Source organism: Erpetoichthys calabaricus, chromosome 18 (assembly GCF_900747795.2).
Source record: "Erpetoichthys calabaricus chromosome 18, fErpCal1.3, whole genome shotgun sequence".
Classification (NCBI taxonomy): domain Eukaryota; kingdom Metazoa; phylum Chordata; class Cladistia; order Polypteriformes; family Polypteridae; genus Erpetoichthys; species Erpetoichthys calabaricus.
This window is the reverse complement of record NC_041411.2, coordinates 3,203,677-3,323,156: the sequence shown is the minus strand read 5'-3', so window position 1 is coordinate 3,323,156 and position 119,480 is coordinate 3,203,677. Positions and strand designations below refer to the sequence as shown.

Sequence of the window (119,480 nt, the reverse complement as noted above, 5' to 3'; positions counted from 1 at the left end):
ATGGAAAATGGAGGCAATGAATTTATGGGGTGGTGGGGAAATCTGTATATAAGTGGAGAACAACCATCAGTTTTAGTGATTAGCCAACAGTAAGAAAGAAAACAGTGAAGATCTGAGGTGCTATATAGGAAAATGAAAGGTGAAGTTCATTAGAGCTCTTATTTTACCTGAACTGGCTAAACTAGCTTGAGGAGGGGGTTGGATTCTGGCTCAGATGCAGACTTGGACAACACCAGTACAGCGCTTCATCGAGGCTTGAGGGGCACTAAAAATAATTTCCCCATAATATGAACTTTCATATAGAATAGTAACACCAAACTTGCTGTCTGTTATCAGTTAACCCCTAACTGCTCACACCTCATCCTTCTTTCCCATCAGTTCTCCATCAGTTTCAATTCAAATCAGTTTTCAAGCCCTCATGATTACAATTCTATCTTAAATTTTCTGGGGTCTTTAGTCAGGGAGTCGGTTCATACTTGTTTTATATAGTGTGTTTTACAGGGGATTTGACAGAGCAAATGTGACTACTTTACTGCAAGAACACTAAAGATGTTCGGGTAGCCTTCATTCCCAAGTTTTTATTGGATTATCACAGTGCATTTTAATAGCCATGGCCGTTATAACGCCACTAAATCCGATGCAAATTCATTCCAGGTTAAACCACTCAGTTTTACATTTGTGAAATTGAGTTGCTTTTTGGTGGATTTGTGATTACAAAGTTATAAACTTCCCACCCCTTGTGCTTTTAGGATCCAGCTTTTCAGAAGAATAAGTCATTTCAATAGCATTTTTACATTCTTACAGAGCAAAGACAACACTTGCATTTGGTTTTGATCTCTTTAACTCTTCTCTTTTATTACAGCTTAAAAGATTTTTATAACTTCTATGAAGTCATTGGCTTGAAATGGAAGGTACCTCCCCCCCAGTCTTTTTTTTTTTATTGTTTTGTTTGCTGTTTTTGATTCCTATTTATTGACTGCTTTTTAAAACACAGGCACGAAGAAGTGGTGAGCACTGGTTTGATGATCTTCCACATACCACCTTTCTAATTTTTAAAGGTAACTTTGTAATGGTGCTATGGTGACTGCTTGCACTTGGTTAAATTTTGAGAGATCAGCTTCATTCGATCTACTAGGACAAAGTCGTTATAAATATCTGTTGGGTTGGAAATAAGTAGTAAAAATGCACAAAACAACAGGACCCAAAGCAATAAAATAAATGCCCCTCAGAGCCTGAACATAAGATCTATATCAGAATTGTCCTGCTTCGTTCTTTGAGGGCCAGTATGGCTTCAGGTTTTCCTTCCTGTCGTTTTTGTTATTGGTGACCAATTTCTGCTGTTAGTTGACTTCTTTTTCCCTTCATTTTAATTGCCTTATTGTTTTAATAATCAGTGTTCTAAATCACTTTTTTCCTTAAATGGCAGCCAGATTAAAATGATATGTGATGTGAGCCAACAGATGACCAGTTAAGAAGGGGCTTCAAACTCTCTAACCAGTTTCACTCCAAACAGTTTCTTAATTGGAATCCGATGCTTGTTGCTAATTAAACACGTTATTTAATTCCTTGGCCTATTGCTGCACTTATTTTGCCACAGATATTTCTAAAACTGTAATCTTTTTTGTTTTTCTAAGAGCACAGTCAAATTGTTTTGTGGTCCTGAGCAGATCAACATTACCGAGACCTTTACCTTTCTTTATTTTCAGATATTGTGTGATGGACACAGGTTAGCTGATCATGTGTTGGCTTGTTTTGTATTTAATTATTGTTTGTCTGCTAATTAAGGTAAAATGCAATTAAAGGGTCTGTGTCTTAAATAGCAAGTCATTTAAAATTAAGGCAAAAAGTTAATTAGCAGCAGAAACGGGTCACTAAGAAAATGGATAGAATGAAAACCTTCAGCCTCTGTAGCCCACAAGGATCGGAGTTGACACTCCTGGCCTGTAGTGTTGGACACCTTGAGCACTTATCCACCAGATTAGCACAGCAGCACCTCTTCAAACATCTCCTGTACCTCACTACCTCCGGCCTTTTCCGAGCTTTTGCCAACACCAGTCCTTCCATCACTAGTTTGGTAGTGGTAATAAGTGGAAGGAATTTAAAGCAGTGTAACAGGAATCACTTCTTGGTTGCCGATTTGAACGACTTCAAGGGTCAAGAATGCCACAAGGAAATCTCAGGGCCATTCTCCTACAAATCCCTAGGGCTAGACAATGCTACCAAGGCAAATCTTTCATAATACACAGTGCTGAGCCCCATAATCTTTTTTTTGTATGTCTACAAAATACCCTCTTCTGGGGTTTCTTCCATTTTTAAGGGATGTCATTTTACTAAACAGTGCTGCCTCATGTCCAGGATGGCCTGAAATAAGTTGTGTTACTGCTTAGGCCAGGCATGATTTTACTCCATATTAACTGAGTACAATTTGTGGAATTCTTCTTTCTCTTCTTGTATTTATTTGTTCCTACTCTTTTTTTTATCTAGGAATTAACATTCTGGTGAAGTCTAAAGCCTTCCAGTATGCAATGTGTAAGTGCATTATACCGAGATTCATTAAGTGTTTCCTTTTTCTGATAAGTTTTTCTTTTCTAACTGCAAAGCTGGGGTCTTTTTGAGGCAAATGCACTCCCACTTTTAAGTGGTATTGCTTTTGTTTATTTAGGCAAGTAAATCACTTGCGTGTTATTTAGAACTTTAGCACAACTGAGATGTCAACAGGCTTTTCAGACCAACAAGCTTGTACATCCTATTCACTGTCTTCTTTATTATGACTGCTTGGCCACAATGAAACATCCTGAAAGTTTCAATAAGTTCCTTGTATGAATTTACATATGCCTGCATTTGCCAAGTTTTTGAATTTCAGAATGCAGTTGTGAAGAATGAGGTCTTGATTGGCCTTGACTGCTGGGAGTATCTTTTTCAGCCATTTGTGTTCCATTATCATGGCAGTATAAACACCTTTTCATATTCTGAACTTGTTGTTTTAAGGCCACGTCACATTAGGCAACTTTTCCAGTGATTTTCAGCCATTGCCTTTATTCACATAATCTTACTGAGTCAGAAGTAGTTGGCAGTGGGCTCCTGTGAAGGCCAGTCCTATAATGTGACATACCCAGTGACTCACCACAACAAAATGCAACAAGTTGTAGAGGCGCTTCTGTTTATATGAGACCTGTCAACCAATGAATGTTCATCAAGAAGTACAGTACTATAACGCAGCAACAAGGAGTAAGGAATGCAGGTGTTTTGGACCTCACAAACAGAGGAGAAGCTCATCTGTCTGATGCCTCATGTTTGTCATACCACTGAAGAATAGTATACACAAACAAGGGCCGAGATTGCACTTAAACTTGCTATACCTGTTAACCCCTCATACAGCATCAGCTTTGTCAGGCAGCACACTATTGGTGGCCAGAAAAGGGGGCAAGAAAAACTGTGCTGGAAAGTTTTTTCATGCAGTTACTGAATTTGACATAACCCAGCACTTTCCTGTCATGTAAACTGATATGGTGCAGTGACAAAATCAGCAATTGTGGTTGGCAAAACTGAGGTCCCCCCTGAGAAGAAGTTGCGTAATGTTACTTCAGTTTTAGTGGCTGATTCCCAAATCTTCGATGACATGGATCTCTTTTGTACAGCCAAAAGTGATTTAACCTTTTTCTCTGTCACTTTGTATGAAACGAAACTGTAATAGCATTCATGTACTCTCATGTACACTACTGACCTGTGACATGGACCGAGTGATTTAATCATTTTAAAATCTTTATAATTTTTCTTGTACTGCTTTTCAGGATGTAATGTCTTTTTCTAATTTTGTTTCTAATAGATGTTGTTGTTGCTGTAAATGGGGTCTGGATCCTGGTGGAAACATTCATGTTACAAGGTAAAGAATGACTTATGTTAATGATAGTTTACATATTTGATCACTGGAAAAATAACAATTCTTGATTTCACTGAATATTGCCACTGAGATAACAAAGCAACGTATATCAACAGTCAAAATAAATAGATAGATGGATACTTTATTAATCCCAAGGGGAAATTCACATACTCCAGCAGCAGCATACTGATAAAGAAACAATATAAAAGAAAGTGGTAGGAATGATCAGTTAAATAGATAAAATAGAAATACGGCAAATCAGGCTTAAATCAGTGTCAGGATCATTATTTACTAACATTTTTGAAATGGTTATTTGAGTTTTCTAGCCAAACATGCCCATCAGTCTGTTCATTTAATGTACCTGATTGATCCTGACTTAGGGTCTTGTAACAGAATTGGGCACAAATGTGAACCAAACCCTTAAGTCATGTTATTTTGCTGCAAGTAAATTTTACATTGTAAAAGATAGCCCGGCCACAGACAGACACGACACCAGGTGTCCACAACACACACGGTTTATTTTGTGATACAACAACACAGAGCCAACGACAGTGCGCAAAACACCACCGTAACTCAGTCCTTTTCCTCTCTTCAACCGCCTCCGCTCCTCTCTGGCAAGCTCCTTCTTCTCCCTCCCGACTCTGGCGCCTCAAAGGGAATGAGGCAGCCCCTTTTATCATGCCCCGGATGTGCTCCAGGTGCTCGATGATGGTCTTCCGGCAGCACTTCCTAGTGTGGCAGAAGTGCTTCACTTGCACCCGGAAGCACTACGGGCGTACACAGTTCCTGGTTCAGCAGCGCTTCCTGGTGTGGCAGAAGTGCTGTCCTCCAGGGCTCTAGGACTGTCCAGGCACCCCCTGGTGGTGGCCATGAGTCCCCACATGGTTGAACTTCCCAGCTCCATTTCCATGGCCCTAATGGAATCCATGGGGGCTGCCCTCTTGCGCCCATGGAAAGATAGTGCCCCTCTCCCGGTCTGTCATCCCTGTGGGGCAGGATACCTGGTCGTCTGCCACAACATGCACATCCACATTTACACATATCAGGTCAACTTACAATCTCCATTAACGCTGACATGCACACATTTGGAAAGAAAGAACTTTTTTCTGCTCTTGAGAAAATGTCAGATCTATGTTTAAATTATGTTTGTATGACATTTGCAGTAAAAGACCTGTTCGTACTTTAGGTGAAAATTAGAGAAGTTTTTGTGTGTGATATGCATACATATATGGATTTTTTACAAGTTTAATTTACTGAAACTGAAGTTTACTCTCTAGTTTACTGAAAGTTTATCATTTTGTGAAGTTGTCACATTTCCTTTTCTTCAAATTCATGTGTAATTCCTAAGGCGTTATGACATGCAGGTATTGAAGGATTATTGTAAGAACCATGAATAACCAGGTGATGACAACGTACAGAAAAAGTCATGGTCAGAAGAGAATGCCAAGTCAAAGCCAAAAAAAGCCGAGTGGTAAGGCAAGCAAAACACAAGGGTAAAATGGGATTCTGAGTCGGACCTGAAAAAGGAGCCAAGATCCAAAAATGAAACATGATGCTAGGCCTTTACTACTGCTAAAGATTTAGTTGTTTTTAGTCCAACCAAGACATACAGTCATATGAAAAAGTCTGAGAACCCCTCTTAATTCTTTGAATTTTTGTTTCTCATTGGCTGAGCTTTCAAAGTAGCAACTTCCTTTTAATATCTGACATGCCTTATGGAAACAGTAGTATTTCAGCAGTGGCATTAACTTTACTGGATTAACAGAAAATAGGCAATATGCATCATAACAAAATTAGACAGATGCATAAATGTGGGCACCCCAACAGAGATATGACATCAATACTTAGTTGAGCCTCCTTTTGTAAATCTAACAGCCTCTAGACGCCTCCTATAGCCTTTGATGTGTGTCTGATTCTGGATGGAGGTATTGTTGACCATTCTTCATACAAAATCTCTCCAGTTCAGTTCATTTTGATGGACAGCCTGCTTCAAATCATCCCATAGATTGTCGATGATATTCAAGTCAGGGGACTGTGATGGCCATTCCAGAACATTCTACTTCTCCCTCTGCATGAATGCCTTTGTAGATTTCCAACTGTGTTTTGGGTCATTGTCTTGTTGGAATATCCAACCCCTGCGTAACTTCAACTTTGTGACTGATGCTTGAACGTTATCCTGAAGAATTGGTTGATATTGAGTTGAATTCATCCGACCTTCGACTTTAACAAGGGCCCCAGTCCCTGAACTAGCCACACAGCCCCACAGCATGATGGAACCTTCACCAAATTTGACAGTAGGTAGCAGGTATTTTTCTTGGAATGCGATGTTCTTCTTCTGCCATGCAAAGCATTTTTTGTTCTGACCAAATAACTCAATTTTTGTCTCATCAGTCCAAAGCACTTTGCTCCAAAATTAATCTGGTTTGTCTAAATGAGTATTTGCATACAACAAGTGACTCTGTTTGTGGCGTGAGTGCAGAAAGGGCTTCTTTCTCATCACCCTGCCATACAGATATTCTTTGTGCAAATTGCACTGAATTGTAGAACAATGTACAGATACACCATCTGCATCCAGATGTTCTTGCAGGTCTTTGGAGGTGATCTGTTGGTTGTCTGTAACCATTCTCACAATCCTGCACATATAATAATAATAATAATTCATTACATTTATATAGCAGGGGCGGCACAGTGGGTAGCACTGCTGCCTCGCAGTTGGGAGACCTGGGGACCTGGGTTCGCTTCCCGGATCCTCCCTGTGTGGAGTTTGCATGTTCTCCCCATGTCTGCGTGGGTTTCCTCCGGGCGCTCCGGTTTCCTCCCACAGTCCAAAAACATGCAGGTTAGGTGGACTGGCGATTCTAAATTGGCCCTAGTGTGTGCTAGGTGTGTGGGTGTGTTTGTGTGTGTCCTGCGGTGGGTTGGCACCCTGCCCAGGATTGGTTCCTGCCTTGTGCCCTGTGTTGGCTGGGATTGGCTCCAGCAGACCCCCCGTGACCCTGTATTTGGATTCAGTGGGTTGGAAAATGGATGGATGGATGGATTTATATAGCGCTTTTCTCAGTATTCAAAGCGCTATCCACACAGGGAGGAACCAGGAAGCGAACCCACAATCTTCCACAGTCTCCTTACTGCAAAGCAGCAGCACTACCACTGCGCCATCTGTTTTTTTCTTGGCCTGCCAGACCTGCTGGGTTTAACAGCAACTGTGCCTGTGGCCTTCCATTTCCTAAAAACATTCCTTACAGTTGAAACTGACAGTTTAAACCTCTCAGATGGCTTTTTTGTAGCCTTTCCCTAAACCATGAGACTGAACAATGTTTGTTTTCAGATCTTTGGAGAGTTGCTTTGAGGATCCCATGCCGTCACTCTTCAGAGGAGAGTCAAAGGGAAGGAAGCACAACTTGCAATTGACCACCTTAAATACCTTTATATCTCATGATTGGACACACCTGTCTATGAAGTTCAAGGCTTAATGAGCTAATCCAACCAATTTGGTGTTGCAAGTAATCAGCATTGAGCAGTGACATGTATTCAAATCAGCAAAATTACAAGGGGACCCACATTTGTGCACAGCCAGTTTTTCACATTTGATTTAATTTCATACAACTAAATACTTCTTCACTAAAAATCTTTGTTCGGAAAACACCGCAGTACTCAGATGTTCCTAGGAAATGAAAGACGCACCACTGTTATCTTTATTGTTGAAAGGAGAGTCAATTATTATGCTGGCTGAGAGGGGGTGCTACACTTCTTCATATGACTGTAAATTTCCAACAGCCCTGCCGCTATGTTCATGCTGTCAGGTCCGGTTACATCACAGTTGCACCGATGGCCTTCATGTGGTGCATCTCCTTGTGCAGTGTAAACAAGGAATGGGGTGAAGTGAAAACAAAAATAGTATTTGTCAAAACAAATGAAAATGGTTAAGAAAAAAACTAGCATGACTTCTCCATAGTAATAATAATAATAAAAAACTTAACTCAAAATATACATTTAAAACATGTTATTGTTACAGAACACAACAGTTATCTTTACATGCCTGCCCAGTTGGTTAGACAGGAATTTCTGTGGTTGCACACTCTATTTCTAATGTTGTGTTTCCTTTTGAAGTTGCTATTTTCATTTGTACCAGTAGCTGTGGGTAACTTTGCACTTTCTCTTTTTACAGATGGTAGCTTCTTTTCGAAAAATGTACCCTGGAGTTATATTGTATTCCTGACTAGTGGGTATTTTTTAATATTTTGGAAAAGTAACCAGTTTTGTTCAGTTGCTGCATTTATATTATTACTAACACGGCCAAAAACGTTGTATGGAAATAATCTGTGTCCCTGAATTGTAATCGGAACACTTTGCTGTGACATCACTATATTTTTATTATAGGTTTTTTAGCTTTTAAGTTTCAGCAGTTTTGCTTGTTGAGTTCACTTGATATATTTAATACTGGACACAATTAGCATCATTATTTACTTATTAAAATTCAGTAGTATGTATTGTAGCATAATGTAATTTCTGTAATCTTTAATGGTTGTAGGTGATTAATGCAAGGCTCAAATTATGACATAATTTCCACATTCCTGGTGTTAGGGTAAAAAAAAATGAACATCCTTTGTCCATCTATTTCCCTGTCTCCTTTCAGTTTATGGCGTTGAGTTATTACTGAAAATTACTGGTTTGGGTCCCTTGGAATATTTCAGTTCTGGATGGAATCTGTAAGTAGATTTGTGATTTTAGTTATGAAAATCATGTTGATCTGTATTCTTAGTTTTCTTCTAAACAGACCGCATATGCAAAACAGACAGTGATGTATTTTTGCAGCAGAATTTGTTTTTAAAATGGCTATTAATCTGTTAAGTAAGTGTAAAGTGCAGTGTGCCCACTATCGTTATATAGCTAATATTTTGTTAGATTGTGTATGTCTGTTTTACTTCATCACAATTTCATATTTCATGTTGTTGCAGTGCAGTAGATATGCTACACAAAAACCATGTTAGGAATTATAAGGTCTTGGCTCACATTTTCATTCTGAGTAAGTCACATTGCTTGACTGCGGTACAACTACATAAAAAAGAAATACTGCATTATAGGGGCTTCATGAAGAGCTCATTCATACAAAGTCCTGCGTTGTAGATACAATGTTGTTATTATAATAATGATTTGGAAAATTTCTCACTTTGCAGGTTTGATTTTTTTGTCACTCTGTTTGCTTTCGTGGGTCTTATTGTACTTGCTTTTGACATGGAGCCATTTTATTTCATTGTGGTTCTTCGACCTCTTCAACTGCTGAGGTATACATTTGAATTTATTTAATTTTATTACTTAAAACAAATTATCAAAATTGGTTACAGTACAAAAGGGCTCACTATAGTTTTTGTAGCCAGTATTTAAAATTAAATTAATGTTCAAACTCTAAAAAGACTACTTCATATTTGTTGTTTTTTTGGTTATATAGTCATAGTCAGTTAGCTTTTAAGGGATACAAATTTATCTTTCATCAGTGTTGCTAATTTGGGAGGTGCATTGATTGCATTTTTGGTTGCCTTTTGCAGGCTGTTTAAAATAAAACAGAGATATCGGAATGTTCTTGACACCATGTTTGAACTGCTTCCTAGAATGGCCAGGTAATTCGCTTTTTTTTATATTAGTCTTGAAAGGCAGTGACATGTTATTTTTATGGGCCTTTTTCACTCTTCTCTTCTTATCTGTAGAGATTCAAATCTGAAGAAAAACCCAGTCCATAATTTATTTACTGTAGTAAATCTGGGTTTATCAGGAAAAAGCCACAAAGCCTAAACTAAGTCTTATTTCATTCTTGAGAAGCTAGGGGAGGTTCAAGTAACAGTGCGAGATAATGTCCATCATAAAAGCATAAAAATACCAATAGAGCTGACAAGGAGATAAGCCTATTTCTGTTGGCCACAGGCGTGATAATATAGTACAGTTTGTAATGCTTTTCCTGATGTACCAGTGGTAAAGTACATGGAAAGAATTAGTCATAAATATTGCTAAATGTTTATGAAGATTTCTTTAGACCTGGATCCTCGATTCTTTGGCAGGCGTTTCTAGCCTGTGTGTTAAATTAGTTGAAGGTACCTGAAATCTGACGTTAACAGGAAATTTAAAAGCTTGCATAAATTTATCAAACTTGTTTAATCTAAGAGCTAACACTAAATGGGACAGTTTTCCATCACTCATTTATACCCAGAAGAAAGTTTATATGGATACAGAAGTTTTTAAAAAATAAGATAATTGTACAGTTTACTCTCCGCATGTGTTTACTGTACTACCACTGTTGCTGTACTTTAAAAGGTATACCTGGAGGTTGAAATTCTTTTTTAATGAAAGCTATTATTATTCCACTAATACTGCATTGTTCTTAAAGAAAGAATGAATATACATACAATATGTTATTTTTAAGAGAATCTAATGGACCAGTAGAAAATGAGTCAAAGTAATTCAGTAGCAGTCTTTGAAGTAGTTTGAAGACCTTAGTCAGTGTCCTACATGTAATAAATACTATGTAATGTGAAAAGGGCTAGGGAAATGGAGCAAAATATTGTGTTATTCGTCAATAACCTATAACATAAATAATCTGGAAGTAAAGAAAAATATTTAAAGAGTGCGGCTGTACCAAGATTTGAATATGTTTTAACATGAAACTGGCCCCACATGTCCAGGGATCCTCACCTCTCTCACTGCAGCCGATGTTCATGTTTTTTTTTAACTAAACATTACAAATGACATATGCTAAAGTTGGTAAGCTGGGGAGAAAAAGGCAGCCATGTCTATTAAAAAAATATATGTGCAGTTTAAGACAGAGTACGAGGAGCTAGATTCTGCGGTTCTCACTTTGGGTGATAAAATAGCAATGTGTTGTAAGCATAGGTAGTTGTTGATAGGAGGTATCTGAATAAGCTGCACATTATTAAATATGTACCAGATGATGTTGAAATACTAGTTATTCACCAGGTTTTTAACAAAGAGAGGAATGAATGTGCTATTTTCTATTGTCTTAAAGGAGCAGGAATAGTTTGTATTTGTTTTGTTGCGGTAGGTTTCCAGGGTAGTCCTACTATCCCTTTCAGACTCTTTACTATGTAGACTTGAACAGAATGCCCCAAATCCCATCTATATCCTTGTATATTTTACTCTTAACAGGATCCTTTTTTCTTTTCTTATATACACCATCCATAACCCTAGGTAGTCTCCAGAATAGCCAGGAGAAGAAGTTATTTTTAATCATAAATTAAAGTAAATACAATACTACAATACATACTACTGAATTTTAATAAGTAAATCATAAATTTACAGTTGTGTCCAAAACATAAACACAGTAAATGAGTGTGACGATAATACCAAGACAATCTGGATAATGATCATTTCATTAGTTTCTTAGGCTACCAGATGGCCCTCCATCAGTTTCTGGTCCAGTGTGATCTGGCATGGCCCATGGGTGGAATGGCACAGACACAGCAGGTCCAATCTATGGATGTGACCACGGAGATGGCAACACGCCTCTGTAAGCCTCAGTTTATCCAGTCCTGATGTTCCTTGACATACCTCTTGCACCAGTAGGGGTCTGTCGCATCACTTCCCTTCCATGCATAACTCGGCCTTCATTCTATACCCTGGCCTTTCGTCTCTGCCATCTGTATTCACCCAGGCTGTCTTCCTGGATGGGAAAGAGATGTTCATGCCTCTAAAACTTATCCTCCTAGAGTCTCATAAATTCTACCTGTACAGCGAAATGCTTGTAATGTCGCAAATGGTGCATCAGAGCAGCAGCATCACACTCTGTGGAGGTGCATGTTTACAGCAAAGCACTTTTGTGTAGTCATTCACTTGTAGATTGATGCAGAGCCTTCAAATTCCCTACCACAAACTGCAGATCCCAGAGCAACACTTAACAAAAGATCTTATCAGTTCAAGTAGGGATATAAATGTGCCTGAGCAACAACTGGCTTAATTTCTCCTTCAACATATTTTTTTTTAAATAAAAGTACTTTTACTAAACAATTATACAATATATCCTAGATGTTACCGGTTTTACTCTCCACAACAGTAGGCATCCCAGTGAATGAATATAAATAGGTGGAGAACCCGGACTGTGGCAGTGGTGCTGTCATAGAACTGAATCCATGCAGAAATAAAAACCTAGTGGAGAGCGCTGGGCAGAGGAGTAGTGAGGCAGTAGTGCGGAATTACAGGGTTTCCTTTCAACTGGTATTTACTGAATAACAAAAGAGAGACATTAGATTTTTTTAGATAAACAATTTAATAAATAATACTGCAACATACATTTTATGTGTTCTTTATTTTGCTGTGACTGTTTTCATTTTTCCTAATAATTGAATTTCATTCTTTCTGTAATGCTTCATGTCATTTTGGTATTATCATTACTGGCAAAGAATACTCTTAACGGAAAGATTTTTGTTACATGATTGGTGCACTGTCTTGTTTCAGAGCCTCCTTGGTATTTAAAGTATTAAAGGGATATACTGTAGTTTGTAAAGTGTGTTTTTTTTTTTTTCACGTATGCTTTTTCTTTTCAGCTTGGGCCTGACTCTCATCATTTTCTACTATTCCTTTGCAATTGTGGGCATGGAGTTCTTTGCAGGTGTTGTCTATCCAAACTGTTGCAAGTAAGCTTGAACTTCTCATACCAATACATAAAGTTTTGAAATTATATTATTCAGATTTTTGAAATATTGAAGCATCTATGTTGATATTATCTGGAATTTATAGCTTGGTGACAACACAGTACTAGTCAGAGTTCAGATTGTTGGTAAACCCGTAAATAAATTTTAGACACACTGGAGCATCTCCTTTAAAGTTTTTCAGGTTACAGTTTGTGTACATTTAAAATCAAGAAATAATAATAATTCATTTATATAGCGCTTTTCTCAGTACTCAAAGCACTATCCACACAGGGAGGAAACGGGAAGCGAACCCACAATCTTCCACAGTCTCCTTACTGCAAAGCAGCAGCAGTACCACTGCGCCACCATTCTTGATACCTGCTAACATTCAGAAATTTGTGGTGAGAGGATACTATTCTGTCTGTCGAGCTCATTTTGCTAGATAATAACTTGGTTATTAGTCAAAGTGAACTTTATTGTCATCTCAACCATATACAAGTATACAGATAGACGAAATTGCATAGCTCAAGGTCCCCAGTGTAACAACATGAAGTGCAAATAATAAATATAGATTTAAAATTTAAATTTAAAATTAAAACACAAACAAGGCAAGACATTATGCAAAGACAAGACAAAGAAGTAGCAGCAATATTGACGTGTAGTTAGAAATATGAACATTGATGCAGTGTATGGTATTTGCAATCTAGATACATAAATATAGTCAATGCCTCACAATTTCCTTCACCTCTAACTGTTTATTTACAACTTATGAGATGCTTTTTAAACAATGGCAAAAGAGTCCAGGGTGGCAAAGATACTTTTTGACATTTTAGTGTCAAATTGTTTTAAGTAAGAATAGTACTAGGGTGTTGTACCGTGTTAGCCATTATGAATGTACAGAAAAGCCAAGCAAAATGACACCTTTTATTGGCTAACTAAAAAGATTACAATATGCAAGCTTTCGAGGCAACTCAGGCTCCTTCTTCAGGCAAGATGTAATGATTACATCTTGCCTGAAGAAGGAGCCTGAGTTGCCTCGAAAGCTTGCATATTGTAATGTTTTTAGTTAGCCAATAAAAGGTGTCATTTTGCTTGGCTTTTCTCTACAAGTAAGAATAGGGGATTTCTATAACGGATTGGTGACAAATTAAGGTATAGTTCTCATATGGGACATGAAACACTGACTACTTCCTCATTTTAGACAATGATTCTAACCATCCATCTCAGATATGGAAATGGTTAACTAAAAGACAGACTTTGGTATCTGTAATGCAGAAGTTCATTTGCCGTTTTCCTTTTTTTGCTTTTGTAGCACCAGTACAGTTGCTGACTCCTACCGTTTGGTTAATTACACCATTGGGAATCGTACTGTCATTGAAGAAGGATACTACTATCTCAACAACTTCAACAACATTCTTAGCAGTTTTGGTAATATGTTTTGCTGTTACACTTCTTTAACTTTTGGCCTTCTTGAAACTACACAGAAAATTTTAACGTGCTACATTATATGGGTCAGCACTGTATGTTGCTTTGATTGTGCCAAAATTTCTGTCATCATGCATGCCAGGAAATATATACACAGTAAAACTTGGTGCAAACATTTTTATTTAAATTGCTTCAGTCATCAGCAGGGATCTTTCTTCCCTGTTAAAACCATACCCTACTTTTCCTTTTCTTCAAGAAACTGCTCACTCTTTTACCTATATTTGGATTATGTTATGGTTTATTAAAACTCCTACTGTTCATGGCCCAACAGCAGCTATGTGACAATCTTGGATATAACCTGCTTGAGAGCAGAGTTTCAGTAACACAGTACAATTTGTAGAGTGATGGTGGCTTTCTGATTTTATACAATCCTTCTGTAAAATGACATTTGCATTTATGAAATTTCTCAGATAATTTTTTAACCATTTGCATGAAGAATCTTTTAAAAAAATATTCTTCTATATTAAAATGAGACATAATTCAAACATTTGTTGACATAGTGGTGCAGTGGTTACTGCTGCTGCCTTATAGATCCAGCAGCCTGGATTTGCATCCCACGCCCTGTGGGGGTGTCTGTGTGGGGTCTATACCTTCTCCCAGTGTAGAAAAGGTGGGGTCTGACAGAGAGGGAATTGAGCTGACATTACCAGGAAGCGGTTCGCTCCGAGTGCTCAGAGATGTCCCCAGGATGTGCTTCACATGCAGTGTTCAGCAGCAGTATCTGTTCAGCCAAGGCCAGGTTTTCTTCATTTAGCTCAAGTTGAATAAGAGACAGCTTCTGTCCTCTGCCGTTGTAATCAAGATGCCACAGGTTTACCACAGCACAAATCTTCAAGCTGAGATGCTTTATGGTGTGAGTCCATGACAGTTCACTTGGTGACAAGGATTAGTGTATTGGAGAGCTCCTTTAGTGAGCCGTACAAGGATAATTTCTAAACACCATGATTGGAGCACATCCTGGTGACGTCAGCTTCCACTTGTTTTGCACAGTGTCGCCACTACACACCATGATTTTGTCATTACGGTATCCACAGTTTTCCTTCCACATCCCCATTGACAAGCAGATTATATAAGTTAACGACACTAAAGTGACATGATGTGAGTGTGTGATATTATGATTACAGTACTATATGAAATGTGCAAACTTATCAAAACATATGAAGTCAAAAGAGGAAAATACACAGAATGAGCTTGGGCATATATTGTAAGGATTCCTTTTAAATGATTGTACTGAAGTCATTTCACAGTGTTTGGAGTGTGTGTATGAGTATATACTGTATATACTGTAAATGAAACTTGTGAATAAATGAAAAGACAGTAATCAAAAATGCAGTGACAACAAACAACCCTAACCCTAATTCTGGAGGATCTTCACCCATAGACTTAACAAAGAGTAGGTACCACGAAATCAAATAAGCATTTGCCAAGAGTCACATAGCAGAATTTTAAAACTGTAACAAGGCCAGGATCAGAACTGTGCTTTCTTAAGGGTTTGTGTTGTATGTAGTGCAGATAGGTATTCTGGAGTGTTGGAAAGAACAGTTTTGTAAGTCAGCAGCTAAGTTATGAGTGATGATTGACCGTTTAAGAGAAGACATAATGTGGCCATGAACACTAAGACCTTTTTTTTTATATATAACAACTTTATTTAACAGTCTGTCATGATAAATGTTAGTTGAAATAAGTATAAGCACCTAGAGACTTGTGTAGCTTACTGAAGTCACTTACTCCTCTCATGTGGAAAGCTCACTTCTAAACCATGTGCTTCTGGGAAGGCCAGACAGTTTATAATGCAGTCAGCCACGGTTGAATAACACAATGCAAGCCCAGACTCACTGCATGTTGTGTCGACTGTATGTACTGCCTTACATTATTCTGTGATCAGAGTAAGTTGCTACTATTGTAGTAAAAGTGAAAGTAGCCAAATGCAGAGCCCGAGTTAGGCCCATATGTAGTTCTGCAAAGCAGTTCATCCCCTGTTGCTTTTTAATGAGGGAAAAAAACATAAAGGAGAATAGTTTCCAGAAAACTGTTATCTGTAGCTCTTCATTCCTGCATCCAGGATTTCTACATTATTAGCTAACCACTGACTAAAGGACATAGTGCATAATAATCTAATTAAAATAACCATTTAGTATTTGTAAAGACATACGATCAGTTTAGACTGCCAGAATATATACTTCCTTAGAACATTTTCTGGAAGGTACAAATACCCACGGGTAATCCTGATAGCTGGCTTCCATGGTTTCCTTTTAATGATTAATTGAACTGCAATGATCTATGCAGGAAGTTCTGCTTTTTTGTTCCTTGTGGTTTTTAATCAAAACCCTTTGGATACCGAGAATGTATAGGTCAGCAGTGTCTGTACAGGCTTGATGCCAGCCAAAAAAAAAAAAAGTTTAAAAGCAAAGCAGTATGTCATGTTTTAAGCTTGGAGCTAATCGATTTTCTTCTTGTTTGCAATTTGCAACTTCTAAATTCAGTCTGTATAATTAGTTGAATGCACTTAGTCAGTTTACACGTTGAAGCTGATTGAAGATGTGTGGTGTGTAACACCTAAGGCCATACGTTTTGATTGATAGTGAACAATGATACCATTCTGTTTACTTCCCTAGTGCAATGAATTAAAGAGGCCGGTACGTGATGTTCCACTGTTTCAGTGTACCCATTTACCAGCTTATTGTGCCATCATAATTCTTACCTGAATTGCATATTTACAATGGTTGTGACTATAATACTTCCACATACACTGCCACAAAACACTAATGCAAAAATAAGGATTTATGGACTTTGTGTATTATGCCCAGAATTTCAAGAGCATTCTGTTACTGGGCCATAGCTGACTGCTGTGAGACTTTCCAGGGCTCTCGTTTCTCTCATTATAAAAGGCAGCTTCAGTGTCATTGCCACCTTTACTTAAAAGGCACTTTTTTGTATTTTGCAGTGACACTGTTTGAGCTTACAGTGGTTAACAATTGGTACATCACTATGGTAAGTAATGTCATCACCAACTCTGTTCATCTTTGCTTAAATGTTCACTCAATAATAATCATTCTGTTGGACTCTGCTGTTTATTTAACACCTGATGCATACCAGTAATCCTTTTTCAGATTTCTTTCAGCTAATTGTCAAAACAAAGTGACTTTGAAATCACAAATGTACTTTTAGCTTCAGCATTAAAAACAAATATCATTACCATAAGCAGGGATTTATAAAACTGAACTGCAGACTGGTTAATAGAAAGTGGAAAAGATTAACGATTAGAGGAGAATAATCCACCAGAAGTAGAGGCCTCCGGGAGAACCTTCAGGAATCTGTGTTAAGATTGTTACTTTTTTCTGGTTCACATTATTATCATAGATTTCAGGTACAGTGACTCAACTTGAGAAGTTTATAGGGGCCCTCAAAATTCGTAGGAGAGCAGATATGCAAGGAAACTAGTTAGAAAGAAAGACCTCGGTCATCTTTAGAAGGAGGCAGTCTAAAAGGTCAGGTAAAGGAAACATTACTTAAAAATGATGGATAAGTAGTGCTGACTTACTGTATAACACACACTCTGAAAACAATTTAGTGTTTATGCTGACACAACGTTCTGATATTTTAGATAGTTTGCACAAGCAATTTGAATATGCTTAAAAGCTGAATTAAGGGGCATCAGCCATCAAGACTGTAATATGCAAGTGAGATGAAATGTGTGCTTAGTGCAGTTCTGGTTAACACACTATTATAAATTTAAAAGGGTTTTTTTGAACTACAGATTATGTACCACTGGACAGACTAAAGAAATCAGACAAAGGAGTTGATATAAGAACCTAACTAACATTGTCCACATTCACAAATGTGCTAAAGAGTTTTAATTCAATTCAGTTATACAGTAAATGATATATTCATGGACTATGCTGGAAATCAAAGGAACATTGTGTTCAGGGTAAAACTGGAAAGCACTAATTCACATAGCTAGCTTGGCAGTTGTAAAAGAGGGCACACATGACGTAAAAAAGGTTGAGGTCCCAAATAGGACTGTTTAAACTGGGTCAGTGTTACACAAGCATGTACAGAGTAAGGTCTGCTGAGCTCTTCCCTTGGTGATGAGACAAATGATGATGATGGTGGTGCTTCCATTATAGGCAGTACAGGAGGTTGAGACAGATCAGGGTCAGAGCTCTTCTTTCTCTTTTCACCTGTAAGAATAGCAGAGAGTTACATGAGTTCCTGCCTTGGCCACAACCTTTTCTTTATTTCATTCAGTTTTGTCTCAATAAATCCCACAACATATTAAACTTACTCTGGAACAGAATACAGAGTGGAAATTGCACTGGATGATACTGTATATTGGAAAAGCGTAGTTGCTGGCCTGAATGGGTATTTATCTGTGGTTTGTAAAATGTTTACATTGTGCTGCTGACAGACTGACTTGCTCTGAGTTAGGGTTACATTTAGATGAATGCATGGTGTTTTTTTTTCCCTTTGATTGCTGCTGTGCATATATCGGTATCGGAGCCTGAACCATAAGCATGCTTTTACAAGCTTGATTCCAGTGACTGTCTGTTTATTTCCCAAGGAAGGTGTGACGTCTCAGACTTCGCACTGGAGCCGCCTCTATTTTATGACCTTCTACATTGTCACCATGGTGAGTATAAATATTTTTTATTTATGATCAGTGTTTGTTGGAAGTTATGAATGGAAATCTTTATTAGAGTGAAACTTAAGCATGACATTCAGACAGTGTTCTCACAGAGCTGAGTGTGTGTGTCTGTGTGGTTTCACCACAACACATGGCTTTGGAGATCACAGACATAAGCATAAAAATCCCTAAAGGCATGACGGCTTGAGTGGAGAGGTTGTTGTTCATTAAAAGTGGCTGTGATCAACAACTTTTTTTTTTTCTTTCTTTCTGCAATGGTGGCATCGATTTGCAGATGCAGTCCACCTCAGCTGAATGCTAAAATCCATAAGTAGCATTAGCCTGCATGAAGTGCCACCTCATTGGACGATAATCTCCGACATGGTTATATGCTCACTTTCTATATATTAGCTGCCAGTTTTGTTCCAGGCAAAGCTTATAATTGGAAGTGTGAGATATATTCTTAATATAGCCTGACTTATAAACAGTGTCAGATTCAACTGCTTGTGGGTGTTAGTGTCTGCAGAATTTTTTTCAAGCCATTTTACTGAATTTTTCACTTGTTTACCCAATATAATGTTGCAGAAACACTTAGTAGCATTTACATCTCTTCTTGTTCCTATGTGTGTTATTATGTGTCCTGTAACTGTGCACCATATCTTTTATTGTACTACAACGTCTCTGTCAAGACAACCCAATTAGTTATTTCACGGTCTCATGCTTGTAGCATCATATTAGCTTCTGGGATGTTGGAATCCCCTTCAGGGACTTCAGTTTACTCTGAGGCCTAGAAGATGAGTGTCATACCTATGGGTTACTTGAGTGTGGCCCAATGTGACTGTAGGCCGCGTCATGGACCGTCATTGGTAAGATAATCTTCAGCTTCTCATATCTCTGTGCTGTTTGAAAAGAGTCTGGAACAGAAATAATTAAATCAGTGTCCTATAGGGTGGTCCAGATCTAACTATGCAACTTTTAATGCAATGCAATACAATAATTGCATAGTTAGATCTGGACCACCCTGTATAATAGTATTTTGAATGAAACAACTGAAATACACAATAAAAAACAGACATGAGATCAGCATTTAATAAATGTTGCTCATTACACTGCTCATAATTTAGAAAGAGGTCCTTACATTTTTTGACTGACATGTTGTAACATAATATATTGCATAGCTCCCACTTGTCTGTGTTTGGTAGACAGGTTATGAATCATGGAAATAATTTTAATTTTGAAAAGGCACTGAATCATGCACTTCATGAGAACTATACACGTTTAGATAAATTCTAGGTCCTTTCTTACCTCAGCTTTTATTTCTTTTCTGTCTTTGTGGGCAATCCAAACAAAGTGTAAGTGGCTGCTTCTCTTGTTGTAAATAGATTCCTTGATAACTGCGTTCTGGTTTAGAAAAATAGGATTTGAGGCATAAAAGAATAGTCAATGCAAGGCAACCCATATTTCCAGCCATCCATCCATTTTCCAACTCGCTGAATCCGAACACAGGGTCACAGGGGTCTGCTGGAGCCAATCCCAGCCAACACAGGGCACAAGGCAGGAACCAATCCTGGGCAGGGTGCCAACCCACCGCAGGACAGCAACCCATATTTGTCATAATGAATGTTAAACCTTTTGTGGTCTGTTATTCAGTTCTGCGTTAGTTCAGTGATTGTTTAGAAATGTATTTATTACTGTTAATAAAGATCATTTACAACATGGGAGTTCGTAATTGGATTCCAGGGTTAAATTCATTCTGTGTGGGCTCCGCATGTTCTCTTCACTTGGAGTTGTCTTTTTTTTTTTTGTTTTAACTGAATGACAAGCTGATTAGACTCCCTCAGACTGAACAGAAAACTGATGCAGAGTATCATGAAAATGTTAAGTTTGGACGTACGCCTATATCTTAAAGGTTTATAGCTTTCAAAGAAAAGAGGAATTTTACATAAAGCATTAGTGCCTTCCATTGCCATTTATTTACTTTATTTTCCAATTCCTCCAAATTTAGGTGGTGATGACAATCATCGTTGCTTTCATTTTAGATGCTTTTGTGTTCCGGATGAATTATAGTCGAAAGAACAGGGATCCTGAAGGTAATTTTTACTTTCATTCATTTACTTTACTGTTTAAAGATGCTTAAAGTAGATGAATTAGTCAAAGTGATGTGTAAAGGGTAGGGCACATTCTTGATTCAATATCCACACTAACTGCATAAAAATCATCTGTCAGCTGTTTGACTGTTATTTTAAATCATGCAAGTCAGTAGTAAGCACAGTATGTGAAAAATTATTATGAAGGGCTTTTGTGAATTTTTATACATTCTGACTAAAGGTCTTTGTATAAAAAAAAAAATTAAATGTTGTTACCGAAATGATAAATAGTAGAAGTGTAGATCTTTGTTAACCCATTTTTAGTTGACCAAAGGCTAAATAAAGTGCATTAAGTGTAATACAAATTATGCAATTATGAAAACTCCACAAAGGACTTTTTTTTTTTTTTAGCTGAACTTCAAAAAAAAAAACCAAAAAGACGTGAGGAAGAAGTTTGTGTTTGCTTCACTCAGAAATGTAAACAAACACATAAGGGACTGTAATGGGGTGTTTTCATTTGACTACTGTAGTATGGTTGTCTAATTATGTTGTTACTGCTTTTTAAAAACATATTTGGTGGCAAACCAGAGAGATATGATAAGAAAAGCACTCCAGACTCTCTACCGTATAAACTCCACAATAATATTACTGTCATTCAATTAAGCATTACTTAAAATTATTTAGTGAGTCTGCCAGTTAGACTTGAGTTTATTTGTCAAGTACAGCACCACAAAAGTCATGTCATGACATTTCACTTTGTTTTAGTGTCAGGAAATGATTCCAGTGATTATTTTTTATTTTGTTACTTCCCTGCTTTATTTCAATGTTAAAACCTTCAGATGAACATCTGGACAGGTCTGGCCATCTTACTGCCACCTATAGCCCTGTGATTGATTGTGACAGTTCACTAGTATCCGAGCCAGAAGTTCTTATGTTTATTTCGGGTGTTGTTTGTTTGTTTTATTTGTAGATTTCTCTTTCTTGAGCTTTTTTGAAGTTCTAATTTCCCCTTGGGGACAAATGAAGTACATCTATCTATTTTTATTTTGTCCCTCTAGAAAATTTTATTTAAACACTAAATGACTAGCATACACATGTGGATTTAGCACATGAAAGCGCACCCAGACAGGAACTAAACACAGTTTTTCTGTCAGTTTCCTGAGTTTCATAGATGGTGAAACACCCAGGTCTCCAGCAAATTTAATTTTTCAAGAACAGCTGGCTGATCACTATACACTAGTAGCACTCACACACACACACACACACACACACACATATTATTCTTGTATATGTTTGCACTTTTTGGTCTCTTCTGTACACCACGTTTCTCATGTTTGCACACACTTCTTCCATTGCATTGTCCACATCTACTGGGAACCTTGGGGTTCTTAGTGACACATCTCTCATTCAGTTTGCATTTCTAGTTTAGGCTCCCTGTTGGACCTTTCTGCTGTTTGATGCCATTTTAATGTCCTTTACTGCCCCTGGAAAAATGTTACAAGGATATACAAGGTAAATGCAAAAGAAGAACATGCAATGCATTTTTTACTTTGTTTTTCTGTGTAGATGAGAATGGCATTGTATTTGACGTAGATGTGAACAAGGAGGAGATTGATTCTACATTGGAGCTCTACAAGGGAATCTGTACACCCACATCAAATCTGTCATCTTTGCAGAGGGTGCTGAGTGCTATGGAAAAGAGTGGGGTAGGTGCATTTTTACACCAGTGCATGCACCCTAATGGCGTGCTCGTTTAGTTTTTATAACCATGTCTACATCCTCATTATTTTCACTGGGGAAAATTATAGGGATGGATCTGTCATGATCAGAGTGCACACCTATAGCAAAGATAGTATGAGACCTTCTCAAGCCTGTCTGGAAAGTGCCTCCTCCTAAGCAGTCTGACTCCACAGTTTTACAGGGTGGCTGCAGCCTACACATCTAAAAGGGCCTTTGGCTTTTACAGTTCAAAATATCTCTTTAATAATCTAATATACTGTATACCACAGATAAACGTAAATGTCCTTGGGAAAGGACAGTGGCAGTGAAGTATCTTTATAAATGCAATATATTTTTTTTCAGAAAATAATAATGGTTTGCCTAAAAAAACAACCCAGAGCTAACAAGTCTTAAAGCACAATCCCATAATCAAATGCCATGAACAGAAGCAAAAAAGTAAATCCAGTACTTACAAATATGCACTCATTAGAACTTCAGTGAAACACTGAAGAATCCACTCACAGATTTAGAAATATGAAAGCTTAGGGCATTCCTTTGGCTGCGATATGAGGAAGATGATGCCTGTTGGGGTCCCACCCACAAAATGCAAAAAATGTAGGAGAATAACTCATTACACATACATAGTAAATACTAAACAAACAAAGCAATATTAACAAAAACACTATTACAATAAAACTATGAAAAATAATGATCAAAAGTTATTAAAAACGACAAAGAAAGCAAACGAAATGCAAGCCGGGGCATAAACCATGGCTGCGATAAAACAGGGTGGTGTTTGTGTTATCTGGCTTTTCAACCAGTGTCACTTCGCCCTGACGTGGTCAGAATGAAAGTGAGAATCTTGCTATAAATATTGATGCAATATTGACTTAAATATACATTTCAGATTCATCTGCTGCTGTTATTATATTTCAGGTAAATTGCATCGTAAAAACTCATTCAGGAATGTTCAATATATATTGAATCCTCATACAGGAGGGAAAGTAATCACTTCTGATTTATTGCGGACTCATTTATACCGGCATAATACACTAGGGAGACAATTTTGATGCTGCCGTAGTGAATAGTGTTAACTTGGCATGGAACTTGACTTAAGCATTCTTTTATTTTTGCATGACCATTTTTCAGGTGGGGGGGGGTTGTGGTGCTTTGTGGCAGCAGATTTTCTTTTTAAAGGAAGATAAAGAAAGGAGTAGCCACAGCACCCATAATTTAGCTTTTATTTTTTTAATTTTACTTACCTGACACACAAAAAAACTTAAAAAAGATATGATCCCAAAGGATATCGAGCAGGATACTTTTCAAAGAATGACTTGGCACTTCAGGTGTCATCAAGTAACGGAACCCAATGGCAGCTCGAGAGTTGTTCCAGGAACAACAAAACAGGGTGTACGTGTGCTTCCTGTAATTGTAGAACCCCTGTTGCGTAATTTTTTTGTCTGTAATGGTGGTTTTTACAAAGAAGTACAATTGTTCGTTATAATCTAACCATCTACATGTTCAGATACTTGTTTTTGTATCTTACTTTTATGTTACTCCACGTGTTTTTCATGGTTTTGCCCCCAGTTCTCCACCTAACCCAGATAGCATAAAGGTGATCCATCCGTCCATTTTATCTGGTCTTTCAATTTCAGTTCAGTTAACCGAACACACAAGTGATTCAGATGTGGGGGGGAAAAACCAAAGACAAATACATTTAAGTTCACAATTATGGAAGTAAGGTTTTATTTAGCATGTGTTGTAATAAACTATTATTAAATAATTAATCAAGTACCCTGCTTAATAACCCAGAAAATAATGCAAGCATAAATTGCCCAGAAGTTTTATTTATGCATTAATGCATGAAAGGAGAAACATGTGACAAGAATATCAATGAATGCAAGAACATCAGCAAATATAGAATATAGGATAGAATGGGAACGAGCTCCATAGATATCATTAAACATTTTCACAACCCCACACCGGCTGACTTCAAGAATATAGGAGTTCTTCATACTTCATTAAACACCATAAAAAATACTCCCAAAATACTATTTTTAATAAGGATATGAAGAGTAGTCCTCATGTTTACTGTCCTATTATAAATGACCGTCCGTCTGTGACATTGTAGTTATGGTCACCACACATGCTCAAGATACATTTTACTGTTAAAATGTCTTCTGATTCCTTTTTCTAAATCTTTTACACAGAATCCTTCTTTGGTTTTCCTGGGAAGAAGATCTAGAACAAAAAGTGACCTCAGCATGAGAATGTACGAAGAAGAGATGCAGGTGAGCAGTAGGGATTTTTTCTGTACACCAGCTTACTTGCTTGAACTTTTGGGAAAACCAGGATAAAATGATTTTTTAAAAGGATAGATAAAGATTTCAAGAGGTTTTCTTTTTACACAGAAAGTACCCATCATTCTTAGGATATAGTGCACCAGTGCTAAATCATTTAGCAGTCCTTTTCTAATAATGTATATATCTTTTCCACCACTAATTAACTCAAGATTTATCACGATATAAAAGTAACCAGTCCACTGGAGTGGCATACAAAATTAAATCAACAATTTATTTTATATCTGTAATAATGATAACATTGTTTGATTTCTTTGTAGGAAGACTCGCACTCACAAACATATTTTTTCTTAACCTTTAGACTTTTCTTTTCCACAAGCATCTCACAACTCTGTTTACCTTGCTATTTCAAAATGCCCATGACCTAGGATAGAATAAGGTCCACCTCCCTTTTGTCATAAAATGATCCTGGAGTCTGGAAGGGCATCCACTTGTAAGCATTTTTTCTCCACACCTTCATTGTTAGGACAGCCAGCCAATATGGCTGACACAGGAAAATAGGTGTTAAACCACCATAAAGAGACACTGTAACTTAACATGCCGGAGAATGTAATTGAACACTGTAGAACCAAACATGAGTCTCCTAAACATAAATAGACCTTTTGAATGTTCTTTCTGTACAGTTTGTTCTTTCCAACCAGCCATGTAAAACTCTTGTTGACTCCATTTTTGATTTAGTATTACCGTATATACTTGATTATAAGCCGACCCGAATATAAGCCGAGGTACCTAATTTTACCTACAAAAACTGGAAAAATTTATTGACTCGAGTATAAACCTAGGATGGGAAATGCAGCAGCTACTGGTAAGTTTCAATAATCAAAATAAATACCAATAAAATTATTGTACATTAATTGAGGCATCAGTAGGTTAAATGTTTTTGAGTATTTATTTCAAAGAAAAACAGTAAACTAGCACTGTAAGTGGAGAAGAGGGTCAACAAAAACAATATGGTATCTCTCTTGCTCGCTCTCTCGTGTGTGTGTGTGTGTCTCTTACGTGTGTGTGTATCTCTCTCTCTCTCTCGGTGTGTGTCTACTGTACACTCCAGCTTTCTGTCGGGTTGGCGGGGGCAGCAGGACCTGACTCAAATATAAGCCGAGGTTGGCTTATATTCGAGTATATACAGTAATTATTTTTTTTCTTTTTACAGATTTACATTTAAATATTTCTGTTTAGTGCTTCCTGGCTTCCTTATCTCCTGTCATTTGTCCATTTTGTCATGATGACAGAGTAGAGTAGTAATATAGCCTTGGACTTATTAGGAATGCCGAGTATACAGCCAGGGTTTTCATCTCATCTGTAATAACTCATTTGTTTGTTAGAAGGCTGCTTGCTAAATTATAGGTATGATTTAAGATGAATTGCAAAGGGTTATTTCTTTTTCAAAGAATTCTGGCAGTCGGAAATTAAAGCAGAGTTTGTAATATTAGAAGTACTATGACATTACCATACAGGAGGTCCTTGGGTTACGACACAGTTCCGTTCCTACAACAGTGATGTAACGCGAATTTTAGTGTAAATCGAAACACACCCTAGTCTAAGTCACTTACCTATCCTAACACATTTGCAAAATCATAATCTAGAACATAAAAACACAACTAAGCCACAGAAAAAGGAAAAGGACTTAAATATACTGTTCTGTAGTAACAGAAAAAATGAGTGTAAAAAAAAAAAAAAAATTCCTTACCTTTATTCCTTCTGATCTCTTTACAATGTCTAATTTCATTTCCATCGTGATGGCTTTCCTCTTCTTTGAAGCACTACCATCTGAAGACTCTGACTTTCGTTTAGGAGCCATGATAAGGGCCACAAAGTCAGCAAACAAAAACCGCACAAATGGAACACTTCCTCCTCGCGCAACCGAACTAGTTCGCCAATTCCCTCACTCATACACTGCGTTCCTACGTATTCGTCCGCTGCGCGCAACCAAGCTAGTTCACCCACGTAGTGTGTAAGTACGATGCTAATGGTGTAAGCCGAAATACTCACGTCTCAATTTTTTTTTTAAGTTTTTATGGGAGTGAGCGATGTAAACTCGAAACGTTGTATGTCGAGATGTTGTAACCCGAGGACTCCCTGTATTGAGTTTTACTTTATTATTTAATAAAAATTGAGTAATGGTGACTGTGGAGGATAACGCTGACCCAATAGTTGGTGGGCAGCATAATTATTTAAAATAAAAAAACGGGTGCTTGAGCATAGCGCAGTGTATCTAGAGTTCATAAACCCTATCCTCTTCCCTCCCCAATATTTCAGACCTGTCAGTTTATACAGCTGTTGACTTCACCAGCCAAAGCACATTGTGTTGACATCAGACATCTGGCAAGGGGTTGTCTACAATCTTAGCAGATGAGAGAAATAACACAAGATTGCTGCTAACCTCTGTCTCTTCACCTCCCATCTCTGTTTCAGGAGTGGTTTGCACAATTTGCACTTGAGAGTGGGATCCATGGGGAAGACAGGTCATTGCACAACCTCCAGACCTCTGCTAGCCAGACTCCTCCTGCTGATGTGCGGCAGCGGTCTTTGACTGTCAACTAAACTTCCCAGCATGTGGCTGGCTGAACACAAGCAGCACAACCTTGGTGGCGGACACTTTTTTTTTTTCCTCCCCTTAATTCCTCAGGTTTAGCAGCTCACATTCAAAAAGCAAACTGTTGGTAGCATTTTGTCTATGCAGAAACGCTGACTGAAGAGGAATGTGAGAGCAGTATTGATGCAGAAGTGGTGGCAGTTGAATTCTTCCTTCCATCTCTTGTTCTGCAGTCCATGACCAAATAGTTGCGTGTTTCTGGATACACCAAGTCAGCTGTCTCATCATTATAACCCATGTGCACGTACATAGCATCTACATTAAGTGGTATTATTTATACTAAACTGAAAATAGTGCTTTATTACAATTTTCCTTTGTTTTAACCAGGGGTTTTAAGTTGATTTTTATCTCAAGCTTTGTGTACGGTTTTGTTACAGCTGTGTTGAGGAAATGGCAGTAAAGCAGCAATGTATGTAACATACCGGTCCTGCTGTCCCACTGCAGAGGTTTCAGTATTAAGACTGTAGCACCATCTACAGATGTCATGAATGTTGTATGCTAATACACTACACTACAGGAGATGGTCTTACGCTCGTTTCACTTTAAGAAACTAGCCATCACCTTTTGGATTACTCATTAAGGTGGTTATATTCAGGTATAAATTTTGGACAAGCAGCCTAAGCAAAGTCTGCTTATATGACTCAAACACCATAAAATTTAAATGTTTTTGACATAGCTGGTGTTGATACCTGGCACTTCATTGGTCAGCCTCTAAAGTTGTGGATACGTGCGGTGGTAGTTGACATGAGAAGAACTATGTTTTAGACCTAAGGCTACCTAAGACAAGGTAAGTTGAGAAAGCGAATTTGGAAATTGAAGCTGACCGACATGAATAATCCTAGATTGTGGTTGTCAAACTAGTTATTTTTATTTCATGGTAAGCAACAGCATAAGGTGCTATTCGGAAATTTTAAACATAATAATTCCCATCATCCATCTTAATATTTGCACTTATAGTTAACTTGGGGTGATCTGCGCTGTTTAAGGAACTATATTCAATAATAAATGATTTATATACTGGAGGAGAAGCGCAGTTTTGGCCAATTTTAAACCACCAAGTTTCAGCTCGGTTATCTCATGAAATGTTTACAGTGGCCATAAAAAGTATTACTCCCCTTGTGCTAATCCAATGTATAAACAAGTTTTTGTTTTTCTCCTTCTCTTTGATCAATACCAAATGTCTAAACTGAAAACAAGCCTTTATAGATCCTACTGAAGTAATTCTAAATAAAAAGAAAAAAAGAATGACTCCATTGGTATTTCTTCATATTTTGAGACAGTAATTAGTAGAGAGAGAAATTCCAGTCCATCTATCGACTATGTAATGAAACACAAAGTTCAGTGCGTGTATCCAGTACCTTAGAGCAATCTGATTGGTCAGTGTGTCTTAAGTGACACAAACTAAAAAAGGGCATGCAAGTGTGTGGCACATGAGGATGTCAAAAGGCACACAGAGAGTGTCGCCTTGTAAGACGAGAAGTATAAAATCGGGTGCGAAAGGCACCACCAAAAAAAATGGCCAAGTCCTAAGAAGGAGGCTCTCTGGGAATGTGCTTCAGAGAAGAAACATTCAGACACATTGATACACAATGGAAAGGTGCTGAAGGTAAGCAGATACAGAAGAAAGTAGGGTGAAATGACACCTTTTATTGGCTAACTAAATAGATTACAAATGCAAGCTTTCGAGGCAGCTAAGGCCCCTTCATCAGGCAAGGTGCCCTACCTGCCTTCGAAAGCTTGCATTTGTAATCTATTTAGTTAGCCAATAAAAGGGGTCATTTCACCCTACTTTCTCCTGTATCAATCTATGGCTAACATGGTACAACACTCTACTGCAATGGTAAGTAGAGTAAGAGATAGGGAATAGCAAATATTTTGAAGTTATTTTGTCCCTGACAGGAGGTATGGCTAGTTTTTGAGTACGTTTGTTAACTTACTTTGTTGAAAGTTGTAGCAGACAGTATTGTCAGCTTAAATTGCATTTAACGGTCTCTCTTAAGCAATGCAGTTTTAAAAAAGGAATGATGAAATATGACATGGTTGAGCAAGCACCTTTGTTTTTTGAATGTCTAAGTAACTGATCAACTGACAGAAGATAAGCAGTACTGTGTGAGCCATTGAAGTCTCAAATACAGATTTGGACAAGGGCAGTGGTGCTTTAGTGTCAACTGAAACCCATCTGTAATAGCATACGGGACCCATTGGGACCATGTCCGTAAAATATGGCATTTGATGTGTTTGATAGTGAGGTGTTTTATTGTAAACTGTGTGTTGGCACATAGTACTCCATTAGACTGGGCATTTACAGTTTTCAATTTTTTATTTAAAATGGGAATTGAACATGTGAAAAGCAATTGAAATCAGACCTAGGACTGTTTGGAGGGTCTTGTTATTTAGTTTCCAGTGAGGGTGTCTACTTTTAGTAAATTGGCTGCCTGTTTTCATAGACACTTTCTGCACCTGTTTTAATGGCGTATTTTAGTAAATCGGTACTGTACTTTGGAGATCTCGTCCTGCATCCGAGTTGATGTTACCGGCACTATTCCTGCTCAGTATAGCAGAATTTAGCCCCAAATGTGGTATCCTTTTCTAAAACACAAGATCTAATACTTGCTTGATGTCTTTCTGTAGTGCTAGGAAGTTTTTTTAATTTCTTAAATGGGTGTCATGTTTTAATTCCTCCTCCAAAATTAATCAGGCTGTTTAATTATGTTATTGTTGGATGCTTTCACCTTTACTAGTCCTGACAATTGTAAATGGTGTTTAGTGTTACATATTTGTGTGGCTATTAGTAAATAATAATAGCATAATCAAAAAATAATACTAAAAAAGTAAAACACATTTATATACTGTACATCTGTAGTACTAGGGTGTTGTACCGTGTTAGCCATTATGAATGTAGAGAAAAGCCAAGCAAAATGACACCTTTTATTGGCTAACTAGAAAGATTACAATATGCAAGCTTTCGAGGCAACTCAGGCCCCTTCTTCAAGCAATCTTGCCTGAAGAAGGGGCCTGAGTTGCCTCGAAAGCTTGTATACTGTACATCTAAATTCCTAATTCACTATTTAAAAAATACAGGCAAGAAACAGTTTGTTTAATATAGCAGTCCAATTAAAAAAAAAAATTGTTAGTATGACAACCTGCTGCAATGGGGGTCCTCCAAGACTGAACCTGTGAAGCACTAATTTAGAATCGGCACATACTTGGCAGGTAACTGGTTTGTTCCTATTATTTTTTTTTTTTTTAATTGACCACATTTAAGAGAGTTGAGGAGTAAATAAAAGGATCTGACTCTAAAGCCCACCCCCCAAATAATTTTCCATTTTCAGCAGTCATTGTATTCTATTTAAGAAGCTGTCAAAACCAGGCTGGAATGAGTTATGAGTGACAAGCACCAGAAAGAATGCATAACCACAAATGGGGCCAACGTCAACATTTTAAAAGGTATGAAAAAAAGCAATTTCTTATTTTATGCATATGACAACATTTTCTTTAGTATTAACTAGGAGGTTCTACCATTTTGACATGGTTTCTTTCTTGGTTCCTTCATCCAACCCTCTCTCACCAGTATCACATATTAATACATCACTCTGAGAGGATTGGGGGAACGGCGTGTAATGCCTTAAACACAATTCATTACATGTGTGCATTTGGTTAAGTGCATTGCATTTTGACAGTTTTATTGTACAGCACTATACAAGGACAGCTTCAGCATTTTAAAAATCTATATAGTAAAGATTGTTTTATATATTCATCAAAAAGTATGTTAACTTACATATGGTGAACTGCAAGACAGTAGTGTTTTGTTTTGCTTCCAAGGAAATGGTCCTAACTCTTAAATATTTTTGAACATCCATATACTTGGATAACTTAAAACTGCAGGGTGCTGACATTTCTGTCCATCACAGTAATGGCGTCAGATGGCATGCACTTCTGTTCATCTGATTGTAGCTACCCACATAGCCCCCACATCTCGTAACAAACTAAATCTAACTTTAGGAAACTGATATTAAGCCACATAAAATTAAGATAATAGAAGGTACTGTTTTTAAAACATTTTCAAATGAAACCCAAAAAACATAATATTCATTATAGAGCAGAGGTCTGTAGTGGCTGCAGGTTTTTGTTCTGACCACTTATTTATATGGCGTGTTAGTGCTTTCATTTTTCCAAGGCAAAAACCGTTTATTTTTTGTTTTCTGAGAACCTTGCTATAATGTTTAGTGATCTTCCCTTCTCTTTTATTTATTTCAAAACATTAAATGAACAGAGATACCTCATAATGCATGCACATGGGTTAGTTTTAGAGCACCTCATTATTAACTAGTGGCTGGTTAAGAAAACTAGAAACGATTAAAAGCCAATGGTACCTGTTTCAACTAAAACGGGCAATTAAGGGTTCTGAATTGTAACAAGGCAGCTACTTCAAAACTCAACCCAAATTAAATATTGCTTTACTAGTAAATAATAGGGTTGTAATTAAACTGGGTAAAACCTACAGCCACTGCAACCCTCCAGGACCGTCATTGAGTGTCCTTGTGATAAGAGGGTTAGTGCTGCACCCACACCCAGGCTTGAAGTTGGATGGCACAACTCACCAGCTTTTACAGTGATGGCTTTTTTCTGTAAGGTGATCCTTCATATCCGTCACTTGTCCACTCCATCCTGGAGCCGCCTTTCCATTTAGTAATGTGAAATCAAAACTGATAATACCAATATTTTGCCATCCTGAGGCTTAAATCACTATGACATTTTACATTTTTTATCACCTTTAATAGAAAAAAACTATACATTTCTACTTGTGTGCAAATCACAATGTACATCAGGAGTTAAAAAAAACTCCTCTAGAAGTAACAAGATTGTATAAATTTAGCTTACTTTGTAGCTTAAGTCAGCCAGTGTGCAAGTTACATTTTCATTTAGTGAGTTAGGCACACAGGCAGTGTTTTATATGTAAACAGGTAGACCCAGGGCTCTAAAGATCACATTAAAAGAGGGACACCATGACACCCATATCCACGTCGTGATCGCTTGGGGTGGGGTTCGGGAGCTTGCTTTGTGCAGAGTGTCAAGAAAGCATTCAAGGTCTCATCGACTCATCCCAGCATTTTCCTTATTTACCTAAGAATCAGGTGAATACTGCTCTCTAATGGCAAATCATGAGATTGCCAATTAGTAGCTACCTGAATAAAATAAAGAGTCTACACCACACATTTTAAAATCACATTCCGAAAAATTTTAAAATAAATGCCCGACTGGCTTTGACTATAACAGTCACATTTCCAGTAAAACAGTCCGGTAGGTTGTTGGTTAGGCAGTTTTTAAATTTAAATTCCGCGGTTATATTTCCTAGTTGATGTTACAGCCTTCCATCTCAAAATACAGCAGAGCTTCACTTTTATAAAGTAAATATCCAATTAAAAGATTCAAAAGTGTCTCTGTGTTGATAAAAAGTAAAAAAAGAAAAAAAAACAGATCCATGGATATTTTTCCACATATCATACTTCTGAATGACTTTATCACAGTTGAATAGATTAAAACATTTAAAAATGTCCAAAATAACATCCTCTTGGGTACCTGCACACTTGCAACTTGTGTAACTAAATGTGCATATTAAAAATAAAAAGAAAGAAATCCGAATAAATAGATGCGGGATCGACATTCCCTCTCACACCACATGTCATTGGGTGAGCCGCTTCTAGAAGTCTCCACATCTGAAGGCTGCTTTCATCTCCCAATGGAGATAATAAAACTCCAGCGAATTGGCTGAATTATCCCTGCAAGTTCTCACAGCGAATTGGCTGAATTATCCCTGCAAGTTCTCAGACCCTGTTAGAGTTTCCTGACCTCATCTATTGTGTATATGGGCAGTGTGAAGGGAACGCCCCATGTATGAAAGAGAAGGCAAGGCCTCTTGCATCCCTCTGAAGAAAAAGGCAAGGCAAATCGGGAGATCAGGGTCTTTGCTAGTGGATGATATTGAATTCTGTAAGGAGCGCCACAAGCAGGAAAATCATGTAGTAGATAAGCAGGAAGATACCATACGCTTGATTGACGTGAAAGCACTGTGCCGGCACGAGAATGAAGGAGAAAACCAAACTGAGACCCAAGGCGCCAGCCAGAATCCAGACGAGGAGACCTTCTGGTTGGAGCTGTTAAATGAACAAAAAAAAAAAAAAAACCCACAAAGAAATCATTTTAAACCTTCACTTCTTCACATTGCATCACAGAGATGAAGCCCTTTCCTGTCTTGAGGGCTTTAAATGTGGACTGCACCATGACTGGAAAAGACGCCACATATCTCATCACCTACCTTGACCACATTTGCACTGCCAGGCATCTGCAGCAAGCACCCGATGCCGACTCCAAGCAACATATCTGCATCAATATTAAGGAAAACAGAATGATGGTCGTAAGTTATTGCCAGATGGGATCCTACTGTGGTCTGGTGTAGGTGTCCTGGCTTGGACACCTGCAGTTGTTCATGGAAACTGGTTGCCTGGGTGTCACAAGAAGGCGCTGTCCCCTAACATATGGGGGATGGAACTGCTCCTAGCCTCCAGTGTTTGGTCATTCATCCCCTGGCACCTTCCAGCTTGGGAAGGGGTCATGCCATCGTCCAGCCAGAATGCCCGTCTGTTCTCCATAGCACTCAAAATGCGAACAGGCAACCAACACAATAACTGCCACGGAAAGCTGCTTTTCTTTGCTTTCTAATATGGCTTTCATCCATGAAGGTTGACCAGTCTAGGAATGAGACATCATAATGAGCAGGATCTCATCAGGGAGTGACCACATACTGTAATATGCACAAACCAATCAATGCTAATAGAGTCTGACATTTTTCCTGTCTACATTAAACACAGAGGCTGCATTTTCAGAAGTGTACGGCTCTGGAGAATGTTTTTCCATTTTCTGGGGTTAAACATTGGCATGGTAGTGTGACCAAGAGGCAAAGATGGACACTAATATCTGTATTTTTAAACGAAAACAGACTGAAGCTCCTTCCCTAGTTCTTTTGCCTCTTTATATTACTTCCATTCATCATTCTCTGGGACATTTTAAACCAAACTGTTTCTTGAGAAAATAGGTCACACCCTCACAGTGTCATGCGAGAAATGGCATCACTTGTGAGTTTGGCTGGCAGTGTGACAGCATGGCTAAGGACTCAGACTCTCAAGCATCTCTAGAGTTATTGCGTTTAATGTCCCTGCCACTATGTCCCAATCTCTTAGTGACACACCCCATTTTATTATATCACTTGTAAAGCAATTTACAAAAGTGCTATATAAAGTAAATGGGGTTCTTTTGTTCCCAGAGCTGGTTCATGCAACCTTTTGGGGTCAACCTGGAAAATGGCAGTTGAACTGGTACCTATATACTTAAATGAAAGACCTGGTTTTTCTGGTAGCCCTCAAAAAGAAGGACAGAATAGCCATCTGGCTTACACATTTTAGTTAAAAGAGACCGCCAGGGTTAGTGTCTCTATATAGTTTGTGTCAAAGTGAAATTTGTTTCCTTCTCTTGTGTTTTAAGAGGTGCCATCATTACTCATTTAAATTTAACTGAAATACAGTGACCACCCTGGTCTAGTCCTACATGAAGTGTATGTTGCGGACTCCCACCGTGTTTAATTGAACCATTTATTATACAAATGAAAAGGATACTGAAGATTATTCCGCCAAAGCAGGCTGCTATAGCCATTCGTGGATAACCCTGCCGTGCTATGGTGATGTCAGAAAAGCAATCTGTGTATGACAAAAAAAAAAGACAAGTTTAATGGTCAGTTGTGCATTATTAGTACATGTACATGAAGTTAACACATCTAAGAAATCCCGGCAGTGTATTTCAACTCCGGCAGAGTGACAAAGTCTAACCTCCAATGCTGTTCCCCCAGGCCAGAAGCGTCAGGCCCAAAACAGTATTGCTCAACTTGAAGATCACACCAAATGTCTGCAGGAGGTTCACCACCTCTGTAGCTGCTGTGCTGATCCACATGGCGCTGACCAGGAAGCCCAGTAACGAAAACACCTGAGAACAAAAGAGTGGTTAACGCTTTGCAGGAGTTTGATCGAGGTGTAAACGTTCAAGAAAACAAGGATTGGGAATTGATCTTTTAAAAGAAACCCAGCAGGAGATTCACTAAGCCCATTGTGGTTGCTGGGGGTCACAAACCACAAAGGCTTCTTAAAAAAAATAAAAAATAAAAAGGTCATTGAACTCCAAGGCAGCCTAGAAACATGCAGTAGACCCGGCCTTGCTTGCTGAAAAAGTTGTGCTGACCCATTTTAAGACTTGCATATGCCGAGGGTGGCCCCGCCACGTTTGGCTCAATATTCAGGGAATGACACAATAAAGCAACCTAAATATACACAAAAACCTGAAATTTTTCACCTTTTTTTTGTTTTTTTTGCAGGAGACACTTTAACTAATATTAAGACAAGGAGCCTCTACAACTCCTTGCCCAGGCATCTAAAGAAGAGCCAATCTTAGAAAGTTAATGATTAATGTTAAATGCATACAGTGCTTGCTTACATTCTGTAGAATGTTAAGATTCTCATAGATAGCAGGATATGGTATAGACTTTGTACTCCTTGTAAGTTAACAGATATAGAACTTACTTAGCTATATCTGAAGAACAGAGTGTTAATTATGCTAGTTAGGAAGCAGTCTTACTGCTAGCATGGACTATTAGATATGTTTGCAAATTGGAGATGGCATACAGTTTTCTGACTGTGTCTAAAGTGCCTCAAGTACAACGGTAGGACCAAACTTAAGAGAAATTAAATAAGATTTATAAGCCATAAACAGAACTTTTCTTAAACACTAACTTTTCTTTTCTATATCATCTTTTTCTCTATTTTTGTGTGAACTGTTTTCCTTTGAAATTTTACTAAAACTTTTAAAAAAAAACTCCCGATTTTTGGTCTATGGAATGATTTGATCACGGGTCACACTGGTGCTTGAATCATCCTAGGAAGCAAACTAAAAGCTGCAGAACGTTGGTAATTTTGGATAAACGTAGCTACACATTTTTAACTGATGCGTGTTCAGAAGCGGTGTTGCACTGGGAACACATCCCTAGGGACCAGCTTAATAATAACACAGAATAACATGAATTCGATATGATCAGCAACCCAGACAGGGCCCTGACAACACACACATTAGGCTTATTATTGTAAAGCCGTATCTAGTGTGGCTCTCCACAGAGTGAGCTGCCGACATAGAAGTAGTCACCTACTTAAATGAATTTAGAACAATTAAAAACGGGGCTTCCTAATGATTGAGGTTGCAGATTCACCCACGTCACTTATATATTCACGCACGGTATGTACAATTGCTGAAACATGTTCACTACGAAAAGGCATTCTGCAAAACTAAGATAGGTCAGAGAACACAAGGAGCTTCAGCAGATAAACTGCTTGTGAATTTGATTTCACAAGAGATGTGGTGCAGTCATCATCACTGACGTTTTGTAGGAATAACAGACACAGGGTTTTTAAAATGTGATTTAAAAAATATAGAAATAAAACTTGAGCCTGGGCTTTGCGTCTTAGATTGTAAATATATAAGGTACTTTTACATTTTTTAGAAATGTCCATATTTTTCTGTAGCTCACAGATTTTCCCTCCTGTGTATCAGAGAGTATCACAGGGAGAAAAGGGACTTCTATAATATTGTTGTTTTTGTTTGTTTTCTACGACTTGATCATTTATTTGTCAGGTGCATTTACCCTGATGGCCTTCTTCAACTGGAGTACAGGCATGTGAAGTCAATCAGTGAGGCAGAAGTGGGATTTCCACCACCTACTAAACTACCTAATAAAGCAGGAATCAGAGTGAAAAGACCGGGGAATCGCAGACCCTTAAAACAAGGGAATGTCGGCCTTTTTAATCTGCGAGTGGCCAGAATGAGGGTGTACTCCCAATAGGCCCATTTGTTCCATACATGCCCAAGCGCTGGCCTGCACTCATACTGCACTTGATGTTCTGGGCCCAGGCACGCTTTTATCTTGACTTTGTGTAAAGCTAGAACAAGATCCAAATACAGAGTGACAGCATGATTGTCAAATTGATTCGACTGTTTTGGAGTCGTGTAGGGCAGGATAATGCTCTTACAGATTTACTGAGTGTGCAAAGCAGCGTTTGGCCGTTAATCGTGCTGCACGTACAAGAAGAGTTTTATTGTCATAAATGATGATGTTAAAGGAGGAATTTGCAACTTTTCTTGCCAACTATAATTCATGTCTATATGTAAGGTGAGAATAAAAACCTGATTTTATAACTCAAATGGTACTGAATGACTTGTCGCATCATTGACATCATGTCCGTTTTCTGTGCTCGGGCACATTTAGCGATCACACTGTTCCTGAATGCCACTGAACCGTGCCCAGGGCACACCTCTTCCAAGCGGGCCAGTGCACAGTATGGTTGGCCGAACATGAAGCGATCACACTAGACAAACAAACTAGACTTTGCGGGTTTACATGCGGATAAGCGGAACGAATTGCTAGCATGAGTATACCGTGAGTGTTTGGTCAAAGGTCAATTTCCAGTCTCTTATGTGACTATGCAAAAACAAAATTGCTGGAGAAAAAAAAATAAATGATTAAAGATCAATTGGGACATAAACTGTTTAAGTAAAGGGAACTCCAAAATAGCAGTCAGACGACAGGCAAAAGTGGAATCAAGTTACAAAATGGCTGGAGGCCATAATATTCTAGTGTGTTCTGGGACTCGGTTCACCGATTTGAAAGTGAAGAGCACTTGATTTTTTTTTAGCTACTTCGTGAAAGAGTCAGCTATCACATTTTGGTTTATTTAATTATTTTTTAGCCATGAGTCTTATTCAATAGTAGAGTGTAAATACACACTTTATAAATACCTGACTTTTAGCAGCGCTTTACATTGTCACGTAATTGAAAATGGAGCTCTTATAGCTGGTGGTGGCTCAACACCTTTCTATACAGCACTCTCCAAATCAACTAATGGAAAAATCAATTGATGTGCTGCTGTTGGTTGTTGAGAGCATGAAACGAGTTTCCATTCAGATTTCTTAAACCTAACACTTTAGAAAGACTTACTCTATGGAGAGCTAAAATATCTGTGAAGTCTAAAAGTGAAACTGCTGGCTGCTTCAGATGGTGGAGTTTTACCGTTAGAATTTCTAAATCATTGGAACGTGCAGACAATGCAGCTGTCTGGTGGTTTTTACCGACATACCGAGGACATGTTTGTTCATGCTGTGCTTACAAAACTCCTGTCCTCATACATTAATGAAATATTTGACTTTCACAGTTAATGTACCTCAACCAGCAGGACATGTCGGCTTGTGCGGTTTGTCTGCGGATGCCTCTCCCCTCTCATTTGTCATATTTGTATTGGGGGAATCTGTATTGTGTTCAGGAGTGGCTGTGAAACGAGTAAAAGAGGAACATTTTGAAAAAGAGACTGTGCTCAAGGTAAACTTGTAACAGTAAGCTATTTGTTAACTGAATTTGCACAGAATGTTTCCCTGGTTGTAAGACAGACGAGTCTGCAAATTCACCGATGCTTCAACGGGAAATTTTGAAACATAAAACAAAAAAACGTTTGTACAGCATGCTTCAATTTCCTTGACAAGTATGTTTACCAAATTTCAACAAAAGCCGTCCACAGTCAGCCGAGTTGTTTCATGCAGACTGACTATGCAAACCCTAGGTTGGTTCTTTTTGCATAGGTGTGAATGCACTGAAAATAGAGTGTTAAAACCACAATACTACAAGCAAAAGAAAAGATCAAGGTTTAAATTAGAGCCAAGCCCTCACTATGTGAAGAGCCTGGTACACTGAGCGCACTCGAGTGCGAGATCTAAAAGAACCGGGAAATGAGCAGACAAACCCCACAGGGAAAGTTCAAAAACAAAACGACAAATATAAATATGAACAGAGTGCCAAGTTAACGGTGAGGACCTGTTCCTGTAGGGAGTGATATAGCTCTGTAGTTGGAATAAGTTCTTTTGTAATCGTGGCGTTTTAAGTAACCGAAAACTATATAGATATGATATTAAAAGGCGATATCCCTCCCATAGTGATATGGCAGTAAGAAATCACATAAGAGAAAATAACTTGGCTTTTTTTAATGACGATTTACGCAGCATTACAGACGGGAAGCCATAGCAAGACATTATCAAGGTGGGATCTTGATCTATACAGTCTGCCATTTTCCGTCACTGCGCTGGAAGGCTTTTCAGGACGGATGACGATATCACCCATCCGTCCGTCGGCTTCAAAATGTTTCGCTGCTGTCGAAGTCTTTTTATACGTGCAAGCCCTTACTTAGGTTCCAAACAAGGCCAGGAGATGATTCAATTTCATCTCTAACATACAGAAATAGGTCCAACTACGAAAATGGGCATTGTACTTTCCCTCTTCAAATGCTTGCCTAGCAGTTCTAAATGCCGAGAGCCCCTGTGTGCTAACTTTGGTACATGTGAGTGGATTTATAAAATAATTTTTGCACAGAGCACAATGACATTAAACTTATATTCTTATTACAGAACCACAAAAGGAGACAAACCTCTCTAGTATGAACCAAAAGGTAGTCAAGCTGGAGATAACTATGAATCAGTGACCCCCCCCAACCCCAATTTCTGGCTTTAATGCCATTGGCACAACACCAAGAGTCACTTGATGACTTAATGGCATTGCATTAACACTTTTTTAAATGTTATATTCTTAACGTAGTTAAAACATACAGAAACAAATAAACAAAATCAAATTCCTCATCAGAAAACTACAAAGAGGGTGAAATAAATAAAACACATTTATAAAGTACAAAAATAAACCCGATACATAACCGTGCTAGCCAGCGATTGGTTATTTTTTTATAGGGCTCTTTCATAAACTTGGATGTCTGGTTGAACAGGCCGTCCTCATTTATACCAAACGTGTGATGAAGTTCAGTGTCACGACTCCACTGGTCATGTGGAAGCAGCCAAAAGTGTCACTACACACAGTGTGGCTATGACAATGAAGTGCAGAATTGGGGGGCTCGCAGTGAAATACAGGGTTAGCCAAAAAGACGTACCACATTTCAAACGTTTATTCTACAAAAACGCTACGGGATAAAAATTTCATTATAAACGCAAGAAATGGTATACCAAATAGATTTTTTCTCTGTGTTTTAAAAATGATGTCTTCGAGGTGGTGGCCATCATTAGCGATACACTCCACTCACACGACTCGTTTGGCCATTACAAGGGGAATAGTAGCGATTTTGTGGCGAATAGCATCCTCGAGGGCTTCAAGGTTTTGAGGTCGGCGCTTTCGACTTGAGAGAGCCCCACACGGAGCGAGATCAGGCGAATGTGACGCCCGTCCGACATCACCACGCAGGGAGATCAGCTTCCCCTGAAACATCCATCCATCCATTATCCAGTCCACTATATCCTAACACAGGGTCACAGGGGTCTGCTGGAGCCAATCCCAGCCAACACAGGGTGCAAGGCAGGAAACAAACCCTGGGCAGGGCGCCAGCCCACCGCAGGGCACACACACACCCACACTCCCTTGAAACATCTCCTGCAAAACTTGCATGGATCTCCGCACCGTATGAGCTGGTACTCCATCCTGTTGATACTAGGCATCCACCACATCCATTTCTTCCACTTCTCTAGCATTTCAATGTAATGTTCTGAAGTGACTGTGACCATTGCTCCCCACTCCTCTGAAAAGTAAAGGCCTACAATGCCAAATTCTGCAACGGCGCACCAAACTGTTATCCGCTCACTGTTCAGGGGTCTCTGATGAAGTTCACGAGGGTTGGTTTCAGCCCAATAGCCACCGTTTCGCTTATTTACACAGCCATTCAAATGGAAATGTGCCTCGTCACTGATGTCATTTGGTGATGGCATCTCTGTGAACGGCTCTTATCAATTATGGAAAAGCCACTGCATCCTCTAAACAGTGTCATCTCTAGACAGAGGAGCAGCTTCAGCGACAGACTGCTGTCACCTTCCTGCTCCACTGACAGACAGGAGATCGTTCCTCACCACACTATGCGACTCTTCAATTCCACCCGGGGGGGTAAACGTTAACATTATATAAAGTTATTGTCTTTTTTTACCTGCATTATTATCAATCTTTAATTTAATATTGTTTTTTTGTATCAGTAAGGTGCTGCTGGAGTATGTGAATTTCCCCTTGGGATTAATAAAGTATCTATCTATCTATCTAACTCTCTACGGCTCTCCCAGCGAGTTCCTGCACTACCATCATTTTGTACGGATGGAAAAATTAAGGTCCTCATGCAAAATCCTCCTCAAAAGACGTGTTGGAAATACAGAAGACAGAAGTGCGCTGAACATCTAGGAGACTGCAAAATTAATGCCCTTACAGCTTGGATGTTTTCAGGTGTTTGTACAGTCCGAGGACGGCCTGGAGATTTTCTGTTCATTGTTGCACCCACTGAAGAATTGTTTTCCTATTTGGGACGTCACCATTAGGAGGAATGCTGAAGTGCGTTCGGAAGACGCGTTACTTAGTGATAAAAGATTTGTTGTTTTTGAAGAACACAGACCACAAAAGCACGGTGCCCACCGGACTGAGGCATGTTGCCGACTGAAAACTAGGGATCGCCTATCAAAGGACCCCCACCCCAACCAACTTGGCTGCCTCTACCTCGCGCAATGACTTTGAGAAATGTGGTACTCCATTTTGGCTCACCCTCTACAATCGTAACGACACAATAAAACGGAATCTACAAAATAAAATGCATGCCAAAATCATGACATTTTAATGCAATTGTCATATTTATCACAATTTGCAGTGGTAAAGCCAAAGCCTATTTTTAAAACAATCTCCAAAATTCATATTCAAATAACTTGTTTTGTATGAATGGGACAACTCCCAATCAAAAATGCAATTTTACCCACCTAAACCTGGCCCCCGGGCCCCCAAACCTGGTCTTAAGGAAAACAAAAAGCTCAAGGCAGGATAGGCAGAGACTCTCCTTACAAAATGATACTTTGGAGGCTCCTGGTTGGTGGTGGTGAAGAACACAATGCCCGCCAGGAAAAGCCCAACAAGTAGGACGAGGACCCACAGAGGAAGGTCCCCTGAGATACGGTAGAGTCCATCTGAAAGGAAAAAATGAGTCAGATATGCTGTATGGAGAAGTCCAGAAAATCAAAACCCACCATCTGTCCCAGTTCTGCCTGACCCACACTGCCATTGGGTTAACCCCTTAGAGCAGAAGAGTTTTTACTCTGGTCCAATCCACTAGCAAATGGAAAATAAGGGTCCAAATTCAGTCATGCACATTCCAATTTAGGGTCGATAGAATCGGGTAGCTAGGAATTAAAGAGCCAACACAGTCACAGGAAAATGGAGTCTTAGCAAGTTTTGGGAAAAAAAAAACTGAAGTGGGGGGACAGGGAGTTTGGTTAAACTCCATGACAGAAGCTATGCTAGGAGCTAAACTTGGGACTTGGAGCTGTGAGATGGCAGTGGAAATGGCACCATCTGTTGCCCTTGTGTGACTGTAGTAATGGAAATTATTCTGGTAGTCTGTGAATAACCTTCTACCCGTATCAGATGATGTCAGAAATCACTTACATGTGCCCGCTTTGAAGGTCATAATGCAGGTCAGTGGCCCGGTGATCAAGTGGACACAATTCAGAGGCCGCTTCCAGTTGTGATCCTCCTTGTCTGGATCAACCACTGGCACTGTAAGCAGCAGGATGAACTCCATCGGCAACTGGTAAGAGACAATATGGAGAGGAGACACACAACACCTTAAAACGTGGGCATTAATCAGTAGGCGAATGCCAGTTACCTCCCTGCCTGGAGATTGTGGCAGGAGACCGTGGTCATTGGTTTGAACTTATCCAGCACTCACCTTGATCACCTTAATGACTTTCTGGTACCATCTCCTTCTCCGCCATTTCCGAATGTCCAGAGGGTTAATGGAGCTCAGAAAGCTTTGAACTGTGGACTCTGTGTAAGGCAGCAGTGGCTGGTACTCATTTTCTGCTTAAAAACAAATGATTAACCATCTTTAGATGACATTTCTTCACTCAAGTGCTAGACCAATAGTCCACGACTTGAACTGAGCATTTCTTTTATCTCTCTATCATTATTTTCTAGGAGTAAACATGGCTGCTCTGCTCTCCGATTGCACCACAGAAGACCAGCAAGCAGGTATCCACTTTTTATGGACTGAAGGTGCACCAGGGGCCAGAATTCTCATCCATTCATCAAAATCGTGGTATGAAATTTGTGATTGTTGTTGTCGTTATTGGATGTGGACGGGTGTCAGACTCCTCCTTTTAGCTTAATACTTCTTTGACCATTGTTGAACTTCTAAATCCATTTGTAAACACCGTCTCCATATTGTGCAGTGGGCCTTCTATGGTTTCCGGCCCCTGGTACCCCTTCATATATACAGTATGTATCTACAAACTCTGTCACCAGAGTCTGGTGTAGCGAGGGGGTTGTCTCAGGTGGCATTTTCATTATTATAAATTAATAATACGACAAAGTATGAACCTTAAGAATTACTTACACGTCCAGAACCTTGTTTATATACTGCCTTTCAAAACAGTGAGAAATATTTCCATTTTAAAGGTTTTGAATATCGCAGAAGAGCTCACCACTTCGTCCCACCAGAAACTTCCAAGAATCAAAACTGTGCATGCATATTATGAAGGTACAGGTCAGTGCATGGTATTGGTGTTCATTTTGCCAATTTTTCTATGAGGGATGTTCAAAATGTTTCCGCACTTTTATATTTTCGTTGGAAACGGTGAAGGCGGGAGGGAGGAGTAATTGGACATTAAAAACTTGGTTTGTCGCTGGGAAAATTGCATAATGAAGGTGACAACCGTATATACTCCCGTATAAGTCGGATCTTGAAACCCGAAAAATCATAAAAATCAGACCCGGACTTATATGCCCGTTCAAAAATGCAACGTTTTTTTTTGTACATCTTATTGTCTCCTCCAATCTCACACCAGTTTCTCAGAAACTTCGAATTTTGTTGCAGCAGCGCAGTTACCAATTTCTTTCACTATTTCAACGATGTTTAATTTAAAACCAGCTTCATATTTTCTTCTGATCACATGCTCCATTGTAGATAAGGGATGCTCTTACGATGAGGGTGTGAGATACAAAAAACACAAAACGGTACAAACGTCACTTCCTAATAGTTCGGGTATCACCGTGTGGTCACGTTGGCACAATACACAGAAAAAGAAGGCCGTGTGCTCTATGGTGACTCTCTCAGGTGGGCATTAGCATATCGTAATCTCTCGGACCAATAGCGTGAGTTTTCCGCATTCGACTTTTACGACCGACATTATAAAATACCGGAAATTATATAATAAAATCAAGCCCCGACTTATTCGTGAGAGAACTTAAACGCGAGTATACAGTATATTGTATATAGAAAAGTGATGTAATTTGTTTTGGAAATTCTTATTAAATGGAATTAAAAAAAAGTGTGGAAACTTTTTGAATGTCCCTCGTATATGTATATATAGACTTGTTTTTTGTGTATTTTTTTTAATTTCTGGAATGTTCTTAAGGTGTCAGTCACATGTACAATGCCTCTTATATTTGCACTGCACGTGGTCAGCTTAAAAAAATCGGGCACCTTTTTTAGCTTGCAGTTTGAAACTTCAAGGTTATTTAGAAAGGCCAAATAGCTAAGTTTTGTTTCGCAAAAACTCAACAAAAATAGTATTTCGGAGACTTAAACAGAAGTGGTGAAGAGTTTATACATTTTTTATTGTTGTTAAGGACTATTTTTGTGTGGTATTGTTTTAACCCTCACAGGGCTTTTTTTTTTTTTTTTGACTAAATTCTATCACTGCCTTATAGGTGCCCTGAACACCACATTTTTGACCCCAGATCTGTGTTATACACAAACCAGATGTATTGACGATCCTAACTTTCAGAACCAATGAGATTTATGGTATTTTTATGGGTGTTCAACTAACAAGTCAAGTCAAGTTGGAGAGCATGCACTGGTAACACTACACAACGAAACTACTCAGGATCCTGGTTGGCAATCCCCCAGGCAGACACGCAATCCAGTGCCACCCTCCGGAAATGACCCATCATCTGCCGCAGCCAGGTGTTACGTGGGCGACCCCTTGGCCTGGTCCAGCCACTTGGGTCCCCAACAATGAGGATCTTACGAGCTGGATCACCCTCGGGGAAATGCGCCACACGGCCATAGTGCCGTAGCTGACGCTCCCTCACAATGCAGGTCATGTGCCTCATTCAGGACTCCATGAGCAAAACAAAGTCAAACCAACGGTATCCAAGGATTTTCCGGAGAGACACAGTACCAAAGGAGTCCAGTCTTCACCTCAGGTCACTAGATAGCGTCCATGTCTCGCAACCATATAGCAAGACAGGAAGCACCAGGACTCTAAAGACTTGGACCTTCATCTTTTTGCATAGATATCGAGAGCGCCACACACCCCTTTCCAGCGACCTCATGACCCCCCATTCTCTCCCAATCCTTTTACTGACTTCATAGAAAGAGTCACCAGAGACATGATGTCCCCTCCGGGGTAAGTAAACCTCTCGATGAGGTCGACACTCTCTCCCCAGACAGACACACTGCTGATGGCCGTGCCCAAGAGGCCATTAAAGACCTGGATCTTTGGTTTTTAGCAGGACATTCACCAGCCCAGACACTCAGACTCCTCACTCAGTCTCTCGAGCACCCCGATCAGAGCCTCCATTAATTCCGCGAAGATCACAGCATCGTCACAGAATCTCTCTTCACCAACAGATGCCCCACAGCTGCTGGACGCCACGACCTTGCCCAACACCCAGTTCATGCCAGCATTGAACAGAGTAGGAGCAGAACACACTGCTGACGGACCCCAGAATCAACTGGGAAAAACGCAGAGGTCCTGCCTCCAACCGGACATGTTGTGTCTTCAACTAACTAAGCAACTATAATTAGAAAGTAAAATCCAGTAAGGTCAAAATGGGGGATCAAAACTGACCCGAAAGGCACAGCAAGGTTTAAAAAAAAAAAAAAAATTAGAAGCTGTATAAAATATGGAATGTCTACATTTTTTACCATTCATTAATTGGGGAAAATGTAAGAAAAATCACATTTCATCTCAAACAAATGAGAGTGCTTTTACTAACATCAAGCACAAAACTGGGTCAAATTTGACCCGTATATGTCATCATGATTCACTTTTTTTTGTGTGTTTCCAAAAATATTTATTTGTTTTAGTCATTATTCCATGGATTTGATTTTTGATTAACTTTATTAATCCCGAGGGGAGGTACAGAACATTATGGAAGTTTGGTATTGGGACACCTGTATGTTTTGGACGTTGATTAAGGCTACATCCACACTGCTATGTTTTTGTTTAAAAAGCAGACATTAGTATATGTTTTTGCCTTTTGCCCACACTCTGTTGGCATCTTTAACTCCTGAAAAAGGAGACTTTTGAGAATGTTCTCCAGAGCTGTACATTTCGGAAAGCGCCAGCTCAGCGTTATAATACGGATGGGTGAAAACAAAGAGTTTTGAAAACACAAACTCTAATTATGCTTGGATTGGTATACATTTTTTACATACCCCCTCTTGACTGAATCCTCCTCACTACAACATTTTGTTCTCTCATTGGTCACTTGTCGTGGGGTGGGGGTGGCGTCGGGGGGGGGGGGAGAAGATATTCCCACATAACTGACATAGAGGAGTTGCTTAACTGTTCACATCTAAATTGAATTTTCTGCGGTTTGAATGCTGCATACGTTCGCCAAGGTAAATAATTTACCAGCTGCTACACAGTTTTGGAGTCAATGTTATTATAGTTAACGAAAACTAAAATCAAAACTGAAACTATTATTAAAAAAACATTTTCGTAAACTGAAATAAAATAATTAAGACCAAAATGAAAAACTAAAACTAAATGAAACTATTAAAAGTAGCTGGAAAGACTAACTGAAATAAAATAATTTATTAAATATTTTTAGTTTTCGTTTTTGAATGAATATTCTTGCCGTTAGTCTTTAACCCTAAATACAGAAAGTCCTCCCCCACGAGCCGCCCGCACATATTCATCCAGTGATCGGCAGTTGGTGACGGAGGGCGGCTGTTCACACAGCAACTGCGGTGACAAAGCGAGCGGAGTGCGGGTGCGTAAAGCGTGTGAAATGGAAGCGATTTACTGTGCCACCTTTCTTTGTGCTTGTTGTATATCAAGATGTAATTCATACGGCTGCAATCAGAATGTGCTGCTCAACAAAACGTTTACCATATGGACAGAAAAATCACAAGTGAGTAACATTTCGGTTTATTTCTCAGGTGACTGCTCTTTGTTGACGGCAATTCACCTGCCACTTCGCACAGGAGAAATCTTTTTTATGTTCTCATATACGAAGTGTATTAATCATGAAAAAATTCGACCTCAATATTTTGATGCATCTTGACGTTATAGACCTCCCAGAGTCCAAAAATACAGTTTTTTTGGAATTGTGTGTGTGTGTAAACACGGTAACTCAAAAATGCAACTAGATAGATGGATGAAATTCAGCATGTGGTTGTAACACCACAGCTGTAAATCTGTATTAACTTCTGGACCAAATCCATCACCCGGAAGTGGTACTTTATCTAAACACATACTCGATTTTTTTTTTTTTTTTATTCAAGCGGCTGCAGAGTCCGATTTATTCAACTTTACTTTTATAATAATTGTTCAATATATTATTAATTTGATGTGATTTGTTGTTGATGGTTCCTTAATGTACATAATATAAAAATATAATCCTTGTCTTGCAGTTTACTCCTCAAATATCCATCCCTGTATCCGAGTATATGAGAAAGTCTCGGGGAGGCCACTCCCGATTTTTGAAAATAAAACGTCGCTGATCGAGAGACTGACAAGGTCATCATATTGTTATGGACCAATCACTTTTGCTTTAAAAACATCGTTTAACAACGAAGCAACACAAACAAAGGTAGGCAGGCGAAGAGAGTCTGCCAAGCGATGAAAAACTAAACATACCAATGGGTTTTTCTATTTATTCTAGATTTATTAATTTATCTTTTTTAGTTCATATTCACAACTCAAAATACCTGATATTGTGAAAGTAATCCATTAGCAGGATTATATTTTAAAATATCTGTCTCCCTTTTTTCAATGTTTTCTCTCTCTCTCAAAGTAGATAGTTGGAATATTAATCTTTTTGTTGTTAACATCAGCCGTATCATTTAAATTGCAGACCAGGGAGTTTTCCTGCCTTACATCCAAACCTGCTGTGGTAGGCTCCAGGTTTTCTGTGATCCTGCTCTGGATAAACAGCTTTAGATAATGTATCTATTGTTCTTAATCACAGATGCGGTCTCTGTTGTTTTATGCCTGTCTGTACTCCTATTACCTGCTCTTGCTCTGCTCATGATGGGTTTACTGTCCTTTATGGTGGGCTATTCAAGTCTCACCGCCCCTAACCTTCGCATTACATGCTTGTTTTTCTTTGTTTCCCTCAATACAGTGAGGTGGGGTCTGCATTCAAGTCTAAGAGCTCTGTTTTTCCTAAGCCCCCATTATTTTCATGACAAATTATTTTAAAAATTATAAAACTGTAAAATTGTTCATATTCACTATCTAGTTTTGATTGATTGTTTTTATCAGACAAAAGCAAAACCAGATAGTAAACCAGGCAGTGTAGTAAGCTTCCACTAACATTAAACTCGTATCCAAATCTGTTAAGTGTACGGTTCTGTCCGATTGTGACACAAAACTAAACTCCGTAGGAGCTCCATGCCATAATTACTAAAACTGAATACTAATAGATATAAAAATAAAATAGAAATGTGAAATAAAAACTAAACTAAAACTAAAAATACATAATGAAGGAAAACTAAAACTAAACTGAATTTCCAAGTAAGGTCAGAAAAAATATAGAAATAAAAACTAATATAAAAAGGCAAAACTATAATAACCTTGTTTTGGAGTCAAGGATTTTTGCCGATGCACACGTGCCCAGTGTACGTAAACAGCTATGTTATACACGTTTTTGGTTGTTTTAGCATGGATGGAGAATTTCATAAACAATGTGAAACACTAATCATTTTTGTTCAAAAATGTCATTTTTAAAAGAAGTTGTATGGACGTTAACTAAATGTATCGTCTCCAGCCTGGGGCAGTAGGTGCCTTGCCTAAGGTGGCATTATTTAACAGGCTGGCCTTCTTTGTCACTTACCATTATAATCATTAGTGACTGAAAGTGAATTAATACCAATTCAAATAATTTCTAGGATATGTGCCACCTCTATTACTTATTTGTACTGTGTGAATTTGTCTTTATATATATATATATATCTAAAATAATGTCATTACCATAGTCCTGAATGGTTCCATTTGAGGACAGGATTCCCGAGTCTTCTGAGTCCTGCAGCAAATCTACAAATTGGTGGGGGGTGGGGAGAGAAAAGGAGACACAAAAAAAATGTTTTTCTTAGCTACGCCATGACAGTGCAGGTGTATCCGAGTGGCATGAGGAAAGTGCCACCATATGCTCCCAGAATAAGAGTTACGATTATAGTCATTAAATTTTATTATAACACAAATCTGCTTTCAAACTTTGCAAACCTTTTAGACTACATTTCATCATCTCCATTTTCTTTATCATTAGAAGTCTGCCATAATTCTTTCCGTGGCGTTTTAAAAATAAAAATCCACATCGTAGGCCATGATCCTGACCCAAATCTAGTCTTTTAATGTTGCCTTTGGCCAGACTTTAAAGAAGTAGGGTTTGAGACTTGGAGGACAGTTTGGGGGACATTCACTTCAACATTCAATTTAGAAATAAATGGGATATTCATGAAACCTTCTTACATCTCGGCTTTATCCACTGCCAATGTTTGATGTCGAGGCTGTGGTTGCCATTCTGACTCTTAGAAGACGTTTGGTATTCCATATCAGAGTGGCTTACCTGACTCTGGGGAGCCTCTCTGAAGTGGGGTGTGGACCAGGTTCTTCTGTCGATTGTATATCACCGTGCTGATTATCACTGTGAAGACGTACAGGATGTAGAGGGCGATGTAACCTGCAAGAGAGTTGGCATTTCAATCCAAAGTAGCCATGCCATGGCCAAACTTTACCAATTACACCCTGGGGTGTTTGCCATGTACCCTGTTCTCTCCAGATGGTTGAGCCACCTTACCGAAGGCTTCTAATTTAATAAGATGTGGGATATTCCTTCTGGTCGTCTTTGTGCTGGAGACATGTCCGGTTGTGCCAACACCCACCAAACTGAGTCGCACGCTTTACACACAAAACCGCCCCACACTCAAAAATCAATCAGAATTAGAAGCGCAAGGTTGATTCTTCACAAAGCTTACCTAGAGATTCACCCAGGTTAATCTTCCCAGTGTAAAGAATGAAAAAGGTCCAGAACACAGCCACCATGTAGAAGATGACGTCACGCAGGAACGGTCTGGAAGCCATGGTGAAGGGCTTCATAAGAGCAACTCCACCAGCCACAACAGTAGTAACAAAAATTCCTGCACCTGGATAAGAAAGAGAATGGTTATGGAGAAGTGGGGGAATAACAGGTGTAGGGGCTCCCGAGTAGAACCCCTTGGTTTTCACCACAGGCCCAGCACTGGACCTGTGATCTGTCCTAAAGTTCCCCACAAACAGGAAGCTTCGAGTCTGGGACAGCCCTCTTGGGCACACATCTGCCCAATCCAACCCTTCTTCAGGTGGGATAGTCCCAGAGGACTCTTACCAAAAAGCGCTCCTATGGCCAGTCCTGCCGTCCGGGGATCTGAGAAGGCCGCCACTGCACTAAATAAATCGGGGGCTCCATTTCCAAATGCGAGGAAGGTTACTCCCTGGGGAGGTTGTAGTTAAGGAAGCCAAGTGTCAACGTGCAGAATTACTTTTGATTCATACAGTAGTGTGCTTGAGACTACTATCTTGGGTAATCAAAAACACAGGAGATGATAAAAAGGCCAAAAGACGTGGTCAGAAAAGCAGAAATGGAGCAACCAGAAATGTAAAGGTCAAAGCCAGAGAAAGAATCCTAACACTATGGCCTACACAGAATAAACCTACCTACTGCTAGGCTTTTTAGGCTATGTACACCCTTCTATGGTTCATGTGAAAATGCAGGCCTGGGATGGTAATAAAATTAAAGCGTTGTGTATTTTAATAAAAAGTCAGTGATGTAAATAAACTCTCTACAGTAGCTGATTTAAGCATTAGTGCTGCCCTCTAGTGGATAACGGGTAGTGATCGGCTATTTGCAAATGATTGGTTCTTTTTTAACAACTCTTTTGGGTCAATCATGGAATGTGATTCGCGAGTATAACTGAACCGATTCAGTAGAGCTTAATGTGTGATGTCATCAGAGTGTCTTGAACCTTTAGATGTTTAAAGCGCACGTGCAAGTACTGCCCATCTGATTGATGGTTCTTTTTAGTTAGAACTAAAATCACTGGCAAATGAGAAATCAACATATTTATATTCTCTGTATTTGCGTGTGTATGTGAATGTCTCTGCACCAGCGCTCCGTCTCTCGAGTGCATTCATGTATAGCCTGCTTCTCAGACTCTTAATTATTTTCAGGGCGCTTTCTCGCCTCCTGTCCAGTTTTATACTCCCTGTCCTTGAAGGCAACACTTTTAGCATGTTCCTTTACTCCTCCTCATGCATTTCACATTCTCGCTTCCTCTGTCATTGGGTCAACAAAGCCAAACTGACCAATCAGATCGATCCGAGGGACTCGACACACAGACCTTTGCGTTTTATTATATAGTATAGAGAGAAGCCAAGCAAAATGACACCTTTCATTGGCTAACTAAAAAGATTACAATATGCAAGCAGTCGAGGCAGCTCAGGCCCCTTCTTCAGGCAAGGTGTAATCAATTGATTACATCTTGATCACAATTGTCTGAAGAAGGGGCCTGAGTTGCCTCGAATGCTTGCAAATTGTAATCTTTCTAGTTAGCCAATAAAAGGGGGGCATTTTGCTTGGCTTCTCACTACATTCATAATGGCTGACACGGTACAACACCCTAGTATAGTAGATAGTATTAAAATAATGTTCGTGTTCCTTTGTACATTCCAATTAGTCACAAAACTCAACCATATAAAAACATGAATTCTACTTTCGAACAGTTATTTGGTTTCCACTTTAACGCACACTTTTTTATGCCTCATTAAAATTAAATGCACAGAGTTTATCATTCAATGATTCTTTTGAGTTCCAGCTGATTGAATTTCCTGGGAATGTGCCACATGACCCTTGTCCCATCAGCCGATTCATTACCCGAGAACGAGATTCACGTGTGATTCTGTTATGTAATATCTTACTTAAATTCTTCTATTTTCGGCTGCTCCTGTTAGGGGTTGCCACAGTGGATCATCTGTCCGCATATTGATTTGGCAAAATTTTACACCGGATGCCCTAACTGACATAACCCTCCCCTTTTATATTTGGAGTCTTAAATGTGTTATCATGCTTTGATGTCCTGAAACACAACAATGTAACACATGTTAAATATATAATTTATATTATTACATATTTACACCATAAAATCTACATTATATTATTTATGAGGTGATCATGGGGCCACCCACTCCCTGAATTTCCATCGGTGGCAGCCTCAAATCCTGCAAATGAATCAAGCAAATCAAAAGAATTGATTCACTTAAATGGGTCATTCAAAAGAATCGAAATCAGTAAATTGAGTCAAAATGCCCATCAAAACTAATGTGTTCAAATGTAAATCTCAAGGTTTCTATTTCGCTCCTATCTACTTACTGTATGGTCAGTCACTTCACCTGTCAATTACAGAAATATGGAATCCACTATAACACCATTTAAAGTTTGGTTTTTTTGCTGCAGTTTAGTTGATCCAATGTCTCTGGGTACTGACTACTGGTCTTCATTAGAAACATGGTGCACACTCACATATTGTATATTATAATATACATAATAAAAGATGAATTCTAGAAGGATACAGCAACATTGTGGGTCAGCTTCAGGCTACTGGAGATGGCTGCCAGATTGGGACAGAAGCTGAAATGAGAAAAAGACATCTTTTAGTGCCTTGACACACATCAGAAGAGCATCTCAATCGGTGTGCGTCAAGCATTCCTCAAAGCCAACCATGTTGTGTTCACACCAGCCCTTGGACAACTGAGGGTACACTACTTTTAATGTACTGGTTTAAAAAAAAAAAAAAAAGTCATGTTTCCCCAAAATCACTTCTATAAAATAAATAGCTAGATCTGAAACATGCTGTAAAAGATAGATATGGAAGATGCTATAAACAGATAAAGAAAATCTGTAAAGGAGATATATATTAAAGGTGCCATAATTAATAAAAAAAGTATATATAAATAGATGTGAAAGGTGCTATAAAAAGGATAGATAGATATGAAAGACACCATAAAATGGATATAAAAATACTATAAAAGATATGAAAGGTGCTCTAAAGCATGGATTCATAGGATAGATATGTAAGGTACTATAAATGATAAGTAGATGTGAAAGGCACTATAAAACTGATAGCTAGATGTGAAGGTTGCTATAAAAGAAACAAGAAAAGGTGATATATCCAGATAGATAAATACAGTAGATAGATAGATAGATAGATAGATAGATAGATAGATAGATAGATAGATAGATATATTGGTTTTATTGTCAAATAATGCAAAGAGTACGCGACACGTGTTTCGCCCTAATTCTGGGCTCATCAGGCATACACACTCACTGCAACCCCTCTTGGGAACCAAACCTCGGACATCAGCGCCAGAGGCGAAGCCCCCAACGTTGCACCACGGCGTATAATATTTTATATATCATCTATCTATCTATTATATATTATATATATATATATATATATATATATATATATATATATATATATATATATATAGACAGACATGTAGAGATATGTATATATGAAAGATATTATAAATGGATAAGTAAAAACTTTTGGCCCAAAGCCATACAATACATGAGAATAGAACGCATCTCTGAAAAATAACACTAAATTGTGAAACTAAGAGATAAACAAGTAACAAAAGCAAAAAATTTAAGTCACATTTTAGTAGCTTTTTATACTATTGTTATAGATATCAAAAAAAATCTTACATGCAAATAATGAAATTGTGTCACATTAGTAATTTTTTATAGATAAGAAAATATAAAATTGGTAAAATGAAAAAAGTTTGAACCCAACCACAGGGGATGTACAAACCAGTGTGTTTTTTCAGGCCGGTCCCAAGCCTGGATAAATGGATGGAGTTACGTTAGGAAGGGCATCTGGTGTAAAATTTTGCCAGATCAACGTGTGGACAACAATACAGTAAAATGAAAAGTTTTTCACATTTTATAATTGTTAGATATAAAATAATGAAATGCACTTTACAAATAAAAAAATCCATTCTAGTCTTGTCATTTACGTGTCTGCCTGCTGATTTTGAACGTGACGTCACACACTGAACAAACAAATCCCATGTGAGACTCCACTTAGCTTTTCATGTGTTGGCTTCGCTAAACACGTCTTTCTAGTGACTCTTACTTTGATGTGTTTATCCCAATCACTACCCCCCTACAGTTTTATTTCCACTCCTTATCCTTCCAGAGAAGATTTGCAGGGTTTGTGTCTCTGTAGCCTTCCCTCTGCACACAGGTGACCAACTCAGCATTTCACAAAGCTTGGCTTGACCACCTCCGTGCCATTGTGGTTTCAGCGTGTGACAAAATAAAAGGGAAAGTAAACACTTAAAACTTACAAGTTGGACGCGGTCACTCCAAGCATCAAAAACAGCAAGAGCAGCCAGCAGATCTGCAGGAGAAGAACAGTGAGATGATTACTTGACAGGGCACCGAGTGCCAACATTTCAACAGCAGCTTTACATGAACAGGTTTAAATAAAGGAAGATGGCCTGAAATGATTCAGAATGTGGACCCCAGTCTAATATGGTACAGAGAGTGTAGGTACTATCTGCTAGTTTATTCACAGAAAACCTGGAGGGCCATGCCATCTGCTTTAAAGTTTGCCACTTGATGAGCAAAAGGCGCTATATACAACAGAATTGACTCACTTGGCAATCCGCCTTCAGACCTCCGAGAGCGAAATCCTGTTTGATATGCGGAGAGTGGTGCCAAGGAAGGAGTCTTATAAACAGGGTGGACATTTTTCTCATTTTATAACCAGGCTGGGGGTCTTAGCGTATTTAGAATCTCAGCCCACCTGGTCAATATATGTAACTGTCAAAATCCCTTTAAGAAAAGGACCCATGTGCTCTCATTTCCAATTTTGCCGATTTACTCACATAGAGAATCACTGCCAGTGGAAGAAGGTGGTGGGGGAAGGTGCAGAACGCCCCCTGCAGGTAGTCAATGAAGCCATCATTGTTCTTGCAGTCCTTCATGTGCTTCACAAACCAGCACTGCTCCGAGGCATTACACTTCATCACATTTCGGCACTGAAGAGGGTTAGAAGAAAAGAAAAGGAATGGCACAGACTTAAAAGTACAGGAAGGGGTCAATGGGGCACGCCAGCAAGTCCCCTAATCACCATGTCACCATCAGGGTATCAAACTGCAACAATCATTATCAGTCCAAGGTGCAAAACTAGGGGTAGCCATTTTATTCAACAGTGAAGGAGAAACTCGGGTAGAGAGACCAGGGATTGGCAGGCACACACAGCAACAAACATGGAGCATGTGGGCACGGCTGCTCCAGTGGGAGAACTGACCACTCCATCCACCCCGGAAAGTCATGCAAAATGGAGAGCCTGTTCTATGTAGAGGTGACACCAGCAGGTTTGCTTCTGCTGCTTATCTGTCACCACTTCCTCTTTCTTTGTTGTCCTTTTTTATCTGACCAAAGGTAAAGTAACATTAAAGCCCGACTTATCAAGAAGCCAGTAACAGAGGAGACACGGTGGTGCCTCCTTGAACTGTTAAGGTCGACTGGGAACTCTAAAGTGGTTCACCAATAATAATTATTTGCATTTATGTAGCGCTTTTCTCACTACTCAAAGCGCTCAGCAATTGCAGGTTAAGGGCCTTGCTGAAGGGCCCAACAGAGCAGAGTCCCTTTTTTGGCATTTACGGGATTCGAACCGGCAACCTTCCGATTGCCAGTGCAGATCCCTAGCCCCAGAGCCACCACTCCGTCCAAGCACCAAGCATGCAGGTGCGTGCTCCCTGTGCTAGGCCATTTGAGATATCAAATTATTTAGTTTCCATGCTGCTCCAGAGATTTTCAGGAGCACCCCAGTGTCACCAGCCACAAGTCCAAGCGCCAGTCTGAATGTTAACTGGAGGTTCAAAAATAAAGGCCTAAAGACCTTAAGTGCAGGCCTGGGTACTTAAATGGCAAGGTTTGATCATATTGTCACACTCCATTTATACCACCTCTTTACAGGACTGGCACCTTGGACCTAATGCCCTGTGCTACTAAGACACCACGGCAAACCCAAATCCCCCTACTTTGGATTAAGCAGTTTCAGGAGTGACACCATATGACCTTATTGTGGCCATCAAAGAGTCCTTAGGTGCCGAGGAGATGCCTGGTGGACAAACAAACCCATTGTTTTTGTTTATCCCTGGTGGACACACGCACACTCACACTCTCGTTGTCCATCCTTACTGGACATGCACAGTACTTCTAGCCCACCCCAGTTGACATGTACACCTACTGGACCCCCCCATCTCATCATCCATCCTTCCAATTTCCTAACCTAGAAGCAACATGTGGAGCAAGGCAGGAACTGACCTCCGATGGGATGATGGGCCGCCTCAGAGAACCATCACACCTACTCACACTACACTATTAGTTTCGGTCCCCTTGGAGGTGTTAGGTCCACTGCTCCCCCGTCACCTCTTGCTCATTTAAATGACAATTGGTAGCCACTCTCCTTCCCTGCCCCTACCCCCCAACCCCCCAGCATACTCAGAGCTGAGCAGTCGTAATTCTGTGTAACCAGCTCAGGTTTCTAAGCTACCATGACCGGCAGGAGTGCAAACTCGAATCACAAGAGAACGAGTGTCTTGGCAGGCAAAGAAACGCATGTGATGCGAGGGCCATGGAGAAATGTTTGTGGTGGTGGATATGCTGGGTTAAGCGGGTAGAGACGTCAACAGCAGCTGCAGGAATGCCCCCAGTTGACATGAGCCTGACGCTGCTGAAAGGTACTGGGTGCTCACAATCTCCCCATTTACTAGTCCAGGCTGACATTATCCCCAAAAAATCTGAACCAAACGTTTGAGTGTTAACCTGTGTGAATGCAATATGAAGTGGGCACAGTTTTAAATGACACTCCATTAATCTGTTGTCAGCCATTAGGAGTGTTTCGGATATTATTTCTTTAAAGTTTATCATTTACCTCATCTCTCATGCCGGAGGTTTTACTTTTACCCTCTCCCTTGAAGGACATGTTTGTGCATTCGAAACATTCAAAGTATTTTTTTTTTTGTCTGTCTGCGCAGGCTGAAGCCTGCCTGTTGAATTTGAGGCCAGGCCTATCTCTAGGCAGCTCAGTGAAGTTCTGGGCCTGGTTTGGAGGTCATTTCACCACAACTACAACTGCTCACACAAGTAGTGCCAAGTAGAGAACGTAAGGACAGCGGTTATGAGAACAGGCTATTCACTTGCACAAAGTCGGTCCACCCATTTGCTAAGTGGGAGATCAAACTGTTGGTGGTTTGTATGAAGAATTAAAACTTTTGAATCAAAAAATTAAACTGAAATGCACAAAGTAAAACCCCTCGTTTCTCATCACCAAGGCACTTGGCATCTCGACCCTAACCAGAGGTCTCAAGTCCTTAATAGACAGAAACAGTGTAATCATGGATTTATGAAATATGGAAAGATAACCATCTTGTTGATTAGAAGATCCACGTGGACTCCTCTATGCAGTGGCATCACCAGTGTTGGTTTCACTCAGTGCAGTAACCAAAGGGTGGATTGAGACCCTCGCAGGCCCCTGGGCCACTCGATGAAGAGACCTCCCCAACAGAGAGTTGATCATACTACAAACAATGCAATGACCATTTAACGTAGCGGCAGAATTCCCACTATTAATGGCACGCGGACACTCAATCGTTTAACCCTTGGAAATACCAACCCACATTTCATCAAGCATGTCCCCCCTTCAACAACCCCTCGGTGATTTTGGCCTGAAACATTGCACAATTTTTTTTTTTTTTTTTTTAATAGACTGAATTGGGTGTCACCCCCTCTGATGACCACGTCCAGTGCAGTCTGCACCCTCTTAGTTACGCCACCGCTCACGTTTTTTCTCATATCAACGGGCGTTTTGTTCTCGCACCCCCACACGCATGCATGTCTCCATAATTAGCGACTTTTGATCGACTCACAAGTGAGTGCCACTTTAAACGGGTGCCATCGTGCCCAGTAAATTTACTGTTGTTTCTTTCCATTCCTCTTGGTAAGGTTATTAGATATGATCATCAGGCTTGTCGATTCTGATTTGTACTTGGACTCCCAGTTCATGACTTTCAGAAGCCACTGAACATCAGGAGGCCCAAACAAGATTTGTGTGTCCACAGGTTGCACGGTACATGCTGGTATAGTACCCAGATTAAGCTTATTTTGGTACCGGAAGTAACTGGTTATTGACAAGTAATACGGACTCCCAACTACCCATCCACCTTGGCATAAATAGCCATTTGTACAGGATATAAAATGGTGTGTTACATCAGCTGGAATTTCGTTCTTTGAACCACAAATCCAGGATTTAGTCCCATCACAGTCTTTTATAGTGCCTTGCCTTAGTCAGTATGGGCCAGTACTCCAAATAACAGAATTGTATGAAGTGCTTTTTCATGTTGAATTCTGGCAGGTGAACTGTTGGAGCTCAGACTTGTTCAAGTTTGGGGAAACTTACCACATCTTGCCATCCTAGTATTTCAGACATCCGCACCCCACCAAATCCCCGGTTGTTAATGTTTTGGTCTCGCTTTGGAGCGTGGCTACACGATTACAAGTACAAACAACAGATAGGTCGCGCTATCAGACCCCCATACTTCTTAAGCCCGATTTATGCTTTACGGCATGTGTCCGGCCAAAGCGTTTATACTTGTGGCACCCAGTCCGACCTGCATGTTGATATTCTTGTAGTCAATAAGTGACAGTTTCAGTGCCGCATAATAATGTCAACAGCACAGGATGTGAGACTCTGCTAATGACAGAAGAAGAAGGTGTGTCTGCCATTACTGACTTTAAGAGGAAACCAAGGACAAGGCGTAGTGTCAGACCTATTGACCAAAGGAGAGAGTGTAATATTCTCGTGAGGGTGGACCTACGTGATCAGCAAATGCTTTTGATGGTCTTCCTTGCATTTTGATGATCTGTTGCATCGCATTCAGCCATCTGTTGATCATCCTGGCAACCACATAGCCAGCCCGTCCTTGAAATTCACCATTTTGCAAACACCTCAACCGCGTCCACATCGCCCTGTAAATTAGTTAGGGAAAAAAAATCCGAGTCGAGGGCGTATCCCCTTGTCTGACGTCATTTTCGCCGCGCGGCCCTCGCGTTCACCCCTGACGCGTCAAGTGTAAACCAGGCTTATTTAAAGAGGGGTCGCGTATGAACGCACCCCGGACACGATGGAGAGTATCGCAGCACTTTGCGTACTCCACGGTGAAGGTTGTGGGAGAAAATCCTCAATGGAAACACGCGACCACAAAAACAAGTAAAATACTATTCAAATGTTAAAGGAGGAAGCTGCTGAGAAGGAGCCTCCAGCATTAATAGACCATCTGGTTACTTCTAAAACCCGTTTTTGTTGGGCAGCTTCCACATAGTGAAAGGCGTTATATACAATAAAGATTGTTGATGAGTTTTGGCCCGCCGTCAGTAATCGCGTTGCCTCGTCGAACCTTGCAGGTGGTCCTCGATGTTTGGCATATATCAAGGAGGATCCTCCTGCTGCTGGTTATAGGTGTCAAAAAAGTAATGTGCATGCCCATTTTTTGTTTTTTATTTTAAATAATTTGCGGGTAGTTTGTGATCAAATCACTTTAAATACGCAGACCCCGTTCGGGTCACGCGGGCTCTCCCCTAATAAGTCGGCCGACTCTAGACAACACGCGGCTCCCTCAGCAAACTCCGACGCTTATTTTTCTTAAACTTTCTTTTAATAGGATTGTTCTGTGTGTCTACCCCCGACGCCCGTTCACTCACCTCCGTGTCGTTGTCCCGTGCGCTCCAATCCGGCGCTGCTCCAGCGAGACCCCGTCCCGAGCAGGTGGCGGACCCTAGCAGCAACAGAAGAAGCAACGCGCAGCCGCCCCAGCGGGTCATGGTGTTCGAATGGGCTGCTTAGTCCGACGCCCTCCTTCACATGACTATCACCCGTCCGTCCGGTGTCGACTGCCCCCAGTGTTTTTAAGGCGCATGCTTCTCCTCTCGCTTGATTTCCCAGTTTGCTTTTTCTCGTTCGCCTTCCGCGTTCCGCCTTGGAGAAGTCGCGTCGCGTGTACCTGGACAATCCGTCTGCCCGTTTCGGTTAGTGGGAGTCCATGCACTGGGTGTCCGTCGGACGATCTACAGTAGCCTAAACCGTATGAAGCCGCCAGGTCTTGGCTGTCGTGGTGGTCATGCCAGTTTACGGGGGCGCCAGGTTGCCATCGCGCCCCTGGTCACTTCGCCGGACGTGCACCCGTTAGCTTGAAAAGTTCCCGTGAGCAAACGTCCGTAAGCTTCCCGAACTCTCTTTACCTTAAAAAAAAAAAAAGAAAACGCGAAGTATCTGCACGCGCGGGCTGCCCCTCCCAAACACACATGGACGTCACTATAAACTGGACACGCAGTCCACCTGCCCAATCTGCGGACTGTCCTGTGTGAGGGGGGATGAAAAGACCACCGAGTTACTTCCTAACCAGGCGAGCGGTCACGCTGCTTCCTATGTGACCTCCTCCTTAAAGGGACCGCCGCCTTCCTGAGTGCGAGAATTCCCGAACGTGAGCGCAGCGGAAGGTGTTTGATCTGATTTGTTCCGTTAAACGAACTGGGGGGGCGGCACGCGCTAGTAATTCGATTTAACGACGAGACCACCGGCTGATGTGTCAGGGAGTTAAAAACAATGCGTAGAAAGAACCAATTAGGTTCTCTTCAGGATCTTCCGAATTAGCTAGGGCACAAATACACCAGGCTTATCAGGACCCTCACTCTCACACACACAGACACAAATGAAGACACACTTCTTTAAACAGCACTTGGGGGACTAAAGTCCCCATACTTTTTTTCTACCCTTTTCTCAAAAAAAAAAAAAAAAAATTGTACTAACAACTTACTATTATTTTCTTCTAGCATGGTTTTGTGTACAACTTGGTCAGCGGTAACTTGTTTAATGACAGTAGATTTAATCCTAGCCTTAAAGACTGAAGAACAGTCGTAGACTACTAAGCACTGTTGTAAGTCGCTCTGGATAAGAGCGTCTGCTAAATGTTGTAAATGTAAATGTATTAGAATGTAAGGTGAGGTCCGCCACCAGACACTGTTGTGTCCACCACAGTAAACTGGATAAGGCCATCCAGCCAGTCATCTTCTAGACTCACTTCATCCTGAACATAACCCAGTAAGCACTGGTGCAAAGCAGGGACAATCCCAGCACAGACAACCAGTCCATCTCAGAATTAAAACAACAACAACATTTATTTATATAGCACATTTTCATACAAAATGTATCTCAAAGTGCTTTACATAATGAAGAAAAGAAAAATAAAAGACAAAATAAGAAATTAAAATAAGACATTAGTTAACATAGAAAAGCTGGAGGAAAAAAATAAAATCTGCAGGGGTTCCAGGCCACAAGACCACCTAGTCCCCTCTGGGCATTCTACCTAACATAACTGAAATAGTCCTCTTTGTAGTTAGGGTTCTCACAGAGTCACTTGATGCTGATGGTCACACACACTGCAGCAGGGGTCTTTGACTTCATTCCTGGAGAACTATTGTTTCTGCAGGTTTTCATTCTAACCCCATTCTTAATCAGGGGTATGTTTTTGCTGCTAATGAGCTATTTTTTCCATCATTTTAATGTGCATGCTACTCTATTTAAGATTCACTCACCTAAATTGCTTAATATTTTTTCTTAAACCGCACCAAAACAGAAAAGAGATGGAAAGCAGGCCAACAGACGTCCAGCTAAGTCAGGGTACCAAACTCCAAGCAATTTCACTCCAACCAGTTTCTTAAATGGAATCCCATTCTTGTTGTTAAACACATTATTCAAATCCGGTTTGTTGCTGCTCTCCTTCTACCTCAGTAGACATTTCCAAAACTGTCGATGTTCTTTTTTTATGGTCACCATTAAAATGTCTTGGTGACCTGAGCAGATCAACCTTACTGAGACCTGCACCTTTCTTTATTTTCAGATATTGTGTGTTGGACACGGGTCAGCTTCTTTTTTTATGTCATTAATGTTGGGCTGCTAATTAAGGAAAAGAAAACAATTAAGGGGTCTGAGTCTTAAATAGCAAGTCAATTCAAATTTATACAAAATTGTTAAATAGCAGCAAAAACTGGTCCCTAATTAAGGAAAGGGTTAGAATGAAAACCTGCAGCTACTGCGGCGCTCCAGGACCCAAGTTGGACACCTCTGCACTGAGGGCAATTTAACATCACCTGTTCACCCAGTCTGCATGTCTCTGAACTGTGGGAGGAAACCGGAACACCCAGAGAAAATCCACTGGGATATGGGGAAAACATATGCACTCCACACAGGGACCACCCAGGACTTTAACCTTTGTTTCCATGCAGCCACTGTGCCACCACAGAACTGGATACACTAAATACATGAAATGGCTAATTATGACCAAACACATGCAGACTAGATTTTACAGTTTTATATAGCGCCTTTCATCATCACAATGCATTAAGCCAAACACAACACTGTACTTGGGTCATTTCGTCAACTGGTGGCTTGTGTGTCTTCCCAAAATACTATCTGGCATAATGGTTTGACTTACACCACCTGGGATCGGGGTTCAGCTCACTGTATGTAGTGCATATGGATCATTTCATCTGTTGCTGGTCAGCATGTCTTCTCAATATGCTCTCCAGCACAATGGTTTTGGTTCATATCTCCAGTGATCAGGGTTCAAGTTACTGTATGTAGTATGAATGTTTTCTCACAGGATTCTGGTTTCCATCCTCAAAAACACATCCTTATGAGTCTAAAGGAGGTGCAGCGGCTTAAGGCTCATTCCTGCCTTACCTCCATTGCTGCTGTGGTAGGTTTCAGCTTCATGAGATGTGTCAGATTTGAAAGGAGGCTCAAAATGAGTATGGATGAATTTGAAACAGGTGGGAACCTAGAATGGAGCCTCAAACTGGCATCTGAACTCCATTGATTCACCATGTAGAAGGAAGTAAGCAGCTTTCTCCATGGAAAAGCACTTCATAAAATTGTTTTGTGTAAATAACACTTGACCTGACGAACAGTGTCGGTCGAAGCCCGTTTGAAATCCCAGGTGGGGATGATAGACGTTCCCCCTTGGTATCCATAAGCTTCCATGACTGTGAGTGGCCCCTCTCGGTGCCTCTTAAATTTCATAAATGGTGCCCCTCAGATGACTGGTGCCCACCTCTGTTACCTAATGGAGTAACTGGCTTTGCTGACTTGTCTAAGGTGCCATAAAGCAGGTGACCCTGAGCAAGTGATTACTCCAGTCGGGACTAACATTGGAGAAATATAGAAAGTTTATTTAAAGCTGTCAGTTTCAAGGCTGAGGGTTCAGTCACTAATCTTGACTCCCCATGTTGCCTTGAAGGAGGCGCTTCCATGCCAGGCCTCACACTGAAGGAAAAATAAAATAAAATTCCAATAATCGTGATGTCCTATATCACTGCAAGGTGATCCTGGATTGCACGTGCGAACATAAATAAAAGTCCCTTGTAATCAGGAGGCGTGTGAAGGCGCTATATGCCACTTAAAAATGAGTCTCGTCCGATACCTTGTGCAGCCCTAAGCCAATTAACCCAACAGGGTAACAATGTGGGGAAACCGAGGCGCCGCTCTGATTTGATAATCATTTTAGATAGAAAGCGTGAATTAAGTGGATTTGGAAGATGAAAGCTGAGGTGAGACGGGACGCCCAGACGGTGGGACGCGCGCTGCAGGGGGGCGGTGACTCCATATTGAGATTGAATTGAAGGTCCAAAGTGAGCCCGTTTTTAAGATGTGGCGCTGCCTTCACGTCAGACTGAAAGTGGCGGGCGGACAAGCAAGCGCAGAAACGACGAGGAGTCGCAAACGGAACAAAGCGGACAATAGAGAAGCATAACTGTTTGACGGTAGTTTGTGTTCTGCGTTATCAATGTCTGCTTTGCTTTTTATATCTGTTGTATTCCTTTAAATATTTGTGAAGCGCTTTGCGCATGGGAAAGGCGCTATATAAATCAAATGTTAATAATTTTAAGGGACTGGTAGCAGCACATCGGAACGCATGGCACGTGTCTGCTGACTTGGATCGTTTGGGCGCACCGTCGCCAGGCAGCTGAAAGAGCTGGACAGAGCGTGCCGGTGGGTACAACTCGACTGGACCACTTTCTAATAATAATAATAAATGGTATGTGTATAGCGCCTTTCACTTTAACCTCCGAATATATCGCCTCCTTTAGTAGAGCAGGGCATGTGGTTCTTAATTGTGTAATGTTCTGATCCCGGTGCAGTACAGTCGTGTAATGAAGGCTGTCATAACCTGACCTCGGCTCGTCCTCCCAAAAGCCCCCGCCGCTTCCCACCTCGTGCCATTGCGACACAAGAAAAAGTTTGCAGTTTGACATCCGTGGGATTTTGCAAATTCGACTTGTTGCGTTTCCCGTTTTCTTGTCGTTGCAGCCGATTTGTTTTGCACGTCGCTGGCAATTCGCCGACCTTCTTCAGTGGCTCCAGGTACAGGCAAGATCCCCTCTGGGGGTTTCGTTGGTGTCCCATCATCACAAAGCAGCAGGACGTCGGATTATTCGGAATCAGCATCGCGACATAACGGACGGACGACCACGGGCTGTCTGACTCCCTTCGCCATCTTTTAATTTTGGTAATTGTTTGCGGTCCTTTTAAGGTCATTCACTGCGGGGGAAAAAAACAAACTCAACCTGAACGCGTGGCCCCCTAGTGGTTAAAGTACGGAACTGTAAGCCTGCTTTTAAAATTACCGACTGACCCGATTGGACTAACAACTACGCTTTTTCCATTAAGTATCTTAACTATTGGAGGACGCTATATAATTTGTATATATATATATATATATATATATATATATATATATATATATATATATTATATAATATATATGTGTGTGTGTGTATGTAAGGGCTGAAAGCTCAGGAATAAAACTACTTTATGATACGTTAAGAAACTTTCACATTAAGAAACTTTATTACTTTAACCTCCGTAACATATACCGTGTTCGCTCCTTCCTCTCCTTCTCTAATGCTGAGAAACTTGTCGCTGCTTTTATCACATCCCGCATCGATTATTGTAATTCCCTACTGGCAGGTGCCCCTTCTAATCTTATATCACAACTCCAGCTTATTCAAAACTCAGCTGCAAGAGTCCTGACACGGACCAGCAGCAGCGAGCACATCACACCATCCTGCTCCGGCTGCACTGGCTCCCTGTGTCTTACAGAATCGAATATAAAATCCTACTAATAACCTACAAAGCCTTAAATAACCTCGTGCCAAACTACATCAGTGACCTTCTCCATCACTATGTGCCTGTCCACCCACTAAGGTCCTCTGATTCTGGCAATCTTGTTGTACCACACACTAATCTACACTCCATGGGTGACAGCAGGGCCTTCAGCTGTATAGCGCCCAGACTCTGGAATGACCTACCGAAATTAATCAGGTCAGCTGACTCCATGAATTCTTTTAAAAAACAACTTAAAACTCATCTGTTCAGGAGCTTTTAGCTCTACTTGACTTTATTACCCTTCTCTCAGTTTACTTCTCTGTCAAGATGCTCATGTAACCTGTGTGTGTGTGTGTGTGCGAGACCATCAATTATGGTGTCTGTTTTTTTTTTCAGAATTCACTGTCTTAATCTTCTTTATTTATGTATCTGGTTTGTACAATGCTATATACCGTATACGCTGCCGTTCTTTATTATATTCTGTAAGTGCCTTGAGCATGGGAAAGGCGCTATATAAATAAAATATATTATTATTATTACGTGATTCATTTTTTCTCCCTTTGGGGATCTCCAGCTGTTAATATGCAAACCGTATCACAGACCTTCGCTTCCATATATATATATATGTGTTGTGAACGGCGCTGTATAGCGCCTGACCCGGCACAGACTCAGACAGAGGCACGTACTTAAACAAAGCACACTTTTATTCTTCTTCAGCCATGGGGCACGACCTTCCCCGTGTCCCACAGGCCCAACACAGTCCCAAAACACCCACTAACCACAACACTCTTCTCTTCTGTTCCTTTCTTTCTTTCCCACCACTCCTCCTCAGGCTTAATCCTCCTCCTCCCAACTCTGGCTCTCTCGAGTGATGGTGGCTGGCCCTTTTTATACCCCACCCGGAAGCGTTCCAGGTGTTTGGCCACCTGGTCCTAATTGCCCTTCCGGGTGGGGCTGAAGATATGACCAGCCAGGCTGCTGACTCCATGCAGCTCACCCTGGCGGCCATCCGAGCCCCCAACCAGGCTGTAGAGGACTTCATCTCCCATGGAGCCATGCGCCAGGCTGGGGAATCATCGTCCGCCAGGGAGGCTGCCACCAAGCGTCCCGGGGTAGGTATTGAGCTGTCCATGGTAGCTCTCAGTAGGGGCGTCCCTGCCGGGCATGAGACCCGGCTGTCCTTCACAGTGTGTATATATATATATATATATATATATATATATATATATGTGTTGTGGCAGATTGCCGGGGTCATTACCTGGCCGGGACGCCTAAAACAACCAGAAGGAATGGCAGGAATAGCTTCCGGGCCACGAGGGGGCAACCGCCCTTGAGCAGGAGAGGACCACAGGAGAACAACAAAAAACTTCTGGCCTGTTGGAACCCGTGGCCACCGTCAGGGGGCGCCTCAAGCCTCGTAGGACTCGAAAATAGTTACTTCCACCACACTTGGCAAGATGGCGGAGGAACCTGCCAGGGACGCCCTGGAGTGCTTCCGGTGCAAAGGGCAGCACGTCTGCCACACCAGGAAGTGCTGCCGGATGGACGTCATCAGACACCTGGAGCACATCCGGGCAGGGATAAAAGGCGCAGCCTTCCTGCAGTCGGGGAGCCGGAGTCAGGAGTGGGAGTAGGACAAAGCTCCCAGGAGGGCCAAGGACTGAGACAGAGATATAGTGGTGATTATTGCTGTGTGCATTGTGTGCTGGGTGGAACTGTGTTTATTTATGAATAATAAACGTGTGCTTTTTATAAAGATGTGGTTTCCGACTGGTGGTGTACGGGCAAGTCTCACAGTGTGTGTGTGTGTGTGTGTGTATATATATATATATATATATATATATATATATATATATATATATATATATATATATAATGTATATGTGTGTATATATGTTGTTATGGATTATAATTTGAAACAGATAACATTCCATACAGCCAAGTCAAATTTAACAAATCAAAGCAAACTTCAACCCCTACCCATAAGAAATTTCTTAAGGCCCCAGTTTCAGTTGCACTTCCCATCTCTCATCGTGGATGTAACTGCAGTGTAACGATAAAGTGTGACCGCTTTAGAAAGGCACTATATTCTCACACTAAGAGAATTCCTGAGGTCCCAACTTTTTAGCAAAGAACAAATATGGAAATAACCGTCCTGCACCGTAAAAGCGCCTCTGGCGTGGTCTTTACCACAGAAAGGTGCTATATAAACTACAGTGTTGATATTGTAACCTAATAGAGCCTGGCTTCAGAATGTAACCATAATGTAATTTGCTGAATGTCTTGGTGTGGTGTTCATTAGAAAAAGGCACTACTGTATATTCAGACACATGGACTGCAATCTTTGGCAACTGTAGTAAGCTTGTGAATGCAAAATTATTCAAATAAGGTGCACCTGAAGTGGGTGCCCTCCAAGTGTCACTCTGCAGTTACGCTGTGAACAGACCCATCATCTCGCCTTGTTTTGTTTGCTATTATAAATTACATTGCCTTTGAGATGCTTATTAAATATTATGTATCACCGGTAAGAAACTAAGCGGCCATTCTGTCCGATTCGCTCAAGTGACTGGCTGGCATGGACACCGATGCGCATCGGGTTTATTTGTTTTGTTGGCGCTGCACGAGTTCCACTTAATGCAAAGCAGCACTTTCTGAAATTTGAATGGCAAATGCACTTCCTCCTTTCTTTCACATGCCAGCTGACTTACAATCCTTTCAAGGCCATTTCTGCTCAAGAGTTTCAGTTCTGTTTCTCCTGTTGGAGTTACGCGTGCCTTGTGGGAAAGTTGTAAGTTACTGGGCTCATCGTACACCAGCGGGCCTGATTTATCGATTTAGAAAGAACAGCAGCTACAACAGAGAGTAGTTTAACCCTCTTTTCAGGCTTTGCAACAGCCGAGATGGTAAGTCGGTGTGAGCGTTGGCACACACGTGTGCATGGGAGGCAGCTAAAGAGCTCAAATGCTGGTAATCCCATGCCAGACCAGGAGTTGGCAGTGTGCATTAACCCTCCCCCCCGTCCCCCTGCAACTTATGTTTTCGCCAAGCAGAGGACAGCGTTGCTTGTTCCCCCGGTGGTGGCGGCTGGTCTCTTAATAATGACGCACTGTTTCCTTTTCCAGGTTTGACAAGCGGACCGTTCTACCTTTTCGCATTGTGAAGCTGCCCTATGTCTCCTTCTGCGATCTTAATGAGAGCCTCCATATTCTTGAAAAGTTAACTCTGGACTGGCTGGGTGAGATATTCAGGAAGGGCATTCGATTAAAAAAAAAAAAATCACAGGTGACTTGTTTGACTTGTTGTCGGGCGTTATTGAGATCTGGCCTTAGCCAGCGCCTGGTCCTGTCCCATAATGCAAATGCCTGGGCGTGGGCTGGCAGCTCTGGGTCAAAGCTCCACTCTTGACACAGCCTCACCTGCTGGTCCAGTAATTCACCATTTTTATTACGGGTCTCTGCCTTTAGGAGGTCAGACTTGGCGGCATCCTCATCTGTGAGACCATAATAAGTCTGGTACGCTTTCCCTTTCAGTAACAGCACTATTCTGTTAGCCGCTTCCGCACGATCCCACTGGTGTCTGTCTAGTAAAGATAACAATACCTGGGACGGAGCTGATGCCTGGTACTTTGGAACCATAACCTGTGCCTCAAAATCAGCGATCTGGGTGCCGTACTCCCCCACCTGGAGTGCTGTTGCCATTGCCGTCGGACTGTCTCTTAGGTCCTGCTCCTGGCAAAATTTGGAGCAAAATCCTGCCAACTACGCCACTGTAAATGAAAGAGAAGAACACAGAAAAAGGTTTGGGGTAGCCATCCTGTGTACTCGGAAGATTTGGCTGGAAAATAAGAGCAAAAATCATCAATCAGTCTTTACAGAGTTGAGTCCAAAACAGAACTGACTCATGGCGAGCTTTTTTAAAGTCAGGTGGAGGAAGACATGTCATCAATCCTGGAAGCGGATGAGGTGTCGTCGGCCCCGATTCCAGAAGTGATATTGACGGGCACTGGCAGAATTTCCATCTGGGGGTCTGCAGGAAAAGGAGAGGAAGGGTTAGTGCACACTGCCATCCCCTGGTCCAGAGTGGGATTACCGTCATTTGAGCCCTTTAGCTGCCTGTGACGGTGTGCAATTCCCCCTGACCCTAATTAAACGTTAGGGTTAAACGTTAAAACGTTCTCAACGGCCGCCCAAGACTCGGTGGTGGCTCTCCCGCACTCCCTCACGGCAAGGTGCTGTCCTCGGTTATGGTCACAGCAGGCTTTCCAATTCTTATAAACCGATACAGGCCAGTTCATTTTTAAATATTACACATTTACACACCTTACTCAGCTGGCTTTATTACTTAGGGAAAGTATTGTAAGCGTCCAAAGATTCGATGTCGAGATTTTGATGAATCTCGACGTTTTAGACCTCCCAGACTTTCTCATATGTGAAGTATAGGTAATGTATTGTAATCCTCCAAAAATTCCATTTCGAAATTTTGACGAATCTCTGAGTCATTTTTAGCATTCTGTCTGTCTGTCTGTGTAGATGTGTATGTAAACACAATAACTTGAGTACGCTCTCAGTTAGGTCAACCAAATTTTGCATACAAGTATTACGTGCAAAACGTAGCTTTCTGTCAACATTTCCGTTAACCGGAACTGGCATTTTACCTTTTATTCATACAGCTGCAAAGTCCGATTAATCAACTTTACTTTTACAATAATTGTTCAATATATTATTAATTTGATTTGTTGTTTATGGTTCTTTAATGTACATACTATAAAAATATAATTATTGTGTTGCGGTTTACACCTCAAATATCCATCCCCATAACTGAGTATACGAGAAAGTCGAGGGGAGACCACTCCTAATTTTTATTTTTAGCGACCCACCACAAAAGAGTGTAATTGCAGACCCCAGTACCTCCGAGGTCAGTCGTGTAATGCCCCAATATCACGAAACGCCCTCAACTTCATTCACGTAACACCCATCACATTAGACCACAGGTGTCGAACTCCGGTCCTCAAGGGCCGCCATGGCTGCATGTTTTCATTCTAACCATCTTCTTCATTAGTGAGCCGTTTTTACTGCTAATTAACTTCTTTTGCTTTAGTTTTAATTAACTTGACTCAGGCCCCTTAGTTGTCTCTTTTTCCTTAATTAGTAGCCAAACAATAATGAGACAAACAAGCTATCATATGACCAGCTCACCTGTGCCCATCACACAATATCTAAAAATAAAGAAAGGTGATGGTCTAAGTAGGGTTGGTCTCTCAGGTCACCAAAACATTATGACGGTGTTCTTAGGAAAAACAGAAAAATCAACAGTTATGGAAATGTCTGCTGTGGCAGAATGAGAGCAGCAACAAGCCATGGAATTAAATAACGGGCTTAATTAACAGCAAGAAGCATCTTCTCATTAAGAGACTGTTTGGAATGAAACTGATTGGAGTTTGAAATCCCAGTTTAGCTGGTCATCTGTTGGCTCGTTTCACATCTCATTTCTGTTTGGCTGCCATTTCATGAAGAAACAAATCAATTCAGAGGACTGAATCCTTAAAAACAGGGCTATTGAAATCAAGGGAAAAGGAATTACAGTGGAACCTCGAGATACGAGTTTAATTCGTTCCAGCGCTGAGCTCGTGTAGCGAATTTCTCGTATCTAGAACAAACTTCCCCATTGAAAATAATGGAAATCCAGTTAATCCGTTCCACACCCCCAAAAATATCAACATAAAAATCAATTTTCCTAACAAATAACACTGATAAATAATATATACTGTAGTTTACCTTTAATAAATAACACTGGTAAATAATATAACTGTAGTTTACCTTTATGAAGAGTCCCGGCTGGCTTGAGGGAGACGATAGGGAGGTGGGGAGGAGGAAACGGGTTACTGTGGGGAAGGAGAGTCCCCCTCTGATTCAGGAAGGCGCTCTCTTCTTGGGAATTTTACCCCACTGATGCAAAAAAAACAATGAAATCACAAGCGCACAAACGCGTAGATCCTCACGCTACGGGAGAACAAGGAACACTGAGTGAGGTGACAGGCGGGCAGCGTCAGCTTGGGTGAATTCCTGAGGCGAGGCGGATCGGGAAACGCGTCACGCATACCCACAGCCTGGCTCGTGGCTCGTTACGCAAGCCAATGCTCGTATTTAGATCCGAATTTTTCGCTCATACTTTCCTCGTATCTTGAATTTCTCGTATACAGAGCTGTTCGTATCTCGAGGTTCCACTGTATTTAGCAGTGAAAACTGCTCACTGATTAGGTAAAGGGTTAGAATGAAAACCTGTAGCTGCTGCGGCCCTCCAGGCCCAGAGTTGACACCCCTGCATTAGACTATGATTAACATTAGGGCCCCATTACACTATGGTTAAGATTAGGGTTGCAGGAGGGTTATCTGAGTCAAAGGGCGTTTTGTGACTGACGTTGTGGGCATTACCTGATCTATGTCATAGATAGATAGATAGATACTTTATTAATCCCAATGGGAAATTCACATTCTTCAGCAGCAGCATACTGATACAATAAATAATATTAAATTAAAGAATGATAATAATGCAGGTGAAAAACAGACAATAACTATGTATAATGTTAAATGTTAACGTTTACCCCCCCGGGTGGAATTAAAGAGTCGCATAGTTTGGGGGAGGAACGATCTCCTCAATCTGTCTATGGAGCAGGACAGTGACAGCAGTCTGTCGCTGAAGTTGCTCTTCTGTCTGGAGATGACACTATTTAGTGGATGCAGTGGATTCTCCATAATTGATAGGAGCCTGCTGAGCGCCCTTCGCTCTGCCACAGATGTTAAACTGTCCAGCTCCATGCCAACAATAGAGCCTGCCTTCCTCACCAGTTTGTCCAGGCGTGAGGCGTCTTTCCTCTTAATGCTGCCTTCCCAGCACACCACTGCGTAGAAGAGGGCGCTCGCCACAACTGTCTGATAGAACATCTGCAGCATCTTATTGCAGATGTTGAAGGACGCCAGCCTTCTAAGGAAGTATAGTCGGCTCTGTCCTTTCTTACACAGAGCATCAGTATTGGCAGTCCAGTCTAATTTATTATCCAGCTGCACTCCCAGATATTTATAGGTCTGCACCATCTGCACACAGTCACCTTTGATGATCACTGGGTCTATGAGGGGTCTGGGCCTCCTAAAATGCACCACCAGCTCTTTGGTTTTGCTGGTGTTCAGGTGTAGGTGGTTTGAGTCGCACCATTTAACAAAGTCATTGATTAGGTCCCTATACTCCTCCTCCATAGGCATGGCAAGCTGTAGCTACACCCTTCTCGTCCCGCCAGCGTCTTCAACGGCAAGCGCGCTGTGATTTTTTGGGCGGCACCAACGAGTCACATGCTCACTCGAAAAGCCCGCCCCTCCCGCTATGCTTCGGTCATATGACCTTCAGACGCGTGTCATGGCTGCGGTTGGTTATGCTTGCGGCTTCTCTGCGATGTTTCGCTGTGCCGTGTTGTTGACTGCGCTCCTGTCGCGCGCCCAGGCTGAGGTCGTCTCCGTGGTTTTGGATCGACAGACGGACAAGCTGATCGTGAAGGCGGGCTTCGACCCCCAGTTTGTAGCGTGGGCCAACTTCACGGATGATATTCAGCGGAGCGGGTAGGTGGATGGATGATGGTACGAGCCGCAGTGCAGGCAGGCACTGTGCAGCACAGCACAAAGGCGAGGGGCTGCCACTCGTAAGCACGTGGCCTCGCCGCGTCTGCTTCGTGTTTCTGAGGAGCACTTCGTGCAGCGGCAGCCTGCATGTAGCGCCTTTTGGGACGTTTACCTGGTCGTGCGGCACGTGGCTTGTGCGCCTGGGTTTCATTGGGTGTCAGGGTGAAAAGCTCCCGACCCCGCTTTGTATGAAGGATTCTCCATGACGGATATTTGGCTGCTGTTTTTATCCACATTATAAAGTATAGCGCTGTCCTTTAGTGAACACAGTTATGGGCTGTGGGGTGTTTACTGGTCCAAGTTAGTATCACTGTGTCCACGCATTTGCAGACACCTTAGTAACACGCGTAATATAGTGCCTTGTACGTATAGCTGCTATAGATGGCCCTCTCAGATTCCTGCAGATTTGACGGTGAGAGCTAAACTTATACTTGACAGTATATAGCGCCATAGTTACCACAGTTTTTCTTGGTGTGGATTTAGATCTGTCCTGTTTTTGGTAGCACTGTTAGGTGAAAACTAGAAACTGGGTAAATGCTTCATGGAGAGAATAATGGATGACTATCTTATTGATGTGATGGTTTTCCTTTCTCTTTTGAAATCAAAACATCCTCAAAAAAAAAAAAAAAAGAAGAAGAAGAGTCTTGTGCTGATGACAGATCGCAGTTTGCTCATTCTGCCCAGGCTCTGCATCATAAGCAAGGAGAAGTGAAAGTTTTGGTGCAGGAAACCATGCGATTTCCCTCGAGTGCGGAGTTACAGTAAAACTTTCATTGCTTCTGTTTTCAGTTTCTTGGAATTTTGAAGTAGGATATTTTTTGTGATTGCAAGACGCAACAGGGGAGTCCTTCAGCCCCAGTGGTTAACCTTCCTGAGGTCTACTGGTCAGAGCCTTTCTTGGCTATAGAGATGCCACACTTTGGCACATTTGTTTTTTTTTTCCCAAAACTGCTCTAATGTATGCTGGTCATCTCTGACTAAAACTTGAAATTTGCTTATTCTCCATTCAGAGGTCTTGGCTTTCCAGTGACAGCCCAGTTTGTGCGTGCAGTGTAATGAACTTGCAAAATCTTGAAGAAAGAAACCACTGAACACAGGAGTTTACGCCACTGCCTTACCACTGATATTATTATTAATAATAATAATAGTAATAATGCATTTTTTTTATATAGCGCCTTTCCCATGATCAAAATGCTTCATATGTATACTCGGGCTCTCCCACACGTTTCTAAGCCTTGGGGGCAGCTGCAGCGTTAGGAGGGCCCACCTGCTTGGGCTCAGTACACGAACCACAAGGAAAATAAGATGAAGAATAAGGAAATATGGGATTAACATAAGACTATAATAATAAAAATGTTCATGAAAAATAAACTTACTTTTTAACAAAACATAAAAAATCCTATTCAAAAGATTAAACTAAAAAGACATTTGAGCTAGGTTTGAAACCCTGGATAAGCCATAGCAGCTATATGTGTTCATTCTTATTGTTTCACTTCTTTCTTCTTGTCCTACTTTTTGCTATCACTTTCATTTCTGTCCTCAAAACGCCCTGCATGTTGTTCCTTTTTCTCATCCTGCCCATTTTTGTTTTTCCCCATAATAGACCTTCACCTTTCTCTGTTTTGCCTTTGGCAGGTGGGCATACCTGGAAGTGACCACCAGTGGGTGCTACAATGACAGTCTTCAGGCTTACGCAGCAGGAGCCGCGGAGGCATCGCTCACAAAACAGGTGAGGCCAGCAGGGTCGTGTTGGGTTGTTAATTTTAATGTCCTTATGCCATTAAGTTGTGATGTTCCAGGGTCACTTTTCAGAGACATACCCACTACAGAGCTGTCATACCGGCCGGCCTTGGGACTTGGATGTAGGACTACATGTGACAAGAATGCTGGTTCACTTCTTTTCTATGGACTCTGGTGTGACTACTGATCTGAACAACTTAATCGCATAGACCAGGGCCGGGCAAAGTCATTCCTGGAGGGCCGCAGTGGCTGCAGGTTTTTGTTCTAACCCAATTGCTTAATAAGAAGCTGTTTTTGCTCTAGAAACACTTCTGCTTCATTTTAGTTATCTCCCTCATTAAGATTATGAACCCTTATTGCTTATTTAAGTCTTAAACAGCTGCATTCTCGGTTTTTAATTGCTCCTTATTAGCAATAAGATACAAATAACAAAAGAAACCAGCAGTTACCCATTTTGCTTCTTACCCTTTACACCTGTGTGTATTTATCGTGCACTAGTTGGTTTAATTAAATATTTGAAAGGAAAGAGAAGAGAAAAAAGTGAAGGACTGAGAATTACTCATCCGTTTTACACTTCAAAGTATTTGGATGATATCCTTAGAATGGAAAAAAAATCTAGGATAGGAGAATGACTTGACATAGCAGAGTTAAAGCACTAACAAGCCGTGAAATGTAATTATTGGCAAGGATTGTTTTCTAATTAAGCAACTGGGTTGGAACAAAAACCCGCAGCCACTGCGGCCCTCCAGGAATGACTTTGCCCACCCCTGGCATAGATGAAGCATTGCATCATAGTCGGGCAACATCTTCAAACTCCATTCACTGCCTGTTTGTTGTTTTTTTTTTTTTTTTTTTAAGCTGTCATGGACTTCTGATACAGAGCGTTATCCAGCATCTGTTGTTGTAGGAGGAGGCCAGTTACAACACACATCATCAAAGGTTCTTTTTTAAATGGCTGCAGCAACTCTAATCAAACAAACAAACAACACTCCGTTCATCCGGTGTTAGGTTTCTGCTTACCAGACTCAAAGATGGTCTCAATTGAGAGCCGAGGCTATAGCCTCCAGTACTGCGCTCACTAAGGTACAATCCCATTACTTATTTAGGAGACATCACCCAGGATGTCACTATGTAGACACTACTCCGAGGTGTCCCTCTGCTTGTTCTCTGCGGAGCACAAAAAAAGAGCCAATGATTCTCTTATTCCTCAGACGAACAGCCACACGGCTTTATTAAGTTCTTCAGCTAAGTTTGTTTGAGTGTGCTAGAGAAAGATCAGCAACATAAGCAGAAGTAAAAAATACAAAAGTTGCCATAAATACAAAACGACTTGGGACAGTCAGCACAGGCCAGACTTGAAGATCAGATGTCATTCTTTCAGGCAGCACACAGATTGCATTGCAATAAATCTGATAGGCAAGTCGCTCGTAGTAATAATAAGGTGCCATTCTGTCTCTGTCTGCGTGAATCTGTTCATGATTCTTTTTACTTCGCTGTTCCGCTCGTCAGCTCATCATCTGAGGACATAACTACACCCAATGCATTGGACCGGGCTTAAAGAATGTTATTACTTATTTGCCCCAGCTCATTGCATGACATCATTGATTTGTTCCAGTTTATGAATACTAATGGAAGAGATTATGTACTGAACTCCTTTAGGTGGGCTCACAAGAGTAACTAGGGGCGCTATATTACACACTTGTCCCTAAGGACACTTTCCCCTTGGGATTAATAAAGTATCTATCTATCTATCTATCTCATCCTGCCGACTACGCTATCTATCTATATATCTATCTGTCTATCTGTCTATCTATCTATCTGTCTATCTATGTAAGCATACAAACATTCAGGCTGTCATGACATGGAGTCTTCCTCAAAGGCAAAATAGGTGTGAGGCCTCCAAAAGCTATTATCTCCGATACCTTCTTAGAAGAGTCGCAGCTTAACTCGGCCGGGCCCTCAACACCACCCGCTGGCTTCACCTAGAGCAGACCCCAAAAATGGGCAGCTGGCAAAACAACTCTGAATGGTCAAAAATAGAACAAAAGCCCCACAAGTAGAGGGATGAGCTTAAACCATAAACCGTTTTATATTAAAGCACGGCAAAGAAAGAATCTTTCAATTGAAGATTTAGCTATTAAAAATAGAAAAATACACTGACCTTTAATTAGATTAGATAAACTTTATTGATCCCATGGGGAAATTTATATGCATACAGCTGCAGAAACCTAAAATACAAGGGTACAGACTCGCAGGTGTGATAATAAAGCCTCTCAGTCAGTTGGCAAGTGCCATGGCTATGAAGTAAATTCACCATGTTGCCCAAATTGTGATGTTGATAGCAACCCTGCTTTGTCAACTCCCAGTGGCCAGCCATCGCACTGTGAACAGGTTGTCTTCCTCATTTCTGGCCCATTTTATCAACCACACACCTCAGAGAAGTGTGAAAATGGGAAGAGGTCAAAACCAGAAAAGGGGAAATCTCTTTATAGTAAAATGGAACAGTGATGAGAGTACGCATGCCATCCTGGATTAAGCAGAACTGCCTGAAAATGAAACTATAAACTCAAATATTAATTCACATGTTACAGACAAGGTGTTGAGCAAAGAGCCTGTACCAAGCGGGAATGAAATGTGCCACATGTTGAATGTGTGAAGACTCCTGCACTGTATGGTGTGACTCATTCCTTTCAAGAGGCCTGTTTTACTATTAAGTTGCCAGGGAGCCAGAGCCTGTTGTGGCAGCATCAGACACAAGGCTGGAACCAACTCTGGACTGGCACCACAGTTCAGTGTAGAGACACTGACATTCTGACATGCTTATACTTGGGGTTCTGAAATACCTGGCAGGCAGTATGAACTAGAGGAAGCGAACTGCACACAGGCTTTGCCCAGGCCAGGAGTTGAACCCAAGTTTGTGGGGTTGTAAATGAACTACAATGGCATTAGTGTTTTCTGTAAGACCTCGGGCACAGTGTGCTGTGCCACTGCACTGAGCAGATTGTATTATATAACTGAAAATGTCCAACCTTGATAAAAATAACACGACATTGGTCATGCTTGTCAAGGCAGGAGGTTCTTATTGGCTGATACTTGGGGGCGTCGCGTAATTGGCTCTGATGTCATTCCCCTATTATTCCCTGGGCTCCTTGTTCTTCTACAGCTCCTCTACATGCACTGGATGAACACTATTGTGGGATACTGTGGCCCAGTGCAACACGACATGGGCTACTGCCAGAGGCTGAAGGACTACATCATCCGAAACCTGAAGTGGATGGAGACCAAGATGGACAGCGGAGAGGATCCCGAGTACTGGCACCAAGTAAGTCTTCTGCATCACTTAATTGGTATGGCGCGTCTTCTCGTTTCAGTGTTCTTTTGTACACTTTAATGCCAATGCTGACCTGCTGTTAGGATCGAAATGCTTGGAAAGTCCATTGGGGGCCTCTGTCAGCAGTACATCCACTTGGGTTTCAAGGCGCCTGTTTTTGGGTTCCTAACAATTCTCATGTTGTTTTTGTTTCAGTTTTTCGATTGGCATTTCATGTTTTGTCCTTTTCACACTTTTGTGACTTCATCATGTCACTGTTTTGTGTTTCTTGTCTTCATCTTCATTAAGCAGTTATCAGAACTTCAAACGTCTTGTTGAAGACTTGTGAGTAAATCACGCTCAAGTAAATGAAGAAAAAAATGTTGTTTTAGAATTTCTGTTTGTTTGACTTGTGCTTTTGGCCAGGGTTTTGCTATCGATCTCTGAAGGCACAGTGCTGTGATAAAAGTATTTGCCCCCTTCCTAATAGGCTCTGTTTTCACATATGCTACACAAGCAGTCGCCTCTGGGCTTTAGGCAAAATGCCATATTGGAGAAAGGGAACCTGACTGAACACACCGTATCATTTTTTTAAAGAATAAAGATCTCTAACACCCCCTTGTGGAAAAGTAATTATTAGCCAAGAGTTCAATACTCTTTTTCAGTAATATTTCATCCATCCATTATCCAACCCGCTATATCCTAACTACAGGGTCACGGGGGTCTGCTGGAGTTAATCCCAGCCAACATTGGGCACAAGGCAGGAAACAAACCCTGGGCAGTGCACCAGCCCACCGCAGGGCGCACACACCAGGGACAATTTCGGATCGCCAGTGCACCTAACCTGCATGTTTTTGGACTGTGGGAGGAAGCCCTTGCAGACACGGGGAGAACATGCAAACTACATGCAGGGAGGACCCGCGAGATGAACCCGGGTCCCTTAACTGCCCACTGCGCCACCGTGCCGCCAGTAATTACATCTCGGCTTTAATTTGAGAAGAATCTTTCGCATCACTGTTGAGGAATTTTAAAAAGTGAAAGTGTGAACTGCTCACCTCTGCATCTCTACTGGGGTCGAGTCAGGACTTTGACTTGTTGTGTTGATCATTTAGTTGAGTCCAACTCCACCACATGATTTTATGGTCTTCTGAGCCATTTGGCTTGTGTTTCAGAGATTATGGATACTGCACGACTGTTGAGCTATAAAGCACCCATCGTGCAAGCAGCTCACTCTCAGAATCTTCTGGTTCTGTTGCGGCACCTAAGCCACACTTGAAAGCTTCAGTTTTGTGTTTTTCATAGTCATTCGCTTCTGTTTTGTCTCCTTGTGTATTTTGTTTCGGAGATGTGGGTACTGTTTTTGAAGCTGTTGTCTTGTAAGGCGCCCATCATGCAAGCTGTTGACTCTCTGAAACGTGTCCCCTGATTGTGGTCTGGCCTCTGTGCCACTCAAAAACCTGAATTTTGTGTTTTTTGGAGTGATTCACTTCTCTTTTCCCTCCTTGTCCTGCTGCAGTGGTGTTTCAGCTTCAGGTCACGAAGAGATGAGTAAGCATTCTCCTTAAGAATATTCTGGTGAAGTGCACAATTCATGCTCACTTCAATAGATAGATAGATACTTTATTAATCCCAAGGGGAAATTCCCATACTCCAGCAGCAGCATACTGATAAAGACAATATTAAATTAAAGAGTGATAACAATGCAGGTATACAGACAGACAATAACTTTGAATAATGTTAACGTCAAGCCCCCCCCCCCCCTGGTGGAATTGAAGAGTAGAGTCACATAGTGTGTGGGAGGAATGATCTTCTCAGTCTGTCAGCGGAGCAGGATGGTGACAGCAGTCTGTCGCTGAAGCTGCTCCTCTGTCTGGAGATGATCCTGTTCAGTGGATGCAGTGGATTCTCCATGATTGACAGGAGCCTGCTCAGTGCCCGTTGCTCTGCCACGGATGTCAAACTCTCCAGCTCCATGCCTACAATAGAGCCTGCCTTCCTCACCGGTAATAACAATAACAGCAAGTCTTCCAAGTCCTGAGGCAGCAAAGCATCCCCACACCAGAACCCCCTGTTTTATTGTAAGCCTGAGGTTCTTACTGTCAGAAATTAGACAAAATAGACCCTGTGGTGTCCAAAGAGTTCCACTTTTGACTCACCTGTCAGTATCTCAAAAGGCTTGGGTTATCATCCATCCATCCATCCATCCATTAATTATCCAACCCGCTATATCCTAACTACAGGGTCACGGGGGTCTGCTGGAGCCAATCCCAGCCAACACAGGGCAGAAGGCAGGAAACTAACCCCGGGCAGGGTGCCAGCCCACCACTGGGCACACACCAGGAACAATTTAGAATTGCCAATGCACCTAACCTGCATGTCTTTGGACTGTGGGAGGAAACCCATACAGACACAGGGAGAACATGCAAACTCCACGCAGGGAGGACCTGGGAAGCGAACCCGGGTCTCCTAACTGTGAGGCAGCAGTGCTACCCACTGCGCCACCGTGCCGACGGCTTGGGGATCATCCAGGTGTTTATTCAAGGGTAGCATTAATGCAAAGAGTCTGCCTGGCTACATTCATATGAATCTCGTTTATCTTCTGTCTCCGTCTTATTGTGAATTCACTAACACTGACTGTAACAGTAATTTGAATGTCCTTCTGGGAGCCTCTGAGACTTCTGGGTTGTCACAGTGCCTTTGGGGTCATTTTGGCCTAATGATGAGGGAAACCCTGTGACCTGTGGATTGAATTAAGTCCCCATTTCCCTGGCAGGTCAGATAAGGGAAGTCAGTTATAAAAGTTTTTTCCCATTGAAGGGAGTAGCAAGCTAACCCAGGTGAACCTGGAAAATGGTTGTTGAACCTGTAGAGAGCGTCTTTGCCCATGACTTTGATATTAGGCCTGCGGCCTGACACCGGACAATATCCTACTATAACTTTGGAATTTAGGTGGACTTGTGCTTTTTCAGAATTCTGCAAGTGAGTAATGTGTATTTGAAATTGATGAAAGGCCACTAGAGGGCATTAATTCCTTTCTTTGTAGTCAGCATTAAGGACTTCACTAAGAAAGACATTGGGAGCAGGCTGTCTAAAGTAAGATGAGCTTTCAAGTGTTTAAGGTTGGTCTGAAAGTTGATGCACTACAGCCATAAGATGAAACAGAATTAATAATAGCAATGTCAAGTCCATCTTACTGACTGGGAGTGAATGAAGGAGAATAACGGAAATCAACATGTGTAGGTACCATCATAGCCACTTGTGAAAAATTAGTAGAATCTGTCTGGCCAAGCTGGGTCTCCAACAAGGACTTACTTATTAGATCTTATAAAGTCCACATGCATCATTCAGCAGATAGCAAAGTCACCTGAGCTGGATAGGCCTTGTATTAAGGATGCCAGGTTCAAGCATCACAAAAGTAGGCCTTCCTTGGACACCACAGGGCAAAGAGGCCTAGAGGCAGACCAAAACCAAATGGGTGAAGAGCTTTAGAGAGAGCTGGAAATGACTTGGGGTGAAGCAGAAGCAAACCATGAAAGACAGTGTACAGTGGAGAGCTCTTGTGTTGACCTTTATGGACTGATTAGAGTAAAGAGGATAATGTTAAAGCCCCTGGAGTATAATAGGTGTCTTGCTATTGTTAGCTTATGTGTGCGTCTTGTTGGCACCAATAATTAGACGGGCAGCCATCGTCAAGATTTTGTAGAGGGTGGTGTGGTGGAGGTGATTTGAAAGTTTAAGGCTAGAAGGAGAGCATGGGTGACGTCTCGCTTGGTAGCGAGAACTGCAGTAACACTGGTGTTGCAGAGACCTTGACAGTATAGTGGGAGGGAGTGTTAACTGTAAAATGGTGAGTGGGTGAGGTACAACTAACTTAATGTAGACGTGGGGAAACCCAGTGGTTAACATCTTTACTTATTTGAAACTTTCTTTTTACACCTGTTTGGCTATTTTGAGGTTCTAATCTAAATATTCCTCTTTCCACATCTGTTACTAATTTGGGTGTTAGAATGGACTCCCAACTTAATTTTGACACCCACATCAAATATCTCTAAGTCATCTTTTTACCATCTCAAGAACATCGCCAAACTCCATTACTCACCCTGGCAGATGCAGAGAAGCTCGTCCATGCCTTTGTCTCTTCCAGGCTGGATTATTGTAATGCGCTCCTCATCGGGATTCCTGGCAAGAGTATCCAGAGACTCCAGTATATTCAGAACAGCGCTGCCAGGATCCTGATGAGGGTGCGAAAGCATGATCACATCACCCCAATTCTGAAAACCCTTCACTGGCTCCCTGTTTCATCCAGAATAGAGTATAAGGTCTCCCTTCTTACCCATCAGTGCATTTATGGACATGCCCCTCTTTATCTACAGGAACTCCTTACCCTTCATACCTCCTTACGTTCCCTCCGCTCTGTACACACTAACACTCTTCAAGTCCCCAGAACTAAGCTCAGCAGCATGGGTGACGGCGTTTTCATCTGTGGCGCCGAGGCTGTGGAATGCCCTCCCTGATTACCTGAGAGCCCCACAATCGACTGAGGCCTTTAAGCGAAACCTAAAAACTCATCTTTTTAGAAAGACATTTTGTTAAATTATTTTATAGATTCCTCTGTTTTTATTTTCTATTTTTACTCTGTAGCACTTTGGGATTGCTAAAATATAAAGTGCAATATAAATAAAATTTATTATTATTATCTAATCGGCGTTCCTATTCCAAACATCTGAATGTAATCTGCAGTACTCCAAGTCCTACAGAATGTCCATCTTCCTACATATCTTGTTTTGGTGAGGTGCCAGTTGCCTACAGAACACAAGTCTTTGTTACTTATCAACTTCTTTTGTTCATTGAATGAATTTGTTCAAGCGTTATGTTTGAAAACCTTGATGTTTTATTTCACAATGTCTTCATTCTCTGTCACACAGGTCCGCCTCATCTTGCTCCAGCTCCGGGGCCTCGAGGACAGCTACAACGACGAGATTGCTTTTCCTGTTTCTTTGTTCTCCATCAACCCATTTGGCTTCCTGTGAGTCTCCTCTGATTCAAGTATTGTCCTGTGGTCCGAGTCCACAGCAAGTGATTTTGTAGGATTATTAGTTTCATATATTTAGTCATTTTGGGTTTATAATTTTTATTTTTCATTTCTTATTTAATTATGATGGTGACATCTTTGTGCAGCTATTGTGATGCGTTTTTGACGTTTTCAGCACAATCTTTGTCTGCCAGCATTGTGACACGTGATGACATTGCATAAACGGTATTTAAAACAGTGACAAAATACAAGCTGATGCATAAATCCTGAGAAAATGTAATAATTGGTTTGCTTTATTTAAATAGGAGAAGGATTTTCGTAATAGTGGGGATGTTTTCTTTCACCCTGATTTCCTTTTGAATGGTGTTAAGACTTTGATGCTCTGTTTTGCCTGTGTATAATCCCGTGTTTACGTGCTATCGGAGAGTTTGGAAGGATGGATTTCCAAATCAGACACTCCACATCAATGAAATTCCAACAAATGTGGAGCTGTGAGTCGGACCATTAGAAGAAAACAAAGCTTCTCGAATTGTCCTAGTTGTGATGTAACACTGACCTTCCACCCATAGTCAGTTTTGTAAAATTAAAAATATGACATGGTCAGCCTGAAACTTCATTTTCGTGGTCAAATTGCATTTAATTATTTTAGTTTGCTTTTCGTTTTTGAGGACATTGTGTTGTGTAGCACCAGAAAAGAGAACGTAGAGAGGAAGTTGGACGATTGAGGATTGAAGATAAATAGGAAGAAAATGACAGAACATTTGAGATTTAATGATGATCAGAATTCAGAAGTTGGCCTGCAAGGAGAAGAGTGGAGAAGTTTAAAGGTCTCAGATCAGTGGTAACCCAAGATGGAAAACTAGAGGCAGTGATAACCCACAGAGTGCAGTGTGGGGCTGGAACAACTGGATGGGAGGTATCAAGAGTATTCTGTGATCAAGGATTAAGGTGAAGGTTAAAGGTCAGCTCTTTAAGATCTGCTGTAATGAGTCGTGAGAAGAAGTGAAATTTGGCAAGGATGAGAATGTGGAGTTATAAAAAGGACAGAATAAGAAATGTGACCATCAGAGGAACAACAGAAGTGGGAGAGATATCTAAGAAAGTACAGGAAAGTAGGATGAAGTGGTATGGACGTGATGAGGAGAGACGAGGAATATGTGGAGGAAAGAGGGATGGGAATGACGAAGACCAAGCGAGGAAGGTTAAAGTGGAGATGGATGGATCAAGTCAAAGAAGATCAGAAGGAAAAGGGTCTGACTGGAGGAGGAGGCGCTTAACCAAGCTGTATGGAGAAGGTTGATCAATCGCATTGACCCACATAGAAGTGGAAGAAGATGGAGTTGTTTGTTCATTTACGTGAGAAAAATAGTTAATCTTGATTTTGTACACCATGCAAACAAATCACCATAAGCGATTTTTGTATTCTTTCAAAAAGTCCTTCCAGAACGGAGAAGATAAAGCATCGCGTGTCGGAGCTTTGAAACTTTTGATAGCACATGAACATGGCATTTTTTTTAAATCTTTCTTTACACAGTGTTTAATTTCCTGCTTATAATCTTAATTCATTTTTCACCAGTTTGATCTTCATTGCTCATTACCGAAATCTCGCTCTGTTTCTGCTGCCATGACTCGTTTTTCTCAATTTGTTTTGCCCAGTTTGCACTGCCAGTAGTCCTCATCTTATTTCAGGCGCAGTAAAGTTTTCCTTTGTGTTCTTGTTTATATATAGCAACTCTGAGGTACACAAATGGCATTACATTGCCGAATTGTGGTTCCACCACGGTATGACTTCCCCCCCCCCCCCCCCACCAATCTACTAATTATTTTAAATATAAGACGAGAAGCCAGCATTACATCACCTGGCAAATGGGAGAAAAAGTACTTCCGAATCGTCCCACTCTTTGGAAAAATGTTTGTGTTATGTTACCTACTTGGAACTTTGCATTTCTCATAGCATGGGAACCTAACAAAAGCTCTGGAATCTTCTTATTTAAGAAATGTTACAGATCTTCGAGCCCCTGGGCTAGGGTGCCCTCTAGTGGCTGTGGGAAAAAAATGGCAAATTTGCTTTGGTATATATATTTTTTTTGTTCTTTATTTCGCCTTATACAATTTCTTCTATTAGGAATTTGTTAGTTTTCGCATACCCCTTGGGGTCAGAGCGCAGGGTCAGCCATTGTACTGCACCCCTGGAGCAATTACAGGTTAAGGGTCTTGCTCAAGGGCCCAGCAGAGTAGGATCTCATTTGGCAGTGACGGGGATTCGAACCGGCAACCTTCAGGATACCAGCGCAGATCCTTAGCCTCAGAGCCACCACTCCACTGCTTTGCATGACAAGAAAATATTGGTTAGCTTCTGAGAAATGCTCATTGTCCTTTTTGTTTTTTGAAGACTTTTCCAGCTGGGTGGAGATTTGGAGGATTTGGAGCCTGCCCTCAACAAGACGAACCACCGTCAAACACTCGGGTCAGGGTCATGCTCGGCCCTCATCAAGCTTTTACCTGGCAACAAAGATCTCCTGGTTTCCCACGACACCTGGAGCACTTACCAATCTATGCTACGGATCATTAAAAAATACACCTTTGCATTTCACGTCTCACCAGAAGGTAACTGCTGATTAGATGAAAAGAAGGTCTGGCAGAACTTGAAAGTTTACAAGTAAATGATATTTAGTTCACCAAACCTGTTTAGTTAGCTTAGGCCGTTTTTTTCTGTATAGCAAAGACCTTTTAAGAAGCCGTCTTTTTCATTACTTAGTCATTTGTCCATAAATTCCAATCATTTACTGCTTTCAAATTTGATATTTTTTTTTTGAGGTGGGTTGGCCAAAACACTAAAGTGAAAAAAGATTGATTTTCCAAAGGGTTTTAAGAGGTTAACAGAATGGAGATGCCAGAGGGTGAAAGCAGGAGAACACGTTTCTCATCCTGGTTGGTTCTGGTCATGCTGGTGTTTGGTCTGCTATTGCTGTTGAAGTGGAGCCTCTTGATTTGAGCTATGACAGCAAGTCATTTTAGAACTGAAATAAACACACAGGTGTTGGGTGTGTGGAGCAGGTTTCCACAAAGTCATGCCCACTGCATACGTAAATTATGATGTGCACATTTGTATACATTAGGGTTGTGACTAGTAATTGATACCTTATATATAAACATCTACCAGAACCGGCCCGGAAATGAAAGGTGGAGTCGGGCTAAGGGCTCCACCTCCGAGGATACGCAAGAGTGGCCAGCACGTTGGCAGAACGTAACATCCAAAGAGGGAGTCACTTGCTTATCTGCTATTACAGAAGCGTGGCACGCATATTGGTAAAACAGCATCCCTTTTACTTTTCCTCCTGCCGCTAATACACAAGCGAGGCGAGCACATTAGCAAAACGAAACCCCCAAAGAAAAACAGTCGCTTAGCCGCAAATGCACAAACGATGGGAGCACGTCAGCAAAACGAAACGTCCTAGGAGAGAGACACCCAGAGTTGTTCCTTTCAATTTCCTGACCTCTCTACATTTCCATTTTTTTCTGACAATTTCAAGGTAATAATAAGATAATAATCAGTATAACAAAATCTGTTGGTAACTGTTTTTATCAATTAGTTGCCATGTTCTATATTGCATTGTTACTTTATTGGCGTTTTGAGATATGACAGAGATGGAAGACCTATTGGGCAAGGGTCAAAGGCCAAAGAACTTCATACAGTGGAACCTCGGTTCACGAACGTCTCGGTACACGTACAAATTAGTTTACGACCAAAGAGTTCGCCAAACTTTTGCCTCGGTTCACGACCACACACTCTATACGAACAAGCCAGTCTCCCTTTCGGTTTGTACATGTTCAGTCTCTCCCTGTGCATTTCCTGTGCAGCGAGAGAGCGCGACACACACACAGGCAGCGCCAGAGAGAGGGCTGGACGCATAAGGTAGGAAGGCAGTTAAAGAATGCACTGGGCTTGATTTCGTTTTCACTTCTGTGTACAGCGATCGGTTCGTAGCGTGCATTGTTGCAATGTTACTTTTCTTGGTAGTTTATTAAATTTCGGATTTTTTCAAATGTTAATTTTTTTCCCTGTGCTTAAAACTCATTTAAAAAAAAAAGTGTTTTTAGCCAGCAGTTGGTAGCGCTATAGCGCAAACTATTGCAGTGTTAGTTTTCTCTGTTGTTCAAGGTTTTCTCAGTGTTATTCAATGTTGTTACATTTAGTTTACTATTACGCTGTGCATTCTGTGGTTTAATTAACTATATTTGTGCTTAAAAACTTAAAATATATATATTTACATACAGTTCGTATGGTCTGACACGGATTAATTGTATTTACATACAATCCTATGAGGGAAATTGCTTTGGTTCATGACCAAATCGGTTTACGACCAGAGTTTTGGAACGAATTATGGTCGTGAACCGAGGTTCCACTGTATTTGGAAAGAAAGGTATGTTCTGCAAGTTTGCTAAAGCGGGTCTTACTTGGCATAAGCTCACAACCATGAAGTGGAATCATCTGAAACGAAAACACATTGGAGTTATGCAAATGCCATTCTCACTAACTCTTCAGCTACACTCTCAATGCCACGTTCTTTACTTTCTAGTCTACAATTCAAAAGAACAGGCAAAACGTCTTCTGCAGAGAATTTCCTCATATGATAATGATGGCTGGTATTTAATGCAATACTGTAAAGAAAATTGTTTTTGGGGTTGTGCATTTTATCCCTTTAAAATCAGCCTTGCCTTGGTGCTGCCGTTTCGTGTTTGTTGTAATTGGTAATACAGATGACCACATGATCACCATGGCCGTAGCCAGTGTTCTCATTCTGCTTTCCTTTGTCAAAGACTCGGGGATTGGCGTCCATGTATTGGATTCAAACTCAAAAACAAAGTTATGACTCCTGTTAATTGGGGGCAGTAACTTTAGTTGGGGTGCGGACTTTTTGCATCTCTTCCTTTCGAATTTATTTCTGATTTTCTTTTTTGAAATCCTTACATCTCTTTTGTTTTTACAAGTCCTGCCTAAGCTTTGACCTCGTGTCTCTCTCTGCTCCTTTTCTGATGTTTCTGCATCCCCATCTAGCACTTTGTCTCGTCTTTTATCAGGAGTTCTCATTAAGGAACTTTATTGGTGCAGAGGAAACTAGAAGAACACTTTAGTGATTTGGCTTTCTGTCCCGTTTCCCCTTTCCTGCTCATTATATTCAGCTTGATTACAGTAAAACCTCAATTATCCGTCAGGGGTTCTGACCGAGGTCGTGACGGATAACGGAACTGCGTGTTTAAAAATGATATACAGTAGATTAGTTAAGTGAATAGTCATATTTATTTACAAAAAAATATAGTAACAAAATATCGTATTAACAAAATGTATTAATTAGAACATTGGAACACTCTAGACGAGAACAGGCCATTCAGCCCCACAAAGCTCGCCAGTCCTATCCACTTATCTCTTATATATATTTCTCTTCTGGTTCGTCCTGCTTCCACTTCAAAACCGGTCCCGCCCACACGCAGCTGACGCAGCATTTCTCGATTCCTATTCGTCCTCTTACAAACCCTTCCCCACGCTGCCTGTGGCTCTTCTTCAAAACCGGTCCCGCCCACACGCAGCCGACACGGCATTTCTCAATTCCTATTCGTCCTCTTCCAAACCCTTCCCCATGCTGCCTGTGGCTCCTGTGTCTTTAAAACAGCTTCTCACATAGCAAACATCAGAAGGTAAAAATTATCGTGAACACATTCGAGAATACAACTCTTCTCTGGCATTTGCTTCCATGGGTGCACACATAACTCATCTTCCTGGCCACGGACCACACTGTTTTAAAATACACGGGCAAATGTATCGCCAGATCTCTCCATTATACGCTAACACTTCTACCTCTCCATGATATGGACAGTTGTATGTTTTTGACACAGCACAAGCTACTGAAGTACGCTTGCAAAATAATGCAAACTCCTCATGCAGCGAAAATGTACTTCTCCAGCTAGATTCCATGCTCAGAACCATCAACCCTTTCGCTAAATCATACAAACACATGCATGAAATCGCTCAGTCCAATCCAATAGCATCTGTACGAATGGTTTTCAAAGAAAACTTTGGGCAGGATTTACGACGATACAAAGCCCCGACATGTCATGCCGATGTTGCATTGATTTTCGTCGGAGAAGATGGCGAACCGCCTGCCGAAAGGGACATTTGCATCTATCCCATAGGCAACTCCTGTAAACAGATTTCCACACTCAATATGAATTGCGATCCTATGCTTTACCCACTTTTATTCCCTTACGGAGACATTGGCTGGCACAAAGATTTACAACATGTTCCCGATAAAAGAACCACCAAGCGAATAAGGCATACTCAATGCCAGTTTTACACGTACAGATTAGCAATGAGGAATACATTTAGTATTTTGCAGTCCAGCGGCAAACCATTCCAACAGTACGTCGTAGATGTGTATGTTAAAACAGAGGGCGCGCGTCTCAGCTATCTCAGATTACATCAACAAGATCTGCGCGTGGAACAATACAAAGGACTGTCAGACACACTGCAAGCAAACGCTGAAAATAACAACGTACGTGTAGGCAAAATGATCATATTACCATCCACATTTCCAGGAAGTCCAAGATGCATGCAACAAAACTATCAGGATGCCTTGGCCATAGTACGTAAATTCAAAAGGCCTGATTTATTTATCACTTGTAATCTTGCTTGGCCGGAAATTCTACATGCACTGTCGGATACCCAAAGACCAGAGCTCAGACCTCATACCAGTCTTCAGCCACGGTACATGGCTTTTTGTAAGGTTAGATCTTTCAGCTCATTATCTGTCTTCTCTACCAAAAGACCTATGCACAACTGCATCTTTCAAGAAGTATTTATTTCTTCTTGATTTCTGAGTTCCTTTCTAACTGTTTTCCATTCCTATTCTTACACCGCCGTATGCTACGGCAGACGTTGGCTAGTAATTCATATAATATTGTAACGAACAGCATGATAAGCAAACACAACTCGGAGGTACTGGAAATTTCTACGTTTTACTTGGAGTCTTCGTTCCATAACAAACGGTGCCCTACCTTATACTCTGTTATCTGGGTTACGGAGCACACTTTTCAAAACAAGAAAAGATTGCTTTCCCTACCAATCAATTTACCTCCTGCTTCTCATGTTCTGTCTTTCTCCATACCACAAACACTCCTGCTTATTGTCCCCAGACTCCCCACTCCGCACCTTCCTTTTTCTCCTTACTTCTCCCGTCACTCATCTCCTAAGAGGCATGGCCGCCCTTCACCCAGTCCCATCACTTTCAGCTCCCCCACAGAGCATCAGAAGCTGCCTGCAGCAGCACACTATATTTATGAAATATAACAGAACTTAAAAAGGAAATTTACAATGCAGAAGAACGTTAACATTAATTTCAGAATAACATTACCGTTAGTGCCTTCCATTTTCGAAAAGTTTTTTTTTAATTGCGACATCATGCTTTATATTGTTCACTTTAGTTCTTCCTACTCTGTAAATTGAAGCAGTACTTGAAACCCTTTTGCTGTTTTTGAAATGTTTAATTTCAATTTTTTGTGACAGTTTCAACACCACATGCATACATTTATCGGCCATAACAATGTATACTAGTTTAATTATAACAAAAGAGAAAAGCTACAAAACACTATTAAAACTGAAGGTACATAACTGACACTGTGATTTCAAAAATGAGGAATGACACGTGGTGCTGGGGAAGAACACTGCGTGCTAGCAAAAGGGACAGTCATTCCAATGTGCAGAGTTCACAGCGTACTGCACGGCAGGAAGACGCTGGCATGCATAATTTTATTTTATTTTTTAAGCCCTGATGGTTAATGGAGACTGACAGTTAATCGAGTGTGGAACAATTGAGGTTTTACTGCATTAGTGTTTTAGCAGGTGTTTGGAAGGCCATTGTGCAAGGCCTTATTCCAGTTATTTTCTGCTGTGCCTGCCCTTCTTACCTGGCTTTGGTGTCCATTTCATTTGTTTGTCCTGTTCCAAGATCTTTGAACTCTAAGTTTGTTTAAATGAGGGTTTGTTTAGTATACTGGTAGTCAAAACTTTGACACAATCTGTTTGACCCCATTGCTTTTTAGGTATTTATTTGTTTTTCTCCTCATGTTATCTCAGTTTCCTTCATAAACTGATCTTTAGGTCAGGAGTCACAGAGCACGGATATTGAATTTGCCAGTGGACTTTAGCAAGTACAATGTGCTGATGCAATCGTTAAAATCACATTTAACACACATTCCCTGTTGTTATTGGGATATATTCGATAGGTACTTGTCATTTATGATGATTCTATAAGTTGTGCGACGTGAATAAGTGTTGTGTTTCTCTTTGCAAATTGAAATACTTGTTAACGCAAGCAAATTAAAATATTCTGTCCATTATGTAAACAGAGCTCGTCAAGAAGGAAGCCAACCGTTGATGGAATGCCAGTCCTTCAGGGTACACACTGAACACATTTATATAATCATTGGGATGTGATTTAACAGCCACAGCACTCAGGCCAGTCTGTAACATTCCAAGGTTTTGGCAACAGAAGATGGTAATCCTTGACGTTTTGATGTACCTTCATACATTTACACCCTGTCCACCCAACTGCAGGTGCCATCTTCTTTATTGCTTAATCATTTCCCAAACTTTAAAATGCTGCTGAGCCCAAAATAAGGGGTGCACGTAAAAAAGTTTTTCTTTACTACTTCACAGTGCAGCTGACATCATTGGCCATTTTTAAGGAGTTCACATCCCACAGTCCAAGCAATTGAGGTTACGTCTTCCACCCTGCTGTCATACAAGCACCCCGTTGTAGTATATTTGTGTGACGATGCAGGTTCACTACACACTTCCATCCGACTGCTGGGAGCTCTTGAACTCGACACCATTGGTATTGTCACCGAGATGAGCTGACAAATGAGGACAATTCTCTAATGAAGCCAGGGGGTAGTGCAAAAAGTGCCAAAGTGCTTTTATTACACAAAAATCAAAACAGTGTCCAAACAAAGTGCAGTGTATCACCGTTTCAATAAATAATCCATAAAAACAGTGCAAAGTGGGGATAAAAACAATAAATACATCCTTTAAAATCCGAGGTTAAAAATACAGTGTCGCTCTTCACGATCTTAGCACACCACCTCCTCTCATTCTCCCCGGCTCACCCATAACTCGCGTAGCCGGCGGAGACCCAACAGCAACGAGCTCCTGTCAGCTGACCTCCGTCTTGGCTGCCTTAAGGACGTCACGGCCACTCGTGTAGTCGCTCCTCAGATCCCTCGGGAGGACACCTGCCTTGCTCACCCCACTCGCCCGAACATTCAGTGGGGTGGACAAGCCCCAAGAGCGCTACAGCTAAATGCTCCTTCGCGGGGCCTCGGCTCGTTCTGCTTCCTCCTTTCAGATGGCCAGATCCTCCTGCTAATACCGCTCTTTCCCATCCTTCAACCTCGTTTTTCTTCCTCTTTTCCTCGATCCATCTATCCCCCTCTTTCCTGGTGCCGACCCATATATATACATCCACCTGCGCCTCCATCACACGCCGCAGGAAGCCAGTGAAGCAATTGAGAACGATCGCACCCACACGTGCAGGTGCGACTCGCTCCAACTACCTCATAAACTCCCCGCGGTAACGCAATCGCGCCCACAGAGAACGACACAGCTATATGGATTTAAAACGTGGCCCTTTTTGAAGCCGCAGACCCGCTATACCACAATTTGCAGTTGCAGAGTTGACATGTGTCCAGAGTCAAATGAAGTTCTTACTTGCATGTCTCACCTACATACAACAGCACTGGAGAACATGGAGATGGATAGGATGACGAATATTGTCGGCAGTCGGCTTGATTAATCTCTTGGGAGATAAATCGGGGTGGGGGGGGTTTGGTTTCAATGTGTGAACATTTTTGTTAAATTCAACACTGGCACATAAGTTTAATAAATAGCCATTGTCTCTCCACAGCGGCAGTTCTTGTGTCACTTCTATCTTTGTATGCCCCGGTCACCATTGTCCAGTGTTTAGTAACAAACAAGAATATTTCATTTGGCCTGTAAATGGTAAACACGTTGGATGTCTGGGTGTTTCTAGATCTGTCAACCTAGTCCAGGATTTGTTCTGATCACAATGTGCTCTGGTGTCCAAAATCCATTAAAGGAAATGATGATATTGGAAGGTAGTTAGCGGGTGAATGTTTTTAGAGAACCTGAACAAATGAAATGAGTGGTGCCCAACATCAGTGTCCTAGAGGGGCTTAGAAGGACATTACTGTCCAACTGCAATAAATATGATGATGGTGGTTTTTCGCACCGTACAAAGGTAAATCAAAAAGTAAAGGCAATTTGAAAATTACATGGTAATCCCAACGAACAGAAGCTGATGCAGTACAACATGCTTGCAGTGGCCTGTGGGTAGTTCGAACATGCACTTCGCAGAGCTCTGCCATTCCCCTCGTTGAAGCCAAGGTGAAATAAACATGGACGCTCTGCAGTGGGATTGCACCACTGTTGAACAACATGCTGTAGTGAGATTTCTTTAGGCAGAGGGAGTGAAAACTGCTGAAACTACCCAAAATCCATCAAGAATGTGTTGAGTGCTTCAGCTTGTGCCTGTTGTGATTACCATGCAATTTTCAAATTGCCTTTACTGTAGTTCTTGATTTACTCTTGTACTGTGCTGCCGATGAATGACAGCTCACCACAACTTCTCTTTAGAACAGTTTGGCACACCCCTGCTGAACACCTCGCCACTTTACGCTATTAATAATGGATCTGTGTATCTTTCTTTTTTTCCCCAGCTGATTCAGTGATCCCTGGCAATGTGCAAGCCTTCTCCTCCTACCCAGGTTCCATTTTTTCAGGAGATGACTTCTATATTCTAAGCACTAAGATGGTAAGGCTTTTGAGGCTCTAGCCATATAAATTATGTTGTGATATCCTTTCACATTTGACTGTTGTGCTTGGACCCTGATGGACATTACTTGATTTGATGTGACACAGCGCCTCCTGTGGCTCCAAAAGCACACCACTGCTAAAGGCTCTGTCACAGTACACTTTTTTTTTTTTTTTTCTGGTGAACTTAAAATTCATTGTGGTAATGTACAGAACCAAAATTAGAAAAAAGTTGTCTCTGTCCAAATATTTATGTACCTAACTGTGTGTGTGTGTGTATGTATGTGTATATATATATATATATATATATATATATATATATATATATATATATATATATATATATATATATCATATTAGGGACTCCACTTGCACTTACTACTTGAGTTGCACTTTTCTAGTTTCCTTCAAAGTGCTGTCAGATGTTTTCTCCCTAACCCCTTCATTACCTCTAGACGTCCACTGGTATTACTGTTTGGTGCAGGAGCCCTGTGGTGGCCTAAAGGTTCATCTGCCGTTGGTTCTTGTTGGAATAGCCCTGTGGGGAACAGGAGGTGCAAAAGACGACTGGCTGGAATTCTGCCATATCTAGTTGATAGGTGCTGCTAAGAATTCTGAGCTTTTGGATTTGGTCCTTCTTGCCCCTTTACCCTGTCCAAGTAGGCTACCTTTTTTGGTCTAGGAATGACCTTAATTGTTTCTTTTTTGATTGCATTGACCTCAATAGCATAAACATCCTCCAGAGCCCCCTCACCAAAGCACTCCAGAATCTGAGTAGAATTTTCCTTGATATCCATTAGGCAAGATTTACAGTTTAAAATGTTATGTAGTCTATGGTAAATTGTTAGAATTACAGCAAACCAGTTTAACTTGGAGCTTGTTACCTCTTGTGATAAGCTCACGGAGAGTCACAATATAAATTGTTTGTTCCAAAATCGTTGCATCTTTTAATCCAAGCACCTTCGTTGACATACAATTAAGCTTATTCACTTTTTTTTAATCACTTTACAGTAAGAACAAGTCTGCTGATATAAGCATAAGGATCTTCAAATGGTAGCTCTAAATTTGTAGGATTATGTACAGTGAACCCTCGCTATATCGCGCTTCGCCTTTCGCGGCTTCACTCCATCGCGGATTTTATATGTAAGCATATTTAAATATATATCGCGGATTTTTTGCTGGTTCGCGGATTTCTGCGGACAATGGGTCTTTTAATTTCTGGTACATGCTTCCTCAGTTGGTTTGCCCAGTTGATTTCATACAAGGGACGCTATTGGCAGATGGCTGAGAAGCTACCCAGCTTACTTTTCTCTGTCTCTTGCGCTGACTTTCTCTGATCCTGACGTAGGGGGATTGAGCAGGGGGGCTGTTCGCACACCTAGACGATACGGACACTCGTCTAAAAATGCTGAAAGATTATCTTCACGTTGCTATCTTTTGTGCAGCTGCTTCCTGAAACGATCATGCTGCACGGTGCTTCGCATACTTAAAAGCTCGAAGGGCACGTATTGATTTTTGACTGAAAAACAAACTCTGTCTCTCTCTCTCTCTCTCTTTCTCTGCTCCTGACGGAGGGGGTGTGAGCTGCCGCCTTCAACAGCTTTGTGCCGCGGTGCTTCGCATATTTAAAAGCCAAACAGCCCTATTGATTTGTTTGCTAGAGATTGTTTTCTCTATCTATGTGACATTCTGTGCTCCTGACACGCACTCCTTTGAAGAGGAAGATATGTTTGCATTCTTTTAATTGTGAGACAGAACTGTCATCTCTGTCTTGTCATGGAGCACAGTTTAAACTTTTGAAAAAGAGACAAATGTTTGTTTGCAGTGTTTGAATAACGTTCCTGTCTCTCTACAACCTCCTGTGTTTCTGCGCAAATCTGTGACCCAAGCATGACAATATAAAAATAACCATATAAACATATGGTTTCTACTTCGCGGATTTTCTTATTTCGCGGGTGGCTCTGGAACGCAACCCCCGCGATGGAGGAGGGATTACTGTATAACCATTTTTGTTGATGGCAGAAATTTAAATTTACTTGTGCTGTGTGCCTGCACCGATACACAAAGGTTATTGTGAAAATTGAAAAGAACATAAGATGTCAGAATAACGTCGTCAAACAAACCAAGGCCGTACACCGAAGAAAACCAAGCGGCAAGTTTAAAAGAGTTAGTCTTGAAAGTAAGTGAAAGTCAAAGAACCAAAACCAGCTTCTCCACAGCTGACTACCACAGTAAAGATTTTCTTATCCATCTCAGGGATATGTCCATGTGAAAACACCACCTTATTTGTACACCAGAGAAGCAGCATCGTTGATGTAACGGTTTGAGTCACGTGGCTGCTGACTCACATTGAATAAATGAAATAACGTTTACAATGATAAAAAGTTAAGGTCCCAAAAATAATGTGGAGCACAAAATAAATAGCATTAGATTTTCCATAAAAAACATGGTCAAGAAAAGTATGTATCCATTAACAAATAACAATTAAAAAATTATAACTTTAACCACAAATGGTAATTTGTATTTATACTACAGTGGTGTGAAAAACTATTTGCCCCCTTCCTGATTTCTTATTCTTTTGCATGTTTGTCACACAAAATGTTTCTGATCATCAAACACATTTAACCATTAGTCAAATATAACACAAGTAAACACAAAATGCAGTTTGTAAATGGTGGTTTTTATTATTTAGGGAGAAAAAAAAATCCAAACCTACATGGCCCTGTGTGAAAAAGTAATTGCCCCCTGAACCTAATAACTGGTTGGGCCACCCTTAGCAGCAATAACTGCAATCAAGCGTTTGCGATAACTTGCAATGAGTCTTTTACAGCGCTCTGGAGGAATTTTGGCCCACTCATCTTTGCAAAATTGTTGTAATTCAGCTTTATTTGAGGGTTTTCTAGCATGAACCGCCTTTTTAAGGTCATGCCATAGCATCTCAATTGGATTCAGGTCAGGACTTTGACTAGGCCACTCCAAAGTCTTCATTTTGTTTTTCTTCAGCCATTCAGAGGTGGATTTGCTGGTGTGTTTTGGGTCATTGTCCTGTTGCAGCACCCAAGATCGCTTCAGCTTGAGTTGATGAACAGATGGCCAGACATTCTCCTTCAGGATTTTTTGGTAGACAGTAGAATTCATGGTTCCATCTATCACAGCAAGCCTTCCAGGTCCTGAAGCAGCAAAATAACCCCAGACCATCACACTACCACCACCATATTTTACTGTTGGTATGATGTTCTTTTTCTGAAATGCTGTGTTCCTTTTACGCCAGATGTAACGGGACATTTGCCTTCCAAAAAGTTCAACTTTTGTCTCATCAGTCCACAAGGTATTTTCCCAAAAGTCTTGGCAATCATTGAGATGTTTCTTAGCAAAATTGAGACGAGCCCTAATGTTCTTTTTGCTTAACAGTGGTTTGCGTCTTGGAAATCTGCCATGCAGGCTGTTTTTGCCCAGTCTCTTTCTTATGGTGGAGTCGTGAACACTGACCTTAATTGAGGCAAGTGAGGCCTGCAGTTCTTTAGACGTTGTCCTGGGGTCTTTTGTGACCTCTCGGATGAGTCGTCTCTGCGCTCTTGGGGTAATTTTGGTCGGCCGGCCACTCCTGGGAAGGTTCACCACTGTTCCATGTTTTTGCCATTTGTGGATAATGGCTCTCACTGTGGTTCTCTGGAGTCCCAAAGCTTTAGAAATGGCTTTATAACCTTTACCAGACTGATAGATCTCAATTACTTCTGTTCTCATTTGTTCCTGAATTTCTTTGGATCTTGGCATGATGTCTAGCTTTTGAGGTGCTTTTGGTCTACTTCTCTGTATCAGGCAGCTCCTATTTAAGTGATTTCTTGATTGAAACAGGTGTGGCAGTAATCAGGCCAGGGGGTGGCTACGGAAATTGAACTCAGGTGTGATACACCACAGTTAGGTTATTTTTTAACAAGGGGGCAATTACTTTTTCACACAGGGCCATGTAGGTTTGGATTTTTTTTCTCCCTAAATAATAAAAACCATCATTTAAAAACTGCATTTTTCGTTTACTTGTGTTATATTTGACTAATGGTTAAATGTGTTTGATGATCAGAAACATTTTGTGTGACGAACATGCAAAAGAATAAGAAATCGGGAAGGGGGCAAATAGTTTTTCACACCACTGTATCTACTATGTAGTAAAACAATAAAACACTTAGGTCTGTGTGTATGTCTGCCCAGTCCATTTGAGCAATCTGATTGGTCAGCTAGGGATCTGCACTGGCAATTGGAAGGTTGCCAGTTCAAATCCCATAAATGCCAATAGGGACTCTGCTCTGTTGGGCCCTTAAGCAAGGAAGGCCCTTAACCTGCAATTGCTGAGCGCTTTGAGTAGTGAGAAAAGCACTATATAAATGCAAAGATTTATTATTTGGTGATGCAATTGAAAGAGGCAGTGTGAGTGTTCAGCACACGTTGAGGATTAACTGCATAGGAGGCATGCTGAGAGTCACCTTCAATGACAAGAAGTACGAGGGTCATTCAGAAAGTTTCCACACTTGTATATTTTCGTTGGAAACGGTGAAGGCAGGAGGAGTAGTGATTGGTCGTGTATGAGTGTGTCATGTGACTAGTACATTCTGGCAAGCCGGCTGCCCTTGCAGTTTAGTATCAGAGTTGTCACCCTGTGGTAAAGATGGTTGCAAAAGAGGAACAGCGTTCTGTCATACGCGTTTTGTGGGCAGAAGGAATGCTGGGAGCACAAATTCATCTCTGCATGTGTGCTCAGTGTGAGAATAAAGCTCTGTCACGTAGAGTCATCTAAGAGTGGATTGAAACGTTTGAAAATGGCTGTACTACAGCCACAACCACGAGGAATGAAGAAAGAACCCTCATGTGAAAGCAGCGGTGTATCAGTGGCTACGTGATCAACCAATTGATGGCATTAAAAAGGTACGACGCTGGGAAAATTGCATTGCAAAGGAAGGTGGCTATATAGAAAAGTGATGATGTCATTTTCGAAATTCTTAGTAGAGTAAAAAAAAAAAGAAATACAGAAACTTTTTAAACGCCCCTCATATAAAACCTGACAAGATGTGAGAAAGCCACCTTGAAAATAATGACAGAGTCTGAGAAACAAACTTTACAGGAACGTAAGGATATTGAGGAAAGGTGCTGAAGGTACATGTAGAGCAGGAGAAAGCAATGATTCAATCTGGTGGCTAGTAATGTATGAAACAGCAGGTATCCGTGCTACCTCATCGCGCTAAGCCTTTGGGTCGGTGTCCAGCTCAATCTGGACATTATGCTTCACATGGGCTTCCCAATACGGATCAGATTTGAGCAGTTGCATTGATTGGCCCGGAATGAATGAGTGTGCCATCTCATTCAGGGTGACTTCCTGCTTGTATATACGAACCAGATCTAAAAGTGACACAAGAATGTGCCCTGTGTTATCCTGAAGGCCGAAACTCCTTTTATCCTAGAAGGACTGATTTTTAAATGTTGTTATCCTCCTTTGTAGGTTGCAATGGAGACAACAATTGGGAACAGCAATGCATCTCTGTGGAAGTTTGTCACACCAGAGAACACGGTGATGGAGTGGATGAGGAATATCATTGCTAATCGGTTAGCTAAATCGGGAAAGGAATGGGCAAACATTTTTAGTAAATTTAACAGTGGCACGTAAGTTGATAAATGCCTGTCACCTTTCCTTTGTTGTGAGAACTCTTTTGAATTCTCCTTTACCTTTTTGTATGCTCCCTATTTTTTACTGACCATTACATTATTTATTGGCAATTTGACTTTCAAGTGAGAACAAGCTGTTCGAATCGCATTCACTTACTTGGGAGGCTCATTTATTGAGCTTTGCGTGGATTCAATTTGTAAAATCTGGTGTATGCACATTTCTACGCAGTTAACCTTTATAAATCACAATCATCTTAAAAATGTGCATATGTGAGTGCACCTTGAACCTGTTTGATTGCTGTCCTGAAAGCAACATATATGGAGTCTGCTAATCAACCTCATTTATATGCAGTCGTGATGCTGTAGGACGTCATTGGTTAGTAGAGCAGCTCCCTCCTGACGCACTGAGACCCCAATGCCTGATTTCAAGACTATCTGGCTGTACTCCGCAACGAAGCACACAAGATTAAGTGTGGCATTATAGTGCATCTCCTTTGCATTCTGGGGGTCGTGGGAGATGATAAGGTGGTTTCCATGCCACAGTTACATTTCTTTAAGGTTAGATCAATTGTAGTTGTAAATGTGCCTTGTTTCTATTTCCCTGTGTCTCAGGTACAATAACCAGTGGATGATTATTGATTACAATTATTTTACTCCTGGCAAAATGGACATTAAAGAAAACTTGTTCATCATCCTGGACCAGATACCGTAAGTAGGCTTATTGGGCGGCTTTCATACTGTTATAACTGTAGATGTTCTTGCAGAGGTTATGAAGCCCGTTTTCACAAAATTGGATTTCCTACTTTTCAGTTAGTTTGGGGTGTCACTGTAGGTCATTTGATTTGGTGAGTTCTTTGCAGTGTCCATTGATTTTAATAATTCTTTAGGCTTCTTAATAATAATAATTCTTTGCATTTATATAGCGCTTTTCTCACTACTCAAAGCGCTCAGCAATTGCAGGTTAAGGGCTTTGCTCAAGGGCCCAACAGAGCAGAGTCCCTACTGGCATTTACGGGATTCAAACCGGCAACTTTCCAATTGCCAGTGCAGATCCTTAGCCTCAGAGGCACCACTCCACCAACCATTAACCATTTTGACCATAGGAAGTAAAAAAAAAACAAAATGCATTGAGGCACCAGCTGTGCAACCCCATTGTAACTGGTACAAATTAAAATATCAGGAATGGTGCATTGGGCACGAAACAGTCTGCTCTGGGTAACCTAACACCGCCGAGAAAGGGTTCTGTCAGCAGGCACTCTGTCCTTGTTAAGGGCACGGCCATAAGTGAGATACCACCTTCCGGGGACCACTTTTTAATGGTGTTTGTAGTGGAAGGGGCGGAGCCAGCTTTGGGTCTTGTGGGTGGAGCTAGGTGTCCTCGTTGGGCATCTTCTATGAACGATGGTTGAAAAGGGAAAGTACAGTTTAGTGACCGTAACTCTCCCATCCTGGAATGGTATCTTTTACCTCAGAAGAGCCCAGAAGGTGATCGATCCCCAGGTGCACATGTTTGACACCATTTTTTACTTGACTCAGTAAGTGTTTTGTAAAGTTATTGCTGTTTGATGTTGCCGTTTAGACACTAATTAAAGAGGAAGTCAAATGAATTTGTGAGGCAAACTGAAAATGGGGCCTTGATTGACAGCCTGGTAGCGTCGGAGCATCGAACACTCCTGCAAACTGCAGAGCGTCAACGGAACACTGACCCGCTGTTCTCCCTTCACCTAGGGGCCTCGTTATGTACGCAGATAAAACTGAAGAGCTGCTCCAGAGAGGATACTGGGCGAGCTATAACATTCCGTAAGTTGCTTCCTTTTTAGTTCCCCATTTAGAATTTTTTATTAGTTAGAATCTTGTCAAGTAATATTTTGACTTAATAATTAGAATTTGTAGGGTTGTGTTTGTTCCAAATTTGTATCATTATTCTTGTGATGTCATCACACTGCGTATTTGTTTAAGGTTTTCTGAAGAGGTGTCACCATTTTCTGTGTTGCTTTCATGGGAGCGATGTTGTTTCGAAGTTGGCAATGCCTGTGCTGTTAGCGACGTGGCAGGTAAAGTCATCACACCACCTCTAAACAAAGATGATGGCAGTGCACTTGGACTGGATTATGAGTGCAAAGACCTGTGACATCTTTATGCTAGAGCAAAAGGATAAGAGAACAACAAGGAAATGAGCTGTTTGACTTAATCGAAAGACAGAAAAGAAACAAGAGTTTGGCTGTTGTTGCAATCTCTGTCTTTAATTAACTTTTTGTGACAATTCTGTACATCATTATTCACCCAAATAGCCAAATTCTGACGTTTTATTTTTGTGTAGTGGCTGTCCTGAGAAATGTTTGACATTCTTTCTGTTACTCAGTGATGCAGTTTTGTTTGCTTACGAACACCACCGTTTTACTGTGATTGCGTCACCTGTTTGCTACAACGATCCTTCCCACAACCACCAAGGAGTGCATGATGCAATCACAGTGACCGTATACAGGTCATTGTATGTATTGCAGACTTGTCTGAGTTTAGGTTAATTACTTTAGCGTTTGGTGTCTGATTGTTTGTGATTGAAGCTCCTTCTAATCTTGACGACGTATCTGTTTGATTTTTTTTTTTTCCTGACCTCATTCAATTAAAATTGTCACCATCACGTTCTGAGGCAGAACAGCTATGATTTAGGCTTGAGTTAAAGAATTTTTGAATAATGCTTTGGTGTAGGGCTCTTTTGTTGTGATTGAATTAATACAGAATTAATAAGGGAGCGTCACCCTTTTCAAAAGGAGTGAGGAGCAGCGGAGTCTGAGAGACAGAGTATGACATTAAAAGGAAACAAATTAATCTTCCGATCCCAATAAACAAACCAGGAACAGAATGCAAATAACCAGCTGATCACCTAGCAAAAATGGGGCAAAACTAGGAGTCGGAAACATGCACGCTGGCATCTTTAGTCGGAGGGGCAAAGTGGCATAGCGCCACATGACTTGCAATGAGCATAGCAACCTTATACAACATGGGCATAGCAATATAAAAATAGTAACTACATGGTGACAACTATTTAAAAACAGCATTGTGGTGATATCATAAAGAAGAAACGTAACAATAGTAAAAGGACTGAATAAAAATTAAACAGGAAAACGGGCCTCCATGACATCTTTTCATTAACGTGAATGTGACCTCTACCACCTTAACTGTAATAATTTTAACTCATCCCAAAAATGACACACTCTCTCTACAAATCTGACCAATCCAACCAGAGTTCTTCCCAACGAATCTAATCCTTCCTATAATTAATACAAATATGTTCAGTTATTCATTAGAGATTCCAGGTGCATGTTGTCTAGACCTGTTCATGCCATCATGTCCAATGAATATTCTTTCTTTGAGTTTTGAATCTGTAGGACCTATTAAAATGTAATTTTATATATTGTTCATTTTGATTTTGCTAACTTTGAGTACAAATACTAATTGAAATATAAAGAAAAATGCAACATGAAGCAATGTAAAGATATGAAGATGTGCACATCCCTTCAAGAAAGGACATGAAGTTCATCATTGGAAAGCTGCCTTAGATAATCCCCAAGGTGATGAAATTAAAGCAAAATAAGGTAGAATAAATGAACATACCTTGGATTTGGTGGATTGGTAATGGAGGAGTGAATCTCCAGCTGAGAAAAGGCTACTAGTTTGGCCCAGTGTCCATCCAGTCTCCCCTTGGGGCGTTGTACACTATTATAGCATACAATAATGTAGTTATGCGATGGTCTGGACCTCCTTTGGTTCCCAGCCACGGTGACGTGCCATTTTATGGACAGTTGGTCATGTATAATTTAAGGAGAAGTGGTACCAATTTCTATAACAAGGTGGAAGTTGGAGGTAACGGCAACATTGACAAATGATGGACGCTTGTACCCTCCTGAACCGCAGTACCATCATAACTGGGCACAGTGTGTATGGCGTCTGCAGATTAGAATTCATTGTAAAGACTGACAGGGTCTCCCTTATTCTGGTAGAATGATTAGTTCAGAATTTTTAGTTCAAGATTTAATGTGTTGTCACTGATTATGAATATGGTTGGAACAAAAACCTGCAGCCACAGTGCATCCCCAGGACCAAGTTTGGGAAGCAGTGCCATACAGAGATGACTACTTGCAATTTATTTTCGATACGTCTTTCTTAAAGCTATTTTGAACAGACCTTCAATCTGAGTGGTGGTGTGGAACTCGTTCAGAAGTACGGAGACTGGTTCTCCTATGACATGAACCCTCGAGCACAGATATTCAAGAGGAACCAGAGCCTGGTCACCGACATGGAGTCCATGATCCGCCTAATGAGGTGAGTCAAGGGAAGGCTTGGAGTGGCGGGCTTCGCTTTCCGATTTGAACAAACTTGTCTTTTTTTTTTTTTTTTTTTTGTCTTCTTCTTTAGCTACATTTTCAGAATTCTTGTTTTTCCTAATGTAGTCTTACAAAGGATAATTAAATCACTGACGTGCTTTTTTTTTTATATATATATTTTTTTAACTTCCAGTATCGTGCAAAATGCCGTAAACACATCGGACATTCATGCTTTCTTGTTGGTCATTGTTATGCTAAGTGCTTTTTATTTTTATTTTTACACTAAACGCCTACACACAACAGCAGAGGTCAGCATTCACCCAGCTGCCCTACTCTGTATTGTCTCAGCTTGTAGCCTTGTGATTACACGTTGTTGAACTTTGAACATCTGTCCTTGTAAGCTGTGCGTTCCACATGCCACACACAGATTGGATTGTTCAAAGTACTTTGTTTTTCCACTCTAAAATAAAAAAAAAAACAGCCTGTAAGTACGTTATGTACGGCTGTGGTATGCACTGAAATGCTTCTGTCCTTTTACTCCTTTGAAGCTTGTCTGTGCAGGAATTACTGCTGCTTGCCTCAAGGGAAAATGGAAGGCAGAACCCCAAAGCCAAGAGGCATCTAAAATGGATTCTCCTCCCTGTTCCTCCCAGCTCCTTAAATTGTCCCCATTCAAGTCATTGTGGCTGTGCCTAGCATTTGCTCTGAACGTAAGGTGAGACAATAGCAGACCCCACAGACAGTAGTGGGAGCACTAAAAGTGGAGCTCCAAGGCTGGAAAGGCACTAAAATGATAAGCAGAACCAATACGCAACACAAAATTCAACGTCCCAAGCAAACGAGTGAGACTCCAACAGGTGGAGGCAACAGCTTTCAAATGTTTTTCAACTCGACTTTATCTTTATTATTCCACTAGCTTAACTATTAGCCCGTTTTAATGGTAAGTCTTGTCTCTTTCGATCGTGTTTGTGAACCACCATTCACGTTAAATCCCTTTTTCTTCTTGTTTCCTATCTTCGTCAGGCAAGATGTAATCTGAAGAAGGGGCCTTAGTTGCCTCAAAGGCTTGCATATTGTCATCTTTTTAGTTAGCCAATAAAAGGTGTCATTTTGCTTGGATTTTCTCTACATTCATAAAGGCTAACACGGTACAACACCCTAGGGCTACTATCTTCGTCAGACATTCCAGCAGTGTTTTGGACGATGTGACGCACGGACGTACAGTTTACTATCTTATGCCTGCCACTTGCCTTTGTTCATTCACACCTTCTTGTAGACGCAAGACTTCACTATGTCTGAGCAGGGGCACAGATGCCAGCCAGCCAGATGGATGTCTTACTGTTTTAGTTGTAGTGTGACTAGTAGGGGGCACAACTGAGCCTCCAAGCCCCAAACACGCTAACACAAACACATGTCCTGTGTTCAGAAAATGATTTTATTTTTCGCAAATACCTTTCACAGGCTTCTCTCAAAGGTAAGACACGGACACCTACAAACAATCCTCTTCTTCCCTCTGTCTGTCTTTCCTCTCCTTCCTCTCCTCTAGCTGAGCTTTGTCCTTTTCCTTCCGACTCTGATTCCCCGAAGGTGAGGCGTCCCAACCCTTTTATGTCATACCCGGGGTGTACCTTTAGTGTTACAGCACTACACATTGGAAGCACTTCCGGGTCAAGTGGAAGTTACTTAAACTGGGGAACGGCCCGTCCCTGCAGCTCCCCCAGACAGCACCCAACAGGGCTATCTAATGGGACTGCAATTCCCAGCTTGCCCTGCAAGTATCCATGCAGGCACTGTAGCATGTGGAGACTGGCACCTCTTGTATCAGGGGAATAAATGGTTCATGTGAGTGGTCTCTCCCTGTCCTTCCATTTTAACTGGTTTCACAGTTGGGTAAGGAACCTTCAACCATCCTGACCAGGGTGCCAGTCCATGCTTGTTGTCCATGACCATACTGTACATATATACTGTATAGGAATATTGATTTGGTTTAGGGATCAGCAATAAGCTTCCATAGACACAGGTTTTAAAAGTGAAAGACGCGAATGGAGAAAGTACAATATGAGGACCCACATATGTCTGAATATCAACATGCACTCTTATATTAAGCATAAATACTTAAATATACAAATACATACTGTATCTCTACAGTGGCACTTTTGGATCTGCCATGTCAGTGGTGGACGTGTATTCTAGTTACCTGTTCTCATTAATCAGCCTAATTGCTGAGGGTACAAATGATCCCTTATATCTGGAAGTTTTTATATGACATTGTAAGAATGTGTTTAGAGGTAAAATTAAATTTGCATCGTCATGGGTATGTGAGATCACTGAGGATATGATGGAGCTTTTTAAGAAGCAGGACCTCATACAGTGACTGCTATAGCGCTGCTACAGGGAGCTAATGTAGTGATCTGACTAGAGAAGTATCATGTGCCTGCCTCGGCTGGTGTAGCATTTTGATTCCTCTGCATTCCAGACGTGACAAGACCAAAGACTGGACCAGGAGTTGTGCTGCATGCTCGGTTAGATACTGTCTAATCTTGTGGACCATCTCCGGCAAGACCATGAGACAGTTAAAACATGGTCAGTGAAGAACAGCTGGCCGTCGATCACAACCTCCCCAAGGTTATGTACAGATTTAGCAGGTGTTCTCGATGACGAGCCAAGCAAAACACAGACGGTGTGCTGGACAGATGGCTGAGCTGGGATAACAAGAAGGTCCGTCTTTGCCAGATTGAGCTGGAAGTTGCGAAAGAAGTGAGACATTCAGAGATTCTAGCTAATACTATGTGTTCCTCTGGAAGGAATGACCTGTACAGCTGCGCATCCTCGGCATACCACTGATATGAGACTGACATGGTGACATCTTGCCCGTTTCTCACATATTCAAGTTTCACTGCACTTTGTGTGTGTGTGTGTGTGTATGTGTATGTGTGACTGTGACTTTACTACAACAGCTATTCCTAATGGATCAGATTCTCCTGGAGATATTTAAAATATAAGGTGGCAGTGGACAAGAGAATCCCATATGTGTCCAGACAATTTGTAGGAATTTGTTGGTTTCTGTTTTGCCATCCAGCCAGTCCCTCTGTCAGAAGAATCGATTTGTCAGGGGTTGACTGCACCTCCTGTCCACACCTGAGCTTGTATCCTGATGGACCGTTAAGTTGGAGGAAGCTGTACGCATCATACTGATGGCCTGTTCTGTTTTGGAATTGTTTGCATCATCTGTGAGGTTATGGTGAGATGCGCCCTTCCACACAGAGCTTGTTAAGTGCCTGTGGTGTTTAGGGACATGTCACCGCCACACTAGTAAGTTTAACTTCAAAGGGTAGGATGTCAAATGAGATGGAGTGCTGGTATTCGTTTCATTGTATGTAGAAGTCCTTCTAACCAGTCACCATTGACACTCATTGTTCTCTTTTACTGCCAGGTATAACAACTTCCAGAATGACCCCCTTTCTAAGTGTGAAGGTTGCAAGCCCCCCTTTAATGGGGAGAATGCCATCTCCGCCCGCTCTGATCTCAATCCTGCAAATGGCACTTATCCTTTTGGTGCTCTTAAGCAAAGACCTCATGGCGGCACAGATATGAAGGTACTGGGAGCAATGGGAAGAGGTTTGCTGGGTAAAGACTATTGTGGATTAACTCTGGTCATTCCTTTTTTTGGTGGTGTTTTTTTTCTAAAAAGTGGTCCTTTTGTAATGAAATGTTTAATGTTAAGGACTTGGTGATAGAGCAGTGATATTTTATTTCTTATTGCATATTTGACTAAAACAGGCCTGCATTGTTGGGTACATTATTCACAGTGCCAGCTGTATTTCAGTGACTTGGCTGGCACGTCAGTCTAGGCAGGCATGAGGCCTCCTAGTGGCTAATGTTTAATGTGTCAATGCCCATCTTTGACCCATTGATGAGTCACTTAGTCCGACTCTTCTCCAGCTGGACTACAGCCGAGTACTTGTAAAGGACCTTGGGCCGGCATTCACAATTGGAGGACGCTATATAAAGCTTGATTTCTGGCTCCCATGATTGATTATGAAATTATGACCAAGTCACATAACCAGTTTAATAGAACACAAGGAAATCATTTTCCAGTGGTTGGTGTTCAATAGCGAATGACACTGTGATTGAAAGGATACATTTTAATAGTCCTGTCAAAGGAGGGTGAAGCCAGGAATTAATTTCAAGGAGAAATGGAAAATTTCATGAATCAGTTTCCAAATTTGTAGTCAATCTTTTGGAACTGTTATAAAATGTACTTCTTGGCTGGAATCTTCCAGGCTAAGCCAATAGTCCTGTTTCTTAACATAACTAGCTTCCCCGTTTGACTGATTTTTCATCAAACAATGAGAGGACCACTAGGGGGTGCTCTATAACCTTTAATAAAAGTGGCACAGGAGCTGAAAAGACAAGAAAATGCATCACTTGTATAAAAAAATGAATAAAGTAAGTGAGGGATATATAGACAAACGTTTTTGACTCTAACCCATTTTATTTTTTCATCTTGCTGATATCCATGAGCTGTTTATCTCCTAATGAAATATTAAGGCAAATATCAAATTAAAAAGCAAGGCTAAATAAAATCCCACTACTTTCCTGGCAGCATGTGTTTGTCCCTGTCATCCTAGTGGTGTGAGACTCTCTTGTCCACCATCTCCGTCTCAGACCACTTGGACTCAAAGTGGAGGACCAGATGCTCCTTTAGGGTTTACTTTAAGGCCACGCTGTTCAGTCACTTCTGGAGGCAGCTGGTTTTTAGTGTCAGGGAGCCATTAGGCCCCCATGCTGTCTGGTGGCCTTTGTGGTCATTTACACCTCCTGCACCCTGACCTACTTTGTAAGTCCAGGCCCCCAGACTTCTGGGCATCCTGTTCTTATTTTAGGGCAACAGGTTTCCTCTTGTTTCATTCAGGTTGGTCACCCTTGCTGCGCTTCCATTGACCTGTCTTGAGTTTTCAGTTTCTTCTGAGTTTGCCAATAAGCATCTCTCACTCTGGTCCCTTTTGGGCTGCCTGCTCATCATATGGTACACACCCCCTGGCAGTTCCTACCAACCCACACATAGACCCTATGGAAATAGACGGGTATGGATGGCCTTCTCTTAAACATGGCACCATATTCATCCCCTGCATCTCGTATTATGTTGTGCAAGACTGCTTAGTGTGAAGTTCCTTGGCTGAAAATGGTCAAATTCAGTAAAGGATTGTGTTCTCATTGATACCAACATCAGTTGTGGACAGATTTGTCACCTAATGGCCAAACTGTTCTGTTCGCAATCCCTGTTCTCAATAAAGAGCAGTGTGGTCAAAGCTGTGGGCGAACCTTTTGCTTTCTTCCATCATGGCCCCCACACTCTTTGTGTTATTGAGTTATCACAAGTTTTTTTTGGTGGTCTCATTTTTTAGGCTGTGTTTGTTCCATGCTCTGTTAGTTTATTACTGTACCTGTTGAGTACTATTAGTTTGGGGGTGCCGGCCCTAACATTACATGTCCAACCCCAAACAGCCCCTCCACACCCTCAGTGTAAGATTTTTTTTTTTCATGTTCTTTATTTGGCCTTACTGTATACAATTTCTTATATTAGGAATTTGTTAGTTTTCGCATACCCCTTGGGGTCAGAGCACAGGGCCAGCCATTGTACTGCACCCCTGGAGCAATTGAAGGTTAAGGGTCTTACTCAACGGCCCAGCAGAGTAGGATCTCTTTTGGCAGTGACTGGGATTAAACCGGAAACATTCTGGATACCAGCACAGATCCTTAGCCTCCGAGCCATAAACACTAGAAAGCTTCACAGATTGCCACCCATGCCAAAGTATTTCTTATATTATACACCTTCATTTGCTGCTGTTCTCCTGCCAATAGTCTCTTTGTCCTTTTATATCCTCCTCAGGTAACCTCGTTCACACTCTATCAGAACTATGAGCTAATCGCCATCAGTGGGCCAACGTGGGACCAGGTGCCTGTCTTCCAGTGGAGTCGGTCCTCCTACAGTGACCTGCTGCATATGGGTCAACCTGACCGCTGGGGTTTTCCTCCAGTGAGGGTCAGTTGGGGGTGAATGTTGACCTCCAAATGCTCCTTTGTCTGGTACTGAATGCTCTACTGTTACTCTTAGCATATGGAATGGGAAGCGGTTCAACTTCTAACACTTCTACTGATTGCTTGTGAAATCAAAGGAATGGGCAAGCTTCTTTAACAGAATGCAATAATTTTAAATTGTTTTAGATTAGGGGGGGAAAAAATAATCAAAAAAATTCTAGAATTTTCTTTCTAGCAGAGCAGACAAACTGTTTGTGTTCTGTAGCACCGGCTGCATGCTGTGAACCGAGAGTTCAACGAATGCTGCTGATCAGTCAGTCCCTTTGAGGTGAGTCTGCGTGACTGTTGACCCCTACTTAGGCTAGTGATTTCTACGAGATCACTTTAATTGTTTTATGAGGTTTAGGTGACATTGGTCACCAGGGAAGCAAGAAAGGACAACTCTGAGGCAGTGGATGACCAGTCACACCATTTCAAATCCACCATCCTTGTTTTATGAAGCAGCCCACATTTACAAATGTGGTCCTCGTCAGGCTGGGGATGTGGTCTTCATCACATGAGCCACATCCTGTGTACTGCCCAGGACTTGGTGAGCTGCATTTTGGGAGTGCCAGGTTCATGGAAATTCTGGCATTTTGCCTAATTTTTAACGTTTTAGGCCGTCACGTATAAAATGTCCGTAGTCTGAAGAGCTGCTTGAAGGAGATCCATGAGTAAATTTTTAACCTACACAAGTCAATTTTTGCAGTGGGCCAGCGCCCTGCCCAGGGTTTGTTCCTACCTTGCGCCCTGTGTTGGCTGGGATTGGCTCCAGCAGACTCCTGTGACCCTGTGTTAGGAGATAGCGGGTTGGATAATGACTGACTGACAAGTCCATTTTTTTGAGCTTTGCAGATGCTGACAAAAAAATCCATGTCGTTAGTTTACCTGTCCATAGTGGCACCGGACCTCCGAATCCTTCACTACAAATCAGAATAAAGCAGATCCGCAGGTTGAACACGCTTGCCATCGTGTTGTTTCCTGTAGGCTGCCCCCCTGGTGGGCACAGCGGCTGACTGTTAATTTCTCAATTTACAGAACTCGCACACCTCCGCTTCAAACTATTCTTTTTGAAAAATGTTTTCATTATGTTGAATTGTAAAAAGTATTGATTTTATGCAAGCACTGTTGCAAATGACTGAATTCTACAGCAATGTTTTTTTGCATGACACATCATTGGAAGACTGATTTTTGTTTTATTTTGCTTTTGTATTAGGGAAAAAAATTGTGCAATAAAATAACTTTTTTGGATCTTTTGGTTTGGTTATATTGTGATGAAGTGACATTGATTGTTGCAGTACCTTTGTGGATTTTGTCTGTTCTTGTTTTCACTCATGGCGTCCAGCTTTACTTGCAGAACTGTCGTTTATGAGAGATGGTCCTCTTGACCACCACTGTATCCTGGCTAGTTAAGGTACGGTCATCCTGTAAAATCCAGTAACACCAGTTCAACCACCACGTTAGTTGTTAACGACCAGGATGTGCCGTCTTTAGGTCATGCGGATCAAATCGCATAAGAGGAAGACTACAGAGGGCATTCTGTGGTGTATTATGTGAGAATGGAGATTCGGCCTTGGGGTATGGTCCGACTCCATTGTCCGGGGCCACTTCTCTCAGCTGGTGAGTGTTATTTTTTTTTTTCCTTCTCTGTCATATTTATAGTGCCTTGTGTGAATAAAGGACAGTTCCTTGTTGCTCACTATTGGGAAGAAAAGATAAATTATGAGGGATCACAAAGCTGCGTGTTATCTCTGCATTTCCAAAGTGTTCAGACCCCTTCACTTTGTTCACATTTTGCTAATATCGTTTAAATTCAATATTTCCCACATTTACCAACACTCAGTACACCAGAATGACAAAGAGAAGATGTGACTCTGGGAACTTTTTAAAAGTTTTATTAAAGAGATATAACGTAATTTGACATTGACACAAGCCCTTTATTTGCAATGGTGATGGACAGGTTGACAGACGAGATTAGACAGGAGTCCCCGTGGACTGTGATGATTGCTGATGATGTTGTGATCTGTAGCGATAGTAGGGAGCAGGTTGAGGAGACCATGGAGAGGTGGAGATAGGAGAGGAATGAAGGTCAGTAGGACCACCAAGACAGAATACATGTGTGTGAATGAGAGGGAGGTCAGTGTAATGGTGAGGATGCAGGGAGTAGAGTTGGCGAAGGTGGATGAGTTTAAATACTTGGGATCAACAGTACAGAGTAACAGGGAGTGTGGAAGAGAAGTGAAGAAGAGAGTGTGGAGTGGGTGGAGAAGAGTGTCGGGAGTGATTGGCGACAGACGGGTATCAGCAAGAGTGGAAGGGAAAGTCTACAGGACGGTAGTGAGACCAGCTATGTTATATGGGTGGAGACGGTGGCACTGACCAGAAAGCAGGAGACAGAGCTGGAGGTGGCAAAGTTAAAAGATGTTAAGATTTGCACTGGGTGTGACGTGGATGGACAGGATTAGAAATGAGGACATTAGAGGGTCAGCTCAAGTTGGATGGTTGAGAGACAAAGTCAGAGAGGCGAGATTGCGTTGGTCTGGACATGTTCTGAGGAGAGATGCCGAGTATACAGAGTGAAGGGTACTAAGGATAGAGCTGCCAGGGAAGAGGAGGAGAGGAGGTTTATGGATGTGGTGAGAGAGGACATGCAGGTAATGGGTGTAACAGAAGAAGATGCAGAGCACAGAAAGATAAGGAAGATGATGATCCACCGTGGCAACCCCTAATGGGAGCAGCCGAAAGAAGAAGAAGAGTGAAATTGACACAAGATTTCAGTCCTTTTGGTATGACAATTGAAATTTGGTTCAGGTGCGCCCCCCTGCTGTTGATCATCCGTGAGGTGACTGGAGGCCACTTGTGGTCACTTCTGTTGATTGCACTGATTAGGAAAGATAACACACAAACACACACGCCCGTCTATAGAAGGTCCAACAGTTGAGCAAAAATCAAACTTTGCAATTGCCTGCATAGCTTAGAGATGGGATTATGTCGATGCAACGATGCAGGAAGACCGCAGTGGCCTCCATAATTGTTAAGTGGAAGACGTTTGGAACAACCATAACTCTTCCTAGAGTGTTTGTGTTATTTGTAAGACTGTCCTTGTAACATTGACTAATGGACTGTGGGCTCTGCTTGCAGTCATAAACTAACATGACGATTCCCATTGCGGCCTACAGGATTTCAGTCAAATTCTGTTTGTCAGGTTCATTATTTTTGTGACTTTTAGTTCCGTGTGTGTGTCTCCGTTTGATTGTTTAGATTAGGAAAGACAACACACTGCTGTCTACACAAGGTCACACATTTGGCTGCAAAGCTTAGAGACAAGGTTTTGTTATCGAGGCGCAGATCTAAGAAGACCACCGTGGCCTCCATAAGAAACTTGGAATAATCACAACTTTTCCTAAAGCTGGCTGTCTGGCCAAACTGAGCAATCTGGGGAGAAGAGCCTTAGTAAATGAGGTCACCAAAACCCTGATGGTCATTTTGGCTGAGCTCCAAAAGTGTCTGTGTGGTGAAGGCAGAAACTTCCAGAAGGAGAGCCATCACTGCAACACTCCTTGTGGGTGAGTTCAGGTTGACTTGCCCTCATGGGCATGATGGTGCTCATACATTACTGTGCCACCTTGAGGCACTTGATTTGTGTTCATGGTCTCCACTCCCGCTTCCCACTTCTGTCTGAATGAGCGATCCACATATGGTACCCATGTTAAAACAACCGTTGATGCTCACTTTTCCAGTCCCTGCTGACCAACAGCTGGCTTTGTATGCGAGTTGAGGCGCGCCCGGTCGTGTTCAGGCAGCAGCGGGTACATACCGTCCTAGACACACTTCCCCTGCCAGGACGCCCTCGAGAAGCATGTTAGAAGTTGCTAAAGTTAATGAGCGTCACTTTTGTTTTGAATATTGCAAGGAAAGGCGGCCTGTTGTGTTCCACCTCTCGGCGGTGTGTGTCCTGCTCGCCAGCCCCTGAGTTTCCATTGTGAAGCAGTCGGAGCTTTATTACTAATGCAGTAGAACTGTGTACATTTTTGTAACCAGTCAGGCAATGTGGCTCACTTAGGGTGTCACAGGCAGTGATTGGTCAAGATTGAAGTCAGTGATTTTGTATTCAACGGGCCTCACCCTTAAGCTGCAGAGTCCGCCTGTTAATCCAGGGTCACGCTGATCCAGCACACAAAGCAGTGGACGGTGTGCCAGACTATCGCAGGCCACTCTGATACTGTGCCAGTTTTAAATGGATGATGAGTTGTCTTGGATAGGACACTGTGGCCAAGCTAGTGAACATGGCTTTATTTTGAAAACTTTACTCATAACATTGCCTAATTAACTGTATTCTCTGCTTGCAGTTCTAAGCCGACATGATGACTCCCATTGCAGCCCACGGGGCTTCAGTCAAATTCCATTTAGGTCCGGTTAATTTGTGTGGCTTTTAGTTTACAATAAAGGTTTGTGTGTGTGTGTCTGTGTGTTCAGTTTATCTTGCCTACTTGTACCTCTTATGTCACGGCACCTCCATTACATCCTAGAGAACTGCAGTGGCTGCAGATTTTCGCTTTCACCAGCTTCTTAATTGGAATGCGTTTAGTAACTTTTAAAGCAATGTGGGCTTTAATTTGGGCTTAGTTTCAGTAGACTCGCTTGTTACGATTCAGGACCCTGTATGACCCGGTGGTAAGGTGGAAGTCAGGAGTAAAGAGAAATGTCAGGGTACCACCCTGATTAATTGGAACTTAAAGGCTCAAAAAATAAAGCAAAGAAATTTTGTGTATAAGGATCGACAGAAAAGTCAGCCAGATGTCTGCTCTCTGTCTTTTGTTTGGGTCCTGATTGGTACTTGGACACCTTTCTGGATCAACACTTTTATGGTAAAATGACCTTAAGGGGCAGGGTTTGTTCCAGACATTACAGCCAGAGGTGTGTGTGCCCACACTGGGCATCTTCTCCAGGCTGTGGAAAAAGGAGAGGATACCATTAGCAGTAGCGTCTCCTCTCGCCATGGTGTGGTAGTGCTTACCCCAGTTGAGCTTGTCTGAGGACCACCGGACTCGCATGTCTGACACGTGCTGCCTGATTTCTTACCCAGCCGTCAGTTAATAATGAGGTCCAGTTGACAATGGAATCCCTAACCCATGCATTTGCATCATGAAGTTTCTTTGTTGATAAAATGTTTAGAAATAAATCGGAGAGAAAAGAGCAGGTCCGGTTCACAAAACATCTGGATAGTGTTTTCAGAAAATGAGGAAAAAAAAGAATCTACACTGTGATAAAGATTTGTCTTGGCAGAAGGAAAGCACTAACAAGCCACAGAATTAAATTCCAAGTTTCATTATCTGCTAGGCCTGGCTTCTAATTATGAAACTGGTTGGAATGACAACCTGCAGCCTCTGCGGACCTCCAGGACTGTAACTGAGGACCGCTGTGTTTCTGTCATGTGAGAAATTGAGATGGGTCCAGCTATAGACCTCCGCAGCTCTGCTGGACAGCAGATTGGATTGCAGGTTTCTGTCACATGGTTTACTTGACTTGAGTCCGATAACCCTCTCCCACCCCTAATCTTAACCACAATGTAACCAGGTATCATCACTGACATGTATAATATAAAGCAACAGCCACCTCGGTGAAGTGGAGCTCTGGAGGTCCGCATCTAGAGTCTGTTGGACAAAGTAAGTACACCCCATAGAAACTGCTGACTTGTCCACCTTAAGGGTATTTAGCTGTGTGTCTGTCTGGTTGCTGTGTCTCTGTCATTCTAACAGAAGGCACATCACAAAGATTAATGCATCTTTCATGAATCCCTTACCAAATGACATATTTCAGAGACATATGTGTCATTCCAAAAGATGGCACATCACAAAAATTTGTAGTAACATGCATGACAATGCAGCGGATGTGACTTGAATGTCTTCCACATCTCCCTTACAGCCCTTGATCTAGCACCATGTGACTATTGGATTTTCGGCCCATTCTCTCTATGCGGTCATAGCTTCATCGCTGATGATGAGGTTAAGAATGCGGTGCAGACCTGGATTCAGGGGCAGCCTAAAAGCTGAAGAATTTAGTAGAACACGGACCTGCAGGGAGACAATGTGACAGAACTGTTGTGTTCATCTGCTCACAGTTATTGCTTTTAAACAGTAAGTTGTCTTTACTTTTTAATTCTGTCTTTTTATGTGTGCAGTATGTATATAAAAATAATTAGGATTTGTTAAATATCAGTTTTTAGAAACTGATAAGCTGATACCAAGGGCAGGCAGTATATCGATAAATCAAATGTCACTTTTTTCTATATATCATAGAAGCAGGGTAGCTTGTGGCTGCATAGCTAATATGTTTTAAAAGACCCGTAAAGGCAGTTCAATTCATTGGATGCTTTTTGCAGCTGATTTTTTTGTTATTTGTTTATGTATTCTTCTAGTAATAGTTTGGGACAATCTACAACAGTATATGATATTTTCTATAAGATAAATATCGATAAAAAGGTGAATTGCAGCTTGTAATTGTGAGACAGTTACTGTGGCTCCTTGATAAGATGATACGTGTGAACTGCGTGGTGTAAAATAAAGAAACCTGTTTATAATTCTGTCGTAGCGCTGGATGTTGGTAGGTCAGGAGATCAAGGTGGTCATGTCTTAGAAATCGTTGTGAGTGTATAGCGCTAGGAATAAGAATAATGTGCTTTCAGTAGTACAAAAAAAAACACGCACACACAGCTGAATAAATGACTAAAACAGAGATGACTGGCTTGTCTGGACCCGTGCCGGGGGGCCAACACTTCTGCTTTAGGGTGGAAATAGTTGATCCAGCTGTAAATGGCCCATCTCATCTATATCTTTTAAAACAACACTCAAGATTGGTGATGGTCCCGTTTTGGATGAGATCTTTGTGGAGAGGTTGGTGCTAATCTCCTCCGTGATGGTGTGGTTGTAAAGCCACTCCAGGACATCTGGTCTGCTATGTCCTCAGGATGAGTTTTTAATGCCTTTGTATGTAAGGTTACTCCTCTTCTGTTTTTTCAGCTCCAGACTCTATGGCAACTCTTCCGCCTAACTCCTAATGAGGTTAAAGGTAATAAGCTTTAAATAGCTTGGAGGCCTACCTGAGTATTTACAACCACCACCCACACCTCGTGATGCGTCTCGTCCAATTGGAAGACACCACTCGATACGCCCACTTGAGCTATTTATGCAGGTGGGATGTTTGTGAACAGGATGTTCTCCAGGTGATTATGGCGAGTACAATACATCCCACTCCCTAAGCCTTTCCCACTACAGCCCTCTTGAAAACCAGTTTGTCCATTTCTGCTCACTCTGAGAAAGCCAGATTAACCCTTCTGTTGTTCTCCGCCTTCAGGTGGTCACTACTTGTGCACCCTGAGACATCCCCAGGACATGCAGATCCCCTGATACCGTTGTGGATCTGTACCGGGTTGAACTACATTATTACGCCTATGTGGGTCATCCTGGTCCAGCTGCTTAATAAGATCAATTTCAAAATGGCAATGATGACTAATAAGGTTTAGTCTTGTGGCCTATCTAAAGAGTATGAAGAATGGAAAATAGATCCTGAAAGGGAGGGTCACAAAAACTGTGTACAGTGAATGCAGGAAGCATTGAGACCCCCTCACTTTGTATTTTCTTTAATGTGTTGTAGATATGATTAGAATGGAGTAAATTTGCTGTTTTTGCCCATCCGTTAAACCCAAACCCCGAATGGCAAAATGAAGAAATGTTTTCATTCATTTGTAGAAGACCAATTGGCACCAATTCCAGCTTGGCATGTCCTAAGTCTTTATAAGCTTTGCACACTTGGATTAGGACAGTTTACCTCATTCTTTCTAGCAGATACACTCAAGCTCTGTTAGGTTTCATGGGAAGCGTCTGTAAACGGCCATCTTCAGGTCTCTCCACTCATGTTCTCTGGGGTTTAACTCTGTGCTTTGGCTGGGCCATTCATGGACACTCTGAGAACTTGTCCTGAAGTCATGCTAGTATTGTCTTTGCTGTATGCTTCGGGTCATCCCAGTCTGAGGTGGAGTGCACACTGGAGCAGGTTTTTTGTAGGGACCTCTCAGCAGTCATCCTTTCCTCAGTTCTGACAAGCCTCCCTGTCCCCCTAGCATGATGTCTCCACCACTGTGCTTCACCATAGGTATGGTATTAGACCGGTGCTGAGCAGTGTCTGGTCTTCACCAGATTTTACAGCTTGGAGCTCTACCCAAAGAGTTTTAATTTTGTTTCATCAGTCCAGAGAATCTTTTCCCTCCTGCTCTCAGAGTCCAGTAAGTGCTGTTGGCTAACTACAATCGGAGTGGCCACTCTTCCATAAGCACCTAATTGAAGGAGTACTGCTGAGATGTTCATCCTTCTGGTATGTTCTCCCATCTCGGCAGAGGACTTCTGAAGTTCTGTTATAGTGACCATTGGGTTCCTGGTCACCTCCTTGATCAAAGCCCATCTTGTCTGAATACTTGGTTTGGTCTGTTCTGGAGGTTCCACAATTCTCGAGGGGACACGCAAAGCTTTAGAAATAGTTTGATCCCCAGGCCCTGATCTGTGCCTCACCTCAAGTTGATCACTGAGGTCTAAAGAGAGTTCCTTGAACTTCTTGGCTTGGTTGTTGTCCTGACATGCAGTGTGAATTGTGGGACCTTCTATACACAGGTCCACAAGTGCCTTTCTAAATGAGGTCCAGTCCATCAGTTCAGTTTGCCACAGGTGGACGCCAGTCACGTT

General features: G+C 41.3%; 3 protein-coding genes across 5 annotated transcripts in view; 2 read left to right on the top strand and 1 right to left on the bottom strand.

The window, feature by feature from the left end:
• Nucleotides 1–28,635, top strand: part of tpcn1 (two pore segment channel 1) — a 63,771-nt gene extending 35,136 nt beyond the window's left edge. The window contains exons 12-27 of one of the 2 annotated variants that reach the window (XM_028824018.2): nt 863–911; nt 995–1,058; nt 2,485–2,529; nt 3,827–3,883; nt 8,049–8,102; nt 8,517–8,589; nt 9,058–9,165; nt 9,427–9,498; nt 12,430–12,519; nt 13,829–13,944; nt 16,946–16,992; nt 18,563–18,631; nt 20,631–20,715; nt 22,279–22,418; nt 24,642–24,722; nt 27,207–28,635. In XM_028824018.2, the coding sequence (XP_028679851.1) occupies nt 863–911; nt 995–1,058; nt 2,485–2,529; nt 3,827–3,883; nt 8,049–8,102; nt 8,517–8,589; nt 9,058–9,165; nt 9,427–9,498; nt 12,430–12,519; nt 13,829–13,944; nt 16,946–16,992; nt 18,563–18,631; nt 20,631–20,715; nt 22,279–22,418; nt 24,642–24,722; nt 27,207–27,335 (1,279 nt within the window). In that variant the 3' untranslated portion in view covers nt 27,336–28,635. Of the gene's footprint in view, nt 1–862; nt 912–994; nt 1,059–2,484; nt 2,530–3,826; nt 3,884–8,048; nt 8,103–8,516; nt 8,590–9,057; nt 9,166–9,426; nt 9,499–12,429; nt 12,520–13,828; nt 13,945–16,945; nt 16,993–18,562; nt 18,632–20,630; nt 20,716–22,278; nt 22,419–24,641; nt 24,723–27,206 lie in introns of those variants that run through there. The other variant, XM_051921035.1, reaches the window with a different exon arrangement.
• A 3,970-nt stretch (nt 28,636–32,605) lies between these two features.
• On the bottom strand, nt 32,606–61,343 carry slc8b1 (solute carrier family 8 member B1). 2 transcript variants are annotated; one of them, XM_028824020.2, is made up of 15 exons: nt 60,593–61,343; nt 55,708–55,860; nt 55,165–55,217; nt 53,383–53,440; nt 51,143–51,248; nt 50,754–50,921; nt 50,345–50,458; nt 49,750–49,812; nt 43,269–43,399; nt 42,986–43,127; nt 42,386–42,507; nt 35,268–35,421; nt 35,058–35,138; nt 33,704–33,768; nt 32,606–33,542 (listed from the first exon to the last, which is right to left on the bottom strand). In XM_028824020.2, exons 1-15 carry the CDS (start codon nt 60,710–60,712, stop codon nt 33,357–33,359), a joined length of 1,716 nt encoding a protein of 571 aa, XP_028679853.2. In that variant the 5' UTR covers nt 60,713–61,343; the 3' UTR covers nt 32,606–33,356. The 2 variants fall into 2 exon arrangements, with proteins under 2 accessions (XP_028679853.2, XP_028679852.2); XM_028824019.2 differs by having other exon boundaries at nt 43,269–43,402; nt 60,593–61,339.
• A 12,086-nt stretch (nt 61,344–73,429) lies between these two features.
• On the top strand, nt 73,430–111,240 carry plbd2 (phospholipase B domain containing 2). Its single transcript, XM_028824322.2, has 12 exons — nt 73,430–73,660; nt 75,356–75,449; nt 78,624–78,782; nt 83,696–83,796; nt 86,195–86,409; nt 94,594–94,688; nt 100,176–100,336; nt 100,952–101,047; nt 102,068–102,139; nt 104,510–104,662; nt 108,098–108,260; nt 110,558–111,240. Exons 1-12 carry the CDS (start codon nt 73,461–73,463, stop codon nt 110,723–110,725), a joined length of 1,677 nt encoding a protein of 558 aa, XP_028680155.2. The 5' UTR covers nt 73,430–73,460; the 3' UTR covers nt 110,726–111,240.
• The last annotated feature ends 8,240 nt before the right edge of the window (nt 111,241–119,480 follow it).

Excerpts from the sequence above, each read along its gene's own strand:
- slc8b1 (XM_028824019.2), bottom strand. The coding sequence starts at position 60,712 with ATGACCCGCTGGGGCGGCTGCGCGTTGCTTCTTCTGTTGCTGCTAGGG. Across the intron at positions 53,441-55,164 it reads GGAGTGACCGCGTCCAACTT|CTTCTGTCCCAATCTGGCAG; the intron begins GTAAGTTTTAAG and ends TTCTCATTTCAG. Across the intron at positions 51,249-53,382 it reads AGCTGACCCACAATGTTGCT|GGAGTAACCTTCCTCGCATT; the intron begins GTATCCTTCTAG and ends CAACCTCCCCAG.
- plbd2 (XM_028824322.2), top strand. The coding sequence starts at position 73,461 with ATGGCTGCGGTTGGTTATGCTTGCGGCTTCTCTGCGATGTTTCGCTGT. Across the intron at positions 73,661-75,355 it reads GATGATATTCAGCGGAGCGG|GTGGGCATACCTGGAAGTGA; the intron begins GTAGGTGGATGG and ends TGCCTTTGGCAG. Across the intron at positions 86,410-94,593 it reads ATTTCACGTCTCACCAGAAG|CTGATTCAGTGATCCCTGGC; the intron begins GTAACTGCTGAT and ends TTTTTTCCCCAG.